The 144,179-nt window shown below is 38.1% G+C and overlaps 3 protein-coding genes across 5 annotated transcripts; 2 read left to right on the forward strand and 1 right to left on the reverse strand.

Moving 5' to 3' along the window:
* Positions 1–26,023: 26,023 nt before the first annotated feature.
* On the forward strand, positions 26,024–57,576 carry GFPT2 (glutamine--fructose-6-phosphate transaminase 2). Its single transcript, XM_014065432.2, has 19 exons — positions 26,024–26,241; positions 34,721–34,828; positions 37,286–37,384; positions 38,646–38,771; positions 39,617–39,675; positions 40,290–40,424; positions 41,047–41,108; positions 41,259–41,338; positions 41,705–41,822; positions 42,787–42,950; positions 45,195–45,290; positions 45,406–45,503; positions 46,510–46,630; positions 47,224–47,381; positions 47,746–47,860; positions 48,420–48,547; positions 49,068–49,235; positions 54,194–54,355; positions 55,670–57,576. The coding sequence occupies exons 1-19, from the start codon at positions 26,235–26,237 to the stop codon at positions 55,712–55,714; spliced, it is 2,049 nt and encodes a 682-aa protein (XP_013920907.2). The 5' UTR covers positions 26,024–26,234; the 3' UTR covers positions 55,715–57,576.
* Positions 57,577–62,217: 4,641 nt separating this feature from the next.
* On the forward strand, positions 62,218–102,472 carry MAPK9 (mitogen-activated protein kinase 9). Of its 3 annotated transcripts, none has more exons than XM_087709489.1 (13): positions 62,218–62,316; positions 74,310–74,412; positions 78,764–78,934; positions 80,600–80,729; positions 82,092–82,150; positions 84,512–84,650; positions 86,444–86,609; positions 87,419–87,490; positions 91,673–91,855; positions 92,430–92,554; positions 93,167–93,230; positions 93,661–93,732; positions 95,098–102,472. In XM_087709489.1, exons 3-13 carry the CDS (start codon positions 78,813–78,815, stop codon positions 95,238–95,240), a joined length of 1,275 nt encoding a protein of 424 aa, XP_087565615.1. In that variant the 5' UTR covers positions 62,218–62,316; positions 74,310–74,412; positions 78,764–78,812; the 3' UTR covers positions 95,241–102,472. The 3 variants fall into 3 exon arrangements, with proteins under 3 accessions (XP_087565615.1, XP_087565614.1, XP_087565616.1); XM_087709488.1 differs by lacking the exon at positions 87,419–87,490 and adding an exon at positions 87,750–87,821; XM_087709490.1 differs by lacking the exon at positions 87,419–87,490 and adding an exon at positions 87,750–87,821 and having other exon boundaries at positions 95,093–95,233.
* Positions 102,473–112,426: 9,954 nt separating this feature from the next.
* On the reverse strand, positions 112,427–114,332 carry LOC106550160 (rho GTPase-activating protein 24). The gene is made up of 2 exons (XM_014067979.2): positions 113,857–114,332; positions 112,427–113,100 (listed from the first exon to the last, which is right to left on the reverse strand). The coding sequence occupies exons 1-2, from the start codon at positions 113,988–113,990 to the stop codon at positions 112,863–112,865; spliced, it is 372 nt and encodes a 123-aa protein (XP_013923454.2). The 5' UTR covers positions 113,991–114,332; the 3' UTR covers positions 112,427–112,862.
* Positions 114,333–144,179: the final 29,847 nt, after the last annotated feature.

The following is a 144,179-nucleotide window of genomic DNA, read 5'->3' on the forward strand; positions in this document are numbered from 1 at the left end:
TACCTGCTCTGTCTGCTTCCTTCCCTCTTCCTGGCATGCTAATGAAACATCAGATTTCCTAGATTAATTAGCCATACTTTCTCAATACACCTGGAAATCTATAGTAGGGTTCTCTAAACCCCCAAGCCACTACTGGGCCTTGAGCCGATCAGAAGTGATGGGCAAGAACACTCACCCACCACGTGCTGAGAACCCTCTCCCCACTCTCCCCTCCAGTCTGCAAAGAAAGAAAGATTGGGAAACTCTGATCTATAGTCCTAGGTTAATAATAAATCAGAAACTGAAACTTGCTTTCATCCAGGCTTTAGATAGCCATAGTGTCTTAGAGTTGTTAGTTACTTTAGTATTATGCCTGTTGCATATTTTATTAATTGACATTATGTATTTAATTTTTAAATGCAGGTATTGCTTGATTTTTAAAATATTGTTATTTTATCATAAAAAGTAAAATACAAAACAGAAAAACAAGCAAAATAGAAACATACAGGGCGGGGCATAACCTTTTCCTAGGGGGTCACAGCAACACTTGTAATAACAAAACAAATAATTCATACACCATTCGAAAGCCCATCAAAAACTGAGTTTATTGACACGATTTAATAGTCAGTATGACCACCATTAGCCCTTCGAACAGCATTCAAACGAGGTGGATAAGAACACAACAAATCTTCAAACAGTTCCGTTCGATTTTCCAGATTTTTCAACACAGTTTCCAAATTCATTCTCAAAGTTTCAACCGAAACAAATTTAACATTTAATAGCTCATTCAATTCAGTTTTTTATGGGCTTTAAAATGAGGTGTCGCGGAAGTTGTAAACTGCTGTCGATCTTGCTGTGACCCCCTAGGAAAAGGTTATGCCCCGCCCTCTGGAAAATCTGGTGGTCATACTGACTATTAAATCGTGTCAATAAACTCAGTTTTTGATGGGCTTTCGAATGGTGTATGAATTATTTGTGTTGTTATTACAAGTGTTGCTGTGACCCCCTAGGAAAAGGTTATGCCCCGCCCTGTACATTCAACCCTAACAACAACAAAGAAGAAGAAAAATTAGTGTACAAAAAAAGAGGAAACAGTGATCAAATAAATTTAACACATAGGATCCACCCTCGCTGGGTGCAGGAAAAAAAGAGAAACCAATAAATCCTCTTCTCCTTTTACATACATAAATATACATATATGGTACATAAGCATATGCACATTGCGCACGCGGACACACACATACATGCATATAAAGAAAGAAGAAAAAGCAGTGAACAGGTTAAGCTAAACATTACACTAATCTTCAAATCCTTCTGTTAACCATCTGCTGTTGTATTTAACATGTAGAAAGTCTTATAAAGCTGTCTAGTCCGTTACTACTAATCAAAGCAATTAATTTTGCCATCTCTGCTAATTCAGACAATTTCAAAATCCATTCTTCTAAGTCTATTTATCTTCAATTCATTTAAAGACTGTTCGAAGTTAAAATAGCATTGAAAGAAGTGACTTATGACACTTGATAAGTGGCATGCATATATAACAGTTGCAGTGTCCCAGGGTCATATAATCACCTTTTGTGAACTTTTGTGACAATCAGAGTCAATGAGAAAGCCAGAATCACTTATAACCAATTTCGTTGTATTTAAATACAGTGACAATAAAGATTATACTTATACTTAAGAACCATGTTACTAACTTAACAACTGCAGCAGTGATGGGTTCCGGATCCCGGCGTTGCCCACATGGACGTGCGTGGCGCGCATGCTCCGTAGCTGCCAGAGACGCTTCCACAAGCCTCCACGACGTTCCAGCTGCTCAGCGGAGTGTCACACAGGAGCTGTACATGCTATGCACATGTGTGGAAGCATCGAAGGCTTTAAAGGACAGGTAAGGAGCTCGGATGGCCAGGTGGGCCCTCCAGAGCCCCATACCAGAACGATACCCGGTGCTCCGGGCAGCCTCCGGAACTGCAGTGATTCACTTAACTACTTGAGCAAAAGAGGTTATAAAATAGGGCAAAATTCACTTAAAAATTGTCTTGCTTTCATTGTACAACATATATTCAATTACAATTAATAGTTATATTAGACGGAAAATCTGTGATTGTATATGTAATTGACGATATGGATGCAAAAACGTTGTAACCAAACGACGTGCTGTATGTAATGGATGAGAATTTTTTTGTGTTGTTTTTTATGTTTAAAAATAAAATATATATAAAAAAAAACCTATTGTCTTGCTTAGCCATAGAAATTTTGAGTTCTTTTGTGGTCATAGGTCATTGGCTACCTGTATGTATTATTGTCTATAAGGTGCTTTAAAAGAGCCATCATTTAACTTCCTTATGTTAAGATGGACAGGACCTAAAATGTACTCAATTCAAGTTGTTTTATGTCACGCTTTGTGTTGCTTCTGCTTCGTGTTAATTTCTATGGCATATATAATAAATAATAGTATTTCCATTTTGAATATAAGTGAGTATAGGTGGACCTCACTTAATGACTGTCCTAAAAAAGTAATTTTATGAGCAGTCGTTGTATTTATGACTGCCACTGCATCTCTGCAATTACGTAATTGACATCCAGGCTCTTTGCAAATAGTAGGTGTTTACAATTGTCACAGCGTCCCCGTGGTTACATGATTGCCATTTCCATGATTCACAACCGGCTGCTGACAACCCAAGTTAATGTAGAAGCCGTCAGCAAAATTGCAATTCATGGCCATAATATATCTCACTAAATAAAAACCTGTAGTGACTCACTTAACCACTGAATGATCAGAGACATGGTGAGTCTGTCATGATTGTGCAATGTCTCACTTAGCAACTATGGTGCTTAGCAACAGAGTTACCAGTCCCAGTTGTGGTTGCTAAGTGAGGACTACCTGATGTTGCAAAAGAACTTGAACCCTACAACTATGTTTTAGAAAGTAAATTAAACAATCTACCCTGTTTTCCCCAAAACAAGATCTTCCCAGATAATAAGCCCTTCCCTGAAAATAAGCCCTCCCCGAAAATATTGCAATACAGCAGCAGCCGTGAGGTGACCACCCACGCCATCTCCTGTACCTCAAAAATAGTAAGACCTCCCAGAAAATAAGGCCAAATACTTATTTCGGGGGTCAAAAGAAAATAAGACCCTATCTTATTTTTGGGGAAACATGATATATACTGTAGATAGATAGATGATAGATAGATAGATAGATAGATAGATAGATAGATAGATAGATAGATAGATAGATAGATAGATAGATAGATAGATAATAGATAGATAGATAGATAGATGATAGATAGATAGATAGATAGATAGATAGATAGATAGATAGATAGATAGATAGATAGATAGATGGATGATAGGTAGGTAGGTAGGTAGGTAGGTAGGTAGGTAGATAGATAGATAGATAGATAGATAGATAGATAGATAGATAGATAGATAGATAGATAGATAGATTTACAAGCATCAATCTGTGGGGATGGAATACTCAGATCATTTCCTCCAGAGCGAGTTATTTTTTAAGGACTTTTAGAAACCACCTCGGGCGGGGAGGGGGGAGGATTATAAAAGCATGTTGTTTTTCATACATCTCAAAACAAAACAGACCGTTGATAGACAAACAACAAGCTTGACATTTTGGAAGGGCAGCAGCTGATGAAACTGCTTCTTCATGTTCCTATTACCTCCACCCTCTTCTGTCATCTGCCCTTCCCATTCCCTGGTGTATATTGACCCAATTAAATGGCAGAAGCTTAGGGGGAAATGTGCTAAGGAATATCTGTGCATCATCTTTGACCTTCAAAAGGGATGCTGATGTTCTGGTGACAATATTGATGGAGAAGAGGAAGTGATTTAATTATCAGTCTTGTTTACTCCTAGAGAGAGTAGCTAATATATGAACCTTCTCCCCTCCCCCACTACAAATAATTAGGCTGTCATTCCATCGGTTGTATGATGGAAGGTCTGCCAAATCGGTTTGGGTTGGAAGGAATGTATACTTGCCTCATCCCACATGTCATAAAAGGAACAGCATGTAATCAATGGATATCAAGCCTAGTATTTAGTGTCAGTGATAAAAAGTTAGTGTTGGCAATTTATACCATTACCTAACCTTTCCTAATAAATGCTGTTTTCTGCAAATTGAATTTTTAGCAGATGACACCCAACACTGTTTGTTTTGCCTCTTTTTCTCAAGGAAAATTATTTGTCTCATTTAACATATTCTGCAAAGTACACAAGTGTTATCATGTATAAGGAAATGTGTGAATCCCTTTAAGTGAAGTCACTGGAAAAGCACTTAGCACGTAAGAATACTGCCTGACACCTCTGACCATTGCATTTTGGCAGATCATTCTTAAATCTGTTTTATCTTAATTTGTTTTACATATGTGATTGTCAGGCAGACCAGCTGGGTATCTTCCAATGCCTATTAGCTACCACAGTCTTTCCCAATTAATCCTGCAATTGTATAATATGTTAACTCCCACAATTCCTGGCTAGTACAGACATCAGTTATGTTGTTTAAGGGTGATGGAAGTAAAGCGTTAGTAGATCTTTTGTTTTACTTTTTGCCTTCAGGAATTTTCATACAATTTTATTGGCGTAACTGTTGTTAGGATGACCCATAATGTTGGCATCCTTTTAATGATTATTGTACAAAAATCACATCACTTCAGTGCCAATACATAAAACCATGCTTATTATATTCCATTTTAATTCTAATTCATTCCAGTCTAATGTATTAGAGTTAGTCCTCAGATAACAATCACTTGTTTAGCAACCTTTGGAACTTACGATGGTGCTGAAAAAGTTTTCAACCTTTCCTGCAGGCTTCCTACAAGAATGTCAATGGGGAAGATGCAAACAAAGCTGCTCAGGTAAATCTCAGCAGTAGACAACCCAAGCTTTCTGATGCTCATGTTGCAACAGCCCTCATGTACCCTCACACACCTTCCCCCAATGTGCAGCAGCCACCACAAACCTTGCTGTGCTTGCATTGCATGGGTCCCTCACATACCCTCTCCTGCCCCACAGCAGCCACCTCAAGCCTCTCTGCACTCAAGCTGCTCTGGACAGGACCTTCAGGGGCCCAACTCTGCCCTGTAGCAGCCATTTATTTCTTTTTATTTACTTAATTCAATTTCTATAGCCACCCACTCATATTTGCCTGAAGCCATTTTAAAACTTCTCCACAGACTTTGCTTGTCGGAAACTGGTAGGAAGTTGTAAGGACTGCTAAGATTGCTGTCACTGCAGCCATGTCGTACAATGACCTGTACGACCATATTGCTTAGAAATGGAAATTCAAATCCCAATTACCATCAGTAACTGAAGACTACCTGTTCAGTAATAGTTTACCTAGTATTGTATGTATATGTGTGTGTGTGTACACAGTGTATACACGCACAAATAGACACTAATACACACACAACAGACACACACATACAATATTACTTAGGTAAACTATTTTACACTATACACTAATTTCTAGTGTATCATTTGTATATTTGGAATTTGGAAATACATATGCATATGTATTTTCAAATTACATTAAAGTGCTCTTCATATTATTATTAATAGTATTCAAAATTGCTTCATAGCAATTAATGTTTTAACCTCTGTTTTTGAAAAAAGGTTTTTTTTAAAAAAAACTTATATAAAGGTAAAATCTTAGGGTAAACATCAATTTGTTTCAATGACTATTTAAAATTTGCAGGCTATTACTTCCATTAAAAAAAGCAGGAGTTGAATGTGATTCACAGGGCTTCCCCATGAAATCCATTAGCCTTCCTATTTTCCTTCCTTAGCTGTTTCAGGAAAGGAAAAAAATGTATGTGACCATCTGACAAATGGGGAAGGTTATGTTATTTATATTTGTTTGTTCTGTTCTGTTATATTATGTTATGTTATGTTGCTATTTCTGAATAGAATATGAGAACAATAATACATGTTCTGTTTATAGCCTAAGATCATTGGTGCAAAATGTCGCAACTACATAATGCATGATATTATGGACTCATCTGAATACCTTTTTTCTTTTTTGAGAAAGGTTTGCCAATTTGGGAACCGGATGCAGTAAAAAAAAAAAAATGCCATAGCAGTTTGCTCTTCCTTTAGATTATATCAAACCTCCTAACCATGACATTTCAGTGACAGGCTGGCAATTTCCAGAAGCAATTTATCAGAACCAGAAGCATTTCAGGGTGTCCTGGAACTAGTTCCACCACAATATCGCGAAGCCCTTCTCCGCGGAGACATAAGCGCGAAGGGCTAATCCGCGCTGTCCAAATCGCTGAAGCGAAATCAACCTTACCGCGCTGACATAAGGGCGGAGGGCAAATCCGCGCCTGTCCAAGCTATGTATCAACAAAATGCAACGCTAGCGCGGCGTCATCACGCAGACGCAATCGCGCTAACATGTTGCAGCTGTCAACTGTCAAAGAATCGCGTGTGCATTTTTTTAATCTTATTTACTGACATAATAAACTGATTTATTGATTCTGTATATTTAATGATATAATATGCTTCTACTGCTGACTTGCTGACTTTTTATCTTATTTACTGACATAATAAACTGATTTATTGATTCTGTAATCGATATCTTTATTCCATTTGATGCAACAAAATAAACTTTTAGTACTACATTTTACTGTCTGTAATTGATATCTTTATTCCCTAAACCTAACCCTAAACCTAACCCTAAACCTAACCCTAAACCTAACCCTAACCCTAAACCTAAACCTAAACCTAATCCTAAACCTAACCCTAACCCTAACCCTAAACCTAATCCTAACCCTAACCCTAACCCTAAACCTAATCCTAAACCTAACCCTAAACCTAATCCTAAACCTAACCCTAAACCTAACCCTAAACCTAACCCTAAACCTAACTCCTAAACCTAACCCTAAACCTAACCCTAAACCTAACCCTAACCCTAACCCTAACCCTAACCCTAACCCTAACCCTAAACCTAACCCTAACCCTAACCCTAAACCTAACCCTAACCCTAAACCTAATTCTAACCCCTAAACCTAAACCTAACTTATTTAGTGACATAATAAACTTAATAATAAATAATAATAAATAAATAAATAATAAATAAATAATAATAAAACTAGTCCTAAACCCTAAACCTAACCCCTAAACCTAACTTATTTAGTGACATAATAAACTTAATAATAAATAATAATAAATAAATAAATAATAAATAATAATAAAACTAGTCCTAAACCCTAAACAAAACCCCTAAACCTAACTTATTTAGTGACATAATAAACTTAATAATAAATAATAAATAAATAATAATAAAACTAGTCAACAAAACTGATTGATTTGATGCAACAAAATAAACTTTTATTTACATTTCACTGTTTCAAAACATTCAAAAGCTGCATTTTACATATAAAACAAACATTAAAAAAACATTCAAAAGCTGCATTTTACATTTAAAACAAATGTTAATTTTTACTGTGGTTAAAACAAACGTTAACTTTTCCTAGCGTTAATTCAAAGCATTCACTTTTTCGCGCTGCCGTCGTTGCGCTGATATTGACGCGGTAATGTGGGCACGCTAATGACGACGCGTACTTGTCGACGCGTATTTGTCGGCGCTCTTTTGACTAGCGCGGTTTTGTCATGCCACGCCTGGAACTGCTATTTTCCTCAGAGGTGCAACAGAGTATTGCTGAATCAGTGAGTGTTGCCTATCTATGCTTTCTGAGTTCAACTGAAAATGTTGGAGATAAAATTTAAACACATTTGACAGCTGAAGACTTAACTATCTGAGACACTGTCTGATATATTATAGAATTATTTATACCTTAAGATGATCTCTTTCAGAGGATTGCTTTTAGTGAGCAAAAAAGGACTTCTCTTACATCGTTTCCAAGGGAAAAAAATCATCAATATATTTATTTCCAGTGTAGCTTTTACAATTTTTCATAAGTTTTATAATTATTTTGTGTGCAAGTAATGTATTATGTTATTTATCCTTTAAACACATTTAAATTTATCTTTTTATTATTTCTTTGAATACTTTTTTATTTTAGGCAAAGATAAATTATAAACCAAACTTAGTATAATTCTTCAGCCATCTTCAAAATCTGTTTCTTTTATCTATTATTACTTGTGACACCAACAATAAGTTTTGTAGAGCGATAACGTTGCGAAATAAAAGGTTACTCAAATTGGAAGGTCATGACCTCTAAGCAGGATGGCATGCCTTCCTATGGTATGAAAAAGGATCTGCACATAAATATTTCATTAGATACTATATCAGACAGCCCCTGTTATTAATTTGGAACAAAATTAAACACGACCACTATACCGAAATACCCATTTGGCTATCTACGATGGAAGCATATATACACCCAAATTTAATTAACGTGGAAAATATTGTTACATATAAAGAGTTATTGAACAGATGGGGGAGATTAAAACTAGATTAGAATTGGCATCACAAAGGGTACAAGTAGAATGGTGGTCTTATTTACAGACACAATCAAGGTTTGCACAGGACAGGAAGAAGGAAGGTATTGCTAAAGATTACACAGTGTTAGATAAACTTTTGATAGAGACAGAAAACAAGTTGATCAAAGTGCTGTATAGATTTTTATTGGAATATAAACTCGAGGAAGAACATGTCAAATAAACAATGACATTTAGACATTTAGACATTTATTAAGATTTATAGGCCGCCCTTCTCCCTGAGGGGACTCAGGGCGGCTTACAATCACGGGAAGGGGGTGCAATAATAAAAGACAAACAGTGAGTAAACAAGATAAATAATAAAACACCAACTTGCATTCAACAGTCAACACTCGGGCGGGTAATTTAAGAACTTATCCCCAGGCCTGCTGGGAGAGCCAGGTCTTAAGGGCCGTGCGGAAGGTCTGGATGGTGGTGAGGGTACGAATCTCAACGGGGAGCTCGTTCCACAGGGTCGGGGCTGCAACAGAAAAGGCTCTCCTCCGTGTAGTCGCCAGTCGACATTGACTGGCAGATGGGATCCGGAGGAGGCCCAATCTGTGCGATCTAATCGGTCGAAGGGAGGTAATCGGCAGAAGGCGGTCTCTCAAGTACCCAGATCCACTACCATGGAGTGCTTTAAAGGTGGTCATCAATACCCTGAAGCACACCCGGAGATCGACAGGTAGCCAGTGCAGCTCGCGGAGGATGGGTGTAATGTGGGCGTACCGCGGTGCGCCCACTATCACTCGCGCGGCTGCATTCTGGACTAACTGCAGTCGCCGGATGCACTTCAAGGGCAACCCCATGTAGAGCCCATTGCAGTATTCCAGCCTAGAGATCACAAGGGCTCGAGTGACTGTTGTGAGAGCCTCCCGGTTCAGGTAGGGCCGTAACTGGCGGACCAGGCGAACCTGGGCAAACGCCCCCCTGGTCACAGCCGACAACTGATGGTCAAAAGTCAGCTGTGGATCCAGGAGGACTCCTAGATTACGGACCCTATCTGAGGGGTATAAAATTTGACCCCCCAGCCTGAGTGTTGGAATGTCGGCCAAATTGTTGGGAGGGAAACACAACAGCCACTCGGTCTTGTCCGGGTTGAGTACCAGTTTGTTAGCGCTCATCCAGTTCTTAACGGCCTCAAGGCCCCGGTTCATCACGTCCACCGCTTCATTGAGTTGGCACGGGGCGGACAGATACAGTTGTGTATCATCCGCATATTGATGGTATTTTATCCCGTGCCTCCGGATGATCTCGCCCAGCGGTTTCATGTAAATGTTAAATAGTAGGGGGGATAAGACCGAACCCTGCGGCACCCCATATGTTAGGGGCCTCAGGGACGATCTCTGCCCCCCGACCAACACCGACTGCGACCTGTCATGGTCACCTGGGCGAAAAGTTTTGGTTATAATGTGGAATTGGCTAAGTGGGAAAAACTTTGGATACTTAATCGGAAACTGACATTGACTACGGCGTATAAAGAAAATCTTTATAAGATGTTCTACAGATGGCATCTTCCCCCAGCACAGCTGTCCAAAATGTTTAAAAATCTGGCCCCAAATTGTTGGAAGTGTAAAAAAACACCAGGCACTTTTTATCATATGTGGTGGACATGCAACGAGGCCAAAAGATATTGGAAAATGATTCAATCATGGTTGGAACAAATGGTGGGAGATCAAATTTTGTTTAAACCAGAAATTTTTCTCCTAGGCCTAATACCGGAGGGGTTTAAGAAAAATGTACTCTATTTAATTATACATGTACTAACTGCGGTGCGCATAACTTTTGTGCAGTATTGGAAAAAAGAAAATACACCATCAGAGCTAGCTATAATCAGAAAAGTGTTGGCCTGTGCGGAAACAGATAGGCTCACTGTTGAACTTAAAAATAAAGGGGAATCAGAATATTTTGAAGTCTGGAACAGATTTTATGATTAGTATAAGACAAGGTGACAAGACTGGAACAAACTGTATATATTGTGATTGGACAGAAGGATAGATAATGCACTAAGTAGGCTAATAGTTAATGGTTGAGGCTAATTGTGTATAATGTGAATGTATGGTCACTTCGACTCTGCGGTACTGCACTTTTTAAAATGTAAAAATAAAAATATATTAAAAAAATAAAAGTTTTGTAGAGCAATGGCAATAAAATTACTGTTTATTTTTAAAAAAATGCATGCAGTATTGTATTGCTTCTGCATAATCCATATTTATTTATTATTTATTTGTTTATTTATTTCCCACTTTTATTATTTTTATAAATAATTTAAGGTAGCGAACATACACAATATTCCTTCCTACTCCTATTTTCTCCACAACAACACTCCTATGAGGTGAATTGGACTGAGAGAGAGTAATTGGCTCAAAGTCAGCCACCTGGCTGTCATGGCTAAAGTGGGACTAGAATTCACAGTCTCCTGGCTTCTAGTCTGGTGCCTTATCCAATAACCAGGGCTGTCAATCTCCTGGCTCACTGGCTAGATATGTCACATGCTGGCCACACCCATGTCCAGTTTAGTGAAGGGGGGAAAAGTCCTGATATGTCACGTGATGTTGTGACAAGGTGAGTTTGATACCCCTGCACTAGAGCAAAGTAGTTTTCATATTATGTTATTACGTGATGATATTATCTTTTGGTAATGAAATCTCCATTTTAGTCCTTTTCTTTTAGAAGGCATTGAAACAAAAGGATTAAATTTAATTTTAACATGAAAGTGTTGTTTCCATTCTATTACCTACGGTACTTATTAAACACAATCTTATTTAAGCCTTAAGAAAATAAACTATTTGCAATGTAATTTTAAATGTTTTAAATAATGAACCGTAACATTTAAATAATTACTTGCTTTTATAAGACATCATGATCAGCTTTTACGGTTCTTAAAAACTATATAATAAAAGCTACTAAATGTTTCATTAACCCTTTAACTATGTGTAATTAATGTTTTAGTAGAAGATTCTTAAAATTAGTTCTACATGCTACATTTGAAGTAATTTTGATTTTATCAATATGAATGCAGAAAAATGAGAACCCTTTAAAGGGTAGGGTCTTGGGGAATATTTTCTTCAAGTTATGTAAGAAAAAGACAATGAAATATTTCCCACTGCAGCCTATATTATATGTTAAATATATATTATGCTTAAATATGCTTCAAGTTTATTACCTGACTTCCCAGGAATAATATAATGACTAAGAAGGAACAGATAAGAAATCTGAATTCAACCATTTCTACGCAGATCATCCTCCTTTCTCTTTAAAAATGCCAACCAAGAGTTTTCTGGAAATTTACAGAGAGTAGAATGCGTTAGTCATCACCTGCTATTCGCCCCCCCCGCCCCCATTTAGGCTTAGCCTTTAATAATGGGAATTCTAATCTTTTTGCAATTGATAGTCCTTTAAAAAAAAACCATTCAAGCAGCAAATATGCTTTATTTTCATCTTATACTCAGGTTTCAGTTCGTATTTCTGTAAATCTTTCCAGAACGGAAGCCAATTAATTTTATCATACACTTTAAAACATTTCCCTAGTCAACATTAATACAGTTCTCAGTGACTCTTAACAGTTGTGAGCACATCCACTATGGCAGAAAACTGCCATGAGAACCAGTTTTCACAGCATTAGAGGCAAAAAGTTTGAAACCAGTTATTCCATTCCTCAAATCAGGGACAGGTTAAAAACTCTCCTTCCCATCTAAAAGTGATTTTCAAGCCTTTTACACCATTCACAAGAGAGCAAAAATTAGCAGAAACAGAACCTTGATTTCATTATTAATAGGGCTCATTTTTAATAGATAGCAGCTGCTAGAATTGTAGCTTCATTAGTTTTGTTATCAAAAATCATATAAGACGTTTGCATCCTTGTATGCATGATAGTGGTTGCTTGTTTTTAGTGTTATTGAGAGAAGCCTGATAGCTTCCAACATTTTGATCATAGCTATCTTTTTTACCTTTTCAATCAGAATTTGATTGAATTCCTGCACACGTAACCCATTTTCATTTTTTGTATTTGTCCTTTTGTACAGGGGAAGAATAATGTTTATTCAATTGTCAGGCCCAGAGGCAGTCTTCACATTCATTTTAAATAAATTGCACAGCCACCCATAAGCTTATGACAGCCTATATTTTAACAATTCCTCAGTAACATCATCTACAATGCATACTCACACTTTTTCAATATTATAACAGAATTTATTACTTTCTTTTCATCTATTTGGGGGGGTGGGAGGCACCAACATTTATAACATTCATCTCAGTTCTACTTTTCAACATATCACCATATCACTATCATTCCCATATCAATCACCAAAATACTCATTTCAGCATTCTCTCACTTCACTTTCATTCCAAATGATTTCATAACTATTATTTTTCATTTCCATTGGCTCTGCTGGAAGCTACTTGGTTAACCTTCTTCACCCCTCTCCTCAGCAACTATTTATTTCCACCATAAGAATTCATTTTCTCTCCCTTTTTTAATCTAACTGTTCCTTGTTCTCTTTGACTACATTCTTTGCAGCTTTTTTTCTTTCTATGCCTATGATACAATATCTCAGCCTTCCTTTCTGCAGTAATCATTCCTTTGAAAGCCTTTTTTTCTCTTATAGCTTCTGTAGTTTCATCATTCCACTAAGAAATTTCTTTTTCATATTTCTCATTTGAGTAACTATGTGCACTTCTCCAGTATTCTATCTATACACTTCAAAAACCTGTTGTGTTTAATACTCTGTAGCCTTCAATTGTGTGAAATAGTGCATAATTGACCAACAATTTTTGAATCAACACGTTTCAAATGGGTTGACTGACAGAATGAATCCAAAATTTGGAGCCCATGAGTCCTGTTGGATTAAAATTTTGCAAAGTTGTGGCCACTTCAAGACCACTACACTTCCCAGAAGCTTACATATTGTGTGGCAGAAGGGAAGATTGGAGGTCATATCCAGAGGTGATATTCAGCAGGTCTTGACCAGTTATGGAGAACCGGTAGAGGAAATTTTCAGTAGTTCGGAAAACAATAAATACCACCTCTGACTGACCACCCACCCCCATCTATTCTCTGCCTCTCGTGTTCCAACTGATCCAGAGGAAAATGGATTTTTCCCCTGAAGTGGGGTGGGAATGGAGATTTTACAGTATCCTTTCCCTGTCATACCCACCAAGCCATACCTACAGAACTGGTAGTAAAATGTTTTTGAATCCCACCACTAATCATATCCCTATCCCCTTTCCCATTTCTCTCTGGCTTCTGTTCCCAGTTGGGTAAGGGGCTTGGAGCTGAAGCCAAAATTTGAAATCTCTGAATGCCATGACTTGTGAGAGAACAATGAGAGAGGGACTCTGATGCCTGCTGGCAGGTTTCGGTAGCTGGGAAGCACTAAAGGTCAATGAGGGATTTTCTTCCCCGCTGGAGGGTAGGAGTCCTTGGGACTATGCTAAAATGGGTAGTTGTATTGTTTTCCTTGAACTCCACAGCACCCTTTGTTCTCCTTCCCCAAAACAAGTGGCAGGCAGTTCTGTGGGTCACCTGAAGAGAAAAAGGAAGCAACTTCACTAGGCATCCCAGAGGGTTATGAGGGGAGGACAAATGGCATAAGCCTATATTATATGTGGAAAGAGAAACGGTGAAAGAGTGACTGGATGCCTGCTAAAAAGCAGGGGGAATTGGCAGTTGAAAGATGAATTCTCCTCCTCTTTGGAGGAAGGGGACCTTTGAGGAAATGGAAAAGGGGCTGCATTTTTCCTTGTGGTCCATAGTTAGATGGATCCCCCTCCTCCTGGCAAAAGGACAGGAAGTTCCACAGGTCAGAGGAGGAAGTGGAGGAGGATAAATTAACCAGGGCTTTTCTGAGAATCAGGAAAGCAGAAACAGTGCCAAGCTTATATGTGTAAAGTAGGATGAGTCAACAGATCACGGTTGACTGATAACATATTTTTCACCCTGAAAGGGAATGGTAATAAGGATGTATTAAATAATATTAGAATATAATATACTGGAATATTAGGATCAGTGGAAACTTGTTATTCTATAAACATTTGTTTCCATGAACACATATATATTATGCCTTTGTATTTGTAACAAGAATGTGCTACATTATGCCTTTATATTTGTATTTCCTGTAACTAACTTCCTGTAACAAACATATGCTGTATTAGGCCTCTGTAAAGTATCTGGTATCTGTCAAATGTATGTTCCTCCTATTGATCTGAACACATATCAATCTTCCTGTTTCTCTAGTGCTATTCGGAGACTGGTTCTTACAATTTACACTTTAGCCATAATTTATCCTTTATCTGTGTAACCTCATTCCCTGCAGCACCAGGGGGCCAAGTTGGCAATTGGGAGAACAAAGGAATGCTTGAGGATGAGATAAGGCTAATTGGGAGGTCTTCCTCCTTTGCAGGACAATAAAGAATACACAAACCTAAATTTGAGGTTGACTAGAATGGGGGGTTGGCTGGAATTGGGCTGTATACTTACCGTATTTTTTGGAGTATAAGATGGTCCGAAGCATAAGACAAACTTACCTTTTGGGGAGGAAAATAAGAAAAAAAAATCTGCCTCCCAGCAATTTGCCTCCTTGCAGCAAACAGCCTGTTTCAGTTTCAATGTCAGCACAGCCTGATTAGTACAAGCAGCTGATTGTCAGTTGGATCGGCCTCCCAACAATCAGCTGTTTCAGGCTGCAGGAATTGCCATAACCTATTGTCACCTACGTGTGCCCCATTTTCGGCCTCTGCATCCTGTTTTCAGCCTCTGTGTTCCCCATTTTCTGCCCGTCCCAGGTGGCGGGGATTGGAATGGGTGGAAAATCAGGCACACAGAGGCCAAAAATGGGACATGGAGTCAGCAATAGGCAATGGCAACCCGTGCAGCCTGAAACAGCTGATGATCGGGAGGCTTATCTAACCGACAATCAGTTGCTTGTGCTGAAGCTGAAACAGGCTGTTTTCTGCTTTCTGAAAGGAGGCAAATTGCTGGGAGGCACAGGCCAAAGGGTGGGGGCTGGTGGGTGGGCGGGACTACATTTGGTGTATAAGACGCACCCAAATTTTCACCTTCTTTTAGGGAGGGAAAAGTGCATCTTATACTCCAAAAATTACGATATGTTTCTAACAGTATAAAAAGGAGATCATATCTTCTCTAAGGTGTGGCTTTTCCTTGCATGTCTCTTTTGTATCTGTTTGAAATTGATGACCCAGTCTTTAACTTTGATCAAAATTAAATACCATTCTTTCTCAAGTCTCTTCTTAAGTTCTTATTTTGGCCCTTTGTGGGCCTAAGTATTTTGCCAGAAATTACAATCCTATTCCAAGCAGTTTGTGCATCTTCTTTTCCTATATGAGCTCCAGATCAATCTGTCATCAAATTACTCTACCTTCTAATAGTTTTTTGTATTTCACTTAAACTTTCTGTACCTTCTCATATTTTTCCCTTATGCATTTGCGACACAAGCAGATTTTTTTCCTTGTGAATTGCCCTTGTACTATTGTCATTTTTATTACTATTACTAGCTGTACCCAGCGACACGTTGTTGTGGCCCAGTCTGGTTAAATGGAAAAGAAAGAAAAGAGAAAGCGCAAGTTTCTAATACGTTTAATATGTTAAACATATGTTCTAATATACTTGTGGGTATGCAATATTTTTTGTTGTTCCATTGTCTGTGCAGATATAGAGATTGTCTAGTTTGCTGACTCTAGAACACGCAACATATAATTGTCCATGTGAGAAACAATTTTCAATTATTGGAAAGCCGTTGGACTGGGCACATTTACCAACAACATGCAAAGAAGGAAACATTCCCAGAGTGGTTCCCTCCGGGCAGGGTCATGCCATTGCCAGCTGCAGCAAAGGTTCATGAGGGTCTTGCCCACCTGACGGGCCCTGCCACTCGCTGCACTGGCCACACTCCCCCAGCAGAGGCAGTTCCCACATGGAAGTGAGCCATGATGGCCCCTGCAAGAGCCGCCATGGAGGACGCTCCTGCAAGCCCCGGCCTGGCGCCCTCCAAGTTCCCCGCGACAGGCAGCCTCCAGAATGATGGGCTGGATGGGGCCCCTCTGGACATGGGTGGGGGTTCCCCAGTGTGGGAGGCTGGGGGAGTCCCTCGTGGGTGTAGTGGGGTGACGGGTGGGCGCTGCTGTTGGTCAGGCCTCAGGCTGCTAGGCCAGGCGAGGCTGGTTGGGGGAGACAGCACCACTGTTCCCTCTAAGGTGCGCGCCTGCGTGGCTGCACATGTCGCAAAAAAATCCCGCGCAGCAGTTTCTATCTGCTGCGCAGAGATTTCTGTAAAGGAAACGTGGGGAAGTCCTTTGCAGGCGGATAGAACTGGCCGCCTGCAAAGGACCTCCCCAGACTTGTTTTGAAGAGCATGGCTCTTCAAGTCCATGTTCGGGGCGGGGGATCCCTTGGAGAGGGGATTCCTTCCTGCGAGACCCCGCCCAGAAAATGCGGAGAGCGGCAGTGGAGACCCGAGGCTGCTTCTGCTGCGACTGCTGGACTGTGTGGGGCTGGGAAGGGGGCGGGAAGAGCAGCGGGGCTGGCGGTGGCCGGTGGTGGCAGGCTGGTTGGCTGCCTTTCCACCGCTGCCCCCTCTGTGCGGCGGCTTTCAACCTGCTCCCCCGACTCGTAACTCCTCCTGTTTTCCCCCTCCCTCTTACATGCCCCCTTGGTGCAGCGGGCTACTGCCGGCGAAAGGAGTGGGGTGGGCGACATTGCACAACTGGGTAAATTATAAACCACAGATTTTAATCCTATTTAATTTTTAATGGTATCAAATTTAGCTATAAAGTGGCCTTACCTACTTTTTTTTCCCTGGGCCTGCTAAATTCTGGTCCCTGGTGATACAATGAGTTAAATGCATTCTGGCCTGGATTTCCTATTGTGCAATTTGTGTCATGGACTTAATCATTTTAAATTCCATAAAATGCCAGTACACATCCTTTCTGCCAAGAGATCAGAAAAAACAATGCTCGAATCTTCTGATATTTAAATGATTTATAATGTTGTTTAGATATATAATTTGGATTACATTTGAAAGCTATGCATTGATTAAATACTACAGAATACAAGCACTTCTTTCTTTTTTGGTTTTAGAAAAGGATAATTCCCCTTTTAGCCAGGCTTTTTGAATTAGATTATGGTGATGTTAACACCAGTTTTTAAGTAGATTTCAAATTTTTTAAAAAAAATCTTTTAGCTGCTTTGAATACCTTGGAGATGAAAAGATGGGGTACAAACTCAAATAACAAAAAAATAGTACATTCATTTTGAAAAATAAATGCAAGACTTGATTAATTTCATATCTTTATTTAAAATAGTTTTGGCATGGCATATGGTTTTATTGATTCAGTTGAAAATGATGTGGATGTTGTATCTGATTCTGAGGTATATATATTGTTAAGTAACATAACATATAGCATATAGTCCAAACTTGCTAGACTATTTAATTGATCTTACTACTTTAAAGGGGGAGAGTTTCATGATAAATTATTTTATTACATTTATGTTGCATTTATATATTATATTTATTACATTTATATTTCACATTATATATTTGTATTGTTATTTTAGTGTTTATTGTCAATTTTGATAGATATTATATTGATATATCAATACTGATTTTACTCATACTAAATAACAATTACTGCTATTATTTATCAGCATTAAATATTTACAGTTTTTAATATTGAGTTAGTCGTATTTTAGAATAATAGGATTATCTTTTAATAGGATAATTGGCAAAATCTAGTTCAAATGTGATGGGTTCCATTCCAAAGGAATGTGAGAGGACAGGTTGCCTGCAAAATGCCAGGACCCAGGACCCTGTTGGTGCCATGTCTCTCTCTAGCCAGTCTAACAATGTAAAAGCTGAGCAGAAGTCTTTTTTTTTTTTCAGGGTGAACGGAAAAGTATAGTGTTTGAGTGGCACTTTTCATGCCTGGCATTCATCAGGCTGAAACCTCGCTCGCAATCGGCGCTTGACGCTTGGTATGTTGCACAAATGTCCAGCAGACGTGACAGCAGTTCAAACTGTGGCTCTCTTAGGTGCTCAGGCATGAAACTGTGCCGCTCAAACACTATACTTTTCCGCTCACACTGAAAAAAAATTAGAGGGAACATTGGACAGCACCGGGGCTGTTGGCCTCGTGAGCATCTCCTCAGAGGAGCTGCGCTCGGGCTCCCCTAAGTCAGTGGCCCGGGAGAGCAAGATGTCCAGGATCTCGTAGGAGAAGTCCTTGGTGTGCGACTCGTCCAGGTCATCGTAGCTCTCTGTGTCTTCGGCAATCTGTTGTTGGAGCTGAGGCTAGCTGAGATCTGCGCCGGGGTCATGCTGGTTATCTGGAAGCTGCTCTTTTTCTTTAACTGGGCAACCGCTGGATCCCCGACCCATCCTCCACTCCATGCGAGTGCCAGGCTCTGCAGCGGAGGTGCCCCGAGAGGGCAGGAGGAGCCCGAGATGGAAGTGGCGGTGGAGGCTGGGGGAGATGGCATCAGCTGGGCCAGCAGGCTGGACAGGAAGTCCTCCAAACTGGTGCCACTGCTACTGCTGCCGGCCCACCGAGGCAGGTATCGTGGGCTGTACCTTCTTTTTCCTCTCCTGCGTCTCTGCCTCTGAGTCAGGCTGCTGCTGCTGCTGCATTGGGGCCAGCGGGAGGAAGGCCCAATGCCACCACCGATGATGACGACACCTCCCTCAGGCGCCGGCTCGGCCGGGCTGAGGAGAGGAGGAGGAGGTGGCTGCCACCCCGACCCAGCTTCCTTCAATGTGGGCAGCGAGATGGCCAGCGTCCCCTGGGGAGGAGGAGGAGGAAGAGGAGAAGGAGCTGCCCCAGCAACAGGGACATGGGGCAGCCCCCGCCGGCTGAGGTCCCATCCAGAGATGCTGCCATCACTTCAGCCGCCGCCTCACAGGGCACCCAGCGGCTGCACCAGCCCCACTGTGCCTCAGGCTGACACTGCCGCTGCCCCATCGGAGCTGCCTTGGCGAGGCTGTAGCTGGCTCACTGAGAGGGGGGTGGAGAGTGCGCATGGCTGGCCGGGCTGAGGAGATGCTCCGCCTCTGCCTCCTCTGGAGCTCCACTGGGCTGGGGGAGACCGGCTTAAGGGCGGGGGAAGGCGGCCGAGGGATGGCACAGACACCGCCCCGCCACAGACAGCAAAGGCCTGGTGAAAGGAGAGGGGAGAGAGGGGAGGGGAAGGCTGAAGGGCTTTGGCTCCCCTTGGTGGAAATGAACAAAGCTCATCAGAGGAGGGGCGGAAAGGGGAAAAGGTGCCATTGCAGCCCAGCCACACATATAAAGGGACCATCGGGATGAAGCTGGAGAGAGGCTGGAGTGTTCCAAATTTACTATACTCATGAAATGAACGCTATGGTAAACGACACAGCTTAATTCCAACGCAATGTCACACGAAATAATTAAATCAAAATGAAAATAAATCAAAATCTATGAAAATTCAATATAACAATGCAATCAGAAACATTGAAATGGAATCATGAAATATTTAGTATAGTGTGTGTTGCTTTTACGTCCAACAGATGGCACTGGTTTAAAAAAAAACATGTTTTTACCTGTCACAGGTGTGGCATCTATGTAATATAGGTTACATATTTACAAAAACATACACGTATTCAAATGCAACGTTGTGTCAAAATTTCAAAGCAATCAGTGAAGAACTTTTGGAGATTTAAGATTTTGAACAAACGAACATTTACATTTTTATGTATATAGATTACTATAATAGCCATGCAATTAGAAGAAATGGAAGAAAAAGAAAAAAAAGAAAAAGGCAGTTTCTACAATGATAAAAATGTGTAAAAAATGCAAACTAAAAAACAATCAACTAAAAAGATATGATTCTGGACAATTGAGGCTTTCATACATCCTTTGTTAGCAAAATAGATACTAGCCCTAGTCATATTGATGCCAGATGCAACATTTCCTGCTAACAGTAAGAGTAACATCTCCAGTTTTGCCAAATTTTGACCATATGCCATAAGTGCAGCCAAAGCCAAGGCATTCACTTAGCAACCCTACAAATGTCTATGCAAGATAGGATCTCTAATCTAGATACTGCCAACATACTGTTGCTTGCAACTCACTAGTTATCTGCAATGTACTGACACACACAGCGGATGTTCTTTCACTGAAAACTATTCAGAGAACACAAGATGAATAAAGTTGGATCAGGACAAAAAGCCCATTGAGCCAGACATCCTGACTGGATATACAATGGTCAACCAGATACATTTGCAAAATCCATTAGCAACTCATATTGTCTACAAACATGATATTATACTGGTCTTGTTCTCACTTACAATTTATTACAAGATAGTCATGCACTGAGAATCCCAAATTTATTCCACAAGGCATACTCATAATAAAAACAGTTTTTTCCCTCTTAGAATAGAGTAAAATAGAATTCTTTATTGGCCAAGTGTGATTGGACACACAAGAAATTTGTCTTTGATACATATGTGTACATAAAAAGAAAAAAAATCAAGAATCATAAGATACAACACTTAGTGATAGTCATAGATTACTGATAAGCATACTAGGAAACAAAAAATATAAAAAATAAAGATACAAGCAGCAAGGTTATAGTCATAAGTGGGAGGAGATGGGTAATAGGAAGGATGAGCAGAATAATAGTAATTCAGTCTTAGTAAATAATTTGTGGGCATTAGTTATTTAGCAGTGATGGCATTCAAGAAAAAACTGTCTTTGTGTCTAGTTATTCTGGTGTGCAGTGTCCTATAGCGTCCTTTTGAGAATGGAAGTAGAAACAATTTATATCCAGGATGTGAGGGGTCTGTACATATTTTCACAGCCCTCTTTTTGTGCAGTATACAGGTCCTCAATGGAAGGCAGGTTGGTAGCAATTGTTTTTTCTGCAGTTCTAATTATCGTTGAATTCTGTGTCTGTCTTGTTTGGTTGCAGAGCCAAACCAGAAAGTTAGAGAGGTGCAGATAACAGACTCAATAATTCCTCTGTAAAACCTACACTAACACAATCAATGTTTGTGAAATCTTTATGATCAATTTCCTTGGAAGCAATGAAGTACAGGGCGGGGCATAACCTTTTCCTAGGGGGTCACAGCAAGATCGACAGCAGTTTACAACTTCCGCGACACCTCATTTTAAAGCCCATAAAAAACTGAATTGAATGAGCTATTAAATGTTAAATTTGCTTTAAGAATGGCTGGAAAATTCGATTCGGAAGAACAAAGGATCATTGACAGAATAAAATGCATTGCCTTTCGAGAGGCTCGCGATGCTGGAGCGATGTTTATCAATCGAAAATGGATTGCAAACAAATTGAAACGTCATCCGGATTGGGTTACTGATAATTGGAACAAAACAGCCCAAGAATGTTTCACAAAATTTGGAGAAGGGCGTCCTCTGCAACTGTCCCAAGAAAGCAAAGCCATCATTGCAACTGGCAGCCGCAAACAACGAAAAGGAAACCGAAAAGTGGCCCAAGAAATCCTTCAAATTCGTGGAAAATGAGTTGATCAAAGGACAATCGGCCGATATCGAGAACGAGAAGGTTTGAAGCCATTCCACGTCATTTGCAAACCATTGAAAACTCAAACACACGTTCAAGATCGGCTTTGGTTGTGCGATTGGTTGTCTGAATGGACCGAGGAAGATTTTCTTCATTTGGCGCCATCTGACGAATTCTTCGTTTATGCCATTCGAAAACCGAATTTCCAGAACGATCGAATTTGGGCTAAAGACGTCAACGACATCGCCAAACATGAACGATATCGACAAATCGTTCGCAATCCGACTTGCATCGGGATTTTCGTCATTTTCACAGCCAAGAAACTGCATTGGGTTTTGAAGGATAAAGGGGAATCCTGGGATGGCAGTTATTTCCGTGAGAAAATTTTATTGGAGAATGTCATTCCATTTCTCAGTGATCCAGACAATGTCTTGGTGGTTGGTGAGGCTGTCTTTCTTCATGACAAAGCTCCTTGCATGCGTGCAAATGCGACTCAGCAATTGTTAAAGGAAAACAATGTCGAATTTTGGGGCAATGACGTCTGGCCGGGAAATTCGCCAGATCTCAATCCGGCAGAGAACATTGGGGCCATAATTAAGGATGAAGTGGAAGCTCTGATGATTCAGGAGCAAGGTCAAAATCGATATTCGGTTGAAACTTTGAGAATGAATTTGGAAACTGTGTTGAAAAATCTGGAAAATCGAACGGAACTGTTTGAAGATTTGTTGTGTTCTTATCCACCTCGTTTGAATGCTGTTCGAAGGGCTAATGGTGGTCATACTGACTATTAAATCGTGTCAATAAACTCAGTTTTTGATGGGCTTTCGAATGGTGTATGAATTATTTGTGTTGTTATTACAAGTGTTGCTGTGACCCCCTAGGAAAAGGTTATGCCCCGCCCTGTAATTGCCAGAAGAGGGTTTTGAGAAATGCGAATTGTACGTACTCTCTCTCAGCCTTTGTCCTCTCATTCAGCACTTTAGTTTCTGAGTTTCCTATCAACCTCCACACTCCATATTTTTAGACCCTTTTTATCCTTTTTACCTTTTAAGGTAAAAGGGCAGAGAGCAGCATTCTAATTTTATTTTTTACGCACATTTTTTATCATTGAAAACTGTTCAGATTCATGGGAGATGGGGAATATATTATATTATGTAAACAAATTAATAGATTAAAAAGAGGGGACTTAATAATGCAATGTTTTTTTAAAATGCTTTTTCAGTTGTATTCTGAAATATTATCTCTGTGTTTGTTTACTTTTAGAGGCAGCAACCTGACCTTTGCTGATGCAGTGACCGGAAAATAACAAGCTTTTGCTGCTCATCTGTCAATTTCAGTTTTCCTACACTACGGGATGGAACCAGTTGCATAGAAGTCATGCTATTCCAACTCATGCCACAGTACCTTGACTAGAAGTTGTTTGTCCACTGAAAAGAGATGAAGGCAAAGCCAAAAGAGAAAGTTAATTACGTTCTCTATAATCTTTGGCTTATTCACAATATTATTCACGCTAACTTGAAACAGATACAATAGAGTTTTGGAAGTGATTTTGATTAATTATGTGTTATCAGCGTGAGTGGCATATTATGGATCCTATCAGCCATGGAGTTTGTTAGGCAGGACCTAGGAAGAAAGTCTTTCTGATGTGGTCCCCCTATGGTAAAATCATTTCCTGGGAGGTGAGGTTGATCCCAATCCTGTTGGCCCTTAAAAATGGTCTTTTCAATGAGCTGGGGATCCCATGATAGAATGGGGCCTGTTAGATGAATAATAATAGATAATTAATAGATAATTAATTCAATATTATATAATTAATGATAATTAGTAGAATACACTCTGTCTCTTTTGCCACCATTTTCTTTTTCTACTTTTTACTTATTTTTTAATTTAAATTGGTCATTTTAATGGTTTTCATATATTTAATGGTTTTCATATTTTTTATTTATAATGTATGTTCCCTCACTATGTGAGATGAGCAACTATACAAATATGATTAAATAAATATCCACATAGATAAATCTTTTCCAGATGATCTGTTCCCAACCAAGTCCTTCTGATCTTCCAACATTGTTTCACATCTTTCTGTAGTTGTTCCACTGATTTTGGTAACCTTCCAACACAGTAATAATTGGAGTATGGTTTCTGGTTTCATTTTTTAGTATTATTTTTTAACTATGGCATTTGAGTCTTCATTCACAAACAGTGCATCTTCCTTGCACATTTTGTTGATACTCTCTAATATCAACAAAATGTGCAAGCAAGATTTGTTTGTGAGTGAAGACTCAAATAAAACTCATCAAGCTCCTCTTTTTCTGCATCAGTGATTGGAGCATAAACGTGGATAAATGTCAAATTTAAAGATTGTCTGCAAAATGTATTTAATCTTATTTAGTTATTGACCATATTGTACCCAAGTATTGGCTTTGTTATACTGCATCTTTCCTGACGATGAATGTGATGGTATTACCTCTTCATAATTTCATATCCTGAATAGTAAACAATATGACTTTCTGACTGAAAGTGTCCAATCCAGTCCCTTTCAATTTGCTGATGCCTAAAATGATTGCCTACCATCCATTAACAAATTCAAATTATAGTATATCCTGCACAAGCGACTGGACAGGAATAGATAAAAATATCAATACCCTGATAAATAACAATGCAAACAAAAATATAATTAAATACATTATGCATTTAGGATATCCAAGTGGAAGGCCATTCCTTTATGCTGAGGTAGAAAATTGTCTTTTTAGAATTAGGAAATCAATATTTCTGATGTGTAAAATGAACATTAAACGTGCAATTTTTCTCATCTTTATGAGAGATTCAAGAGTTTAGTCATTTAGAAATACCATAAATAGAATATGCCTGTAGAAATGCTTCTGCGGAAACTCACATAACTTCCTTGAATAAAATCATCATGAAAACAAATATTCTAGGCCTGAGGTGGACTTCCTTTGAACACTTACTTGCTATAAAAAGAAAAGTTTCAAAATGCAGTGGGTATATTATTTCCTGCATAATTAGAAATTGCGTAGCTTTTTCTTTCAGGTACCAGGTTCCAGTTAAATAGGATTAACAGACATTGCTGCCAAATTGTCTGGGCAGTAAACATTCACAAGAACTCCAACAAAAGGATGACAGAAATGCTTGTGACACCTGAAGACCCAACGTTTTTCAAACATTAAACAGAGACCTAAGATTTTTGATCTGGTATTAGCTCACCCATGCAAAAAAATATTAAGTCACACCCAATAATTGAATGACCATTACGCTGTTTTTCTCTCTGACCGTTCCTATTATTATTGTTCCCTTCCTTTGTAGAACTGTACCCCACACATGTGATCATGTCTGTAGTCCACAAAAGTTATGCAACAGTACTTGCGTCTTTAAATCTTTAGTCTGTTCTTAGTGCCAGCAGCTCATGGGTTGTCTATGAAAAAGGAGGCCCATACGGCCATACCTTTGCCCATAGGTGCCATTTCTGTCCTCCATAAACCGGGTTGGGAAACAACACTGTTCGACATTCCCTGGGCTGGAAGAATGGTCTGATCTGATTTCAAACCTTTCTAATTTGCCCTATAGGATCGTTTTGATAAACAGTAGCACATAATCCCTGGGAATTAAAATAAAAGTTTACCTTCCCAAGGTGAGGCATCAATCCTGATGCATTGGACTTTAACACCCCCCCCCACTCCCCGCAGCCTGCCCAAAAGTATTGTGGGAGTTGAAGGATGACAAATGCTGATATTGAAGCCTATTGATTCATCGGGGTTCAGATGATGATGATGATGATGATGACCATTTGCTACGCTTCAGCCGCTAATTACGGAGGAGGAACCTCTAGAAAGCCCCAAACTCCACCTCTCGTTGACCACGCTGGTTGTGGGCTGCTGGGAGTTGGAGTTCGGGAACATCTGGAGGCAGAGCGGACCCCCCCCCCCACATCCCGGGACGTAGGCGACTCCTCCCGGGGACAAAAAATCCCCTCCTTTCCTTCCATCTCTCATTCTCGTTCCTCCCTCCGCCCCCACCCGTCTTGGTTCCACCTCGTGAGTCAGGGTGACGGCTGGAGCAAACAAGAAGCTGGGAAGCAGCTTCCCCACCACCACCCGCCCCATCTCCCCGCGCTCCCGCGCTCAGCCAATGAACCACCACCCAAGGGGGTTGATCCAAGACACGTTATAAAGAGGCAGGCGAAGGAGAAAGAGGAGGTGACAGGGAGGTGAGCGGGGTTCCAAGCTTCCCAGCGACAGAACGGGGCTCCGTGAGCGGTCAGAGACTAACCATGTGCGGTGAGTGAGTGAGGGAAGGAGGGAGGGAAGGGGAGGGAGCGGAGTTGGCTGCTTGCCAGCTTCTCCGCGCAGTTCGAGCGGCAGAAGGGGGTTGCATATATGGGCCCAAAGCAGGGGTGCAGTTGTTCGGGGGGGGGTGAGAGGGAGAAGGAGAGGAGGAATGCCTGCCATGCCTACTGTGGAGCCATGTAAAAGCTCCACAGTAGTAAGATCGAGTAGTAAGATTAATCCTTCTTCCTTAGGGGGAAACACTGCTGTGTTTTGCCCGGTGGTCGGAAAAGAAATGGAAGCTGAATGCTTTATCCCCTCCAACGCTCTTCCTCCACCGCCCATAAAAAGCACCGGAGGAGAATTGTTTATAAGCCATCTCTATTCCCTTCTCGTTTTCCTTTCTTCTTCTTCCACTGCCCCTCCTTCCCGCTGGTGGCCATTGGAATGGGACGACCTGACCATGTGCTTGCTTAGCTTTGCTCCTCCAGCATCCACCTCCTTCCTTTAGTTTTGGATGGAGAACAGTAGTTTTAAGTCAAACTCAAGTTTTGCCCCATGGCTCATTGGGTTGATGCATCTTCTCAAGAGGAGAGAGGCAGGGTGAGGGCATGAAAGCAAGTCGGGGCAAAAAGGAGCTGCTTTCTTCTAGCCTTTGGCCTGAAATGTAACTCTGAGGCAATGGATACTATAGAAAATCTAACCTCTGATTATTAGCAGGATCAATCTTTAAATAAAAGCGAATGTTGACAAGCAGAAGTGCTCCTTCAGGATTATTTATTTATTTATTTGCTAGCTGCTTAATTTTCATTCACAGTTCTTTTTAAATTTTCCTACTCCAAGTTCCATACTTGGGGAAATACTACTTGGGGAATGAATTATTTATTTAGTGCATGATATACTTGGAGAATATTTCTACTTTTTAAAAATGCTTTGTACTGAATCATCAGCAAAGTACACATTTAAAATGATTCTTGCTCACAACAAGGAAGTAAAGCTACAACAGGGAGAGTTTAGTTTCAGGAATTATTGGGACAGTATTGCTTGTTGGGACAGTTCAAGTATGCAGTTTCCTTCCTGGACTGCAGTGTATTGATGGCAAATAGGTCCTCAGGCTGAAAAAGTGAACTTTTGCACATCATTGCTCAAACTGCATTTCACCAGAAACAACAGTATAAGTCCTTTTAAAATTTGAAAAAGGTGTTTGAACTACACATGCACAGGCTGAGGTTTCTATAAATGTGGATAAAGCCTTCCCCATTTGCAGTTCCTATGCATTTGTTAATCTGGGATAGGAAGTGTGGGTGTCGGATTTGTGTCGCAATTCCTTGCAATGCCTATCTTTTCATGCACTTTTAAGCACAGCTACGACAGTGGCATAATATAGAGAAAAACGGGACCAGTGTCCATAAATATAATAAAAGGGATTGTTTACAGTAGGTATGGATTATACAACTGAACCACAAATAAGGTTTTGAATTGAGAAAAATCAAATGAAACTTGTTTTAAATTTGTATATTAGAACAGGAAATCAGCTTCCTTCCAGACAGTTAATGTATTTTCTATGCAAGGTAAGCAACTAATGACTTTGAGTTCTAAAAGATTATTTTGTTTCAGAAAACCTGGTTCATCTAAATTGTTCATAATTAGTTTATTGTGCTTAAGCTGATAAGGAATATCTTGTGTTACCCTTGGTTACTCATTTTAAGACCTATCAACAAACATACTGAAATCACTTCATCTAAAGTGATCTGTGCTTTAACTCTGAAATAGGGATGTTCCACCGCTCGAACAAATGCTGATCAAGAGATTGTATGGCTGAGTCAGAATATTAGGTCAAGGGTTTGGTGTGATTACAAAGTACTTTCCATTATTGATGTTGTAGAAAACTTTGGTGAGGTTAAAATAAGATATAAATCAGAACTCTGTTCCAAAAATGTTGCCGGAAGTGATGAAGGGAAGCTTCCTACTTTGGGATGAGAATCTCTTTAAAATATCTCCACCCAAACAAAAGCTATGTAAAAAATGTAAAATATGTCTGATGTTTCACCTTTTCATATGTTGTTATACATAGCAATCTAGTTGTGTATGCAATTAGCATCACAAATAATAAGCCAGACTGACCTTTTTTGTGCCAATCTCTTACTCCATGTGAGTTTAATAAACTTACATGTGAGGTCCTTGAGAAAAAAGCTTAGGTTTCTAAGTCAGTACATTATTTTAATTGGAGGGATTTCTAGCACATTAGAACTATAGTGCTCAGTTAAGCAAAAAAAAAAACTTAATGTCTAATGCTGGTACAATCTTCTTCACCCAAAAGATCTCTAGATGTTTTGGAGCTACCATTCCAGAATTCCACATCAACATGATCCCTAAATGTGATTGCCCTTTAATGTTATTATTCCCAGCTACAATAACCAGTGGGCATAGCTGATAGGAATCCAACAGTACTTACATTATTTATTAAGTTTATGTCCTGAACTTCCTCCAAAAGTTCAAGGTGCTGAGCATGGCCATCCATTTCCAACTTTGTACGCTTTTGAAGAAGAAGCCTTCTTGATCAATTATGATTGGGATGGATTCTTTTTATGATGTCTTACAGCTGTTTTAAAGGATAATTTTCTGCCACGTGCCTAAAGATGATCAATAGGTACATTTCACATTTGGAGCTTGAGGAATTTGACTAATTAACTGCATGAGAACAGCTATTATTCTCTGCCTTCCCAAAAGGTTTAGGTTTAGGTTTAGGTTTATTGGGATTTATATGCCGCCCTTTTCCCTGAGGGGACTCAGGGCGGCTTACAACCACAGGGGGGGGGGGAAGTGCAAGGTCAAAACAAACACTTTGTGAACAAAAGAAAAATAATAAAACACAACTTTCATTCAGCAATCAAACACTCGGGCGGGTAATTGGAAACCTATCCCCAGGCCTGCTGGGAGAGCCAGATCTTGAGGGCTGCGCGGAAGGTCTGGATCGTGGTGAGGGTGCGGATCTCCATGGGGAGCTCGTTCCATAGGGTCGGGGCAGCAACAGAAAAGGCTCTCCTCCGTGTGGTCGCCAGTCGACATTGACTGGCAGATGGAATTCGGAGGAGGCCCAGTCTGTGCGATCTAATTGGTCGATTTAGGGAGGTAATCGGCAGAAGGCGGTCTCTCAAGTACCCGGATCCACTACCATGGAGTGCTTTAAAGATGGTCATCATTATCCTGAAGCGCACCCGGAGACCAACAGGCAGCCAGTGCAGCTCACGGAGGACAGGTGTAACGTGGGCGAACCGAGGTGCGCCCACTATCACTCGCGCGGCTGCATTTTGGACTAGCTGTAGTCGCCGGATGCACTTCAGGGGCAACCCCATGTAGAGCCCATTGCAGTATTCCAGTCTAGAGATCACAAGGGCTCGAGTGACTGTTGTGAGGGCCCCCCGATCTAGGTAGGGCCGCAACTGGCGGACCAGGCGAACCTGGGCAAATGCCCCCCTGGTCACAGCTGACAGCTGGTGATCAAAAGTCAGCTGTGGATCCAGGAGGACTCCTAAGTTGCGGACCCTATCTGAGGGGTATAAAATTTGACCCCCCAGCCTAAGCGTTGGTGTATTGGCCAAATTATTGGGGGGGAAACACAACAGCCACTCGGTCTTATCAGGGTTGAGCACCAGTTTGTTAGCACTCATCCAGTCCTTAACTGCCTCCAGACCCCGGTTCATCACGTCCACCGCTTCATTGAGTTGGCACGGGGCGGACAGATACAATTGTGTATCGTCCGCATATTGATGGTATTTTATCCCGTGCCTCCGAATGATCTCGCCCAGCGGTTTCATGTATATGTTAAATAGTAGGGGGGATAGGACCGAGCCCTGAGGTACTCCACATGTTAGGGGCCTCAGGGACGATCTCTGCCCCCCCACTAACACCGACTGCGACCTGTCCGAGAGGTAGGAGGAGAACCACCGCAAAACAGTGCCTCCCACTCCCACCTCCCGCAGTCGTCGCAGAAGGATACCATGGTCGATGGTATCGAAAGCCGCTGAGAGGTCAAGGAGAACCAGGATGGACGCATAGCCTCCATCTCTGGCCCTCCAGAGATCATCGGTCAATGCGACCAAAGCGGTTTCTGTGCTGTAACCGGGTCTGAAGCCGGACTGGAAGGGGTCAAGATAGCTAGCTTCCTCCAAGGCCCGTCGAAGCTGAAAGGCCACCACCTTCTCAACAACCTTCCCGATAAAGGGAAGGTTGGAGACAGGACGAAAGTTGTTTAAGATGGCTGGATCTAACGATGGTTTCTTTAGGAGGGGTCTCACCACCGCCGTTTTGAGTACGGCGGGGAAGTGCCCCTCCCGAAGGGAGGCGGTGACAACCGCCTGGATCCAGCCATGTGTCACCTCCCTGCTGTTAGCCACCAGCCAGGAGGGACACGGGTCCAGAATACAAGTGGAGGCACTTACAGCTCGGATGGCCTTGTCCACATCCCCAGAGGCAACTTCCTGGAACTCAACCCAGAACTGATGTGGCAAATGATCCTCCTGTGTCTCAGCTGGATCTACTGCGGTGGAGTCCAAGTCCGATCGAAACCGAGCTACTTTGTCCGCCAAGAATTGAGCATACTCCTCAGCCCTACCCTGCAAGGGGTCTCCCGCATCCCTCCTATTAAGGAGGGAGCGGGTTATCCTGAACAGGGCGGCTGGGCGTGACTCGGCGGACGCAACCAAGGAAGAAATATATGATCTTTTTGCAGTTCTTAATGCTCGGACATAGTCCTTGGTGCAGGTGGTTAAGAGTGCTCGGTTTGCCTCGGACCTATCGGACCTCCACTGGTGCTCTAGGCATCTCCTCCGGCGTTTCTTCTCCCGGAGTTCCTCGGTAAACCAGGGAGCTCTCCGGGATCCACTGACCCGGAGGGGCCGTAGTGGCGCAATCCGGTCGAGAGACTCCGACGCTGCCGAATGCCAGGCGGCAGCCAGAGTCTCCGCCGAACTGTGGGCGAGGGTATCAGGAATAACCCCAAGCTCCGTCTGGAACCTCAAAGGGTCCATAAGTCGCCTGGGGCGGAACCACCTGGTCGGTTCCTCCTCCCTACGGTGGGGGTTTGGCCTCCGGAAGTCAAGCCTCAGTAGGTAATGGTCTGACCACGACAGGGGTATGATCTCATTACCCCTCAGACCAAGATCACACATCCACTGCTCCGAGAGAAATACGAGGTCGAGCATGTGACCCGCTGCATGGGTTGGGCCCCGAATTACTTGGGTCAAGCCCATGGCTGTCATGGAAGCCATGAACTCCTGCGCCCCATCAGAGCGTTCACCGAGCGATGGCAAGTTGAAATCCCCCAGAACTATAAGCCTGGGGAACTCAACTGCCAGCTCGGCTACTGACTCGAGGAGCGAGGGGAGGGATGCTGCAACGCAGTTGGGAGGCAGGTACGTTAGCAGCAAACCCACTTGACCCTTGAGGTCCAACTTTATCAGCAGAGACTCACACCCGACAAGCTCCGGAGCAGGGACCCTACGAGGTAACAGAGACTCCCGGATTACAATAGCCACACCGCCACCCCTTCCCTGGGCTCTCGGCTGATGAAGCACCTGAAATCCCTCTGGGCACATCTCTACAAGGGGGACTCCTCCTTCTGTGCCCAGCCAGGTTTCAGTAATACATGCCAGGTCTGCCCTCTCGTCAACAATTAAGTCCCGGACGAGGGGAGCTTTGTGGACAACAGACCTGGCATTTAGCGACAACAGCCTGAGACCAGGGTCCTGACTACTCGCGCCATCTGGTCTTGGAGTGGGACTCCTAGGGCCGGAAGGAGGGATCTCTGTAATGTAGCGAACCCTCCTTCCCCGGTAATGGCCAGCCCTAAGGTCTCCGCCGTATCTGCCTCTCCCTGTCACGACCGCTATGCTCCGACCCACTCCCATGTCCATGGTCCCCCCAACCACCCCGGTTCCTCCCGCCTTCCCCAGCAGGTCCTCCGAGTCAAGCATTCTCATGTATGATTTACAAACCCTAAGTCAGAATTTAGCCGAGAACTGATCTGGACAACTCTAGATTATAGTTAATATTTCACAAATTTATTAGGAAACGTCTAGTAAAACTTATTAAATCCTGTTTGCTGGCATGAATCACAACAGAAAAGTTGCCCCAGTCCAACAAAAACTCCTGGGGCTAGGACTGTTAACAATTTTCTAACGGAATCAGCTCAAGTAATTTTCTATTTTTCCAGGGCAATATTTAAAATACTAACATTTTTGCACATTCTCAGTATTTATAAATCAGTAGTTTATACCCTCAAAAGACAGTCAGATGTGCACATATATACATACATGTATACATACGCATATAAAAGATCTAACAAAGTCCTCATTTGAGGCAATATTTTTCTGCTTTGGTCACTCCAGGAAAGGCCTTTTTGAGGGACTTATCCATAATGGAGTCAGTGTGCTGAGCTCGGTAAAGATTCCTTGTTTATACTGAATTCTAGCAATGCTCCTTTTGAAGCATACAAAGAGACTCAGAGGGCACTAGAGACTTTTCATTGAAAATGATAGCAGTAGTCTAGACTGCCAAGGAATATATTACAGTTATGTAAGCTTGAGGAAAGAAAATTTAGTTTCAACATATACATCCCATCATACCTCCTATTAACCCACTGACTGTTCATTTTCAAAATATAAAGGCCACAAATCCAACACAAAGTTAAAGTTCAGATCACAGGACTTCTAGATTCTTAACTTCATGGTTCAATAGTAGGTGTGACCAATAGCATCCCCCTTCTCATTTTCTTCCTTCTATAAACAGATGGGCCTCTCTTGTTTTAGTGCTGTTCAGGCTGGTTTAGAAATAGCTTGGATTGTACAATAAATCATCCTGAAGTTCCAAGAGATTAAAAAAATTGAACCTGAACAGCCCAAATTCTAAATTCACAAGGAATAAACTTCTGTATCATATTTTGCATTTTTTCTTACTGGAAGTAAAAGGTACAAATGTCAATCATAGTTGAAAATACCCTATTTATTCCCCTAACACAAAGGATTATTTTTTATATTCTTGCAATTTTATTTGGAAATTGATATTTTTGTCTAGTTTTAAGCATCTTTAAACGCTATTATTTTTATAAGCGATAATATTACCATTAAAAACACTTAAAATTAGACACTTTTAAAATATATAAAGTTTTTAATAAATGTTCAGGCTAGAAAACATTCTAAAAATCCTTGTGGCAATATAAATAGGCATCATTTTATTGTGGAATAAATAAGGTATGGCAAATGCACAAACATGAATAACAAGTAGTACAAACATTACCCAGTCAATAAACTTCTATTGTTAACTAGACCACTTCCCCTTTGACCTCATAATCTTTTCTCTTCCGCATGTTACTTTCATTCAAGAGATAAGAAAAGGCTTTAAGTATTTCTGCTTACAGAAGACCTAATCATTGGGCTTGATAAAAACCAAAATGGATAGAGGTGTTTTAAAATGATTGGACAGAAATAATGGCACAGGAAAAGATCTTAGTCTCCATAAATGAATGAAGCACCTTTACTGTGACACTTAAAAAAATAAAATAGTTCAAGCAGGGAGTTTAGCTAGAAGTTACACAAGCTAACCTTTGTTTTGAGATTTCCCCTTTAATATCCTAAAAAGACTTCGAAGCTCTTGATTCCTTTTTCAGGAATGCAACTGGTTGGTAAAGAAAAGTTTCCTGAGTGGGGAAATTCCACAAGAATGTCAATGCTTATTTAACCAGAATTAAGCTAGGATCCTTTTATGTTCTTTATTTGTATATTTAATTCAAAGAAGTAAGATCAGCAGCCCTTATCTTTGTTGTTTGGGTATGTAGTGATGCTTCTTCAAATAAGTTGTCTTTCAGATATGTATGGACTGAAAGTCTCAGAATTTCTCAGGTATTGTCTAACTGATTAGGAATCTTAAGTGTTTTAATCCAAGCTAATCTAGGAGATGCCAAGTTAGGGGCAAATTATGCATTGCTCACTATGTTACAGTTCACCTCCTCACCAAGAAATCTGTTTTCCATGATGAAGACAGTATGCTGAGTGGATTCATCTCTAGCTATAATTCAGTTTCCTTGTAACTATTTTGCTTCCTCTTTCCTCTTACAAAGGATTTCATTTTTAAAATGTATTGCATTTTCCTTCTCTATTCTACAAACAGTAATCCTATATTTAACTGTGGTTCCAAAAGTACAACTTTATGGTGCTAGATAATATATATTGCCATCTATCTGTAGCTCAACATCTGATTAGTAAAAAAGTAAATAGTGATTCATTCAACAAGTGCAGCAAGAAAATTGTAAAATGGGTCAAACCCCAACTTTCTTGCTTTGCTATAGAAATTTGGGAGTCAAATGGGGTCATAAGTCAAGAAATACTTGAACTATAAACTTGGATAATGGGGCAAGACAGAATCATATTAATTTATAAATGGCAAAATATTGGCATTTCTTGATTTTTTTTCTTCACTGCCCTCTTTTCAACAGGTATTTTTGCTTATTTGAACTACAAAGTGCCCCGGACAAGGAAAGAGATATTTGAAACACTAATAAAAGGACTGCAAAGACTAGAATACAGAGGGTATGATTCTGCAGGTATGTAAAATGTCTCACATGGACATTGACAATTGTTTTATATTGCTTCTATTGCTTTTCGAAAAGCATGTTAGAAGTAGTCTCTGAATAGATTAGATATTGACAGGGTTCCTATATTGTAATTAACTCAGTCACAATGGCTTAGATCAGTGATGAGTAACCTTTTCGGCATCGAGTGCTGAAACTGGAACGCATGCACATGCGCCGGAGCACTAGAACCCGGAAGAGAGCAGCTGGCCAATGTGCATGTGCATGGCAGCTGGCTACTCTTCCGGGTTCTTGTATGTGCCTTGGCCAGCTGGTCTTGGAAGATTACTATGTGTGTCGGAACCTGGAAGAACAGCTGGCAGCAGCGCGCATGCCCACTTGCCCATGTGTGCAAGAAGTGGCTTTCTGTGCCACTTCTTGCACACATGTCATAGGTTTGCCATCACTGGCTTAGATACTGTAGCTTGTGGTTTGATGTGATGTGTGAACTTCTTGTGGCTTATTTAACAGTGTTAAAAACAAGCCATGTATTATTTCAATGCGTGAAGCCCACTGTAAGGAAGATGAGTCAGTTCCGTCTTTTCCATAGAAAGAATTCTAACTTCATTTAATATTTTAATAATTGAGGAAGTGAAAGCTTACATGATATGTGTTTGTGTCACACTGAGTCAGATTTCTGAATATTTTTTACGATGAATTGCATGCGCTTTCACTTTTTTCTTCCTGCAGGAGTTTATAATTAAGGCAATCAGAGACTTGTAACAGGCAAATCAATGTTTGTTTCATTTTGTGAGATATATTTGGTTCTTGGTCAATGTTTACAAATATACTGTTGAACCATTGGCATGAGTTACAAATAAACTTACAAGACAATCTTAAATAGAGTTTTTTTATTTATTTTGTAATAACTTTAACCTATAGGATCACTTAAAACAGGTTGTGTCAACTTATACACAAGCCAGGACACCACAGTAAGGAAATAGACTGGGCCTAAGTTGGCAAAGGAGTGTGTGACAGGGCTGCACTCTCCTTTATTTATTCTAAATAAATAAGTGAACCTGGCTGAGCCCATCTTTGAGGCTTCATGGTTGCCACAAGGCAGAAGGAGAGAAAGAGAGGAGAAAACTTAGATAGCTTGGCTTTGCCGTCAAAATAAAAAAAATTCTTGTGGGAACCAAGGCCATTCCAACAGGTGGCTGAGAAGAGGAAGAGGGGAGCAACCAGGCAACCTGCCATCACCACTATTGGACAATGTGACCAATGACTTGGGGGAAGGGAGAAATTTCACTTTTTAATTAGGTGAAAATCGCGGGAACTTTCAGAATCTGTTTTCACCAGTGGTGACAATATGATGTGTCCAATAAATTGTTCTTTGAGGAATCTATTTGTATTGGAGTTCTGCTTTCAATGAGTGAATTACTTGGGACGCTGATATCATATTGAGGAAAGCTGGATTGGAAGAATATGAGTATGGTTTTAAAACTGGACGAAGAAACATAATTTGTGCTAGGTTGATGACTACCCTGAGAGGCAAAAATGCAACGAATCTGCAAGCCTAGTAATAAGGTCAATGAGCACAATGAAAAAAAAATTGGGCCTAAAATTAAATATAAAGAAGATTATAAATGGCAATAGGTAGGGCAACCAGCTTTAGAATTATCAATTATTTAGGATATATTTGGATCAACAGTAAAGGAACAAGCAATCATGAAATGCATTTGGTAGAGTAGCGATGAAAACCTTGGAAAAGATTCAAATGCCATGATATGGAAGCCTTGACATTCCCCATGATCCTCCACGAAAGTTAGGCTTGAAGAAAAAGGATAAAAAGGAACAGGATAGAAAGAATACAGACACTTTAGAACTTGGGTGTTAGACAATACTGTAGACAGCCAAGAAAACAAACTGATGAATCATCAAATAAATCAACTTAGTGCTTTCACTAGAAGTGCAAATGATTAGACTGTCCTGTTTCTGATGTATTATGCAAAGACCCAGTTCTGTGAAAAAGATTGTAATGCTGGGAAAAATGGAAGGAAAGAAAGAAGAGTAGGAGCAAGATGGACAGCCTCAGCTGTGGTAGTGATGAGATGAGACTTGAAAGAACAGGTTAGGAATAGATCGTTATGGAGAAAAACCAGATGTGGTGACTAAAATGGAAAATGACTTGATTAAACATAATAAATATGCTATGAGTCAAGACTGACTTGCGTGATCAATCAATAGAAATTGTAATCAGATATAAAAGGAAAAACAGGTGAGGCAAGTTTTGAAGCCTCAGCAAAATGTTAAATACTTTTATGGTTATCTTTTTATAAAAGGATTTTCAAGACAAATCCTTTCATTAAAATATAAATCAATCAAAATATCTCTACTGAAAAAGAAATACTGATATTCTGTTTAAGCAAATGTGTACAGTAAGTTAAATAATCAGAAACAGTATACAATAAGATACACTCTATATCACAGGTGTTGCAATTGATGGGAACAATAATAAAGATAAAGAACGGTACATCAAATTGGTGAAAAAAAGAGGAAAAGTAAAGGCTCTTGAAGAGGAATTGCAAAGTAAGTATAAAACTGCATTTTGGTATATGTATGGCCAATCTTTAATATATCATTTAGAAGTACTACTAATAGTACTAATAAGTACTTTTACTCAATCTCCAGTTGACAGGATTACAATTACACTTTCTTAAACAAAAAATTCATTTGTCTTAATTCTACATTTTACTATCAAATGATTTCTGAACATTTTACTACCTTTTTTCTATAAGTTTTATTCGTGTATATATAAAGGCAGTTATAACACTATATGAGATTGTGGAGTAATATTTAATATGAATCATATGTACATGCAATAGGTACATCATACAAGTCAAGCATTTCATTAATATTTCAATGTCATGTTGAGTCTAAACCTCTGATAGGAGTAAGAATATCCTAGGAAAGACAGATGGAAATATATTTTCTACTTTGTGAAGTTAAATCTACCAGTTATTACACGAGAATGATGTAAATCCTATTTTCATTTGAGATCTAATTAACTGTAACAGAAGTCACACCTAAATCATAAGAAAAAACAAACAAGGCAAGTTATGTATGTCATTAACAAAACATTAAATCATTTTTGGCTCTAATTTAATAAAAAAAGTCTTTAAAGCAAATTATTTCATTAAAATATAAATAAATACAATATAAATAAATCAAATAATGATTGCTGACTCCCATGGAGTGTTAGACATTTTCATCTGGATTTTGAATTTGCTCAGTGTTGGAAGTGATATATTTTGTACTGAGAAATTAACTGTGTGTGTGTTTGTGTATGATGATTTCTGCATAGAATGGGTTTACTGTGATATTATTAGAACATACTTTTATGCATGTAAAGTTCTAAGAACTGTACGCATTCACAGACCATGATCACATGATTGCATTTTAGATGCTTGACAACCAGTTCAAGAGCCATTTGTAATGTCCTGTGGTAACGTGACAACATTTTTTATCCTTTTTTACCAGTTTCTGGCATTTACTTATGGTGTCTGGCAAAACCCGCCCATTGGATAAAATGGATTTGCTTAACAACCACTCTGTGTGCTTAATGGCCACAGTGTTTAATGACCATCACAAAAAGGGTCAGAAAATTGTGCATGATTGCATAGTACCTACTTAACTACCACAATGACTTACAATTGTAATTCTGGGTTCAGTTATGCTTGCAATGTAAAAAAAAACAACCCTTTATAGCCACTAACTATTATTGAAAAGCTGGAAATTTAGAATTGCCTATCATCTTGAATATAAATTATTATACATTTGTCCTGTACAGAGCAAGAAGGCTTGGATTTAAAAGCAGATTTTGAGACACATTTTGGCATCGCTCACACTCGGTGGGCTACTCACGGAGCACCAAATGCTATCAACAGTCATCCCCAACGATCAGATAAAAATAATGGTAAGTAATTTTTTTGGGGGGGGGGGATTAAACAGAAACCCACTAACCACCATCACGTATTAGTGTATGTTAAATGAGATAGGTGATTCAGAAAGTAATTTTGCACATGTAATATTTACACATGAAAGACAAGGACCTGAATCTGCTGGTATTAGAGTATCCAATATTCTCCAAACCATATTCTTCCAAACAACCAATATTCTCTGATTTTTAAACCAAAATTTTATTGGGTTAGTAATATTACTTGATATCCATTGGGCTTTATCTCAAGCTAAGCACTCACAAATACCGGAAGGTGGTTGCAAACTTTACGCAGAAGTTTCTGAAGCAAATGAGCAGCAAAGGAAATTTGAGTGCAAATGTGCATACACACACAGATATGCACACTAGAAAAATCAACCACCCAAAGTCAAGCAACCTTGCCATGAGACAGTCCCAAATCCAAAGCAGCCAAATGTTTCTCATTTGGAAGAGCAAGGAGCTTTGTAGAATGCCTTTGCTCTGCTCATTGCATGACAAGCCCTTGGACTGGGAGCGGGTAGAAGTTCAGACTCATTTTATAAGACAGGAGACAGCTAGGTCGCCTGGTTACTGGATGGTGCAGCCAACTCTCCTTACAGCTGCTGAGCAGTTCATCTGGCAACTCTGGAACTGGCTGTTCATTGTCAGTCTCTTTGACATAGACCAAGCTGGCCATTCATTGATGAAAGAACAAAAAACTAGAATTCTACGGAACACTTTACTAGTGCCAATTTAATAAATACACAGCTTCAACCCACTTTTTGAATTAAGGTCTCATTGTTTGCTCTTACCTACTTATTTATTTCCATATATATTCTTTTCAGAATTTGTTGTTATCCATAATGGAATCATTACAAATTACAAAGACCTACGGAAGTTTTTGGTAAGCTGACAGTAATCTAACACATATTGTAAAATTGTGTCACCCCAAACTGTGTGACTGGAGTTATTTTTATGTGTATAAGTAAAGCTTCAGTTCTTTAGAGAGATCTGTCCTTGCCCGTCATTAGAATTAATGCCAGATGATGAGTTCCAGATTCAGTACCCTCTTATGAAAGAGAGTGCTTTGTTACAGCTTTTTCCTTTTCCTTCCTATGTGATTCCAGTGTTAGCACGGGGCAACTAGAGCAGCATTTCTCAAACTTGGCAACTTTAAGATGTGTGGCGTTCAGATCCCAGAATCCCCCAACCCAGATGTTAAAATGGCTAACACTGAGCTAGAGAATAAGACAGTGTTGTTTCTGGCTGGAATTAATCTTGTGATTCTATACTGTTATGAGGCAACGTTAATTTCATGCTGTTTCCATGGCATGTTTAATAAAGTCCTAATCAATGAAACCTAAATAAAATCTAGCTTGCAAATGTGATCATCCTGGAGAATGGGAACTAGAGCCAATAGTGATCAAGACCTTAGATGTCTCTTGACGCTATTGCATATGAATGAAAACAGCCTGAGGTAAGAAACTCTAATCTAACATTTTGTTTAAAACATTCTAGGAGACCAAAGGTTATGAATTTGAATCTGAAACAGATACTGAAACCATTCCAAAATTGATCAAATATGTATTTGACAATAAAGAAACTGAAGACATGAGTTTTTCTGTCCTGGTGGAGAGAGTCATCCAGCAGCTGGTGAGTGGGAGATTCTCTTATTTCCTAGTATCAGTAATGTTTACATAATATTGAATTATCTTTCACCTAATGAGTTTAACCAAATGAGGTTGTTGGGTGTGTTTTAAAAAGAGATAAGCCTTTTCAAAATACCTTGCTATATTTTCTTTTCTACAAAAACATCTACTTGTCCAGAGCATAGGTAAAAAAGGAGACACAAACCCAAATAGAAATCCAGATGCATTCCTAGAATCTATCTTTGTTTTCCTGAAGAATTATCAATCTGATACCAAGGGTCAGTCCGCAGCCTGTAAATAATCACCTAATAAAGCTCAGTATATGGATTCTACAGCTGGACATGGATTAAAAATACAAGCCTTCCCACTGACAATCAGGAAGCTAATTTGTTCATTATTAGAAATATATCTGATGGAGTTAATTGGATATCGCCCTCCTATGTAGATGCCAACATTGTCGTCAGTGAATGATGTATATTTGCTACTTTTTAAAAATTTACTGCCTTATTAGGGATCACGAAAGATATGAAAAGGGAATTTTGACTAATATTTTATCTTATTCTTTAAATAATTTTGATGTGCATCCCATTCATTCCTTTTTTAATATTGATGTTCTTCTTACGTAGGAAGGTGCATTTGCGCTGGTATTCAAAAGTATCCATTATCCAGGGGAAGCTGTTGCTACCAGGTAAGTAAATAAAACTATAAATTGGGCTATAAATAGATATCAGCACAAAGCTTACACCCAAGATTTAGATCCTTCATTGAAGCAAAAATATCAGAATGTATTTCTTAAAATGAACATAACCACTTTCATTGTTGTTTTATCACTTGACAGGAGGGGGAGTCCTCTACTTATTGGAGTTCGTAGTGAATCTAAGCTCTCCACAGAACAAATTCCCATTTTATATCGGACATGTAAGTTATTATAAATACTATCACCCTCCCTGTATTTCGGGAAGGTTATGGAGAAGAAGGAACGTGTTATATTGGCCAGAATTCTTTCTTATCAGTCCATTAACTATAAATCTATGGTACTAAAAATATTAACTATATTAAATAAACCTTTACTTCAAAATTCTGCCAAATGTTATATTTATGTATTGAAATTACAATGGTGTGTATGCATAACATTCTTGCCTCATTTTCTTAGTAATTTTTAATGAGATAGTAATGATTCTAATATAATTTCATGAAGTTCAATAATTTGATTTCAACTCTGATGAATTTGAGCACTCACTGCTGATTTAAAGATGTTACGTTTGCATGCTTTTTCATTGATAGGTAATATAGAAAACGTAAAGAACATATGCAAAACTAAAATGAAAAGACTGGACAGTTCAACCTGCCTTCATGCTGTGGGTGATAAAGCGGTTGAATTTTTCTTTGCTTCGGATGCAAGGTAACAGACATAATGATGTGTAGCTTTAGCAGGATTGTACAAAGCACGCGAGCCCAAGTGAAACAATGAAATAGCTGCATATTCTGTGAGGCTGAAATTAGCTGCTTCAGCAATTTTCCCCAGCTGCTCTTTTGACATTTCCAAAGGATGTCCTGTCCATGCCTGCAAATGCAGACAACTAGAGAAAACCTTCAAAGCAGCGGTACTCACTCTTCTGTATGATAAGGACATTTCATTGTTTGAGGAGGAGTCCTTAGCTCAAACCAATTGAATTTGTCAAGCACCTTTTAAAGCTGCTTTGTATAGCCCTGGATCCTGATTCTTAGTTAGCCAGTGTGCAAAATAATTCTGGAAAAACTGGTGAACTGCTTCTGGCTCATATCCAAGGAGAAATAGCCTTTGGTTCTGAATCTAAATGGTAATTCATAAAAGTGTGTTCAGTGTGGTCATATATAGTTCAGTTTGGGATGCAATGTCAATAATATCAAAAGAATACCAATTGTTCCTAGTACCTGTATGCAGATTCCAGATTTTTTAGTTTGTGTGGGTGATCTATGACCTGACATGGATGTGCTGCTGTCAAGAACTGGATGATGCATAATTCATATTTCTGATTATTTATAGCTCTTATGTAGCTATAAATTTTATGAGCCGAGGTGGCGCAGTGGTTAGGGTGCAGTACTGCAGGCCACTTTAGCTGACTGTTATCTGCAGTTCAGCGGTTCTAATCTCACCGGCTCAAGGTTGTCTCAGCCTTCCATCCTTCCGAGTGGGTGAAAGGAGGACCCAGACTGTGGGGGTGATATGCTGACTCTGTAAACCACTTAGAGAGGGGCTGAAAGCCCTATGAAGCGGTATATAAGTCTAACTGCTATTGCTATTGCTATTATGTACACCCGTAGAACAAAGCTTTTGGTGCACTTGAAAGTTCACACCTTACCTGGTTTTTTTTTTTTTTTTGCAGTGCCATAATTGAGCACACCAACAGAGTTATTTTTCTGGAAGATGATGACATTGCGGCAGTGGCTGATGGAAAGCTTTCCATTCATCGGCTAAAACGTGCTGCTACTGACGACCCATCTCGAGCCATTCAAACTTTGAAAATGGAGCTGCAGCAGATCATGAAGGGTAAGCCCAGCGGAACAGCTTTCCTAGTATCAACTTAATCTTTTTCTATGTGTTCAGATGTTTCCATGTGTTTTTGTGGCTAAGTCTGCATCTGAATTCAGATGTTCAGATGCAGACCTAGCCACAAAAAAAGAAGGTACTGATTGGGGGAAAGTATTGGAAATGCTACTTATGACCTATAATGTCCGATAGCCTCATGGCGAGATAGATGGCAAATAAATTTATCAAATCATAATAAGTTAACATCTAGCACAGTGTTTCTCAACCTTGGCAACTTGAAGACGTCTGGACTTCAACTCCCAGAATTCCCCAGCCAGCGAATGCTGGCTGGGGAATTCTGGGAGTTGAAGTCCAGACGTCTTCAAGTTGCCAAGGTTGAGAAACACTGATCTAGCATCTGCAACATGTTCAGCCTGTCTAGAGCATCCTAGAAGGATTTTATCTACATGAGGGTGTGAGAAGTTAGAAGAGTGGACTTTTTGGAGATATCCCCAACTGTAGAATTCACTCCTTCTGGAAATACGCTTTGCCTCCACCCTTTCCATTTTTAGAAGGGCTTGAGAGATTTCATGGACATTCTTCCATAGGGAGTTGTTTTGGAAGACCATCTAGGTCAGGGGTGTCAAACTCGCATCGTCACGGCGTCATCACATGATGTATTGCAACTCCCCCCCCCTTTCGCTAAACTGGATGTGGGCATGGGCAGTGCATGACGCATCTGGCCTGTGGGCTGGGAATTTGACACCCCTGATCTAGGTACTGTTTCGTGTTAATATCAGTTGTAAAGTTTTTAAGGCTTCTGTTCTATCCTGGCTCCCAAACACGGAAAACCCTCTGTGGTTAACTAAATGTTTCCTTTATTAAGAGAATCAGCAGCTCCCGCAAAAAGCCTCTTTCTCACAGCAGGATAACAAATCTCTCTGGCAGGGAGATGAATAGTTGTCTGCCACACCTATTCATCTCTGCCCCCAGCTTTTTATCCCTAGACCTAGGGTGAGGCTTCGCTAGCAGCGGTGACTCTTCCGTCCCAAGGACCGGCCCATATTTTTCCACTGCTCCCCTCTTCTCTGCCTTCTGTGGATCCATGCATCAGGCACTGGATCCAGCTGTTCCTCCTCTTCCTCATCAGCCACTCCAGACCTGGGGGCTGTTGACACTACATCAGGACTGATGGACAGCCCAGGCTCCACCTCTTGTCTCTCTCGCTGCCAGCTCCATTCCCTCTTCCCCCTCGGAGCTCTCAGATTACCTTGATGCTGGCCCTAACTCATATATTGCCGCCTCCTCTGATTCGGCTGCTGGAGGCCAACAGGCCACAACAGTTTCTGTATATCATCTGGAATCTGTTGGGGTTGAATAGTATATAAATATAAACAAATAAACATTTAAACCACTTATATTCTACCTATCTGGCATTGGGCATTTATAGGAACAGCAATATAGTTTATGTACTGCTATTATAAAACTAAATGGTATTTTATCAGACCTTTTTTATATATACAACCTCACATCTAAATATAAACAGTATCATTTTGAAATGCCACAAAACGAGGTAAACCATGATAGTGGTATAGATAGTCCTTGACTTATCATCAGTCACTTAGTGAGTCTGCAGTGAAATTACAACAAATCCTCCAAAAGGTACTTATGATCTGTATTTGAAGTTCCAACAGACCTACCCCCACTGCAGAATGATTGTATTTTAGGTATTCAGCAATTTGCCTATATTTAGGGCTGTTTGCAGTGTCCCACAGTCACATGGCCATGATTTATGGCTCTCTTTTTTGCTGTAAACTGACATTTACGACTGCCACAAAATATATAACACAAAATATGGTTGGTCACATGGTTATTTTGACTTACAACTGTCATGATATATAATGGAAATTCCAGGTTCTATTAAGGTTGTAAGTTGAGTATGCTTTTAAGAAGATTCCTTATCTGATCTACATATATCATTATAATGAGGGGGGGAAAACCTAACTAGTTCTGAAAATTAAATGTTAGTAAAAATCTAATCCTTGGAAGTACATACTTTGTTTGGTAATGTAATAGCCAAAAAGGGCCCAAGGAAGACTTTTGTCATGGTCACGTCATATGGGAATAGGCATTTCTTTGACCAAGTGTAAGCAATTTGGCTTGTGACTGAAACTGCTATTCAGTCACAGGTTATTTTGCTGTAAATACCATCCTTGATTAAATAGTAACATTAACAGACCATTTTTATTCAAATGACAACAACAGGGAATTTCAGTGCTTTCATGCAGAAGGAAATATTTGAACAACCAGAATCTGTATTCAATACTATGAGAGGACGAGTGAACTTTGAAACCAACAAAGGTAAATGCGAGGAAAATTCTAATCTCCCTTAATGTTACCATTAATGTCTGATAGGAACTTGCCCAGAACTAAAGTCTTTATATCATTTCTGTTTTGGTTTTTTTGGAAATTATAGTTGTTTTAGGTGGCTTAAAAGATCACTTGAAAGAAATCAGAAGATGCCGTCGATTAATAATTATTGGATGTGGAACCAGTTATCATGCTGCTGTGGCTGTAAGTTTAAATTATTTCAACAAATGAAAACATATGTAATTAATTTCTTCATAGTATATTTATAGCAGTTTTCTATGTTTTAAAAGAGCAAGCTTTTGGAGTGGTATTAATCATAGAACTATGACTCTTTGATTGGGTTGATGTTGATTCCAGCTTGGTCCTTCAGATTTTCGTATAGTACATAATTATATCACCAGTGCAATTGAATCCATCCACCTGTTATTTGTTACCCTCTTTCTCTTTCATTCCATCTTTTCCAGCATTGAAAACTTCATAAAAGATAATATAGGTAACTCAGGGTTGAAGTCATTTCATTACCTAAACTAGATAACATCTAAGCTAGTTTAGCACTGTAGTTTGGATTAGGGTTAGGGTTCTGAACCAAGTTCAGAAAGCACCATGGAACCCTCATTGTAAATGTCTCCAGAGAACTATGTCTTTGCATAATGTGCCACAAGTATGATAATTTGAACCTGGCCATTTGTATCTTGAGTGAAAACTCTAGCTTGATTTGATTATCTTTTTGTTTGTTTTCTTGGCTACCTGTGGTATTCTTAGGAGTCTTCTTCATTAGAGTTCAAAAGTGTTGAAACTCTTACCATCCTGCTTCTTCAAAGTGCAAATGTTGTTTCCACAGTTACAAACCTGCATGATTTTGATCTTTGTAGGTACAGCCGCATCCTGAATATATAATGCCTTCAAGGCTGTTCTATCAAATGCTGGTCTGTGCTGTATTTTTTTTTTTTACTATTGATCCCAATTGTTGTCATAACCCGAAGAATATATTCAGCATATAGGCTGAATAAGTAAGCAGAGTGTATACAACCTTATCTCACTCCTTTGCCAACCTGGACTCACATTGAAGCTTTTAGTGTGAATTAAAGCAATATTTTGCATTATTCCTATATAAAACCAATTAATTTTGCTTCACTCAGCTAATATACTAATCTCACATGATGTCAAAAAAAGAATTAAAGCCAGTTGTATTGTTTTTATGTTTATTCAGACACGACAAGTATTGGAAGAACTGACTGAGCTACCTGTCATGGTGGAACTGGCTAGTGATTTTCTGGATCGGAATACCCCTGTATTTCGAGATGATGTATGCTTTTTTATCAGCCAGTCAGGTAAATTGCTTTGCATTTTAATTTGGAAGATATTGGTAATTTGACAAACATGCTTTTTGGTATATATTATTACCTTAATTTATACCAAGATTCCTGATTGCAAGCTTTTAATTGTATTTACATTACAAGAGAAAGATCTTGTTATTATAATTCACGTTGACTTTTATTATTGGTATAATGGGCTTTCTACAGAGTGTCTCATAAACTGCACCTGGCAGTTTTGAAATGTAAGCTTTTCAAAGCTGAGGTTCCCTGTGCCTGTATTTTAAAGAAAATATTACTCCTATTTCTGGGACCAATTTAAGATTTGTTTTTGCACTCTAAAATGCAAATCTTCTCCTGACCTGAGGAATACTCTATGATACTTTATCTCCTACTAAAGCTGAACGGATGGATGGCAGTCATTTTTAAAGATTTTGCAGATAATTCTCACTTCCTATTTAAAACAGCCAAAACAAGAAACATAAAACTTTGGCAAGTTCACAAAACAGGAAAGTTGTTTAGTATCATGATGAATAGAGCAGATCAGAGCATTCTAAATTTGACCGCCATTCTAATCTAAGTAATGATGTCATTGTCATAATGTGTTAAAGGAGAAACTGCTGATACCTCGATGGCTTTACAGTATTGTAAGAATCGTCGAGCTTTGACTGTTGGCATTACAAACACGGTGGGAAGTTCAATATCCAGGGATACAGATTGTGGAGTACATATCAATGCAGGACCTGAAATTGGCGTTGCAAGTACAAAGGTAAGTTTCTTTCTTTCTTTTTTTTTTTTTTGCCATTGACCTTCATCTCTTTTAGATCAAATCATAGCCTTGATATTGCCTTGAGCAGCAATAAAGTATCTTCCTTGTTAAGAAAGCATTGTGTTGCAAGAAACTGTCAATACTATCTATAGTAATACTATCTATACTATAGAGACTATCCAGAATTTCAAAGTATCCCTTGTGCAGCTTTACCTATGGATATGAGTGGCTGAGCCAGGATCTGATACTCACAGATATGGGCTGTACTTGTACTTGGTACTTGTTTCATCAAAGTAGATGCTAATAGATAGTGTTAGAATCATACACTATACAACCAAATAAAGGATTTTTTTTTAATCTTTAGGCTTATACCAGCCAGTTTATTTCTCTCGTAATGTTTGGTCTGATGATGTCGGAAGACAGGATATCCTTGCAAAACAGAAGACAGGAGATCATAAGTAGCTTAAAGTCATTACCTGGTATGTTCATATGGGAAATTAAAGTTTGTTGTGAAAAGGAAAAAATATTGTCACGAACTTGTAAATCAATTTTCAGTTTTGTAATTCTGAAAGGTATTCCATTATAGGATTCTTATTATTTGCTTGCACTTTAATTTCTCTGTTGAGAAAGAGATAAGAGAACAAAACTGTACTTCACTCTTATAAAATAGAATCATGCTTTGAAGGTGTGATGTATTGTTAATAGATGGGCAATTTTACACTTATGTAGAATTAAACTAAGAGCTCTGTTTTTTAATTAAATCAATCTCTGTCTGCCTGCCCCCCTCCCCACTCTTTCTCATCTTTAGTGAAGGTTAAAAACTGTTCAGGATAAACAATTGTTGAAACTTGTACCCCTGTAAAATTTCATGAACAGATATTAGGTGCTATCAAAGGGTAAAATAGTATGTTTTATACTGTAAAGGACATAAATTAATTGATGTAGTCTGTCTAAATTTTCAATTTTAATATTTTGAAATATTTTGAAATTTGATAGTATTGCAAGAATGAAAATAATTCTGTTTTAATTTGTTGGCAGAGATGATTAAAGAAGTACTGTCTTTGGATGAGAAAATACATGATCTGGCGCTTGAACTATATAAACAACGATCACTTTTGGTTATGGGTCGTGGATATAATTATGCTACTTGCTTGGAAGGGGCGCTGGTATGAATCCTTAACTTTTGAGTTTTTCAAAAGTACAACTAACATAGCATATAAAACATATTTGTAAATAGTGCTTTGGAGAAAGTAAAAAGATTGATATCTGTTTCAGATTATTTGTTCACCTATACATTTACAGCCCCACATTATACAAAACTATTGATGCTTTGCAACACCTCTTTCTTAAACTGAAATATACAGAGAGAATAAATCCATAGAATAAATTTTAAAGTGTACTGAAAGAATACATGATTAATGTTTTAATGGATAATTATTACTTGGGATTCTTCATCTTAGACTCAGCACAATATTTGATATTAACTTGCATTTAAGAATTAGAATGTACAGTAGCTAGGCAATTCCAAAAATTGCATATCACAGCAATGATCACTAATTAAAATTTGGGCATGTAAAAAGCAGCTTTGCAGTTCTGACTTTGGTGTTTATCTGTGTTTTAATTGTTATCACCAACAGAATGCATTTTTATTTTGTCCTTCATGATTTTCTTTCATTTGCTTTGCAGAAAATTAAAGAGATTACATATATGCATTCTGAAGGCATCATGGCTGGAGAACTGAAGCATGGACCATTGGCTCTTATAGATAAACAAATGCCTGTTATTATGATAATTATGAAGGATCCCTGCTTTACCAAGTGCCAGAATGCTTTACAGCAGGTCACTGCCCGACAGGTAAACACTGTCATTTGCATTTCATCTTTATGATGAATCTTTATATTTGTTGCAAGAATAAAATAAAGAATATATATTAATGAAATATATTATTTATATATAATATTTCATCAGGAATAACATGCAGGGTCAAAAGCCACGTGGCTTTTGATCCTGCATGTTATTCTATACCTGATTATGCTGATTATACCTCATGTGATGGCTCAGTGGCTAAGATGCTGAGCTTGTTGATCAGAAAGGTTGGCAGTTCGTGGTTCAAATCCCTACCACCTCGTAATGGAGTGAGCTCCCATTACGTGTCCCAGCTTCTGCTAACCTAGCAGTTTGAAAGCATGTAAAAGTGCAAGTAATAAAAATAGGAACCATATTTGGTAGGAAGGTAACAGTGTTCCGTGTGCCTTAAGCATTTAGTCATGCCAGCCAAAGGGCCACGGAGACATCTTCGGACAAAGCTGGCTCTTTGGCTTTGAAAGGGAGATGACCACCACCCCCTAGAGTTGGGAACGACTAGCACATATGTGTGAGGGGAACCTTTACCTTTAAACAGGAATGGTGTTTTTTTGCCTGTCACAGATGTCAAAAGAATAATTCTAGAATTGTTAAGACGTTATGTTATTAATGATTAAGAAGGAATTCTAGAATTCTTAAGACGTCTACTGAGACTTGTAAAGCTTGCTACATGAGAAGTTGCACTAAGCAAAGACCAAAATAATATTAAACTAACTGAATGTATATGAACAGGATCATTGGGGAATATCTATAGACTGAAACATATGTCATCATTTGAAATTTGAAAGATTATTTGAAGAATGAAGCGCTAAAGACCTGAATAGTTGGATCAAACAGTACTACTACACTGTAAATCTTCTTAGTTCTCAGAAAAGACTTTATATTTTAAATAAAATGTATTACCGAAGGTCTGAACTATACATATAATTGGCAACTGGAAGAGATTAAACACTGCAGAATTATAAACATCTGATAGAGTAGTGTACAAAATTTCCTCATGTAGCAAAACCCTGGTTTAGCAGTCTTAGGATTTAAAAGCCAAAGTTTTTGGACCTGAAGTTTTGTCTGAATTTTAGGAATATTTGACTCCAAAAGCAAACACAGTAAATTTGTGCTGAATTTAATTCAGATAACGCAAATAGAGGGTTTGTGAGTTCAGAGTTTGCTATTTCAGGTATAGAATTAATCCTATCAAGCCTTCTTACATGTTTTAATTTCATAAAAATTATTTGAGTCACTAAGACTATGAGACCCAATGTGTACAATACTAATAATTTAATAATATATTAAGAACTGTATAATTATGTCATACTATTATGATCTGGAAGATCATTTGGGAATGTGTAATTTTCAGCTGAAATTGATTCTTCAGAGCTCAGTAAACTGCTTAGAGGTAAGAGTGGGACAAAAAAAAGACAATGTTGTAAAAATCTTTTGAAGAAGACATATTATTGCCTCTTAAATCCATAAAATCTTCAAATGCTAATTAGTTTTAACTGGTAAGGAGTTTGCTAGCAGTTTATTTTAATGCTATGTTTTTCCAGAAATTTATACTTTTATAACAGAAGTATAAGATAATTAATTATTCTCTACCACTCTTTTGTAATATAAAAACAATATAAACTACCCCATTAGAGAGGGAAAAACTATTTTCTTATTGTTTTAGTCATCTATTTTTAATTAACTAGAATCTGGGGATTTCAGTGCTGTTAGCTAAATCAAAAAAGTTGAAAAAATATTCTCAAAAAGGCAATAGTAAACTACTTGTATATTGTTGCAAGTAACTATGTAGATATTTCTATGAACTTAACTAACAGCAGAATTTTTCTCAAAAGACGTTTTATCTCTTAAGGGCATCCTAACAACCACTGTTGTAAGTCAATAGAAAGAAAGAAACAAGAACAAAAGTGAAGCTAGTTTGATCTCTTTTCACAATGGTGTTAGAGTTTGGAACTAGACAAAAAGCTTTTGTTGTTTTCTTGACGGTATGCCTGTGATAGTAAACACAATGAAATTGCTATTAAAACTGCTTTTAATAATTAATATAATAATTAATTCATAGATAATGGATACAATCTCTTTTTGATGTCAACTAACCTATCTGTCATATTTTGTCATTTCATATACCGTATTTTTTGGAGTATAAGACGAACCTTTTTTCCTCAAAAAAGAGGCTGAAAATCTGGGTGTGTCTTATACATTGAATTCAGCATTTTTTGCCTCCCGAAGCCCCGCCCTTTCACCAAAATGGCCATGCATACCCTTATGGAGGCTTTCAGAGAGCTCCTGGGGGCTGGGGAGGGCAGAAATGAGCAAAAAAACCAGGCCCGTTTCTCCACCCATCCCCCAGCAACACACTATAAGCATCCATAAGGCTATGCATGCTATTTTTTTGACAAAAAAACGGGCCCGTTTTCATGAAAAATGGGCCATTTTTTTTTGCTTGCTTTTGGCTCCCCCACCCCCCCAAAAGTACTCTGCAAGTTCCCCTCCCCCCACGGCTATTCATGCCCTTTTTTTTTAAAAAAAAAGGGCCCAAAAGGCGAGGTTTGCAGAGTGCAAAAAAACTTTTTTCCCCTTTCGGAAAGCTCTTTGATTGATGAAAATTACATTGATCAAGTGCTGTGCCAGCAGAAACAAAGTCTTAGGTGCTGCAGATTATCAGCGATTTCAATACAATATACAATACAATACAATACAATAGCAGAGTTGGAAGGGACCTTGGAGGTCTTCCAGTCCAACCACCTGCCTAGGCAGCAAACCCTATACCGTTTCAGACAAATGGCTATCCAACATCTTCTTAAAGACTTCCACTGTTGGGGCATTCCTTCTCCAACACATGCAAACATCTCCCTACCTACCTACTCTCTCTCCCTCCCTCCATACCTACTGTATTTCTTTTTCTCTCCCCCCCCTCTAGCTACCTACGTACCTACCTACTCTCTCTCTCTCTCTCCCTACCTATCTACTGCATATCTATCTATCTATCTATCTATCTATCTATCTATCTATCTATCTATCTATCTATCTATCTATCTATATCCCTCTATCTTCCAACCTATCTACTGTCTCTCTCTCTCTCCCTACCTACCTACTGTATTTCTCTCTCTTTCTCTCCCTCTATCTACCTAACTACCCTTTTTTTTTATTTGCCTCTTCAAAATCTTGATGCATCTTGGACTCCGGTGCATCTTATATTCTGAAAAATACAGTAATAGCCAATTGAATGAGGATTTTACCTGTTCTGAATGAGTGATTTTAAAATAAGAAGCGTTACAAGAGAAAATGGTGAAAATATTCCCATTTGCTCTATATTTTCCATAGTTATAAGTTAAGAAGATCTCAGTCACTACCTCTCCACCATTAAATTCACTTATTCCTCTTAAGGAAAGTGAGATGTTGCATTTCTTGAATGTTATAGTTCTCCTTTTTTGCTCTTTCAGTAGCAGTGCCTTTCCTTTTGTGGTGTTTACTAGGAATTCTCTTTTCTCTCCAGCCTCTAGTTTTAGATAAATTGAGCGTGTAAATATCACCCTGCACTTTTCAATCCCCCACAAAAATATATTTTTATATTACCCATTATACATATTTTAATTTGCTGTATTTTCTAGATACATGCTTTTAGTTTGCTGAGAGCTTGGGGGCAAGTGAAGACAAAAAAGGCATTTTAAAAAAGTACAATGTTTCCTATTTGTTAAAATAGTAATAATAGTAATACACTCCTTGGTTTATGTCCTTTTGTTCAATGACGGTTCAAAGTTATGGCAGCACTGAAAAAATGGATGTACAAGCAGTGTCTGAAGTTACAACTGTTGTAGCACCCCCACGATCAAGTAATTGCAATCCAGATGCAGCTCAAAATTATGACATACCAAGATCAAAGTAAATGGGGAACCTGGCAGCAAAAGTCTCAAGTCATTCTGGAAAATTGCTTCGGCTTGCAAACTCATCTTCTTCTTGGCTCTTGTGAGGCCTTCACTGGGCCTTCTAAGCTCTCTTGCATGAGGCCTCCCAAGCCTTCCCCGCCCTTCCCCATCCCAATGTGGCACCCCAAGCTCCTTATCTGAGGAGCTTGCCACTTCTGATTAATAACCCACAAATCTTGAAGTTATGATGGCAATTGAGGCTGTCAGGATTGCCATCACTAATCGATATTACTGCACTTTGCAATAGCCTTACCTAGTGATGATGATCGGGGTCATGATTCCTGTCATACCATGTAGACTACATCTAATATATTGGGTTACTGTAGTTCTAACGTTTATCAGTAATGATGCTAAAGCATTTAGAATGTTGCATTTTAGATTGAAGCCAAAATGATCAATACCTGTATGCATTATTTTAGTTTAAATGCAATGGTATTTTCAATGTTGTTTAATATTCTTGCTACATTTATTTATTTTTTTAAACGTACATGGCCACCCAACTCACTCTTAGTGTTTCTGGGTTACTTACAGGGGTGGGTTTCAACCGGTTCGCGGCGGTCCCCGCGATCCGGTTGGTCGCCGAACCCGGAAGTAAGTAACTTCCAGGAACGGCAAAGGCCCCCCCCCTCGCGCACCCGCGCCCGCTCCTTACCCGGTTTTGCCGAATTCTGCGCTTCCACGCATGCGCAGGACGCATACAGCGCCTGCGCGATCCTCCAGGAGCAGCTGGAGCATCGCACAGACGCTAGTACGCACGCGTGCGCGCATGCGCAAGGACGCCGCTGCCCTCGTTCCAACCGAACCGGTTGGAACGGGGCGAGAAACCCACCCCTGGTTACTTACAAAGACAAAAACCTAATTTAAATCTTATAGGGGAGGTGGGCAGCATAAAAATGTAATAAATAAATTACTAAAAATAACCTGCTACGTATTGGAAAAGTTTGCAAAATACAGCAAATCTATATATAATCAATAATTGATTAATTATTAATATTAATCCATACTACTTGCTTTGCTTCTTAGGGCCGTCCTATTATTTTATGTTCTAGAGAAGATACGGAGAGCTCCAAATTTGCTTACAAAACAATTGAGTTGCCACAGACAGTTGATTGTCTACAGGGAGTCTTGAGTGTGATCCCTCTACAGCTGCTGTCATTCCACCTGGCTGTTCTCAGAGGATATGATGTAAGTTACTTCCATATTTAGTCATTCCAATTAAAGCAAGCACAGTTGGATACTTCCTAGTTTCTTCAAAATTGGTAACAAGAATGTGTGATAGAATTTAAACAACTAGCTAGAAATAATTTTGGTCACTATAAAGATTAAGAAATGATTAGCATTTAGGCATATTTTAATTTGAACCGCAAACTTCAGTAAAGACAGAACTAACCATCTTGCTTGGTGTGTGATACCTATTATCCAAAATATAGGAGTAAGAGCCAAGCAGTGATTGTGATGAGAGAATCAGTGGTGATTTGCAGAATCACCACTATTGAATATTGTAGACTTTGTCATTTTCTTAGCTTATAAAAAGATCACAAACAGATGAAAAGATGACAAAGAATGTAGAGAGATTTTAGAGAGATTTTATTAATATTTATAGGCTGCCCTTTTCCCTGAGGGGACTCAGGGCGGCTTACATAAAATGGGGAGGGGAGGGTACAGACAATAGACATAAAATAGTACATAAAAGTAAAATAGTAAACAACATTCATTCATCATTCGGGTGGGGACAGATTATCTTTATCCCCAGGCCTGACGGGCTAGCCAGGTCTTAAGGGCTGTGCGGAAGGTCTGGACGGTGGTGAGGGTACGAATCTCCACGGGGAGATCGTTCCAAAGGGTTGGAGCTGCTACTGAAAAGGCTCTCCTCCGTGTGGTTGCCAGTCGACACTGACTGGCAGATGGTACTCGGAGGAGGCCTAATCTATGCGATCTAATTGGTCGCAGGGAGGTAGGGTATGGGATCATGGTACAAATGAAATGAAACAAAGAAAAGTTAGAGTCATGCAGAAGTCAAACTAAGCCAGCTACAGTGGTGGGTTGCGGATTCTGTTCCAACCAGTACAGTTGAAACGAGCTTGCCGGCGTCCACATGGATGCGCATGCATCACGCACATCGCATGCATGCATCTTGGCACTTCTGCGAGCCTCCATGATGCTCCAGCTGCTCAGTGGAGCGTCATGCAGGTGTACGCACTGTGCGCATGTGCAGAAGCGCTGAAGATGTAAAAGGATGGTAAGAAGCGAGGGTGGGTGGCGGGTGGGCCCTCCGGACCACCGGACCAGAATAGTATCCGGTGCTTCAGGCTGGCTCTGGTACGCCCGTACCGGGGGGTACTGCCTGCAACCTACCACTGGCCAGCTACCTAAGGATGTTAGTGGTTTTGGCAAATATCTACATAATTTGGAAAAACATACAGTCATTATTTTATTTTCCTTTTAAATTGAATAATTTCTATTATGGTATGATGAAAATCTTTTTTTTTCTTTTTTCAGGTGGATTTCCCAAGAAATTTGGCTAAATCTGTGACTGTAGAATAAGTATTGTGTTATAAAATGTAGCCTGATAATTTCATGATTCTAAGTTAGGCTTTGTTTAACCTAACTTAGTCTGGTTTCAATAGGTAAACTCACCACAATCATGGCTATTTCTTGGCAGTTTGAAGCCATGATCTGACAGTGATTTTCAAATAGTGATTTTAATCAACTTGTTATGTCTAAACTTGGCCTACTGGTTTGTTTTTTAATTTTGTCAGTGCAATTTAAAAGTTTTAAAAGATACCATTCATCAGGATAAATGCTCTTCTTTCCCAAATCCTTAATTTTCCTGTTAACATTCTTCTTTCCAAGGTGAACTCTCTATGTGTAAGGCAGAGATCAAGCATCTCATTTTCCTAAAAGCTCAGTATGTATTTCTCAGAAGGGAAACTAACGAGACTCAATAAAATATCATTAGGGAAAGCATACTTTAATAAATAAAAATCCTAAAACTGTATGTACAGTTTTTTTAAAAAAATGGAGAAAACAGAATCAAAGCATATACAATCCTTTCCAGAAAGTTTGTCCACAAAACACAAACAAAATGCACATATTATTAAAGAGACCAATAAACATGCAAACAACTTTAGAAATAAATGTACAACTATCAATATAAAATACATGTGCACACCTACCATTGCTACAGGCAGCCCCATCCTTTATGTGATAGGATGCTTAGGAAATGGTAGAGAAAGAAATCACAGAACAACTCACGGTAATTTTTTGTCTGAGAGATCGACTCTGGTTTGTTTAAATGTCTTTTTTGAGTTTCAAGCAAGTATTCTAATTATTCTGCCCCTTCACTTCAAACCATTACTTTTTTAACTGTGAGTTTTTTAACATGAGAGTAATGAACCAATAACCAGCATACTGTTAAGTAAAAAATATTTGGAAAGATGTCTTTACTTTGGGGGGGGGGGGAACTGCTTAATGTGCCTTTACATACCTTACTAAGTGCTCTTGCTTGTAGCATTACTGAAATAATCAAATTGCCAAAGAAAGAAAGAAAAACCTGTTGTTTACATATGTTTAGTGAATAGTGTTTTTTACAACTGTGCAATATATGTATATAGCTTTTTTCTGAGTTACTGTGAATAAATCAACACTATGAACAGCCTGATGCTATACATGTTTACTCAAACTAAGTCCTTTTGAAATTGGTAAGATTTGCTTTTGGGTACATGTACATACAATGGTTGTCTTACTTTTAAATACAAATTATTTATATATACACATGTATAGCATTTAAGTTATTTAGCATATGGATTACCTCTACTAGTAGATAATGCTTGGAATGAATCCTTCTTAAGTTTGTATTAATTTGTTACATTTACACATTTCATTAAGCCAGAATAAATGATGCAGTCACTCTCACCTGACTTCCTGCCAGAGTAGCTCACACCTGTAGAATCCCATTCTGTGGTTTGGTTAACATAACTAAACCAGGAACTCTCTTTTTCTTCCTGCTTACAAACCAGAGTTGGCAGCTATAGGACAGCCAAGCAGAAATGTTCAAAGACCACGAATGAGTCTGGTTTAAACAATGTGAATGCAGTCACATGTATATTGACTATTTTACTTTGGGCAATTGTATACTTTTAACTGAATTTCTATTGCATTTACCTGACTTTTTATATTTCTGTACTGTTTTTAATGGAAACTTCTCAAACATCATTTAAAGTTGATTGTGTTTTTGTTGAACTGTTGTGTTTAGATGAAATACATTATACATGCCTCAGACTATATTTTCTTGAATAGTTGTATTTAACCCTATAAATTTACTGCATATTTTGTGCATACATTTCTACTTAACCATCATACAACCAAAACACTATGCAAATTAAAGAAATCATTGATTACAGAAATGTCTTGATTTTGTTGCATCTGATTTTTTTTTACTGGAACTGTTATGTATAAAAGCTGTCTACAATATTCTGTGACTAAGCAGAATGGATCACATTTGATTTTTAAAGTCTGGAGTCAGTGGCAGATTGTAAGCAAAAAAAGACATTGTATCAAGATGTATAATCTGTTAAAACCCATTGTATTAAGATCCGAGATAGCAGAATAATACAGTTGGAAGGGATCTTGGAGATCTTCTGGTCCAAACCACTGCTTGAGGAATCTATACGCTATTTCAGACAAATAGCTGTCCAATCTCTAATTAAAAATCTCCACTGATGGAGAACTCCCAACTTCTAGAGGCAACTCATTCCATTATTAATTGTTCTGTCAGGAAATTTCTCCTTAGTTCTAGGTTGATTCTCTCCTTGATTAGTTTCCATCCATTGCTTCTTGTCCTGCCTTCAGGTGCTTTAGATAGGCTGACCCCCATCTTCTTTGAGGCAGCTTCTTAGATATTGGAAAACTGTCATGTCACCCCTAATCCTTTTTGTTAAACTAGCAATACCCAATTCCTGCAATCGTTCTTCATGTTTTAGCCTCCAGTCCCTTAATCATCATTGTTGCTCTTCTTTGCACTCTTAGTCTCAACATCTTTTTAATATTATTGTGACCAAAACTGGATGCAGTACTCCAAGTGTGGTCTTAAGACATTATAAAGTGGTATTAACACTTCACATGATCTTGATTCTATGCCTCTGTTCATGTAGCCTAGAATTGCATTAGCTTTTTTGGCAGCTGCTCCACCCTGCTGGCTCATATTTAAGTGACTCATTTAGAATCCACTAGGACTCCCAAGATCCCTCTCTGTTATTACAATTGAGACAGGGGTCACCTGTTTTATACCCATGCATTTGGTTTTTCTTGCCTACATGTAACTACTTTCCTCATCATTGAATATCATTTTGTTAGATGGGGCCCAGTGTTCAAGTTTGTCAAGATTCTTCTGTATCTTCATCCTATCTTCTGGAATATTGGTTATTCCTGCCAGCTTGGATAATGCTAATGAGTTTTATTCTTAAATACTGACCTTGAAGTCTATCTCCTGGGATATTAGGTCTCAAGTAAAATATGTGATACTTTGTGTGTTTGTGTGTATGTACACACACAGAAACACTTTTATTGCTGATAACCTTTAAAAATCCTATTTCAATCAACCACTGCATGAATCTAATGAAGTGAACTAAACCATGGAAACCTAATGCCTTTTAATAAAAAGTGTTAATCATGATGCTATCAGGCATATCCTAATTTTGGGGTATTATGGACTAACAGTTATCTGCAACATGTGGGAACTTAGAAAGTACTCCTGAATACACTGGTGCCCATGACATTAGGTTGAAAACCCGTACTATTTTCATCATTTAAAATAGAAAATCAGAATGGTTTGGTAGATTTTCATATTTGGTTTTGGGTCAAGGATGACCCACATGCTTGCCTTTGAAAAGATGACCCTCTAATAGCTAATAAAATGCATCTTAAGAATAAAACAATTAAAAAAAACCTTGGTAGGCACCAACAATAATCTAAAACTTAATGTAACAGCCCCAAGCAGAAGGTAAGTTGCTTTTTAAAAGTTTAACTTATATATGTGGAAGTAAAGCAACTTGGGGGTAGACCCTGAAAGTTCAGCTGTTAAAAAAGAGTACATTTGTAAATGGGAGATTAAGGATTTTCTGAACAGTGTTCCCTGAGGCAATTTTTACCGTCCAAGGAAATCTCAGACATTTCCTTCCGTTCTCTCCTTGTTAGCAAAAATGATGCCACCAGTCTAAAGAGCAGTCTAGTTTCAAATATTCAGACCAGCCAATAATTATTTTTGAAAAACCATTAAAACATACTAATGAAAATCTTTCTGCCCAAATGCTATCTTAATCATCCACTTCCTCTAGGATGGGGGAGGAAGGAGAAGGAAGGAAGGAAAGAAAATATTTTAAATATAGTGCAATGAGCAGTGTAACAGATTTGTATCCTTATGGTCCATACCATTTTCCCTCAGAATCTTGCTTGTTTTCTTTACCACCAAATTGTATTCTGTATCATTTCAATAGATACCCCAAAGACATGCTTGGATCTCAGTAATCATTTTATAAAAATGAAGGAATCTATAATTTTCTATGAAGAGTATAAACTTCAACCCACTTTTCAAAAACCATAAACAACGGTGCCACTTTGATGTCAAGACTTGTGCGTGAATTGGATTAAAGTGAGGGAGAGCTGCGCATAGTGAGCCTCACTCCCTCTTCCCAGATTTATGGTTTTTTATGTTTAGGTTTTATTAAACACTTATAGGTGTTTAATGGATTCCATCTTGCTCCATTAGCAGGGCAAGAGTTGAGACAGTTGGAGATGGGCTGGGCGCAGTGGTTGACCAGGGCATCTTTTGTGTCTTGCCGTGCACTTAGTGTACCATATTGCTTGCAGAGACTGCCTTTATTACCGTTGTCCTAGGTTTCATCCGCTCAGTCCACCGGAATCTGTCTTCACATGCTCGGGGATAGACAAGTCCCTATCTCACCGAAGGTCAATGACTCAACAGGTACTCTCAGCCTGGTTTGGCCAGGCTGTCTTGCCCGAGGTGTGGCTGCTACGCATGCTGCAGCTACTAGGACCAACAGGTGAGAGCTGAGTGACAGGTGGGGCTCAAAGGTGGACAAGGTGCCCTAAAATGAGCTGTCATAAAAGGATATGACATGCCCCTACACCAGAGGTGCTACCCCTCCCTGAACACCCCATACACCCCTGAACACGCCATACATGCCACTTTAATACAGGGCAAATAAATACCCATAATTAAAACAAATCTATTCCTGTTCCTTTACCCAACCTTGAAACTTAGTTTGGGGAAAAAAGGCACAGAATTTTCTGATGGAAGAATCTTCTGTAGTCTTACCTCTCATCTATTCCATCCTGCAGCTTTTTAGCACAACTGGGGAAAGTGGTTATTCCTATCTCTCTAGCAATCTGTTTCAGGATAATGCAATAGCTAGCCTAATTCTTCATACCAATTAGCAAGAAGGTATGGGATCAGAAGAGATGATGACTGCTGTTAAAATCAGCAACCTTATTATGCTTGCTCGTTTTCATTTGTTCCTTCCTTTTCTACCTCATGTCAGGGAAGACCACCTTTTATTCACCACATCAAGCATGTTCTGGTAGGCACAATAGTTCCCCCTGCCTTGTCTGTAGAGAAGGAGAGGTTCTGAAGCAAAAGAAGACAAATGAACATTTCAAGAGAGAAGTAACCATTATCTAATGTTTATTTTCTGGGGAGTGAGAACACACATGAGCAATAGGATGAGATAGCTGTTCTAAGACGAATCATTCGCCCTGCATAGAAAGGGCAGAGTGGTACAAACAGCAGGTCCTTCCTGTTGTGGTAAGAAAAAGATACCAAATAACCATTGCCTTACTTGCCAAAAATATATTGTGTCTACTGCCAGGTAGCCAAATGTCGAGGTGGCACTGTCAGAAGGAAATTTGGAGCTTCAAGTGCTAGCAAAAAACATTCTCTACTGTCCATAAATCAATGATTTTATCAACATTTTATTTTAAAGGAAGCATTAAGCACAGTTTCCACCCAAAGCGATAAATTTCTCATGGAGTTACATTCCTAGTTTATGTTTTGTTGTACAAAAATGATCAGTCAGGGATAAAGACCTTTTGTGCTGTTTTGAGTAAAAGAGCCTTGATTTTGTATTCTTGGTTTTGGAGATGTGGGCTTGGCGCTATAGATTGTTGCCAGAGATTTCAAAGGCAACTGTAGATCTGCATGGGTTAAATCCACCCCTCCCCCTTGTCTGAACTCATGTTTTTTTAAAAAAGTTTTTGCTATAAACCACCCAGGACTACAGTATTGTAAGATAAGTGGGAAAATAAGTAAATAAAAAGAATTAGTCTATTTATTAGTCTAATGATCAAAATATTCAATTGGACAACACTTCAGGGACGTTTGGATACTTCCTAAAAAGAGCTAAAAATATGCCAACCTTTTTCAATGATACATCTGTCATTAGGTAGCACAGTGTATCACAATATATCCATTCACATTTTAATCTAGACTATTATGTGAACCTAGCCCGAGTATATCAGTTTATACATGTTATCTCTTACAGAAATGGTGGTTGAGAAACTACAGGTAAATACAGTAGTTTACAATGGCTAATTCTGCCCATCCTACTTGCATTTACCCTACCTCATGCCATAATTAAACTAAATTAGTGCATTAAAAACAGAGCAATTTTTCTTGTATTCTTATGTTGATATCTACTATTTCGGTTGTTGTGAAAAGTGGACGATTACCGGGGAGCAGACATTAGTCATGAGATGTACTTTTAAAATGAGCAACTGAATCGGAAAACTCGTTTTAGCCAAAGTTACGGACGAGGCGTGTGGCATTTCAGCCTGCCAGACACAGAAAACTTCGCCTCCGAGGAACGCCTCTCTCCTCCCCCCCCCCCAACACCCTCTTTAAGAGGAAGGCGCCTGTCGCGCCTACTTTATATAGTGGTCTTCGGACTCGCCTCCGAAAGCTGGTTGGTAGACACCTGCCGAACGTCCGCGGCGATTGGGTGGCACGGGTGCTCATCAGCATGCCTGGTTCTGGTGCGGCCTGTGAGACGCTGAGGGAGGCCATTGCGGCTCGAGAGGGTATGAGAGCTCGATAAAGACGCGAAGCGGCTCGCCCGGGGGCACCACAGGAGGTGAGGCGGGAGCGGAGGGGGGAGGCTCTCTGCGGGGCGGGCAGGCGGGGCGGCCGAGGGGGCTTGGCGATGACAGCGGCAGGAGCAGCGCCCCTCCAGGGCTTTAGCCCCCACCCACCCTCCCCCACCCGGCGGTTTGCCTGGAAAGTTTCCCCGGCATCGCGTCGCCTCTTCGGCCTCCTGGCTGGGCGCGGGTACCGCAGAGGCTCCGCTTGGGGCCCCAAGGCGGTTTCCTGTCCTTGCGCTTCCCCCACCCCACAGCCCTGTCGCCGCGGCGCGCCTCTTCTGCGCTCGGGTGCCTGGAAAGGGGGCCCCCGGTAGTCCTTGCGCAGAGCCCGTCGCTGTCCGTGGAATCCGTGGGGACAGAGCCCAGTCCTGGCCGGGTGTCGTCAGGCATCGTCGAGCCGGCTGGACCCGGGCTCTTGTCTCGGTACTGACGAGCATATGTTAACGCCCGGTTCGGTCTACATCCCCTGCCTCTCCCTTGGCGCTGTGTACCCTTTCGTCTTACTATTGGCAGCTCGTCCGACAGAGCTGGTGGTGCTCTGTCTATCAACTGGAGTGATTGATCGGGGGTTAGATCACTCCGATCTACCCTCGGAGGCGTTACAGGAACAACTTTTAGGGGCAAAATGATTTAAAAATCTTGAGGGCAAAGCAGGGAAAGACATTCCTTTGCGCCCATGTTTTTTTTTTTAATCCTTTTCAGTCTCAGAGAGCAGGATTTTGTGTATAAAAGGCATAGCGAAGTAAATCATTTTCAAGTCTTGGGGATTTTATTTATATCATATCAAGAAACCATGCTTTTGAATGGACATGTTTCTATTCTGCCAACAGAGAAGAAAAAAAATAAACTGATAACTGAACTACATGAGAGGTCAAGCATATTTCAATCATCATCTCTTCTACTCTAAACCAATCATAGATGAGAGAGATGTACACAGTGAATAGAATCGCACCGTATTTCCTTTTTAAATTTTCGTTAGAGAGTAGAAACTAACAGAAGGTGAGGGACCTCTTGGCAGGAAATCCTCCCCATAATGTTCTCTCTCCAAGGTGAGATTTTTTTTCCTTTAGTTTTTCCAAAGATTTTATTGCTTCTGAGTTAAGAAATAGGTAAGCAAAAGCAGCAGTAACTCCTGTTCCTGTCTTTTAAGGGTGCAGCTTTGGTTATAACAGGAAAAGGAGGGCTGGCCTCAGTGCTGCCCATTGAGAAAGCAAGAGCAGTTGTCGTTTCTCTTTCTACCTAGACAGCATACAGGGAAATCTCAGAAGGATGGTGTCACTTGCTATCTATATATTCAGATGTACTATCATTTTGAATGGTGTTGGGAGGATTACACTTAATCGCTTCAGGGGTCCATTATCACCAAGGCAAAGAAGGTTAAGGAGCAAGTTAGGTTGACAGTTCCTCCTCCAAATAAAGTCTTCTCTTGATAACTCCTCTCTTAATTGTTTGCTTTTTCTTCTTTGTTCTGCATAGTATAAGATGAGGCAACTGAACAAGTTACCTTATTTTTTTGGTTGATTCACTCTCAGTGTTCCTTTTAAATATCTGCATATATCGCCCAAGATGTGAGGCTAAGCTCGCAAGCAAGAAATTAGACAGCAGCAGCCATGATTTACATAGCTTTTCCTGTCCAGAAAATCTCAGGAAATTGGTAGATTACAGGCCTCTGACAAGTTACTTGCCCTCCAAGAAAATTCAGTTTACTGAGCTGTAGCTGAACCATTTTGCTACCAAGAAGGGGTGGGAGTCCAGATTTACCTGGTAGAGAATGGTGCCCCTGCCACAATCCTGTTGCTTCATCAGTTAATAAGAGGAATGGGAGTGAGTGAACAAAATATACTGGTACTGCTGTTATCTGAAGGAACAGGACCAAGAAAACATTAACAAGAGGGATTGGTAATATATGATATTTCTTTCCTATAATTGACATGCTTCTCTTAACACTCATTCCCAGAACTATGCTATACAGGAGAAACATGTTAAAGCTGTAGTCACTACTTCTATATAATCCTTCAGCTTTTTTCATTTTATAATATGTTGCTTTGCATTCCATGACTTGGCCTATGCAACAAGAAGAATACATTATATGTAATTCCAAGAGCAATCTGGATTTTATGAAGGATTCACTTGGTTGGATCCAATCTTATTATATGTTAATAATGTGCGTGTAGTTGCTTCTCTCACTTTTGGTCTCCTTAAAGTAAAAGGTGAGAGTCCATAATGTTCCTTCCTATCAAAACCTTTTTTTTGTTCCAAAACTGAGTCCTCCCCTTTACGGTTTATAATTATTTCTTTCAGTTTCAAGCAAAAAGTCCAAAAGAGGTTTTCAAGCAGAACCAAAGCTAGACTAAGTCTTCTTTAATCAAAGCAATTAGTTTTGCCATCTCTGCCAACTTCATTAACCTTATCATTCATTCTTTTATTGTAGGAATTTGTAAGTCCTTCCCTCATCAAAAGTCTTGCTGCTGCTGTCATATATAAAAACTAAATCCCATGATTTTTTTATCTATCAAATCTAAAAAAAACCACCTGATTTCAATTGTACATTTATTTTAAGAATTCTCTTAATTAAAGTACATATCTGAACCCTATATTTCATAGCTGTCTTGCATGTCCACCAAAGATGGTAAAAAGTACCTTCACATTGATTACATTTCCAGTATATATTTGATACACCCTTATACACCAAGCTTTACATCTTCCCTTCTCTTCCTCTTTGTTCCCATGTGGATAAAACATATTCCTAGCTTTCCCATCGCAGCCTACAGAACTACAGTTTCCTTTTTTGTTATTGTATTTATTTATTTTCTTTTTCCCTCTTCATCCCCCGTTTAAGTTGCAACCAAGGAGTGAGCTGCTTTGATGTTGTGAAGCTGAACTGTGAGTTCTGAGTCCTGCTACAGAGTTTCTGTTAACTTGCTGAGAAAAATAGGAATGAATGAAAACTAACTTCTCTATTGCTTTGATTACAAGAAGCCCTCGCTTAATGACTGCTCTGTTAAGTGACTATTCAAAATTATGGTACTGAAAAAGTAACTTTCTGAGCTCTATAAATGTAGCATTCCCATGGTCCTGTGATCTAGTTTGGGTGCTTCACATCTGGTGAGCATTTATGATTACAAGCAGAGTCATTGGTGAAGCCAGCAGTAAAATCACAAGTCACAGTCATATAATATCTCACATAATGACCACATTGCTTGGCAAGGGAGTTCCTAGTCCCAGTTATGGTCATAAGCAAGGACTAACTCAACTGTATCCTCAGAGGAGTAAGAAGAAGAAAAAAGGAAGCATCTGTGTTAATGTCAGAGAAGAGAATTGTGAAGGAGAAGTAAAGTCATTTTTGTTTGAACAAATTTATGGGGAATCAAAAGAAAGAGGGGCTATTTAGACGGAAATAAGTCTAAAAGGAAAAGGCAGGTATTGATGACTGGTCCACACCAACCAGTGTGCATGAATGGGAAGGGCAAATAGCAGGTGAAGAACCATGACAGTCTTGCAATGAGTTTAGTCTTAGCTGAGCAGCAGCTTGACCCACTGCCAGCTTGCTACATTTTCTGATACTGGTTTGGAATTTGATATTGTTGAAGAAACACGTGGGAGCATCATGGGAGACGAGCAACTTAGGCTGCAATGCTCAATTATACTGAGTTGGATGTGGTGGGGAGGGGATACTAGTTCAGTAATTGACTATATTGACTATATTGGAACATTTTTGTTCAGGTAAGATGAAAAGCACTCCTCTAAACCACTAAAAATTGTTCTCAGTTGATGTGTTTAGTATGGGAATTAATTGGACCAATACCCTGACTCGGTATAACGCACATTTCTAATATATTCAAAAGCCTCCCTGCTGCTTAGCTCCGAGGGTGATGGTTGCCAGAGATTTTTGTCCTTTTCTCACTAAGCAGATTCCTGAACGAAATATTTTCTCCCTGCACTACCCACAGAGGCCAAGGAAGAAAGAATAAATAAAAGCTGGCAATGCCCCCTCTTGTTTCTACACTTCTTTTTCATTTTCACTAACAAAGTATTATGATGAGGGGAGGAGCTGGAGACTTCCTGCTTTCTTGTTTTCTTTCAGCATCAGCTGTGGGACAGAGAAAAGGAGGAACAATTGCTAATTATTATTTGATTACCTCTTCTCACCACTGGGTTTCCTTTCTAATAAAAGAGGCAGTATTAAATAGCCTTTTCAAATACCTGTGTATTCAGTGTCCTCTCTAGTTTGACACAGAGGAGAGAGAGGAAGAGCTTTTATTTTCCTACTTCATAAAGAGCCCTTTCAGAATTAAATGGCAAGACAAACAAGTAATTTTGAAAAACAAGAATAGTGTAAAACTTTGGGGATATAAAAGAAAAAAAAACATGTGGAGAACCTTTGGGCACGTAGTACAGACATATCACAATTATTTTTATTCCTCCAGAGTACTATTTTTAAAAATGTGAAAAAGCAATGTAAGCTGATATGCTTCTAGTTATGTACAAGGACTTTCCATTCATATAAAAACATACATATCCCCTCACCAACCCCCCCCCAGCATCTTTTTCAGTATTCTTAAATCAAAATATATTAATCTACTTTATCTTGAAGTGCTGTTTTGTATTAAATGTTAGTTTATTAATAAAATATTATTTATGTTATACACTAATGAGATAAATCTCACTATTCGGTGGCAGACTCCTCCACATGTTCATTTAGGAAATTCATTGATTTTGACAGGCTTAACTTTCAAGAAAACGTCTGCCTAACCTTTCTTTTGTGTAGCCTCTATCCCATCTCTCTTTTATGTCCATGAAGTGTTATTAAAATACTTATCAATAGAAAAAGGATAGAAATTAACCATTTAAGCTGTACTAATTGTTTAATGCAATAGGCTCTGCCTGGCAATATTTTAAGTCACTCTTGTGTGAGATTCATAGCTGTCTTTTAAATTAGTATAGAATATTGATACATTAGTAGTTCAGTGGGAAGTAGGATTAATTATATAACATGCATTTTTATCTTGTTTTTTATTTGGAACCATTTATTTAAGCTGTCATGGTTGATGACTGATATTCTAAAAATCAGAAAAAGAACAATTATATATATATATATATATATATATATATATATATATATATATATATATATATATATATATATACACACACACACACACATACATACATACATACATACATACATACATGTACACACGTACACACACACACACACAGTCATGTCACAGTACAGATTCATTGGAGGGGAAAGCCAGATCATTAAAGCTCTACAGAAAGCTAAGAGTATCATTCTTATTTCAAAGGTCAGGCATAGCAACAGAGAAGGTCTAATTAGGTATTGTTGCATCAGGGACCTGAAGCATCCTTATCTTCTATGATCTTTTAGAATGGGTCATTACTGTATTACTTGCTACTTATAAAGTTTATTATAGTTTTTCTTCTGTTCTTAGTCACTGAAATCAGCAAAAAGCATTGCAAATCATGGTCACATGACCATGGGACATTGCAACCAGTTGTAAATGCGAACAAGTTGTCTAGTACCTGAAATATGACCACGTGATTCTGTGGCAGCATAACTTCAAGGATATGTCATAAGTAGATTTTAAAATTCTCATAACTTTGAAGTCATTAAATGACTAGTCATAAATTGAGAACCATTTGTTATATGAACATTAAAAAATTAAGCCTATATCTATAACTAAATTCAGCATCTAGTAATGTTAACAGATTGCTTTCTAGTTTGAATAGAAAGTAAGATTAAAATACTGATTTGAATACTAATATAAGAATATAGACTGCTAATATCAAGGTTAATATTCTGTGCATTAGACGTAAACAATTGTTAATAATGTGGCATTTTTGTTATTGTTCTTTAAAGGAACAACATGTAACATTATATTCACTGAATAATGTATAGTTATGAAAAAGTTGGTTGTATGTTTGTTGATATAGAACAAGTGCATGATAATTGGCTTCAGCTACATAATGTGAATACAGTTTGAAAGTTGGTTGTTGAATGCAATAAGATGGATGAATGATGGAAGTAAAGTATATGATGAAATGGAATAAAATGCATAATACAGGTGAAACTCGAAAAATTAGAATATCATGCAAAAGTTCATTTATTTCAGTAATGCAACTTAAAAGGTGAAACTAATATGTGAGATAGACTCATTACATGCAAAGCAAGATAGTTCAAGCCGTGATTTGTCATAATTGTAATGATTATGGCTTACAGCTCATGAAAACCCCAAATCCACAATCTCAGAAAATTATAATATTGTGAAAAGGTGCTATATTCTAGGCTCATAAAAGTGTCCCACTCTAATCAGCTAATTAAGCCATAACACCTGCAAAGGGTTCCTGAGCCTTTAAATGGTCTCTCAGTCTGATTCAGTAGGAATTACAATCATGGGAAAGACTGCTGACCTGACCGTTATGCAGAAAACCATCATTGACACCCTCCATAAGGAGGGAAAGCCTCAAAATGTAATTGCAAAAGAAGTTGGATGTTCCCAAAGTGCTGTATCAAAGCACATTAATAGAAAGTTATGTGGAAGGGAAAAGTGTGGAAGAAAAAGGTACACAAGCGGCAGGAATGACCGCAGCCTGGAGAGGATTGTCAGGAAAAGGCCATTCAAAAGTAGTGGGGACTTTCACAAGGAATGGAGTCAGTGCATCAAGAGCCACCACACACAGACGGATCCTGGACATGGGCTTCAAATGTCGTATTCCTCTTGTCAAGCCGCTCCTGAACAACAAACAACGTCAGAAGTGTCTTACCTAGGCTAAAGAAAAACAAACCTGGTGTGTTACTCAGTGGTCCAAAGTCCTCTTTTCTGATGAGAGCAACTTTTGCATCTCATTTGGAAACCAAGGACCCAGAGTATGGAGGAAGAATGGAGAGGCACACACTGGAAGATGCTTGAAGTCCAGTGTGAAGTTTCCACAGTCTGTGTTGATTTGTGGAGCCATGTCATCTGCTGGTGTTGGTCCACTTGCTTCATTAAGTCCAGGGTCAATGCAGCCGTCTACCAGGAGATTTTGGAGCACTTCATGCTTCGTTCCACAGATGAGGTTTATGGGGATGCTGACTTCATTTTCCAGCAGGACTTGGCACCTGCCAAAAGGACCAAAACCTGGTTCAATGACTGTGGGATTACTGTGCTTGATTGGCAAGCAAACTCGCCTGACCTGAATCCCATAGAGAATCTATGGGGCATTGCCAAGCGAAAGATGAGAGACATGAGACCGAACAATGCAGAAGAGCTGAAGGCCGCTATTGAAGCATCCTGGTCTTCCATAACACCTCAGCAGTGCAACAGGCTGATAGCTTCCATGTCACGCCGTATTGAGGCAGTAATTGCTGCAAAAGGGGCCCAAACCAAGTACTGAGTATGTATGCATGCTTATACTTTTCAGAGGTCCAATATTGTTCTATGTACAATCCTTGTTTTATTGATTGCATGTAATATTCTAATTTTCTGAGATTGTGGATTTGGGGTTTTCATGAGCTGTAAGCCATAATCATCACAATTATGACAAATCACAGCTTCAACTATCTTGCTTTGCATGTAATGAGTCGGTCTTATATATTAGTTTCACCTTTTAAAAGTTGCATTACTGAAATAAATGAACTTTTGCACCATATTCTAATTTTTCGAGTTTCACCTGTACATAGTTCAACATTGAGTAAGGAGATATGTTTGTTGGCATTATGAATGTGTGTACACTTTTGTATGTGAATAATTTGCAGTACATTCACTCCTCGTTAAGCGACCACCTTGGTTAGAGACCATTCAAAAATATGATGGTAATAAATGGTAGTAAAAAATAAATAATTTTCCAACTAATGCAGATTAAGAGCAAATTTTATGCACCTTATAACAAAAGCCTTCATTGTGAAGCTGATTAAGGTCTGGTCAGTTTCTGGCAGCAGCGTCAGAAAACTAAGGTGTCTAATTAAGACACAGAGCTGAATTTCTTAAGTGATAGCACTTTTAAGGAAATGCTATACTCTCTGTGTGAGGGGGAACAGCTCAGGAAAAGCTTATTCCGTGAGGAAACAAAAGGGTTCAGGCACAGGATAATGTTTCTTTTATCTGAATGAGATGGCAGCAACTAGAAAAAGAGAACCAGCAGTTCTCTTTTTCTCTCACTTAGTGATCAGGAATATGGATTTCAGATATTTTATAATCATTATCTAAAGCTTTGTGCATTTGTCTTTTCTTTACATTTCTCTTCCTTGTGTAGTCTATTATCAAACCTCTAATAACAGCCTTCATTGTGTCCCAAAGATTCTGCAATGATGTATCTTCTTTCCTATTTTCTTTAAAGAAAAGGACTAGCTCTTTTTCCATTTTTTGTACAAAATCTTTTTCTTTCAATATAGTATTATTTAATGTCCATCTGGATCTTTCCCTTTGGCCTTTCCTGTAACCAAACGACATGCTGTATGTGATGATGGTTTTTTTTTCTTTTTTGTGTTTTTTTTCTCTCTTTTTCTTTTTTGTTTTTGTTTTTCCATTGTTGTGTGTATATGTTGTCTATGTAATAAAAAAAAAATCTTATTAAAAAAAAAGGAATATGGATTTCAGGCTGGACTTAATAGGTTGCTCCAACGTGGCAGAAATTAGATTAATGAGGGCATTTAGGAATCAGCAAAATCTAACTTTCCCCAAGCTGAGGATAGCATTTTTCAATGCCAGAATAATATTTTACCGTCTATACTGCTGCGAGGCAAATATTCCAAAATCCCATTAACTGAGCAGAGCTGCCCCTGTGGTGACAAGGAGATCAAAACCATTTTGATCACCTGTGTTATTACATTGTAAATTCCATAGGAGTATCAGGTTTGCTTATATTTTGCCTTTAATATCTAAATCTCCAGGACAGACAGACACCTTCTATGTGAACTATCTTCAGAATACGTTTAGAACACTTTCTCATATGCAGCAGCCAAATTTTGTGTTGCCACAATTAAAATAAGCATAACTGGTCACATAAATGACAATTTCTGTTTTATTTATCATTAATAAAACTATCTTGTTTTAAGTGTTTTGGTTTCTATTTCATAGGTTCTGTAGTAACATTTTAGATTTACACTTGCTCAGGAATTAACACACCATTTTAGTAGTGTATACTACACTTTTTATTTGTTATTTTATATTTTATCTAATATTTTATATCATCTAATTTATTTTACTTTGGTCCATTTTTTATCAAAGTTATTGGTCATTGATTGAATAAATAGTATTTTGAGTCACTCAGTGGCCATTTCGCTAAACAACAATCATTGGAATTGAATTCAATTGCTAAATGAGGATGTTATATACAGAGGACAGAGTAATATGAAGAATTTAGATCTGAAATTTACATATTATAAAGATCATAATAGATATTGTTGACAATTAAAGAGGAGTGAATGCTTTTAAGATACATATGTGTTGTGGCCCAGCAGGAGCCGTTGGAGCTGCCACCAGACTCCGACAGCGAGGGGCCCTATGAGTCGGCCCTGGAGGATGTGGAGAACCCTGGACAGGGTTCCGACTCCGAGCAGGGCTCAGAGAGACTGGTTGGCCACTAGGTGGCGCCTGAGCCTTGGATCAGTGGGAAGAGACAAGAGAGAGTGATCCAGAAACCAACTGTGAGTTGTTTCGGGATGCACGCCGTCAAAGGGCTACTCGGCGTCAAGAACAACTATGTAATTACAGGAGGTAATTACGTTCAGCTGATGGTCATTAAGCTCCTCTCCAGACTATAAAAGAAACTGCTTGTGCCACGCTCTTCTTGCAGAAGCCAACGTTTGGGACTAAAGAGAAACGAACTTGGCAGGCTGGATTGCTGCCAGAGTTTGTTTGCATTGCTGCCAAGGTTTCTCGGACTTGCTACCAAAGTCCTTATTGGTTTGTTTATTTGGCTTTCAGCCACCGAGAGTCTGGACTTGCTAATTAAAGGACATACCATTTTACGCTTGTCTCGGCTTTCGTTACTGAACGGAGAAGGGGGTCAGAACACATATGTATGAAAGACTAGAGCCGTGATGGTGAACCTATGGCAGGCATGCCACAGGTGGCACGCTGAACCATTTCTGAGGGCACGAGAAGCATTGCCCTGTCAGTCCAGCAAGCCTCCTGAAGCCTCCGGAGGGATAAAAACAGCCCAACAGGCAACCCAGAAGTCTGTTCCTGAACTTACGATTTGTGTGTTGGGCCATTTTTTGCCATCTACGGGCTCCTAGCAAGCCTTTGGAGCCTGGGGAGGGCAAAAAAGGGACCTACTCCACTCACTGGAAGTTGGAAAATGGACAGTTTCTGGCCTCCAGAGGCCCTCCGGGGGGCGGGGGAGGCCATTTTCACCCTCCCCAGGCTCCAAGAAAGCCTTGCACACATGCATGGGGCAGTGGCATTAAATTATGGGGTTGGCACATGAGTGCACGTGATAGTGCATGCCCATGTGCTTTTGGCACCCGAGATGAAAAAGGTTCACCATCACTGAACTAGAGCTAGTAAATGAATTTATGTTCCTTAGAGATGGGGATAGAGCTGCCGATATAATTTATGTGTACAAGTGCTGATATTTATAAATAGACCGTATATAATTTGTTGTGAGGATTATTTATCAAAAATAGCAAAAGTGTCTGTGTTCAAAAAACATCTTCTTTTGCCCATTTTGTGTTGGGTGTTTCAGGGTAATTGGGTATATCAGGAGAAATGTAAAGCTGAGTTGAATGTAGTAGAATAGAGTGCTTGAAATTTGTGTGGTAAAGTACTGTTGTAAATCAGATACAAAACTATGAGGTACAGAAGTAAATTGAGGTAGGTTCATCAATGAGAATCAAATTGTAAAACATGTATGAAGCAAAAGTGAATGGCTTACAAAGAAAAAGAAAAAAACTGACAAAATTGATTGGAGTTGATGATGAAAAGTTTAAAAATGGTAATGTATGAAGTTGTGTATGAAAATGATGGAAATAAGGATGGTTTGTTAGATTGGAGAAATACTATAAATAGAATTGGTGTAAATTTTGGATTATTTTTTTCTTACTTATTAATTTTTGCCTTTAATTTCTTTGGCTGATTATTTCTTATACTATTCTTTTGTTTCCCATAGTCCTAAAAAGGAATACAGTGAGCTCTATGCATGTGTTCATCATTCTCACATTCTTTTACTTTTTATACATTATAAATTGAAAGATTTCAGTCTTTTAAATAGGCTTTAATATATTTTGCTGTTTTGGAAAAGGTTTCCTATAAAATAAAAAATTGTTTTTACTAGGTAAACATATATATCAACATATGAATATTTTTACTATATTTCATAAAATAAACTAACACCTCTTTTGTTTTCACAATAGATTTGCGACAGTAGCTATTTGATGCATTTGCAGTAGAATACTTACTTTTGATTTAGTCATTATTTGATTAACACATGACCAGCTGTAATTTGGTGTTGGTCATTATTAGAAGAGTTTGCTTTGATGTTTCCTAGACATTTAACAAAAATAGTATGAATTGCATACTATTATATCCTGTAATACATGACATGGTTCTTGATTTTATTTATTTACATACTTTACTGTTGAATTGCCAAAAATATTAAAATGTACTATTTCATATAATTTTTAAAGTGAGAAAAATGGAATCACAAACTTTCTGATGCTTATTTAAATGTAGTTATGCATACAATTCTAATTCATGTCAGTGATATTCAAAAATTAGTTGTCCATATTCAATTGTACTAGAAAAGTCTACAGCTTATACAGGAAGCTAGAAAACAGGAAGGAATGGAAAACAGGAAGGAATAGGGAAGGAATACAAACAGAGTATCTTGGCATCTGTTCATTGCATAGAAAACAGTACATATGATATGTTCTTGATATTGACAGATGGTGCATGGGGTTGGGGGGGATCACATTTAAAAATAGCTATTTGTTCGCCTATTTATCCCTTGTTTTCAATTTTCTTCTTGGTTCTTTCTTCAGAGCTGCCTGTTTCAGTTTTGGATGCTTGGAAATTACAGTCCTGAATTCTTGAAGTTTGATCACCACAATTCCAGACCTAATATTCAAAATAGCAAAAAAAGTGGTAAGAATATACCTGTTAATACACACTTTCAAAGAGCAGGCAGAATTCACATAATTAACTACTTTTAGGTTCTAAAACATCCTCTCTACTAAAAAAAGTAGCACTGGTTCATACATTGAACTATAATACATGGATATATACAGAGTGGTGGGTTGCAGGCGGTATGCCCCGGTACGGGCGTACTGGAGCATGCCCGGAGCACCGGGTACTGTTCCGGTACGGTGCTTTGGAGGGCCCACCTGCCCGCTCATGCTCCTTATCTGTCTTTAAAGTCTTTGGTGCTTCTGTGCACGCGCATGGCATGTACAGCGCCTGTGCAATGCTCCGTCAAGCAGCTGGAGCATCTCGGAGGCATTGCTGGATGGTAAGACGCATGTGCTGTGCTTGTCCATGTGGACGCCGCCGGGCCTGTTCCAACAGTATTGGTTGGAACGAGATCCGGAACCAATCACTGATGAGTTACATATTTATATCAGTAAACTGTTTTCATGCTGAAAAGGAAAGATGTGATTTTATCAAGATAAGAAAAGTAACTTTTACCTTGAAGGAATACTTCTTAGCCTCTTAAAATTTTTCTTAAGTTTTTTTCTTCTGTCACCTGTAAAGCTACACAACATCTGTGAAATAAAGCATAGAAACTTTTTCATCTAGCACTAATAACTGCTAAAAGGAAAATATTTCTTTGCAGCTTACCTATTCTTAGCATTCCCCAGTATATTCAAAAGCAGGAGCCTGTAGCACTCACCCAATCCAGAAATGGCTTCTGTGCAGTTGTTTGTAGAAATCTTTTTTGAATTTTCAAGTGCTAGGGAACGCTGAGGAGGGCTGCTTTTCTCTGCTCTTAAAAATGAAGGGTTCATGTTGTTTATCAAAGCAGGTCCAAGGGGGTGTTTTTTCTTGAAACTTGAAACCTAAAGCAAACAATCCTTTTGTAGATGTGCACTATAATAGTAACTAATCTGTTGTTTCAAACTAGCCATTAGTTTGAAAACAATAATTTTTAAAGCATTGAGTTCCCTTACCATTGGTTGAGTCCATGCAATATCTCTCTTGCTTTCTGCATATCTGTAAGAATATTCCCTCTTAAAATATTAGGTGACTGACTTATCAAGCATTTCATTGCTAATAAGACTTTTAAATACACACACTTGCTGGTATCTTAGAAAGTACAACCATTAAAACTTTACATGGTTTATGAAATAAAACTTTCTATTTTTATACTAGTATTTATAAAATTTCTTCGTGTTATATCAGATTTCTTTGACAATATTTTGCTTTATGGAGCTGCCTAAATTGATAGCTGGAAGAAAGTAGTACCATAACCACAGAACAGCAAGTTGCTATATTTCAGTGCACTAATCAAAGCATGAAGATAGACTACTTTGCTTTGCCTGAATACCTAATTTCAAAGAATTGTCTTCTGCCCATGTGCATAGAAGATATGCAAAACAGTTGTTTCGACACAATGGTTGCTGCTTTTGCAAACTTATATCAAAGGAGCTCTTTTCTTTCCTTACCTGGCAAGCAACCATACAAATACTGTCTTTACTGCAGAACAAAAAAAAATTGCGCTAGCAACATATTTTGAGACAGTTGTTAAGTGAGTTTTGTCCCATTAAGATCTTTTTTGACACTGTTGTTAAGCGAATCATTGCAGTTGTTAAGTTAGCAACACAGTTGTTAAGTGAATCTGGCTTCCCCATTGACTTTGCTTGCCAGAAGGTTGCAAAAGGTGATCACATGACCCTAGGATACTGCAATTGTCATAAATATGAGATAGCTGCCAACTGTGTGAATTTTTAACATGTGACCATGGAGAGACTGCAACAGTGATAAGTGTGAAAAGTCACACAGGTCCTAAATCACCTTTTTTTCAGTGTCATCGTAACTTTAGTCACTAAACTAACTATTACAAGTCAAAGACTTGTAATGGCCCTTGTACAAGTACTTACATTGTAACTTCCAGTTTTAACATTGTACAATCAAAATTTGGTTTCAAAGTAGTCAGCTTTTTGGCTTCGGGGGGCTTTCCCAAACTGGAAAAATTAGAAATTGTGACGTTGTAATATTCTTTAATTTCCCAAATTATAATAATATGAAATGCTATTGTTTCTGTATTGTTGCTTTTTTTTCAACTTGTATGTTGTTTAGAGTTGAAAAACCGAATCTGCGTAAAAAGATTCTCAATAAATACAGCAATGAAAAGATTGCTTTATGAAATGAAAAGAACCCTGAAAAGATTATTGAAATAAATCCCACCTCAGTGATACTATCACACCATTGGATAACTTTATATGGTTCCTCTGTAAGGTTGGGGGATTGAATTGTATATATAATTTGAATTGTATATATAATTTGAATTGTATATGTAATTTGAATTATATATTCAAATGTTGTCCATCCTGATCTAGATGATAACATGTAATGCAAATATTGTCAACAGAGTAGAGACACAGAAGTATTTTCCTGCTCATTTAATATATCTGAACCTTACTTATTTATAAAGAAAAAAACTCCTTTATATCCAGTTGTGTCCATCCATCAAGTTTACAGACATTGCTGGCAGATCAGTTTTCTCAATCCTCTTTCTTGCATTCTGTGGAATAAATCTGAGATATGCAGGAGAACAAGAGGAACTACTCATGTCCATACAGTGGAAATATGTAGAATCTTTGCATGCAGTTTTTCATGTAACTATATTCATCAATTGAGAGAAAAACAGACTATTGTATCCAGAGATTGGCAACACATTTGTGGAACAGTTTGCTGGCAAGACATTAATTAATATTTTAAAATACTAGCAGTTCTATTTTCCCTAATACAATGCTTTGGCAGTTTGGATCTGAGCTTTAGTATAATGATTACTTTAAATTCTGTTAATTATTGCTACATATTGTTTATAAAGTACAGAAAAGGAAAGGTTAGTTCAATAAGGTATTGCTGTTTAGAGAATTGCTTTTATTTATTTATTTGCTAATATTTACTGTAATTCAAGACAAATATGGTTTCAGACCAAAGCAATAACTTGACAAGTTTTATTTAGGAGCCATAGCAAGAGGATCCCTAGCAATATCAGAAAACTGGTTGGTTGTAACAGCAACGAAGTACAGATTTATTTTCAGTTAATTTATAATACATTTTTATTTGTGATAAAGTACTGTTAAATTATCCTTATAAAAATTCTTAATAATATTGGGTTTCTGTCCTAAATTGACTTCCTAGAGCAGTGGTTCCCAAACTTGGCAACTTTAAGACTTGTGGACTTCAACTCCCAGAATTCTCCAGCCAGCAGCAGCCAAAGTTGCCAAGTTTGGGAACCACTGTCCTAGAGTATTGGGGAATGTTAATCATTAGAAAATATTAAAATTTTCTAATACAAAGAAATATCTAGATTTGGGATAAGAATATGGGATTTAAAATTTATGAATATTATTAGAACTTTTTGTGCAGCTAATGAGTGTGCTAGCTTGGTCGCTCAACAGGGAGACACTGGTGAAGCGGGCCCTGCATTTTCTCCGTCGCATGAGAAAAGTTCATTTTCCTTCTCCTGTCCTTACCACTTTCTGTAGAGGAACAATTGAGAGCATCCTGTCATATGGCATTACTGTCTGGTTTGGAAGCATTACTGCTTCGGACAGGAAGGCTGTGCAGAAAATGGTGAGGATGGCAGAAAAGATAATTGGTAGTTCATTCCCTTCTATCCAGGACATGGCATATAAGCGATGCTTAATCAAGGTCCGCAGGATTGTCTGGCACGTTACACATCCTCTTCACGATCTGTTTTCCACATTACCTTTTGGGAGGAGGCTTCATGGTATCTGAAGCAGAACAACTAGATTAAGCCACAGTTTCGTTCCATATAGTATCAACCTTGTGAACTCTCAAGTTTCCTGCCTGTGGAGATTCTCAGTCGTCCAGGTCATGGTTGTCCCAAAGGTACTTTTTCAAGAGGCAACTGAACTTGCTCTCAAAGGAAAGTATACATCTATCCATACACATACATAACACAGATATACACATACTACACATACACACACACACACACACACACACACACCCCTCACTGTCCATTTTGAATACATAGCAGAAGGAGAAAAAATGAGATTCCAAAGGTGCTTTTTCAAGAAGCAACTGGAGTTTCTGTTTTTTCTTTGTAGATGTTTCACTTCTCATCCAAGAAGCTTCTTCAGCTTTCATATCTCTGTTATGTATGTGTATGGGTATATGTATACTTTCCTTTGAGAGCAGGCAACAGAATTTCATTTTTGATGTGTGCCACAGTAAAAAGTGACAAAGGTTATCTTATCTATCTTAAAAGACGTTTCACATTTCAAAAATTCTTTTTACACAGATCCTGAAAACTGCCAAATTCTGAGACAGAGATTACATGACACTACAACATGAGCGAGAATAAATGTGACACACAGTTTTACAGTGTTCAAGTTGCAGATTCAACATTCACTGTACTAAAACGCTACCAGCAATTGAAACCTATTGGCTCTGGGGCTCAAGGCATTGTTTGGTGAGTAAGCAAACAAATAGCAGCACCTACCTTTTCTTGGTTAATTCCAAAGACATTTAGTAAAGTTATTTGTATGGGGAGCCCCCAAGGAATCCTAGGACTAGGCTAAATTATTCAAAAATAATCTGGCAATTGACAATGGCAAAACAGATGTTGCTAACAAGCAAGCTGCTACAGTGTGTTCATCAAGTCTCAGGAAACAAGCTTGACTTGAGAGTCTTCATCTTTTATTTGCAAACACTAATATAAACAACTGCAAAAGTACAGTCCACCTTTACGGACAGTAAAGTAGTAAAATTGCCAAAATTTTAAATACTTCATATATAAGAAAATTGTTAGATAATTGTGGCTGGGTCTTCCCAGTGCCAATCTCCCCCCACCCCAACCATGACAGTCATTCAGGCTAAAGGGATATGGGAAAATACGACTGATGTTTATGAGGCTACCAAAATAAACATATGCAAATTGTACAGTACAGGTAATCCTCAACTTACAATTCTAATTGAACCAGGAATTATGATTGTTAAGTTGTGGCTTAAGCAGGTCACCATGTGACTGTGACTGTTTTTACAACCTTTTTTGCGGCAGTTATTAAGTGAATGCTATGGTAGTTAAGCAAGTTTTCCAGTGGATTTTTTGGTTGAAAACTGGGAGTGAACACAAGCAACCAGCAAAAATCCCTGAAAATCAACCATGGGTCCATAGATCCCCACAAATGGTTGTAAATTTGAGCTGGTTGCCAAGCACTAAAAATACGATCATGTGACTGAGCTGTTTGCGACTGTTAGTACTTTGAAAACAGGCTGCAATAGCTCTGAAGAGATCAATTGTAACTTTGAGCAATTGCTAAGCAACTGGTCATTAAGCAAAGACTATATTTTAATAACTCATCCAAAAACCAGCATCTGACTCTTAGCATTCACTTTAAGGAACAGACAGATGATTTATATAGCTCTGTAGGAACAGATGTTTGAGCAAATTAAAGATGGTAAGAAACAAAGTAGATGAATTTTTATTAGGGATCAGATGAGGGAAGGTAGCTAGCATTGGGACAGTATAACATCTTTGGCAATTACGCAATTCGTAACTTATAATTGTATGTTTATGCCAGTGCTGTTATCCGTGCAGAAATTCATGGACCAATGAATAGCTTCAAAAATCTGACATATATTACCACTGTTTTAATGTTATTGTTGAAGAGTTGCTATAGGTAAATGGTTTTTTTCTGGGGCTGGATATCCAGGATCCCTATCTCATCTGGGACTGTATAACCCTTTGCCAGAAAGTTCTTGGTATACTTTTAAAATACATGGGGGGGGGGGTAGTCATTGGAGGGAATCCTTGCTTCATTCTGGAGCTCCAGACAATCATTTTACAATAACTGCATTGATGCTTGTTTGTCTCCCTATCCTGTAGAATTTCCTTTATACGCACACTGGATGCTAATTTTATCTTTCCTTACTCCTATACCCATTCATTCATCTTAGCAGTACAGTATGATGGTCATGATCCTGGTTGTTGGGAAAGCAGGAGTTTTATGTGCACTGCTCAGAACATGTTGCTGGCTGGCAAATTTTAGTTGGCTCAAGTTATCATTGCTTTCAGCGTATACTAGTCTTGTTTTCGAAGAACCTGAGCTGGAATGTTTCTGCTTCAATGTTTCAGTGCTGCATTTGATACTGTTCTTGGAATAAATGTTGCTGTAAAGAAGCTGAGTCGCCCTTTCCAGAATCAAACCCATGCAAAGCGAGCTTACCGAGAACTAGTGCTGCTAAAGTGTGTAAATCACAAAAATGTGAGTAAATTTAATATAGCATATATTGAAAATATGTATTTTATATTGAAATCAAATGACTATCAAATAATGTTATGTATGTATGTGTAGGGAGGGAGAGAGAAGGGGGATCTGGAAATGTGAGAAATACTTAACAATAGTGTCAATAAAAACATATTTGTATGTTTTTATTGAAGAATTTTCAACCATTCTTGTATTAGGCTTATTTAATATAATTACTGATATGATGTATTAGCACAGCAGCTTGAATTACATTGTTGCTAATTTCATTTATTTTAATATTTTTAATAGCATATAGCTTACTGTACCTTTGTAAAGATTGCTAATACTGAGTTTTGGAATTATACAAATAAGCTTTTATATGTGGCTATTAAAATAAAACGCTTGAGCCAGTTATTCTCTCTCAACTCTAGAAAACAAACAATGGCAAACCACTTTTGAAAGCTTGCCTGAAAAACTGCAGGGATTGTCTATGCAGTTGCTAGGAATTAATTCTGACATGAAAGTATCCAGAAAAAAAAGGACAGAAAAGTTTAATAATTCACAATAATAGTAGATTTGAGAGTTGATAGAATATCTGAAAACATTTACATTACAGTTTTGGAGTAAATGTATCTGTCAGTTGTCATTACAGTCTGAGATAATGTCATGTAGTAAATCTTAATAATTTGCATTAACACTTTTCACCAATGTTAATGAATTATGATAATCATGGGAATTGCTTTCTATAAGGTGAGAAATGTATGGAATTTATTGTTCTGAAAATAATTTTATTTACATTAGCTATTGTTTTATTTTGTAATAAATCCACTCTGAAAGCTGTTTGAGGTTTTTTTTTCTTTAATATATACTTCAATTGTAAAATTTCAGATATAATTATGTGCTCAGTGCAGCCATACAAAACAATATACAAGAAATTGAGATAATATTGTTGAAACACAGAAGATCTATTACTATATTAGAAGAAACTAAAAAAGTTCAGATTTTTCATAAAAATCTATTTAACATATATATTAATTTTGCCAAGCATTGCTGAAAGTGGAATGATGGTTCATTGGCTTGCATCATAAATATCAACAATATTCTACAAATTTATTAAAATGGTTTAGACAATAACATCTTGACTGCTCTTTATGGTTTTGTGACTTTCTCCAAACTAATATAGACTTGATTATACTGTATTACTGCATTTTTACTACAGTATTTTAGAATCTTTATATTTTACTGTATATTCTTCGATCTTAGCACTCCCAGAATGCTTCATATTAACCGTTACTGAATGATCTGATTATTATATCATTATTATGCAATTTTGTGGTTGTACTAATTTTGTTTATTTCTATCTGACTTCTGGTTTTACAGATAATTAGTCTATTAAATGTATTTACACCACAGAAGTCATTAGAAGAATTTCAAGATGTGTAAGTTTATTTTTTTTAATTTATTCAGTTTCCCCTAGAAATATACATTTTTACCAACAATAAGCTGAACATATGATGTTTCCTAATGTATCCTTAATGATATTTCAGTAAATATGAGAAATGTATGTGTATATATGTGTGTGTGTGTGTCTGTCTGTCTGTCTCTAATTTGTTCATTCTTAATCTTTACTAAACAGAACTAATTGTTAAAGCTTCAAGTAGTTTTAATCTTTACTAAACAAACCTAATTGTTAAAGATACAAGTTGCAATAACACTGAATATAATTCCTTTAACACAAACTGGGCAAATGAAATATTTTAGTCTTTCCATATATACCAGATTTCTTCACTGCACTGTCTATATCACTGCACAGCTAAGAATAGTAGTAAGACAATTTATTTTCCCATTAAAGTGCATATTGGAAATGATTTTCGGGGTATAATAATCTGTTCACATTCTTGTTTTAATTATATTCTACTTTGTTGTGGACAACATGCCTTTTAAAAAAATCTCTCTCTCTCTCTCTCTCTCCCTCCCTCCCTCCCTCCCTCTCTCTCTCTCTCTCTCTCCATCATCTATCTATCTATCTATCTATCTATCTATCTATCTATCTATCTATCTATCTATCTATCTATCTATCATATATCTAATCTTCTGTAATTGTAATCCAAAGAACTCTTAGTTATTAATAAAAAATAAAAATACACAATAAAAATACAAATACACAATAGAAATTGCTCCAGTCTTTGGTGGGAGACTGGTCCACAGAATAGGAGAAATTACTGGAAAATACTTTTTGGAGCCCCACCTTCCTTACCTCAGAAATTCGATTGAGCTTTTGAGATACAATGCATTTTTGCTGTGCTACACATGATTTACATGTTGCTTTTGTAATGCAATTTGTTTCTCCAACCTTGGTTGTTTTCTTAAATGTTTCATTACCCAAACTAGTACCATCATCAGTGCTAGTGGGAAGTTGGGTTTGCTTTCGGTGTTTATACTAATGGCCACACCCTACTAGCATTGATGGTGTTACTTAATGTGGATTTGAAAGAAAACAACCATGCTCAGAGATCATCAAGGACCCCCTTCAAACCTGAGCTACAAATACTCTCCTCTATTGCCAATTTGTTTTCCTGGTTTATTCAATTTTAAGCTAGAGTCATATATTTAAGGTATTGGAAGGGCACTGGGAAAATCCAGCTGCTAGTCTATTCTCAAACTGTTTGAAACTCAAGAGTTTGAGTTTGGCTAGTCTTTCTTCATCCACCTGACCTAACAGTGTTCCTATGGAGAAAAAATGAATAATTCAATGAAATGTTTCAGGTTTTACACTTTAATCAACTGTTTCATTTTAATTGTAATTTTCTGTTCCCTATTCCATTTATACAATGTGCTTTCTATTTGATTTTAAAATAAAATAAAAAGTGCATATCTGACTGTTAAACACTATGGCAATCCTTGATTAAAATGATTTCTGCATAAACATGCAAGTAGTCCTCACTTAATGACAACCCTGTACAGCAGGGGTGTCAAAATCAAGGCCCACAGGCCGCATCTGGTCCATGGGATGTTTAGAACTGGCCCGCGGGACGCTCCTGGAAACAGCAAAAGACTGGCTTGCGGTGCCTCTGCCAGCAAAAATGGAGCTCAGGAGGGGTGCGTGCGTGCGTGCGTGCCGCATGCAGCCCTCCTGAGGTCCATTTTCACTGGCAGATCGCTCAGGCCACCACAGGCAGACTCGACATGAGTGACATCAAGCTGGTCACACCCACCCTGGCCATATCCACCTGGTCCCCCGAAGGTCAAACACAACCGTGATGTGGCCCTCAATGAAATTGAGTTTGACACTCCTGCTACAGAGCAACTTATTCAATGTTACTATGCTTCTGAAAAAGTAACTGTACAATCAGTCATCACATTTATGACCATCACAATATCCCTGTAGTCAGATGATCAAGATTCACACACTTTACAATCAACTTACTTACTAAGTCAGTGTTTTCCAGTCATGTTTTTGCAATTTGTGTGCTTCACAGCCAGTTTCCAATAAGGAAAATCACTGGAGAAGCCAAGAGTAAAATTGCAAGTTGTGGTCATGTGTTTCCTCGCTTAATAACTGAATGGGAAATGATTCAGAAATCCATCATGGTCATGTAATTAGTGACCACATAATTTAGTGATTGAGTTGCTGGTCCCAAGTGTTAATTAAGCAAGGGCTACCTGTACTATAGTTTTAAGCCTGTTTTATTTCATTTATTGTACTGAAATTATTTTATATTGAAGAAAATACACTGATGGCTTGACCTGTGTATGCATGGAATAGAATAGATGTTAATTACTTTAAAAAAATATTTCAGGTATTTGGTTATGGAATTGATGGATGCTAATTTATGTCAAGTTATTCATATGGAGCTGGATCATGAAAGAATGTCCTATCTTTTATACCAGATGTTGTGTGGGATCAAACATCTTCATTCAGCTGGTATCATCCACAGAGTAGGTAGTGCTGTTATAATCACACTATTAATTGACTTTTATTTTACATTGTTGTGTCTATATCTTCTATAAATCTTTCTCTAGTTCATTTATCTATCTGTGCAAAAATTAAAAGTGTATACAATGCCATTAATTTTTATGGATTATTTAGATGCACTGTTACTAAGAATCTTACTTGCCATGGTTTTATCAAAATACATACCGTATTTTTCGGAGTATACAACCCTCCTTATAATCCTTCTTATTATCATCTTTATATTCCAAGCTTAAGAAAGAAAGAAAAACCCTTAAATCGAGTTCAAAAACAATCCAATCAATCAAATTAACCATTATAAAAAAAGGAGAATTTTAATCCATAGGTATAAGCAAAAGTGAAAAAAGAAGAAGAAAGAATTAATCCATTCAGTTTAAAAAATAGGGAGCCCCTGCAAAAGTTCCATCCGTGGAAAAAAAAAATTAGAAACTGGATAACACACTAAGTTCAATGCAGATCAATCTCGCCGCCTACAGTCTTCTGTCTTCAATCTTAACTTATTTTTTTTTTCCTTGGGTAGTCTCTTCCTCTAATAATAACATTTCCTCACCAATTCGACACACTTTCTCTTTCCACTTCCTTCCCATTCCAGAGTTGTCCCAACTTCAGCAGCTTCATTAGCTGCGTTTCTGTTGCTGAAAAAAAAAAGGCTATTCCTGGATCTTTCAGGGACTTTGCGTCCCTGAGATCAGCAGGAGGTGCCCTTCTCAAACACCGTCTCTGTGGGATGGTTTAGGTCCAAATGGACCGTCCAGCTGCAGAAATGCGACAGATCTCAGAGCACCAAGATCGCATGTCATACCGTCGCGACGTCAGCTATCCCAAGTTATTTGCTTCTTGATGAGAGTCTGTACTGTTTCCTCCTTCTTCACGGCAAGCAGCACCACCTTGTGTCCTAAGGATCCATTAATTGTCACATGTAATCCAGCCTCCTGTTACGTCCCTGGAGTGGAAATATTTGAAATGTAAACGTGATATTGTTAGATACCTGCATTTAAATTCATAATGTTTGTATATTTTTAATACTAATATTATGGGATCACCAAGCCTTACAGAAATGTACAGATGGCTAGATATTTTTGTCTTTGATTTGCTACAATCCCTCTCTATATTTTCTCACTCTAAGTTATTTTTTTTCTTTTCCAGAAAAGGGGAATCCACTAAGTAGAAAAAGACGGTGATGCTTTTTGATTGTAGTTGTGTCGGAGCCATCTCTCTGAAGGCATCCAATTCTTAAGATGAAATTTAGTGTCTCCCCCCACTCCTAAATTAATCCCTACCCAATTCTGCATGTTCTTAACTATTACCTGATATTTTATTCAGAATTAGGGTTAATAATTTAATACTGTATAGCCCACTTTAATGTTCTACCTTTTTACATTGATTTTTAAAATAATGTGTTCACTTTTGAGTTCCTCAATGTGGACTACGCTGTCAGTATTATTAGTAAGCAATAAACACCAGATAAAATTACAAAGTGTAAGTGCTTTTCCAGCTGTTGAAAATATGCCACAGCCAAGGCAAAATGAGATTAAAGTTTCAATTACAAATAATTTTTTGAATAGAGGTAAATTAGAGCATGGTTCATTGGAATTTTCAATCAGCTGGAAAGCATCCATGACACCTGTCAGCATCTGTTCAATGTGATTAATTGATCAATAGGTTTTGCTTGTCATTTTTGGCAGCCTAATAATGTGCTGGCTTTTAAGGATTATACTACTTTTTCAGCATTTAACTGGATGTATTTTTTTGTCCTTAGGATTTAAAACCGAGCAATATAGTAGTAAAATCAGATTGTACTCTCAAAATCCTTGACTTTGGACTTGCAAGAACAGCATGTACTAATTTCATGATGACCCCATATGTAGTAACACGATATTATAGAGCACCAGAAGTTATTCTTGGCATGGGATACAAAGAGAATGGTAAGTTACAGACTAGAAGTGACATATTTGGAGTACTTGATCAATGGTTATGTTTTTCTATTTTTTCACTGTCTTACCACAAGCTTACTGGTTTCAGATTGTAACTTAGTTTTCTTGTTTTGGGAGGTAAATCACCTGAGTCAGTTTGGCTAGGTTGTTCCAAGAAGGAGTCTTTCTTTTGAAGATGGAGATGGCATAATATAATATCAAGTGATATAACTAACTCAGCCATCGATACTAAATAGGCCCTTGAAATTAAGTGGATCTCATGCTTTGGCCTAGTGTAGGAAGTAGCTTTAGTAACAGGTGATAATGTTTTCGTGAATAACAGTTCCACACTTGACCCAGCTGCTCACTTATGCAACTTTAGTTCTCAGCACTACATGGGAAGTACCTGCTGATTGCTTACAGTAAAAATGGGACTTCTGTCCTTGATTACTGTATACATAATAGTTGACAGAAACTTTCTGCAATATCTTCATGAGTATAGAATGAAAGCTAATGATAAAATTGATTTTCTGAATTACTACATAGCAATTGGAAATTTAATGATAAAATGGTTTGCTTTATCGGTAGATGTATATAGGATATATGGGTACTTTAAAAAAGTATTACCATATATAATCTGCAGAAAACCCAAACTCAATTCTTTGGGTGTATTTTGGCATTTAAAATTCTTGGCTGATTTCCAAACATATGCAATACATTTGTCAATAACTCCTTCACTGTGCAGTTATTTTATGAAAATATATGTATAGATTTTTTAAAAATGTTTAATTTTTATCCCCATTACACTTAATATTTAATAGTGGATATCTGGTCTGTTGGGTGCATAATGGCCGAAATGGTCCTCCATAAGGTCCTGTTTCCTGGAAGAGATTGTATCCTTTGCAGCTCTTTCAGCGCGTTCAGATTATTTAAAATAAGCCTGACACGTATGTGTTGTGTGTGTGTTGTGTACTTTTAATGGTGTTCTGGTATTTTAAATTTGTAATTAGATCATTATTCCTGTCCATATTGTTCCAAAACACGTTAGCTGTTTTACTTTATGCATTGTTATGTTTTAAATGTAAAAATGTTTTTTGTTTTCTGCTTTATTCACAACACTTCATAATTTTATCATTTCACTTTTACTTTCAGTTGATATCTGGTCAGTTGGTTGCATCATGGGAGAATTGGTGAAAGGTTGTGTGATATTCCAAGGCACTGATCGTATCCTTCCCTAATAATCTTTGAATCCTAATTCATATTTAGCAACAAGTTATTTGATTTATGGGTATAAAAGATGCTAATCCCATATACTCAGTGGAACAGTTCTTTCTTGTACGAACCAAATTTGTGAAATTTGTTGTTTTAACAAAACAGCTAAACTTTTATTCTCATATTAATTGCATTAATTTTAGTTTTTGAACATTAATTGTCCATTACAGGAATTTTATATTTTTGCAGTTTTAATAACCCAGCACATTTATTTAAACTGAAAATTCTGCAAACTATTGCTCAAAATTTAAACTGATTGCTTTTTTCATTTTTCTGCACGATGGAAATGGACTCAACTATGGTTTTGTCTTGTCACTTCTTATCCTGCTACTTACCTAAAGAAGGCATGAAGGTTAGAAAAGTATAATTACAAATGCTTAATTTTAGGTTTTTTAATGGTTGATTATGTATTAGCCTATTAAGACAATAAAAGAGAGGAAGCTTGATTTCATTTTTTTGAATTTCTACCCTGTGTATTCTTTTATTCTCTAAAGCCTTATAACCAACCTAACACAATTCTTCATGAATGCTGTGTCTCTTGTGGATTTCATGTTAATGCTGATTTTCATATTTGCTGTCTTCATATATGTGTCTTTCATGCTTAGTAAATCTCTTTGCAATAAGTATCTTAGTTATGAGAATCTTGTCAACCTGTTAACCATGTTGGTACTTTTTATTTCTGAAATTGTATTGGATTGAACATAAGTTGCAGAAATAATTGCAGTTTCTTCAGAAGTGTTGTTTCTGTTTATGATTGAACAGGAACAGATAAGAAAGCAGTGGTCTTCACATGTGAGTGTTTTAGATCAAGAGTGGGTAATATTGTAAGGTGGAGACTGTAACTTAGCCTTCTTGATCTAGAACAGACCTGTCAAACTGCCTGCCTGTGAGCCAGATGCATTATGTGCAGGCCACGCCCACCACGGCTCCTCAAAGACAAAAAAGTTGAGCTTTGTCATGCGACGCAATCGAGTTTGACACTGGTGATCTAGAGGATCATATATAGAGGGTGCAATAATGTCATTAAAAGAGATGTGACTAATTTTTTTTGCCTTTGTTATATTTGTCGGTGTGGGGAATGAGGAGTGTATATTGCCCTAGGAAACATATCGTTACAATTCTCACCTTCTAAATTCAGAAGAGTGACTCCAGATTTGTGCCCTTTCCCCTTCCTGTCATCTAGCAGAATCTGCTATTTAACTATAAATGTGCTATTAATTCTCTAATCTGATATTCTTCAGAAGTATAAAAACTTGAATTCCTAGAGAATAAGCCATGAGATTAGTCACATCAGTGGCTGGAATATAAAAGCTCAGAAAGATCATCTTGGTAACTTCACATCTCCAGCATGAAAGGCACATTACTTTTGAAATATGCAACAATTTCCTTCCATATTTATGTTGAAAAGTTTTAACTTTATAACGTGAGCCTGCTATATTGTGTTTATTTGTGTCGTTTTCCCCTCCCCCGCCCCCCTTTACACGTCTTGCTCTACAGCCATGCTTCTTCAATATACTTTCTAAGTACTTTTTCCCTGTTGGGTTCTTTGGTTGATGTAATGATTTCCTTACCTGTCCTATTGATTCCTTGCAGGATCTGATATAATTATGTTAGTGGTGAATATCTATGTTCATACTGATCAGTGTACAGTGTTTGTTTTATACTCTTGGGTAGAATAAGAAGAAGTAAGCCAAGAAAATGAAAAATTATTGTATGAATATTTTAAATACGTTTATACAGACACATACACATTCTTTGTTCCAGACTGATCAAATCCTTTAATAAAAATATTTACCTAGAAAGGGAAAAGGCTGTCTTTATTTGCATAATTTAGCATCTGATTGTTTTCATATTTTATGGTACTAGGTTTTGTTTATAAAATTTATATAACCACCTATCTCCTTCCCCAAAGGGGACTCTTTGACTATGTATCAAAAAGGAACCTTTGTTTTGAGTCTTCTATGTAATATGTTAATTCAGTTGACAATCTCATGTTTATAAAATTCTCACATGGTTAGGGTAACTAGAAGCAGAAAGGATGTACAATATATGAAATATATTAATTACCAGAAGGCAATATGTAATTGGTTTCATTCCTACTGAGAATCAGTTGTATGTAGCCAGATCTTACTCTATAGATAGTATATTAAGAACAACAGAGAAGGTGGATTATATATGCCATTCTGATAAAGTCTATGTTTTTTTTCTAGCTTTCTAGCTAATTTAACTGGCTACCCATCTCTTTCTGAAACCTGCTGATCAACAGGACCTGGCTAGCTTTTAACGCTAATGTTTTGTATGTAGTCATCTAAAGTGCAATGGGCTATGAATTCTGATCCCAGTAGCAGGTTTGAATCCCATAAAATAAGATCTGCCTGCTTATGTCTGACAGTTCCCAATGGGGATGAAACTGATCACCTACTGCCTCCTGGTGGTCAGTGTGACTGAACATACCTCCCCCCCCCCCATTAAGAATGGAAAAATAGAGAACTTTTAGAGAAAAATAAAGAAATTAAAAGTCATGGAAGCATGACATCTAACTTTCTATCCTCCTGCGTAAGGGAAGATGAAGGGGCCATATATGCCATATATATTTATATGGTATAATGTAATTTTCAAGTAGCTGTCAGCATTGTCTTACAGATAGTCTTTGACTTATGATCACAGCAGGGAGTGGAAAATTTATTGTTAGCAGTGCAGTTGATAAGTGAGGCAACATACGATGACACTCAGTTTTACAGCCTTTTTGCCACAGTTGCTAACATGTGGTCCTTAAGTGAGACATAATGCCACTGCAACTTGCAATCTCCTTCCAGCTTCCCCTTGACTTTGTTTGTTGAAAGCTGGTTGGAAAATCACAAATAGCAATTATGTGACTGCAGGATGCTACAAACTTTTGCAAGTGCCAGCTGGTTGCCAAGCATCCAGATCATATGGGACCACAGTGTCACTGCAATGGTCATAAAGGTGAGGGCCAATTGTTAAGCCAATTTTTTCAGTGCTTTCATAACTTTGAACAGTTGCTAATGAATGGTTGTTAAGTGAGAACTACCTGTACTTTTCCTTCTGGAAAATACATATCTCAATATGTTTTCTCCAAAATAGTGGCATTAAACTGTGCATGAAAGCCATTGTACTCTCCATGTCAGTTGGGCAGTGCTGTTTAATGGAGAGGCTCTATAATCGAGTTGGCAAACCTTTAAGATAAGAGGGGTAGATTTGGAATTTTGGAATGGACTGTGGATACTCACACAAAACGACTTTCATGGTAGGCAACGGCAGTCCTGAAATATCCATCCATTTACTTTTAGAAAGCATAAAAAGGTATTGGGAGGTTAAAAAAAATCCTATATCTCCCTCATCATCCAAAGCACTAGGCTGTATTCTGTGACTAAATGCATTTAGGTTGGAAATATTTGTAAATGTATTTCAATGTTGACAAAGAGCGTAAATAATCTGATTTGCTTTAACTATTTGATTTTCAGGTGTTTTTAAAAATATTCAAGGTATCATGAAATACTATTGAAGAGCATGGGTTCAGAGTGAAACAGAAACTAAAAACAAACCTAGTTCATATACCCTATGAATTTTAGCAGCATTATTCACAGTCAGTCTTGTGGACTTTGTTCATCCAAATTAATGGTTCTTTAGATTTTGTTTTATTATCACAATTTCTGTAAGAACCTGTTTTCTGAAATAAAGATACTGTTTAAAATAGCACCTAATTTTTCCAAAGTTCTACATATTTGCAATATAAAGTTGGATGAAAAAATACGTTATTTTCCTAAATGAAACTTCTGCAGATATTGATCAATGGAATAAAGTTATTGAACAATTAGGTACACCATCAGCAGATTTCATGAAAAAACTACAGCCCACTGTACGGAATTATGTAGAAAATAGGCCAAAATATCCAGGTATCAAATTTGAAGAACTATTCCCAGACTGGATATTTCCATCAGAGTCTGATCGTGACAAACTAAAAAGTAAGTTTATGTGTATATATTTCAGTAAAGAGCTAGGATTTTGGTTCTGTTTTGCTACATTTTTGTAGAAATGTGTATTTGTCAGGTTACAAGCCAAAATCTACCATGCTAAATTGATTTTATAATAGAGATTGTTGATTTATTATTTCATTTTTTCAATTGAATCAGCCTGACGTTCCAATGAAGTAGTTTAATCTTTGAAAAACCAGGTATCAAGCTCCAAAATTAAACTCTGAAATTTAGCATTTTGAATGATAGTTTAATTGTTGAAGAAAAGTACACTACTTATTCTAGTTGATACATCTCAACCAGATGATGTAAGAAATTGTGGGCATCTGGTTTTAATTATCTGATTATATTTACAAGTATATCAGTTTCATTATCTGATATTGTGAATATCCCAAGTTCTGATATTTCTTTTTCCTTTCTATTCCTATATTAATAAAGAAACAAGAGAATAAACAAAATGTAACAATGAAATGCCTTTAACATGTTAGGTAGATAGACAGACAGAATTTTATTTTTCTGCATCAAAATTTTAATTACAAGACTTTTTTTTATTCCTGTTTTCTAGCAAGTCAAGCTAGAGATTTACTATCAAAAATGCTAGTAGTAGATCCAGACAAACGAATTTCAGTAGATGAAGCTTTGCGACATCCCTATATCACAGTTTGGTATGATCCAGCTGAAGCGGAAGCAGTAAGTATACCTTAAGGTCTTTTTATTTTTATGTATAGAACACTCAGTAACAAATATTGCTGCCTTCTTCATGAATTTAACATTTTACTACATTTTACATAACATATAAGGAAGAGATAAATCATCTGAAGATAGCATTAATACTAAGAATTTAAAATTCACTAAAATATTGTAATATTGGAAAGACCAATAAGAATAGTTGACACTTGCATTTCACATTGATAAGTCATTGATAAGTCATTTGCCAGGGGTTCTGCATATAGAGAGTTTACAGATAATCTTCAGTTCTCTGTTAAAAACTATTAATTCCAAAACTTCTGACAAACAGAATAACAGAGTTGGAAGGGACCTTGGAGGTCTTCTAGTCCAACCCCCTGCTTAGACAGGAAACCCTACACCACTTTAGACAAACACCACTTCAGACTTGAATTGGACTTGAAAATTTAATAAGATACCAGTTCAGATGACAACATACAGGCATATCACTACCACTACCTCAAGAACGCACCAAAATACTGTTCCCAGCTCCATAAGCAATAGTTCCATTTTTAACTGTAATATTTGCAGTTGTATTTGTCAAAAGATAAAGCAGCACTGTTTTTTTGTTTGTAGCCACCACCCCAAATCTATGATGCACAATTGGAAGAAAGAGAACATGCCATTGAAGAATGGAAAGGTAAGTAAAACTTGCAATATATTAAGGAACGTTGATAAAATATTTTGCAGATATCCCATAAGTAACTGGAATAAAGATAAAGTGACTATACCCTTGTGTGTAAATCAGTGTCTGTTCCTACTAAGCAAATTTATATTCTATTAGATCAATATTGATAGTTAAGATTGGGTTGTTTTAATTTAAATGTCATAAGTCGTTTTCATTATCAGCAATGAAAACATTTTCATCTGCAATAAAATTTAGAGCCTTAATGATTTTGTCCAAGCAAGACTTACTCTGAGAGCTCAGGCCCATATTCTATAGGTTGGAAACATGCAGAAGGGGCCTTCATTCTACAGTGGATAGACAATGGCTAAAATGATGATTATATATAAGCAACAAATGTATTATTGTAAATTATGTTTATATTTATTCTTTTCTTGATATGCAGAGTTAATATATAAGGAAGTAATGGATTGGGAAGAAAGAAATAAGAATGGTTTGGTAAAAGAACAGCCTTCAGGTTAGTCATTGATGTAATATAGTTTTTTTTTCTTTTACAATTTTTTAATGGTAGGATGTTTTATTCACAGTTGCTAACAAAGGATATGTATCAAATAAGTTATATATCTTGCAATGGATAATATACACACATGACTAAAAACAAGATAAAAAAGCATATGGACAACAAACAATAGCTTTTTGATTACTAAAAAGAGGCTGTAAAGAGTTAAACACTTTTATATGGATGGAGAGATACATTATTTCTCTTTTGAAACAATTTTACTTGGTGTAGGCTTGGTGGCTGGGAATTCTGGTTTATTCAGAAATAGTTTCCTGGGGGGAAAGGGCAGATTCATTGTTCTTGATAGGAAGCTATAATTTGCTTTCTGTTTACCACTGAAATCTCTCTTAACTGCAATATATGACGGAGATGAATAAAAACTGCCTGATTTGCACTCTAAGGGAGTCTGTTAAGTGTTATGGATGTCAATTTGCATCCAGCTTTCAGAAACAAATCAAAATAGTTATTTCTATCACTTTTGGAAATGCAAAGTCTATTAGTATCCAAGCTATTACTCGTCCTCAGTAAATCACAGTCCTGTGTCCTTGCAGATGCCATTACTAAAGGTATTATCTATTTGTGATGCTAAATGTGATTTTCTTGCAACATTGTAGATAGCTACAGCTTTTTGTTTTTTCTTCTCAAAATTAAGCATAGAGAATGGAACTGTTAATATGAAACTAGATCTTTGACAACATTCCTTATAGAATAAGGTTATTATTCTTATAGAATTGAAATCTGTTCTTTCCACACATCCTGCACATCACACAATCTGCCTCTTCTAGTTTTATTTTCTATAAAGAAGCATTATACAGTATATGCAGGGATTGCATGCAGTGAAACTGCTAATCAGAGGATGACACCCGCTTCCTAGTTATATTTCTAGTAGGAGGAAATATGGAAAGAGGGTTTGGGAAGATTCAGGTGAAAGGGCAGTCCTGGGGTATTCAAGACTGTGAATGCCATCCCTGGTCAAGAAGGTAATGCTAGGAATAATTTCAAGGGCAGTAAAGGCTAATTTTTGACAGGTTGTGGATAATTTGCAAAAATAAGTAAATCTCTTTTAAAATTCATTTTTTAAAAACTTTCACAACAGATTTATTAAAAGTGCATGCATTTCTGTATTGACTGTGTGTCTTCCCTACATTCTGCCCAGTTTTTGTTACCTTAGAGACTACCTTCGAAGGGAATTTTTTTGAAATTGACATTGTTTCTCCATGCATATGTTTTTAAGTGCACATATATCTTTATGCCACATAAAAAACCTTTGCTTTCAACCATGTCTTGCCTCAGATTTTCTTATGCTTGGTTTACTTAGCACAGATGCAGCAGTGAATAGCAATACCAGCCCTTCTCAGTCATCATCAGTCAACGACATTTCATCCATGTCAACAGAACAAACATTGGCCTCAGACACAGACAGCAGCCTTGATGCTTTGACAGGAACACTTGAAGGATGTCGGTGATCAGCTTTGAAGATTAAGATTAGCAAAGAATCTTTGCTTCTGTTGGGCCTCTATTGCTTGTAAGTTCATGGAGCCAAATAGAAAACTTCATGTTTCGCATGTTCCTCTAAAATAATGCCTGTGATTTTACTCAGTTGCAGTAAAACTGTCTGCTTAATATTGTAGAGTGAAAGCAACTTTGTATCTCAAGGCAAATGAAATATAAACATTAATATAACCTTTTCTGTTTTGATCTATATCAGGTGAGCAGTTAAAATAACAAGATCAAACAAATCCATGGGCATTCTCACAGTTTTTTTTTTTTTAAAAAACATGTTTATAAAACAAATGTGTGTGCTTGAGGGAAGGGAGGGAGAGAGGGAAGGAAGGAAGGAAGGAAGGAAGATGTAAATCTTATTGAATGTATATTCTGTTTCTTAACTATTCAATTGCAGTCATATGCCATTCTTAATATATCTTGCTGGTATTCTCAATACTGTATAATATAGATGCGATTGTTTTTCTATATAGCACTCTTTTCTTGAGGCCTTTTTCTCTCCATCACCAAATAATATTGTACTCCTTCTCATAGAAGAAGCAACTTTGTGAATTTTCGCTTCACATTTTACATCTAAATGTGTTTTTGAATGTATTATTTCAGTGCTTTTCTTTGAAGAGTAGATGGGATAAGTAAAGATAAGTCTTAATACTTATCAGAGTTAGGGTTTGTTTTTAAAATAGCAACGTTGGCACCTATTTTTAAGAAGTGACTAAACACTTTAGGACCTGTATCTCCATTGCCTTTTCCTAGTATTAACATAGAGAATCTGATGTTGACATCATATTGGAACTAACTTTGAGCCTCTTAATAGATTTACCTTTAGTTGCTTTTGGTATGTTTTAAGGGACCACTACATAGCTTATAATTACTTTCAAAAATTCACATATGGGAAAAATTGAAATACATTATACAAAGTGAAAGGAATAATTTTTAGAACTAAAACACAGATGTAAGAATTAGAAGTAATCCTTGCAACACTAACTGGGACTGGGCTTTCCATTGGTCAGCAAAGCAGTCATTAAGCAAAAGATGACATGGCTCCACCACTTCGTGACTGCAGTTCTGGTAGTCTTACTTGCATGTGTTAGACAAGGACTTCACACTCCTACTGCCCTGCCACGCTCCTCTCTGCTTCAACTCTCCTCACCCACCTCTCTGGGCTCTTTTGGCTGTCTTGCACTCCACCACTGCTGCCTATCCCTCATCGCCCATGACCTCCACCATCTTCTTTCTCCCCCTGCTGACGACACCCTGCAGTCATAAATGTAGGTGGCTGCCAAATGTCTGAATTTTGATCACATGATTGCATGGGTGCTGTAGCTTTGTGCTATAATTATGATTCATTCAGTAACTGTAATTTTGAATGGTCATTATGTGAGGACTACTTTAGTTATATAAGTAACATACAAAATATGTTAAAAAAACAACCCAATCCTTAATGTATTTGCTTTGCTTCAATTTCTTCCAAGCTTTGAACATGAGCAAAGTTGATTTAACAGAAAAATATTTATGTGACTATGTAGGTGGACTGGCAGATGAGCATTGTGTTTTAGGGAAGGTGTGGTGAATGGAACAAAGTTGTGAATCAAAGCCAGGTGTTACAAGTTATTGTAGATTTCCAGCTGGGGGAGGGGTGATTCCCTTGGAAGAGATTGGGAAAGGCATATTGTATATTACCGCCTTTTTCTTCGGGCACCTGCACTTTACTAGCATATGACTGGGAATAAGTCCTATTAAGTTTAATAAGTGTGATATAGGATCACAGCATAAATTCACTGTTTTTAGAAAGAACATTTTTAGCAATAGGTTCTTCAAAACACACTATCAGAATGAGCCCCACACTCCTGATTTCTCCAGATAGAATTTGTTATCAGGTCTTTTGACTATAAGATATTCATACAATTTTATCACTTGATAAAATTCAATTACTAAGTTGCAACTGAACATATTAACTGCCTTCCTTAAACATTCTACTTGAGATATGAGATCACATGAAATGCCCGTGAGAGCTTACATGTTAGCAATTAACAGAATAATCCATGTTCATATTTCTCCTTAAATGAATATAAATATAAAGTATATGATGCATAGACACACAATCTATTATTTGCACTAGTAGGATATTTCAGAAGACAATATTAATGAGTAAAATTAAATGAAACATATCTTATTGCTAATCTTATTGCTAAAATAAACATAGGAAGCAAAAGAAAGACTGAAGTGAAAGGTGTTTAACCATATCCAATAAAGCTTAATTCATAAAGTTGTTAAGCATTCCACCAAACTATTTTGAAATAACTGTTTGATCCTTTCTTTTGCACAAAACCTATTCGATTTACCTGCATGAAATTTGGAAAAAGCATTTCTCATTGTAAAAGCTATCTATTTTGAAATGTAATATTGTGTCCCAAAATAATCAGTTTTCCCCTGTAGTAGTGTTCAATCACATTTAGCACATTGTAAAATGATAGATTGCTTTTGAATTCATCCTATTCTGCCAAACAACCATAAAGCCACGGTTATATTTTTCTTATGCTGGGGAGATTAAACTCTGAAATTCACTTGGGATCAAGATCCCAATTGGTACTGTATCTAACCAAAAAGGAGACAAGGTTAGGAGTTTGACAAGACATAAATATATATTGATTGAAGTAATAACTACTAATGAAAACTCATTGCCTGTAAAAATTAGGTCCCTCATTCACAATATTAATTCATCTCCATTTTCATATACCAACATTTGCTGACCACATACAGAGTCATTCAACTACACAGATGTATTTCCCCCTTTTTTCCAGCAGAAGCCAGTAATTGAACAAGATGCATATAGAATAAGATGAAGGGATGCCTGCAGTAAAAATGGAAAGAAAGAGAAGGGGTGGGAGCCAATTGGTTAGAGATTCGGTGGTGGGAGGAGTTACTGGACAAAGGAGGAAAGAAAAGAAAATACAAGTTAGTTATAATTAAAATGTTTAAATTCAAGCTGATTTTCATAAAGAAAGCCAGTTGGTATAATGGTTAATGCACCAGGCTAGAAATCAGGAGACTATAAGTTCTAGTCTCACCTTAAGTACAAAGCTAGCTGAGTGACCTTGGGCCAGCCACTTACTCTCAGCCCTAGGAAGCAGGCAGTGGTAAACCACTTCCAAAATCTTGCCAAGAAAGACTAGAGGGCACATACACAATCTTGAGACATTCAGGCTTTGTAGCATGATTCCTTCAGCTATTTGTACTTCATGCTAATTCCTTTGTTTTCGTAGCTTTTTCTATTATCAGCAAATGTAATATACTGCCACATCATTCATAGAAAATTATTTGGGGTTAGGGGGTATAGCTGAAGTTCTCTCTGTGATCAGAATTTCTCTGCAGTCTTTCTCATTCCACAGTGGGGTTGGGGAAGGTAGAGATGATTTGGGCATCTTTTCACTTGTCAAGTTGAAATGCCTGATAATACAGATTTTGCCTTTGTGTTCCTGTAAAAGAACTTTCTTCCAAAAAGAGCTTTAATCAGTTTGAAATTATGAAATAGTATAATAATTATGTAAGTTTAAATAAAACTAAATAATGTAAGGTTACATGATGTAACTCTTTTAAGAGTTTGCATTGAACTTTCAGAAGTACTGTGCAAATGATCCTGTCTTTGGACTATTTTTTGTAAATATGGGCATTCATCATCTATAGGAACACTGAATATTTAAAAAATGTCTCTGCCTCTACAATATATTGTTCAGCGGTAGTAAAAAAAATGGCATTTACACACTCAGTTCTTGAAATAAGAGGAAACTATTTCTTAAGCATTGGTATAGGGATATCATCTCTTTTGGAAAAGAAAAAGAGGGGTTTAGAATTGAAATATCCATTGTTTCTATAGTATGAATGCAGAGGACTTTAAAGTTTGTACTGTAATAGTTTAAGGCCAGTTGAGATTAGATAGATTAATTATCCTTCAAATTTCTATGCTTTCCATCTTGAAAAAACTCATTTGATTTTCCCTCACTTTAAAATTATTATTTTTTAAAGTGGTATCCTATGAAACAATTCAGCTGTTTCTGAATTCTGAAGGCATTAGAATAGTGAGAATCTTGGCTACAGCTAAACTGAGAATAATCATTGGCTAAATCCTTATTTGGAGAGAATGTGCTAAAGAAAGGGTAAAGCATAAATGAGTGGATTATCATCTAATAGGGAACAATATTTGCTCTAATTATATGTTACAGCTTTTTTGTTTTATGCATCTGAGGAGACAGAAAAATGTGGTTGTATCTACATGTACTGTAGTTGCACTGGGACAACCAGTTAAGTGCACTGCATGCATACATAAAGAGGGATAGGTAGATGCAACTTTTATAGCAGCCATAAAACATTAATGCTATAATTGAGCTACTTCTCTCATATTTTGCAAAAATCATGTCATAGACTTAATAATAGTAAATATCACTGCCCCGTTCATGACACACACACACACACATACAATTTAAGTGATAGAAACATTTAACCCCACTTGCCTAGATTTTTTCTTCTATATCGTTCCATACAGCTTTATAATAGATATAAACTGTTTGGAAGACACGGTAAATGAAGGTGGATTCAAACTTTTCTGCTATTCTAGATAATGTTCTTGTTGTAAATCAGTTGATAACATTCTTTTGAGCAATGGATATGACATTAATTCGTTAAGAAAAGCATGGACAACTCCCAAGTATGATAGGGAAGGAACCATGAATTGAACATTATGATTCAATGGCCATTTTCCATATCTTAACAAATGTTTGGCTAGCATTATATCATCACCAGGCTAGCTATAACTCTGTTCTAACATTTATTCATTGAGTTAAAAGATAATACTAGTCAATGTTTTAAGTATAAGGACAGAGTTCTAAGCCTGAAGCATACATTTGCACAGCTGGTTTTCTTTCTATAAAAGAATGTAAGTAGGGTGTAACATGGATAGTTTTCAATGTTTCCAAGTAGGATGGTGAATCCTACATTTCAGTAGAGTCATTTCGAACTAATTTAGATCAAATAGTATATAATTACTAAATACGTTTAGTCACCTGTAGTTTGATGTGTTCAAATCAGTTCAGTGTCACTTTTCCAGAAACTAAGTGTGTATTTGTAAATGTGAAAGTCTTTCTGTAAAAATCCTGTCATGAACTTGTCTACTATAGCATGCTCTGACATTACTGTGAAATGTTTTAATGGGCATAATGTGTGTACTTCCTGTACTTAACTGCTCACCTGAAAAAAAGGAGAATGAAGCAAATTGGCTACTAAATGTTCAATTTCTGTCCTCTACATATTATTTTAAATATACTGAGTAGCTGAATGGCATTGCAGAGATAGAATGGTTTTACAAGTTATTTTTCTATGTGCCCCCTTCTTTGTTCAAAAACATTAGAGTCTGGATTGTTTGGAAAGTGCTTTAAGGAAATGAGTTTACACAAACTTGCATATTTATGATGAAATTATATGAAGAGAGGCACGTGTCTGCAGGTCATTTTTTTTTAAAAAGCCAAAAGGTACATTTCATGATGCAGCCACAAAGGAAGCAAAAAGCATATATTACTAGAAAAATGGATGAAATGGCCTTTTATTAATACTGCAGCACAGTTTAAAAGTGAAGGCAGAAGTCAGTAGTGCTTCCTGCTGCTTCCAATAATGAGTGCCAAAGGCTTAAAGAAAGTTGAATAATGCTGTTTTAGTTTACATTAAGTTGCCAGAAATTCAGACTACATTAATTAAATGTAATTATAAGGGAATATTTATGCATCCAAATGTTTACTTTTCAGATGACTTCAGTGTCTGTTTACATTATGGTTCAGAGTTGGTTTAAAAACTGTTAACACCTGCACCTTCACTGATCCATTCTATCTAAAACTTTTTCTGCAACACGGTATGCTGAAGTCTTTTGTTGCTGTTACATCATGTTTACATGTTTTTTTTAATTAAAAAAAACATACATTTAGAGAGAAGGGCTTAGATCATATTTCTAATTTAGGCCTGGATGTGCCCAGTGTGCCTTGACTCTCTTTTTCTTTTGAATGGCAGATCACAGGTCATATCACAAATATGTTTTTGAAACTCTGTTAGCTTCACAAGATGCTTGTCAACTGCTGGGCTTGGGAAATTATTTTGAAAGCTCCTTTGATGTATGGAATTAAGTATAAGGTTTGTTGGATTAAGGCTAAAGTAATAGGATACAATAGTATTGATCTGTATTTTTTGGGCCATTATGTAGCACTCCATGAATTGGGGAAAAATTCATGTGTACAGTCCACAAATTTGTGCTAAGCTGTACTGCAAGTTGCTAAGTTCATGATGTCTGAATCTCAGAGATTCTGAGTTCCAAAAAATTGGTGACCCTTTTAGTTTGAGAATTACTTGCTGGATAAATTCCTAAAATGGCCAAATATTTTTTTTCCAAGTGCAGATACATTTTGCAGTAATGAGGTCTATGTATAATAGTTGAACTGCAAAATCCAAGAAGTGAAGAAATGTATACTAAGAACCTTGATTAAATTTTATGAATCTAAAATCAATAGTGCCTGTAAAGCTGGTTGAAGTTGTGATGTATAAAACTAATCAGGGCATATAAATTTAGTAATTCTGTTGGAGCGGAATTTCTTCCTGGTGATGAATGTATTTGTAGAACTTAATTGAAGCTCATGTATGTTTCACAGACTCCCAGGTCTAGTACTTGAGCCCCAAGTTAATTTTTCTCAGAAGACTCCCTGATTTTTTACGTCTTTCTTCCATTATGTATACTTCTGAGATCATATTTTATATGTTGGTACATGAAAATTTGCCAAATATTTAAATAATTTACTTAGAATCTTTTTTAATGCCATTATGTAACAAATCTCATGTTATATGCACTGTGCATGATAAGAACTTTGTATTGAAGAATTGCAAGCCATCTACTCCTTATATGTACAAAAATCATTCTCATTTTTGAATTATAAAATTATATTTTATTTTTATAATTGTAATTCTGATTGTGAATTTCACTGCCACTAACTCATTGTGGATATTGTAGATAAGCTTGGGTCCTATATTTCAATACTTACACAATTTTAAAAAAATAAAGTAATGCCTTGGAAGTAGTAACATTTAATTAAACCCCAAGTTTAATTGGTTCTAAAATTAAGAAATGAATTCTTTCAAAAACCAAGAAATAAATGTTTAAAATGAGTTTAAGATTTACATTGCGTTATTTAAAATATTAATGTTCATGTTATGCTTCTGTTCAATTTTTGCACTCCAGTAATTTTTTAAAAAAAATTAAGCATGTTAATTCTTCTCAGTATCTTCATGGCTCCTGTCTTTATTGGTAAATCATTTATAACATTTTGCATACTGCAGTTGAGGTCGATGTAGTCCAACACAACTATAGCCCCAGTTCTTACAGATACGTGTGCATAAAAGTAACATTTCCTTATTTTCAGAATTTATATATAGTTGCACATATAGGTGGTCCTCATTTAACAACTGCACATTCAGTGACTGATCAAACTTATGATGGCCTGATTAGTCGTCAGCGCAGCATTTCTGTGGTAACATGATCATGATCTGGGTGTTAGTACCCATCTTATAATTACAGCATCCTATGGTCATGTGATTGCAATTTTTGAATTTCCCTGTTGACTTCTCACAAGCAAAGTCAGTGGGAAAGCCTGCAGGAAGTCATGGTCACATGAGGTCTAGCTTAACAAATAAATTTTCTTGGCATATCTATTTTCCACTAACTTTAGTGTGAAAATTACTAAGTTTGCATTTTTTCATTATGACTTCAGAATTACGGCCTAAGAGTGGAGCAATAACTTTAAAAATCCATATATTTAAAGTTCTGTGAGTGAAGTATTCATTATCCCCCCCCCCAAAAAAATCAATTTGCACTTAAACATTGATTAAATTGATTTCAGAGAGACCTAAGAGTACCTTTCTGGTTAGATTTAAAGACACCAGTATTAGTATTTATAATATAAACATAGTGCACTATAATACTATATATAATTACGTTATTTACAGTGTACTTTAAACATGTCTCTGTGTATGCACCCTCTCTCACACACATACATGCACAAACAAAACTTTCGTTAAGAAAATCCTAAAGGTGTAAAGGTTTGTCCTGTCCAGTCGTATCTGACTCTAGAGGGCTCATCTCTGTTTCTTAGTCGAGGGAACTGGCGTTATCCGAAGACACTTCCATGATCATGTGATTAGAATGACCGCTGAGGCACAAGGAATGCTGTTGCCTTCTCACCAAAGTGGTACCTGTTTATCTAATTGCATTTGCATGCTTTTGAACCATTAGGAGGACAGGAGCTGAGGCAAGTAACAGGAGCTTACCCTGTAAAGCAGCACTCTGTCCTCAAACCCAGGCTATCAACTTTCCAGCTCAGAAGCTTGGTATCTTTAACCTCTGAGCCATTATCGTACTAATAATGTTGCTGTCTTAATTAAGAGAAATAACTGCTCATAGGACCCTACTTTTGCATGCTTAGAGAGCCTTAGTTCGTTCTCCTTTAAGGTGAAGAATATATATACAATGACCACATTTCACTGCTTTTCCAGGGTACATTGGGAGCAATGGTTCTTTTACAGTATATCTCATAATGGGAAACTACACTATGCTTTTATATAGGAACAGGTAAGTAAAACATGCACAATATTTTAATGTTTAGGTGAGATTTTTCAACAGGAAATAAGTGGTGGGAAGTGGAACCAAAGTGAATTCTGGTAAGTTCAAAAGGATTAAACAAAACTCAACTTTTGGCAAGGATGTCACATTTTAAACTGGATTCCCACCCCCACCCCCATAATCTTGTCACATTGAATTCTATTCAATTTTTTTTTTTTTTAACAGAACTTTTTTTATTTTTCTTTAAAAAAAAAAACACAAATATGTCATCATTTGTCAATCATTAAAACATTGAAGTACAATTTTTTTTTGTGTGTACCCCTCCCTCCCTCCACCCCCCCACCCCCCCTCCTCCTTCCCCCCCCCGACTTCCCAGAACCCGTACACGGTATAGAATTTTAACTAACACAGTCTAAAATCTATTGAGAAAAAAGAAATAAAGAAATTAATGACATTCTAGATTGACCTTAGCTTCTTCTTACTGAACTAACTTTAAACAATTTAAATCATTTCTGATCTTAAGCATAGGCTAACTGGAATTTCTTAGTCCCGTATTTATTTTGTATATAGTCAATCCATTTTTTCCAGTCTCGTTTATATCTCTCATTTGAATGATCTTTGAGATATGCCGATATTTTAGCCATTTCAGCTAAGTTTGTTACTTTCAATGTCCATTCTTGAATTGTAGGCAAGTCTTCCTTCTTCCAATATTGCGCCACCAACAGTCTTGCTGCAGTTATCAGGTGCAGAGTCAAATTGGTCTCTACCACTGTAAAGTCAGTACATATACCTAGTAAAAATAACTGAGGACTAAACTTTATCCTTCTTTTAAAAACATTTTGCATGACCCACCATATTTTTATCCAAAATGCTTTAACCTTTTGGCAGGTCCACCATATATGATAATATGTAGCATCGAGAGAACCACATCTCCAACATTTAGGCTGTACATTCGGATACATAGAAGCCAACTTTTTAGGATCTAAATGCCATCTATAGAACATCTTGTAAAAATTTTCTCTCAGATTTTGAGCTTGTGTAAATTTCACATTACTTACCCAGATTCTTTCCCATGTATCCAACATTATTGGTTCCTCAATATTTTGAGCCCATTTTATCATACAATCTTTAACTAATTCTGTTTCCGAATCCATCTGTATTAATACATTATATATCCTCTTTATATGCATTAAGCTTTGATCTCTTATTTGTTTAAACAAATTATCCTCAACTTGAATAAAACCAATTTTTTGATCTATTTTCCACCTAGCCTGTAATTGCCCATACTGGAACCATGTTTGAACTACCTTCTCCTCTTTTAATACCTCTAAAGATTTTAATTGTAATACCCCCCTTTCCGAGGTAAGAAGCTGTCTGTAGGTAATTCTGTCCTGTTTTTGTGCTGTATTCATATTTTCAATTGCGTGTCTAGGAATTGCCCACATGGGTATCTTGTCATTTAATTTATATTGATATTTCTTCCAGACCCGCAATAAAGCATTTCTTAAAATATGACTTTTAAAGTTCTTATCCAATTTTTTGTTGAATAACAGGTAAGCATGCCAACCAAATACCAGATCGTGTCCCTCAATGTTCAATATTCTATCATTGGTTAAGTGAATCCAGTCACTAATTACAGATAATACCACTGCATCATAATATATTTTTAAATTAGGTAGTTTCAATCCTCCTCTCTCACGTACATCTTGCATTATTTTCATCTTTACCCTCGGCTTCTTTCCTGCCCACACAAATTTGTTGATACCCTTCTGCCATTCTAAAAGGTTCGCATCTTTTTTAAGTATAGGTAACATTTGGAAGAGAAATAAAAATTTTGGTAAAATGTTCATTTTCACTGCCGCTATCCTACCCAGCAAAGATAAGTGCAATTTCTCCCATTTTTTCATCTCTGTCTGTATGCTATGCCAAAGTGGTTCATAATTATGCTTATATAATTTCCCATTTGAAGTTAAAATGTTAACTCCAAGATATTTAACTTTTTTAACTACCTCACATCCTAGCATCACTCCTAATTCTTCCTTTTGTTTAATATTCATATTTATAGCTAATATTTTGGTTTTTCCTAAGTTTATTTTAAAGCCCGACACTTGACCATATTGATTAATCATATTCATTAAAACCATACTAGATTCCTGCGGTTGTTCCAATATTATGACCAAATCATCCGCAAAAGCGCGGACTCTATATTCTTGCTGCCTAATCTTGATCCCTTTTAAACCATCCAAGCCCCGTATTTTATTCAACAATACTTCCAAAGTTATAATAAACAATAATGGGGACAAAGGACAGCCCTGTCTTGTACCTTTTCCAATTTGAAAAGAGTCTGTTAGACTTCCATTGACTATAATTTGTGCTGTTTGCTGTTGGTATATTGCTTTAATTGACTGTAGAAAATTATCTCCTATCTGCATTTTTTGCAGTATCTTCAACAGAAATTGCCAGATAACTCGATCAAAGGCCTTCTCAGCATCCAAAAATATAAACGCAGCAGGGATCTGGTTGTTCTTTCCCAAATATTCTAATGCATTAATAATTAATCTAACATTACTTTTCATCTGTCTCCCTTGTATAAAACCTGTTTGGTCCGTGTGTATCAATTGTTGAATGACCAACATTAACCTATTTGCTAATATTTTAGTAAAAATTTTATAATCTACATTCAGTAATGAAATAGGTCTATAATTTTTGGGTTGAGTAGTATCTTGTTCTTCTTTGGGTATCAAAGATATAAACGCTGTCTTCCAAGATGGAGGGACTTTACCTTCCGTTTGAATCATATTAAATAATTCTCTAAGAGGTTCTACCATTTCTAACTGTAAGTTTTTATAGTAAACCGCTGTCAAGCCATCTGTACCTGGTGCTTTCCCTAACTTTAATTGCTTAATTACCTGCAGGATTTCCCCCGAGGTTATTGGTTGATTCAATTTTTGCCTGTGTTCTTCTCTAACTGAAGGTATTTTCTCTTTGTCTAAATATTTGTCTATGTCTAAACCATTAATTTTATCCCCTTTATACAGTTCTGTAAAAAATTCCCAGAAAGCCTTTTGAATCTCTTCCTGTTGAAACACCTCCTTCCCTCTGTAAAACAGTTTAGATATATTTCGAGTTTTCCTTTTTTTCCTAATCTGATAAGCTAACCATCTGCCAGGTTTGTTTGCATTACAAAAAGTATTGTGTTTTGCATATAATAGATTAGTAGCCACCTGGTCAGAGATCAACATGTCAAATTGAGATTTTAATATGTTAATAGCTTCCTTAACCTTTGTATCGTCTGGGTTCATTGTTAACTCCAGCTCTTTTCTCTTAATTTCCTCTTCCAGTTCTGTTCGTTTTAACCCTTGCTTATTTCTATGTGTTTTATTTATATTCATCAAAACTCCTCTCATATACGCTTTGCTTGCGTCCCATACAAATTCCATAGATGTACCCTTATTCATATTCAAAACAAAATATTCAGATAATAATTTTTTACAATCATTAATATACTTTTCATATCTAAATAAGTTTTCATTCAATCTCCAAGACCTTCTTGCCTGCACTACCCTTCCCAACTCCATCCAAACTGGATTATGGTCAGAAAGGACCCTAACTGCAATCTTTATTTTCTTGACCCTAGAAAGCAAATCGTTAGTGGTTAGGATAAAATCAATCCTTGAAAGGGATTGATGCCTGTCCGAGAAGAAAGTGAAGTCATATTCCTCTGCATTTCTTTCTCGCCAAATATCTCTCAATTCAAAATCATCCATAATGTCAAAGAAAGATTTGGGTAACTTTGCTCGCATCTTGGTATTTAGGCGGGAAATCTTCTTATCTCTCTTAGTGTCTATCACTCCATTCCAGTCCCCCAATAGTATACAGGAACTATAGTCCCACTGTACTAATTTAGCATGAAGATTTCTATAGAATCTATCTTGCTGTTGATTGGGAGCATAAATTCCCAAAAGTAATGTCTTTTTCCCTTCTAAGATTAAGTCTAAAGCAATATATCTTCCGAAGGGATCTGCTTCTATTAATTCAGCTTTCATATCTTTTCTTAAGTATACAACTATACCATTCTTCTTTTCCATAGCAGAAGCTGCAAAATGTTGACCAAGTTTTGAGTTGATCAAATATTTTTGATCAGTTGACTTGATATGAGTTTCTTGCAAACAAATTACATCGTTCTTAAACTGTTTGAGATAATGAAATATTTTCTTCCTCTTCTGTGGAGAGTTCAGTCCATTGACATTCCATGTTAAAATCTTAGTTGTCATTTTTGGTTGGTTGAAGCATTTTTAGAGCTTCCTGCACGGCCTGTTTAACCTTAGGTCTAGCTCCTCCCATTGCTTCCAGATTTGTTGTTGTAGATCCTTGATCGATGGCCGATGATTGTTGATGCTGTTGCTTTTTAGCTTGTTTCTCCATACGTCTAGTAGTCATGCGGCTAGGTCTTGGTTCCATAGCACCTTGCACTTCTAGAGAAGAAAGATGCTCCATCTTGTCTGATGGTTGTGTAGTTTGCTGTCTATCCTGTCTTTCTTGTGGTGTTTCTCTGGGTCCAGATGGTGCAGGGTGTCCGGCCTTCAATATATTATAATAAAAATCTCGGGCTTTCCATACAGAGTTGAGGCGGTACCTTTGCTTATCAAATGTAAATATGATGCCAAATGGTGCATCCCATCTATACTGTATCTGACGATTTCTGAGTTCTTCGACCAAAAAAGCGTAGTCTCTCCTGGCTCTTAACATTGGAGGTGGAATCTCTTTCAAAACAACCAGGTCTTGACCGCCAATTTGAAGCTTAGTGTTATAAGATGCTTGCAGTACCATATTTCTAAACTCTCTTGTAGTAAAATATATAACGATGTCTCGAGGAAGCTGCTTCTGCTTTGCCAGCCAGGAGTTGACGCGGTAAGCTTTGTCAATTTGCCAGCCTTGATTGGTCCCTGGTCTTCCCATCAGGCGGTCAAAAGCTTCCGATAGGATCTGTTTCAGGTTCTCCTGTTTCTCCTCACGCAGCCCCCTTACTCTTAATGCGAACTCCATTTGTCGGTACTGTATCATAATAATTTCTTTTTCAGCATTTTCCACTTTTTGTTCCACCACCTCTGTTTTCAATGTCAAATTAGCATTGGCATCATTAAGAACCTCTAAAGTATCTTCCACTCCAGAAATATGTTCTGTTAATACAGTTACAAGACTCAGCATGTCGTCTCTAATTTTATCAACCTTAGCCTCAAATTTCTCATACAACTCCTGTTTAAGTCCTTTTATTTCACTTTTAATTTCATTTTTAATTTCTTCTTTCATTTCTTTTATTTCCTCTTTTCTCTCCTCTCTATTATCTCTAAATTTATCTTCCATTTTAATTGTCTGTGCATTAAGAGCCTCGCTTAGATTACTCAGAAAAAATTCTTTCGTTAACACATCCCCAGCAGGGGGCGTAGGAAGCGGAGGCTGCAGCTTTGTGCCAGGCACTGAGGATGTGCCCCTGGAAGTAGAGGGTGACGACTTCAAGTTAATATTTGGTTTTGAGGCCATTTCAAAATTTATCTGCCTGCAGTTAATAAAACTCTATTGCCTAAATAAGCAGCTTTAAAAAAAGAGGCTTTTATTTTGAAGTTTAAGGCTTGGCAAAACTTTCAGTGAGTAAACATTGTAACAAGACCATTCAGCAGATTCATCACCATTTAACTTCCAAATAAGCAAGGTTAATAAAGGAGTAAAATTCTTCTATTGTGAAACCAAAACAAATGATAAGCAATCTCTTTTGTTTTGAATTCTTTTGAGGATTTGCATTGTCTAGCAAAAAGTGTTCGTTATTACCGGAGAAACCAGGCTGCTCGGCGCCATTTTAGAAGCCTCTGAGTAAATAATTTTTCGGAGGAGAAAAAGAAAAGAAGCTAAAATGTTGATAAGCAATTAATGTCCACAGTGAACGGATCCAGCTCGTGATAAGAATAAATCAAACAAAACTTTGATCAGAGTGGGAGAGACCTACTTTGTCCTGCACAAGGCAGTTTGAAGTTCCCAGCACGGACAGCCGTTCTGCCTTGGGCTAGCCCCCCTTTCCTTGCAAGCACAAAAGCTGCAAAAATCGAAGAGCATTTGCCAGCAAAACAGTTTCTTCTTTCCTTCTTGCCTGAAGGATAAGAAAACCTGATAAGACGTCAGATGGAAGATCCTCTAAACAGGTACGTAGCCAGGAATTCGGAGGCAGCTGATTTTTTGCTGCTTCCACCAGTAGGCTCCTCCCAGGAAGCCAATTCTATTCAATTTTTAAGCCACTATAAAAATTAAATGTTGATCAAATATGCATACAATCTCTTGTTCACTGATCCTTGTCTCTTGAAATAAATATCTTTTATTGTTGGAATGGGTGGGGATCGTATAATTATTTTCTATTTTATTTACATTTGTGCCCCTTATTCCATTTCTAAAGAAATTAAAGCAGACTAAAGCATTCTGTTAGAATTGGGAATGTTTTGAGAATAATTCGAAAAAGGTCCTTCAGAACCTGCAAAATGTTCACTCTACAGTAAAGTGTTGCTATACTTTTTCAGGTTTCTGCACAAGTCTGAGAAAAGGTTCTGCAGGTTTAATGGGTCTGCTACGGCTTATTAAAACAGTCACATCATTTTGCAATGTCTCACGGAATCTTGAAAAAGTGGGACTATTTTAAAGCAGTATTGCAGTCACATGTTCCAAATTATCTCCCCTGAATAATTTTTAAAACACATCCCCTACAAAATATAAATCAATTTAGAACCTTGTTTAGAACAGCAGCCCCTAAAATAATAACCAGTCTAACTCGTAACCTTTTCTAAGAACAAAGTGGGGCTAAGTGCAAAATCAAAGACAATGCATGCTAATGCTTGGAAATGAAGCACCTGGGAAATCATGTTGTGTTTTAAGAGAGTCCCTCAATAATATTTTAGGGCATAGAAAATTCATGAAGAAGGTGTTTTTGTCAGTCAGTTGGCCTCTAAACTAGCTAGGGACGAAAGGTTAAAATCAAGCTTAGCTGTTCCTGCATTCTTGCACTACTTGAAGCTTCTGTATAATTTTTAAAAGCACCTCATTTACAGCACATTGCAGGAGTCTCATGTAACTTAACAGAAGTATAGATAATGACGAGCAGATCCAGCATTCAGCAACAGCAGAAACTATATTTAATAATACAATGCACTTCTTGCTGTAATCTATTTATTAATCAGACTTACATAGCCACTCATCTCACAGAAACGTCTCCAGATGATGTAGAATAGTCAAAAAAGAATACATTTTAAATACATGGCATTTAAAAACAGGAAAATCAGCATTAAAAATGGATGTAATTAAAACAAAATCTATACAAACCTCAAACAGATTGCATCAAATAGCTATCTGTTGAGGTTGTGAAGGTTAACAAACACCTGGTGGTGTGGTTATTGATTAGGGACATCTTTTTAAATTTAAAATATTTGTATTTTATCATGACATGCATCTCCATGATTTCAAGGAATGCACTGTTTGATCAACATATTTTAATGCATTTACAGATTCCAAGGTACATTGTTGGCCTGAAGCTACAGAAAGAAACTTCAAAAATAAATATTTTTCATAATGTTCATTAAAATTAAACATCTGTATTTCAAATAATAATAGAAAAAGAGAACTTTTCTTTTTCTTCCTCTTTTTGTTGCTATGCCAAGATTTCCTATTACAAAGACATCTACAGAACACTAAACAAGAAGCTGATGGACTTTATTACAAAATGGAAAATTCTTCTGGAAAAATAGACTCATTCAAAATTTCCTCATGATTGTATAATGACTCCTACGTGTGAGCCTCAGTGACTTGAACCCTGACATTTCTTAAGACATTTACCAAGATCCAAAATATGTAACCCACTAGATGCCATAACTATAAAAATGCATGGTGAGAGGGGAAATATTCTCTTTTACCCACAAAAAAGCAGCCAAACTGTCCAGGTCCTTTTCAGCAAAACTATGACTGATTGAATCTTGTGTATTAAATCAGCTAAATTGTATAAATTTGAGGATCCCTCCCGTTAAAACATTTGAGGTAACTTTCAGTACTAGAATAAAAGAAAATATGTTAGTAGACATATTTCTGAATTTAACAGATTTCTCACTAACAACAACTCCTACTCCTCCTCTCCCCCTCCCCTCCGCTCTTATTCTCCTCCTCCTCTTCCTTCTTTCTCCCTCCCCTCCGTTCTTCTTCTTCTTCTTCTTCTTCTTCTTCTTCTTCTTCTTCTTCTTCTTCTTCTTCTTCTTCTTCTTCTTCTTCTTCTCCTCCTCCTCCTCCTCCTCCTCCTCCTCCTCCCCCCTTCTCCTTCTTCTCTGTCGTCGTCTCCTCCTCCTCCTCCCCCCTCCTCCTCCTCCTCCTCCTCCTCCTCCTCCTCCTCCTCCTCCTCCTCCTCCTCCTCCTCCTCCTCCTCCTCCTCCTCCTCCTCCTCCTCCTCCTCCTCCTCCTCCTCCTCTGTGTTGGTTGCCCTGATCTATTGTTACTTTCACATAGGTGCTTTTATCTTTTTGAATGGAAGTCAGATCACATATAATTATTTTCTATCAATAATTGTAACAACACATTTGAATCTTGAGAGATGTTTTGATTCATTGCAGGATCCCAAACTGGATTTCCTAATTCAAAACAACTCTCAGCCTTTCTTTTTTTTTCTGTTGCAGTGCTATAGAATTTTTTTTCCTACTCTTAATGAATCTATACTCCAGATTTTTCTTCCAGTACTTAATCAATCCAGGCCCGGTTTTAAAAATGTAATTCTCCAACCATTCAAACAAAAACTTACTAAACGTTTAGTATTTTAAAAAATGCAACAAAAAAGAACTTTATTTGTATTTTTAGCTTTAAGTACTTGGATAATGAGTACATGTGTAGGGTTTTTTTCGTCAGATGAGTTAGGATTAGACGGCATCTAAAAACTTTGAGTAATTTGCTCTGGCAGCTTTTCTTCACTTGTCAGTTTTCCAAAAGTACAAAAAAACTCTTCCATTTCTCTCTGAAGAGTTTCATTTTTCCTCTCTGCATCCTTGCGTGCCCTCTCTGCATTGCATATTTTAATTTCCATCAAACAATGCCACTGCCGTTGCTGATTCAATTTTGAATGTAGATTCTTAACCTCTATGTCCCTTTCTTTATTCTGTTGCTCCAGGCTGTTGGCATAAAAAACAGTGTGGTTTTGCATTTTACAAGTGCTTCATTTCCCTGGCTTTATCCTGAGTTATGTTCATTTCAAAAGTAGAAATACTTGAAAGGTTTTATTCTAAATTCTCAGTAATCTAAATCAAGAGCCACAAGGTAAAGAAGGATGCTTGTAATAATTTGGTCTAAAAAGTAACGTTTCAGACTATAATCACAATTTTGTCTCCTTTATCACTGTCATGTGTTGAAACCACTATTTTCACTTATCCACAGGAAGAAAATGAATCTGACACTAGTAGCCTTAACATTATACCAACAATTAGAAGACTTGTAGTTCGATAAAGTGGCAGTAAAAAAACCCAAAACTTCCCTGTGAAATGTGAATTAGGTTGATCGTTCAATACATGCAAATGATATGTGATTTATTTTTCTGTTTGCAGCTTGCTGTTTACCATGCAAAGTGCAATCATATTAACTGGTCTTCCAAAATGCATTGCTAGAAGTACGTATATAAAAAGTATGGGACAAATATTGGTAGATTTTAATTTAATTTATCATCATTCGTTTCAACCAATCTATAAATTTTCTGGTAAACTAATATTTCCGCTGCATTTCCGACAACAGCCACACAAACCATCCAAAGGCATGTTATTGTATGCTGTCTAGAATTGCTTTGTGCGAGATGTGCAGCCATATAAATTTGATAAACAAATAAATACAGTAAACCAAGCCCCAGTTGTTGACATATTGTGGACTTGAATATTTACCTTAAAATAATAGCTTCATATTCTGCCCTCTGTTGGGCCATCTGCTTCTCTAGATGGGCAAAGTGGCACCGCAAGAAGCTTTGACACGTGGAAACGTCCTTGCGTGAAATGGAGCATTTGTTACGGTTGTTCATCTTGCCTTGTTCCGAGCTGTTGACAATCCCTTAAATGTTTGTTGTCGTCTTATTAGCCTCTGGAAATTCTTATTTATGCTTATGCCTGGTTTTAAAAAAACAACAACCCGAAACCTCAGTTTTAATCCAAGCTTCGTATTATCTAGGTAATTATTTGATTAGATCTCAGCAATATTGTTGATAATCTTTAAGCTCATTTGAAAAGTGCAAGCAGCTTTCTTCTAGGTGAGAAGTAGCGTTTAATTTTGCCCGCTTCCTGGTTTAACGCTGGACCTGGAGGTCTTATCCCAGCTGCAGCTGTCTGAAGCTTCTCAGATGCTTGGAAATAATAATCCACTTTTATGGGATCCTGGAGCTTCTCAGATGCTTGGAAATAATAATCCACTTTTATGGGATCCTGGATCTTGTTTCCTCTCCTGACTTTGTTCTGGATAAGGAATGGGAAACACCTCACATTGCCACGCTTCCCATGTCCTCTTGCAATAAGGGCTTACGTCTATTACCACCACCCTTTTATTACACTCCCTGTTTTCTCATATGCAGCGTGACCAACTTTGGTGGGTGGAACTCTCTTCAATGAATTGTTACTTACTTACTGTTCAGATATCTGCCAAGCTATTCTTGGCTGTGAAGCAGCAGCAGCACAGCTGGAGTGTACAAATTCCTCTGTGCCTTTTGTATAGACAATATAAATATATTCAGCCTGCTTTAGATATACTGGTTTAACAACCTAAATAATTGGGGGGTGGGGGGAAAGGATAGTGGTGCCAGTTCCAATGGCTGATATCAGCATAACATTCCCAACCTCCTGTGCCAACATTAAATGTCAAGTCCCACCAGGTTAGCTGAGATGATTTTTTTTTTGTGGATTACAATTAAAGGTCATTAGGATAGGGAAAGCAAGATAAGATAGGATTAAGTTTTCTTCCGCTCCAACTTTATTAAGTTGTTGGCAATGCTGAAGAATCAGTTCACACAACTCATCTGTTTAATACCAAGTAATAAAAATAAAGTACCTTGATATGTGCTTTTTCAAACTCAAGAAATACCTGTTACTGTTCCATGCCGAGGTAAGAGCCGAGGTGGCGCAGTGGTTAAATGCAGCACTGCAAGCTACTACAGCTGACTGCAGTTCTGCAATTCGGCTGTTCAAATCTCACTGGCTCAAGGTTGACTCAGCCTTCCATCCTTCCGAGGTGGGTAAAATGAGAACCCAGATTGTTGTTGGGGGCAATACGCTGATTCTGTAAACCGCTTAGAGAGGGCTGAAAGCCCTATGAAGCGGTATATAAGTCTAACTGCTATGCCTGCCTGTTTGCCATCTGTGTTTTGCTCATTTAAGCAAATGGCTTTTCTTGAAGAAAGAGGTTTATAAACTAATAGGAATATTATGGCAAATCATTGACTGTTCTTTCCTTCCCCACTGGAACAAAACGGGAGAATCTTATACCAGCCATGGAAGAATTGAAACTAGAAAAATGTTAAGTGTTCTCCTATTTTTACTTTTCAGCAAATATTTTCCAGCTCCAGTGTAAACTTCACTTTGGCTGATATTTGTGTACGTGTGCACAAATTCCTATTGTGCAGAGAGATGTACACACAGACAGGTATGTGTAACATAAATGTAACCATTTGTATTAATGCATCAGTACCTGATTCAGCTTATTTGGGTATTGTGCTTTTTTTTGGAGCCTGAAAGATGCAAAAAAGGTGGAATCTGAAATGAATTCTGTGTCCTGAAGCCACACACCAAACAATCATGGTTTGTTCCAGCAGTGAGGCTGTTCTGTTATTATCTTCCCCTTGTTGTCTTATGTACAATGATGGTGAATTTTATCCACTGAATTTTGAAACTGACCTTGATAAATAATGCAAATGTGCAATATGTCAATTTTGAACCAAGCAGAACAGGAGACCTTCTGGCAACTGCAATATTTGGGGTATTGGGAAATAGAACCATATTATCCACATAAAAGAACAAGATTGAACATATTCTAGAGTTGTACATAAAATCACCATACTGGAACAACTCTGTGTTACATTTTGCAGTTAATTTTATAGAAATGAAAAGATGAGGATGTTCCTTGAGACATCATGTGCAATTTACTGACATTTTCAGTTATTTAATTTTACTTTCAGCTATTTACAATTTTACTGTCTTCCATCCTCTATTCATAATCAAACTCACATAGTGTGGAAAAAGACACTGCAAATACTTCTTTTCTAAGTTGTTTGTAAGATTCTGCCTGTGATTTGTTTTTGAAGTGCAGGAAGAGATGTATGATTTTAAAATGATATTGCAGTACGGTTTATTGGCATCTTTGATCTCTTTCAAAGTAACAGAGTAGATTTGGATGCCAGATTCATCAGGGATCTAGTTATTTTTCAAGAGATGCTTGAGAATTTCCCAATCAGTCTGGCAGGTAAACCTCACATAAATTCCAATGACCTCTTGAATTGAGAGATGATGAGGAAATTGCCCCCTGGTACCCTTTTTCTACTCACCAGGCTGAAGACTCTTGATTTATTGGGGAGCTCATGAGATGATGGAGCAAAAAGTGAATGATTGAACACTGATGGTAAAAGATAAGAAATGAAGATTGAGTAGAAGTATGAGTTTAAGTTCATGCCTACACTGTAGTGAGGGACAAATAATTGTCTGCTCTCAATGAAATAATTGAATATTGTCTTTTTTTAAGATGGCCCATACCATTTTTGGTAAGAGTGGATGAAGTATTTTTATATCTTTCTAAGCTGCCTTGAGTTGCCATGTGCGAGTAGGCGGCAATATAAATTGTCTATAAACAAACAAACAAACAAACAAATTGCTGTTGTTAACTAGACATTTTGCCTTTGGAGACTAAGTGGAAATGTTAGTTGATACAGAATGTGACAGCCCATTTAAAGACCCGTGGTGGTACAATGTTTAGAATGCAGTACTGCAGGGCTAACTCACTGCTCACTCCAGGAATTCAATCCTGACCGCTCAAGGTTGACTCAGCGTTCCATCCTTCTGAGGTCAGTAAAATGAGGACCCAGAGTTTTGGGGGCAATATGCTGACTCTGTAAACTTCTTAGAGTGGACTATAAAGCACTGTGAAGCAGTATATAAGTCTAAGTGCTAATGCTATTTACACATGAATGAGAAACACTTCAGTAGCGTGCCCCCTGAACTAAGGGTGTTGCCAATAATTTTCTGAGTTCAGAGCAAAATGCTGTTTTTGACCTTTAAAGCACTATCTGGCATAACCCTTCTGTATTGTTGGGACCATGGTTTCCAACTGATCTGTCCATCCTGTGTGTTCAAACTCAGACAGGATATTTTAATTCTTTCTCCCAAGGGAGAGGGTAGGCAAGCATTCTTGGGGCGGACCCCATTTCTATGAAATAGTCTTCTTTCTGAATTTTGGATAGCTCCCATATTGGTAGCATTTAGGAAGGCCATGAAAATTGTCCTTAACTATTGGGCTTGCAGCGGGTTAAGTTGTTTCCTCTTGCTACTTAAATGTTTATGTGTAATGTGTATGTTTTGTGGGTGCTTTTGTGGATGTTTATTGCACATTTGTGTCTCTGTTGTCTCCTGGCAACTGTCTGGATAAATCCCTGCAGTTTTCTTAGCAAGATTTCAAAAGCAATGTGCCATTGTCTGTTTCCTAGGGCTGAGAGAAAGTGACTGGCCCAAGGTCACCCAAATGGCTATACACCAAAGATAGAACTAGAACTCACAATCTCCTGGTTTCTAGCCAGATGTCTTAGCAACTACATCAAATTGATTCTGGCTTTACCAAATGCTTATTTTTAATGATCTTCATTCTTATTTATTTTAACTTGAATTTTGGTTAATTTTATTGTTTAGAACTGCCCACATTCATGAAATTCCTGTCCTGTCACTTCTTTTATTTTGGAATATAATTTCCTGCAAGTCATCCCTACTCCCTGCCCCCAATCCCCACAAGTTTTTGGCAAAACTCTGCCTTTTTCTTTTTCACATGTAGCATATTATTTGTTTCAGGAGGTCTTGCAGCTTAGACTAAGTATCATTTAATATCTTGGCTGCCACTTCCATTTCAATAGGAATGGAAGTTTTAATAGGCAGGATTCCCCTCCCCCCAATCTTCATTGTAAAAGACAGACATTCTCTTAAAATATTGTAAGGACTTGGTGTAATCTCTTCAATTGAGAATGTTATTGTATAGGTCAGCTTTAATTTATGCATTAGAGTTTGCCAAAATTGAAAGAAGGAAACAACATTCTTCTGGAAGAAATGTTTCTGTGTTGTTTTGTGTTGTTTTAATTGTTCAATCATTCTGACTTGTTTGTGAAGCATTCAGAGGGCAGCAAATGAAAAGATCTCCTGTGCTTTTCCCATTGCTTTTTTCCTTAACAAAGAAAATCCATTAAAGCTAGGTACAAAATAAAATGGATGCATAATGTATTTTATGTATTATGGAACAGGAACAATTTCTCTGAAAACACCAATACTATAGATAATGAATACATTCATTAAAAAAAATACCTAACTGAAAACCATTTTAATGAAATTAATGAATTTAATGAAAGTATTGTATCCCTGATACTGTCAGTGATAGCCACACGTCCTGGATCCTTACTGGTATCTTCAAACCCAGAGACTTTAGATTTGGCATATCATCCTCACAGGCTGATGACAAAGGGCTACGTCTTATGACTTAAAATTATGCAGGGAAAAGACTTGAGAAGAATTCAGCTCATCAATTTATGAATCAACTTATGAATCTGTGCACAAGTGTGTGGTCAATATACACCAGCATATTACCAGGTCATAATCCCCAACTCAATTATTAGAAATATGAAATTAATGTGCTGCATAATACATTTCCTCTCTTGTTCTTCCTGATGAAGGCAATTAGGGTGAATCTGAGTGTGAGGAGTGGCAATAGCCAAAGCATTTAGATTAGTGTGCTCTCAGACGCATAGAATGAGTATGTTACATAGTCAAACAGATGGCTAGGTTTCACTTCACCCAGTCTTTCTACGATCATCAAAGTTGTGTCTCAAGGAGGCTAGATTCTGGTCTTCACCTCCAGGAAATGGAGTAGCAACTAGCTATTAAAATATAATTAGGCTGGAAAATAATCACCTCCTTCAAAAGCATTTCTGCATTACATTAGCACCAATGGGTGGGCTCCTGACAAGAATAGAATAAGCATCTTTTTTGAGCAAGGGACACATTTGGAAATCTGAGAGCTTGTGAAAAGCACATTCGAAAATATCCATTGTGGCTATATTGCCAATTAAATAACTCTAAATAGTATTTTGTTTAAGGAAAAACAGGTTGCAGATTAAATATATACAGGCAGTGTATGTGTGTGCAAAAGGAGTTATGTGATTGAACTGATAACATGATTGAACTGTAATTCAATAAATCATTTAAATATCTTGGGTTCCCTCACACATTTCTGTTTATTGATTCAAGTAGGCCCTCCAATAGAGAAAATATATATATACAACAGCATAAAATAGAATTACAGAAGTTGGAGGGAGATATTAGACTACTGAGTACAATATTCTGCTTAATGCAAGAATCCAGATTAAAGCTCTTTTAGCAGATTAATCCAGTTTAAAGCTCCTCTAGCCTCTATTTTATCACATACATCGGTTCACTCACTGCTCTTACTGTTAGGATATTTTTCCTAGCATTCAATTATAATTATAATCTGCCTTCCTATAAAATTATATGCCCTGGTTTTTATTCCAAAGCTTGCGCTTTGGAATGATCGGGAACAAGTTTTGACCTTCTTTGGTGTGACATTCTTTCAGATATATTTGAAGAATGCTATCATTTCCCTCTAAGTTTTTTCTCTTCCCAGGGCTAAATATGTCCATTTCATTCCATCTCTGGGGAAACAGGAATTCAGCAGAGCACAAAATGTAATTCTGCTCCCTCCTTTGTAAGTCTATGGTACATGAAACCTACTGCAAAATGAATCACAGTGAAACCTTTGCAATTTATAGCAAGAAGATACCTGGAAACTCAATGTCAATAGAGAAGCATGAAATAGGCAAGTACACAGAATGAAGTGACTTTCATGCCATGCTATTCCGCTAAAACCCCAGAAGAACCAATTTGTCAGCCATTTCAATTTGTTTACTTTAAACCTTGAAATCAAAACATATGAAAACTGTATAGCTAGGGAGTAGCCACTAGGTGTCACTACCGGAGTTTATTTTCAAAATTGAAACTGAAGGACAAGAAATCAATACTTGCTCTCTTTTACAAAATCTTTTGCACATCATTCTTTGGTCTTTTCTGTCTTAAACTCTTTAAAGCTTAATCTGTGACACTTCTAGTTATGTGAGTATAAATAAAAATGTCAATGTCCTACCATCCTGAAACAAAGGTGGGATATCAAGAGTGAAGTGAAGAAAGATTCAAAGAACAAATATGAGAATCTCTGCTACTTACAGCATGTCACAAAATGGAGTCTATGGAAGAAGTGCTAACAAAGGGAAAGTTAATTACGGTTATTTTAGGAATCCATTCAGAAGAAAGAGAGGGAGTAGGGAAGCACCCTTCCTGTCCCATGCCATCTCCCCCCCCCTCCCCATGCTCCCTCAAACTCTGCCACGTCTGAGCACTTTCCCCACCCCATGCAGCACCTCTTGATGCTGGGCTCAATGTTCCCTCTAAGGTGCGTGGGTGCAAAACACAGTGCAGCACTGCTACACAGTGGTTTTTGTGAGACGCCTTCCACGATAATAGGAGAGGAGCCTGGAGAGGGAGGGAGGGAGGGAGAGAGAGAGAGAAAGAGAGAAAAAAAGAGAGAGAAAGAGAGAGAGAGAGGAGAGAGAGAGAGAGAGAGAGAGAGAGAGAGAGAGAGAGAGAGAGAGAGAGAGAGAGTGAGAGTGTCCTTCCTTCAGCCCAACACTCTCGCTGGCATCCCGGCCAGATGAGAGGGACTGCAGAGGGTCTCCTCGAGTCTAGGGCAGCGAGTCATTCGATGGTAAGTTGCCTCTTGGAAGGAATGACCTGGCTTGGCCCCCGCTTCATCTCTCCTGCCTCTTCGCTTCTCCGTTCGGTCGTTGGGCGGCAGATCGAAAGTGGGAGCCAAGCTTGGTTATTCCTTCCAAGAGGCAAATTTCCCATTGAGTGACTCGCTGCCCTAGACTTGAGGAGACTCTCTGCAGTCCCTCTCGTCTGTAGAGAGATCTGAACCTGTATGACTCGTCTTATGACATTTAGCAAAGGCATTCTTGTCCGTTGTGAGAGCTTAAATATTCAATTATTTAGGGTCAAATGTGCAGCTCTAAGAGCAACAGTGGCTTACAGTTTTGTCTACAGAGATTCTCAATCATCTAGGTCATGGTGCTTTTCCAAAAGGGAACTCCTGTGGTCCCCCCCCCCGAAAACATTTCATTTCTCATCCAAGAAGCTCAGAACTGAAGAAGCTGCTTAGATGAGAAGCAAAATGTTTTCAAGGGAAAAACCAAGAAAGTCCAGTTGTCTTTTGGAAATGCACCTCTGAGGCTTATAGTTTTCTGGTGAGTTTGTGGGGTTGCTCTAATGCAGTATTTTGGAGAGGACCTATTGAAGTTGAAATCCACACTGCCCGAAGCAAAAAATAATAATAATAATGGGTGGCCTGTTTTAATTTTCTCATTTATTTGTTTACATTTCCAACCTGTCTGGCAGATTGTAACCAAGCTAATTTTTAAACTAATATTGTAATTCTTTCTCCAACCAATATTACATGCCAGTTATTCCATAATTGTATTTACTCTTACTTCTAGTATAAAAATGTCTCCGTGAGGTCTGCATGCTGAATGAAGATTAGAATCACCTATTTATTTCTTTAAAGATTTATCCAACTTAAACACAATTTGAACAGCTCACAATATAACATTTGCAGCTCCATCCATTTTGTGCTCTGGTTTCAGTCAGGGCTTCAGCAGATGTAGAAGGAATCCCTAAAGGAAAAACTATGCCAGATGTAAACTGATCTAAGTGGAGTGGCCAATAGGTAATGATCCAGGGGTGGGTTTCTCGCCCCGTTCCAACCGGTTCGGTTGGAACGGGGCCGGTGGTGTCTTCGTGCACGCGCGCAGTGCACGCATGCGTACTAGTTTCTGTGCGATGCTCCAGCTGCTCCTGGAGGATCGCGCAGGCGCTGTATGTGTCCTGCGCATGCGTGGAAGCACAGAACTCGTCAAAACTGGGTAAGAAATGCGGGCAGGCGGGTGGACCCTTTGGCGTAAGTAACTTCCAGGTTCGCCGACCAACCGGTTCGCGGGGACCGCCGCGAACCGCCTGAAACCCACCCCTGTAGTGATCTCATCTAATGGCTGGCCAAAATGGATCTTGACTCTTCCTAATTTTTTATCGAATATAATGAACATATATTTCTGAAAGGCATGTGCATCTTTTTAATAGAAATTCTGTACTTACGTTATTTCCCCTCACCCCCCTTTTTTGTTGGTCTGTGTTTTATACCAAGAAATTTGATGTGTGAGTTAAAGGATTGTTGAGGGGGAACTCAGGAAATGTTAACCTAAGCCCAAAGTAAAGAAAATAAGTGACCAAAATAATCCCTCCCACAAACAACATTTTCTTAGATTCCACTAGCATGATATTTTTACTAGAGTATCAGTAGCTGTAACTTCCAATACAGATAGACTTTGACTTACAACTGGTTGCTTAGTGACTGATGTTCTGATAGCCCTACTTGGTAGATACTTACGACCCACATTTTAAGTTATTTTTAAAATATTATTATTTGTATGTTAGCTTATAAACATAATATAAAAATACAAAAAAAAATAGTAGGGAAATAAGAGAGGGAAAAGGGAAAAAAGAAAGACACGACATTGACTTCCAACTCCTTTTGGTGCAGTAGAATAGCATAATAGCATCAAACTTCAACATTTTACTTTTACATAATAATATAAGCTAGCCATTTCTATGACAACAAACCTATCTAATCCTTTCCAAGCTAATCCGGAAACCCCAAAATCAAAGTTTCATTTTTTTCACCTCAAGCACAAAGTCCAGAAGTTGTTTCCAAGTAGACTCACATTTGAAGTTCTGATGGTTTCCTCCACACAGACACATGGCTGCACATGGGGCACTTGGCAATCAGGCTGCACCTATGGCTTTTTGGAGCATCTGTCGCGTAACTGTGTTTTATAACGGTTTTGATGAAAACTAGCTTTTATTTCCAGTTTTCAGCAAAACTGCACCCTCAAGAAACCATTGGTTTGCTTAATGGCCACTGCAAAAAAAAAATGTTGAAAAATTGAGTTGGTCACCATTTTATCACCCTCATGAGTATGTGTATGATAAGTAGGCTCCATTATAATTTAAAGTCCACCTGTACAATATACAGCATTGGATGGGTACACTTTCACATTCCATATGTTACACAGATAACTCTCCAAAACTGCTACTTGAATTCTTTGGATAGGCTTAATACTCAAAGTCAGATAGGACAACTACCAACTTTTTTCAGTAAGGATGAAATTTAAGGCAACTGCTTCTTTGACACATGCAGCTGTTTGGGGATTTTATAATGATGCAAAAAATCTGCTTCCAAAGCCTTAAAACACCAGGCAAGTCCTACATCTACCACTTCTTATATGAGCAAGGAAAATTTGTTATCATTGAACAGGATTTACAACCCAGAAGACAGATGAACTGCCTTTTGTCTGCAAGTCTCATTCGATGAACATATTTACAACACACTGCGCATAGTGCAATAATTATAATTATTCAATTCTTCTCACCTTTCCAGAGCAGTTATATCTATTCAATGAGGAGGATCATGTTAAAATGCAGAGCATACAAATCGGCAGAGGTGTGCTTTGGAATCACTTAAGTCTTTCTCACTGCTATTCCCTGTTTAAATTCCAAAATATTTTTAGCAGCAAAAGAATAAAACAATGACACTCTTCCAAGACACAAGTTACATACGGTAGCAAGACCGAGTTTATTTTAACTACTGAGCTGATATATTTTAAGGTAGACACTTTCACAAGGCAGATCTAATTGATATTTGGCCCATTCATATTGGTAAGAATTCACTTTTGGGGATCTTTCTTTTTATTTATTTAGCATATTTATCTCTTGTTTTTTGTTCTAGGCTTAATAAATGTGCGTGATGACATGAATAAAGATTAGAGGCATTCAGCAATAGGGGGAAAAAAGAACAGTGAGTAAGAATTGAATGTTGATTTAAATGCATGAGAGGGTGTGATAGAAAAAACTGTGTGCAGGACCCAAAAAAGCACCTAGGATATTGGTGGTATATAGGATCAGGTATGTAGGTCACTAGCATCCATAGGATTTCTATCTTCTTTAGCATCTCTGGGATGCTTGTGGGACAAATATACAATTTTGGAAGTTTTATAACTTGTGTTTGAAATTCAGGGCAGGCTGGGGTTCTACAGCTCCTTCTGCTGCCCAAGAGTTTCTCTGCCTGACATGATTAAGGCTGTCTCAGATTTACTGTTGAAGATTCCCACAGTGATAGCCTTGAAGGACTTCAACATCTGTTGCTCTATCTAAAAGAAATGCAGGGTTTTGTGGTTGTCGTGACAACCTAACAAGTTTCAAAGTACTAAAGAAAAGTGGGCTGGCGCCAAATGACATAAACAGCATAATGGCAAACTTTCTTTCCTGGACTGGATGATCAAGAGAAAGCAAGTTATCACCACTGAGTCATGGTGGGGCAGTGGTTAGAATGCAGTACTGCAGGCTAACTCAATGCTCACTCCAAGAGTTTGATTCTCACCGTCTCAAGGTTGACTCAGCCTTCTATTCTTCTGAGGTTAGTAAAATGAGGACCCAGATTGTTGGGGGCAATAGGCTGACACTTAAAGAAGGCTGTAAAGCACTATGAAGCAGTATATAAGTCTATGTGCTATTGCTATTGCTATTGCTATTGCCATTGCCATTGCCATTGCCATTGCCATTGCCATTGCCATTGCTATTGCTATTGCTATTGCTATTGCTATTGCTAGCAGTCCAATTTGTGACTATCTTGGACGGTTGGATGAAGCCAAAGCAAGCAAACCAACCAGATTTGTTTCAGAGAAGTTTTGTGTTTTTGTGCATTTGTGTTAACATAGGATGGTGAATTGGACCTAATTTTACAGGTAGTCCTCACTGACAACCATTTGTTTAACAATAGTTCAAAGTTATGACGATACTGAAAAAGGTCCTCCCACATGATCATTGCAATGTCCTGGCAATCATATGATGAAAATTTGCATGCTTGGCAACCGGCATGTATTTATAACAGTTGCAGCATCCCAGGGTTATGTGATCACCATTTGAAACCTTCTCAGGGAGCTTCCGGCAAGCAAAGTCAATGGGGGAAGCAAAATGAACACTTAACAATGATGACAAAAAAGGTTGTAAAATTGGGCACAATTCACTTAATGACTGCATCACTTAGGCATGGAAGTTCCGGTAGCAACTGTGGTTGTAAATCGAGGACCAGCTGTGATCCAGTCAGTAAACTGGAAAAACAATTTAGCATATTCTAAAAATAATTTTAAAACTATACCGTTGTTAGGAATTCCTCCAACTCCAATGCTGAAGAGGAAGAACCAGACTCCATCTGCCATTCAAGATGCAACAGACAGTCGGCAACTGCCTCCAAGTGATGTGACTGATTTAGTGCAATTGGTGACTAACTCCAGTAGTAAGGAGTCATATCCTTGGGAAGAATGCTGAAGAGGGCCAGCAGCAGCAGAAGAAGAGGAGATGCTTAAGCATGGCAGGAATTTTGACTGTGTAACAACATGCTTCATGTTGCTACAAAGGGACGCAGTGGCTCAGTGGTTAAGACACTGAGCTTGTCAAATCAGAAAGGTTGGAAGTTTGGTGGTTCGAATCCCTAGCACCGTGTAATGGAATGAGCTCCCGTTACTTGTCCCAGCTTCTGCCAACTTAGCAGTTTGAAAACCTGTAAAAATGCAAGTAGAAAAATAGGAACTATCTTTGGTGGGAAGGTAACAGCGTTCCGTGCACCTTTGGTGTTTAGTCATGGCGGCCACATGGCCACGGAGGTGTCTTCGGGCAGCGCTGGCTCTTTGGCTTTGAAACGGAGATAAGCACCACCCTCTAGAGTCGGGAACGACTAGCACATATGTGTGAAGGGAACCTTTACCTTTAACAATATTTTCCAGATCCCCCTTCATGTTGGAAATTATACTCCAGCTTCCATTCTGTACTCCTGTGGTGTCCTGTTCCAGGTCAGACGATCAGACTGTGGAATTTTCTGGTGTTGCACTTATAGACTGTCTTGATTCCTCTTGGCATTCCTCCCTCTGAATTCTTCAAACTAGCAGCTTGTTCCTCTGATATAATTTATGAGACAAGCAATCTTTCCTTCAACTCTCCAAGACCTTGTTTAAATTACCGACTCTTAGCTCTGTCTTGGCTATGATGGAAGATTTATAACATGCTAATTAAAGTTTTAAGGTTTGTAATTGCCTTACTTCCTGCTTGCAATCTAAGGCTCACATAGGACAACCATATTAAGGACTTTCTCCACATTCATTTTTGAATCAATCATATGACTAAATATTAATTATGTCCACTAATATTCTAATATTATCCATGAGTTGACTTCTTTTTATAAAACCAGGCTGTTTCAGAATTAACTATTTAAAGTAATGTAGTTTAAAAACTTCGAGCCAATATCACAGTCGAATTTGGGGCATTCACATATTAAAAAGATTTTGGATATCTTCAGTAGCTTTCAAAATAGACTATAAATGCACCAATAAAAGATAGAAAAGCTTCTGCAAAACAATGCTGTGGAAAACCTCAAATAACACAAGACTGCGACTAAAATCAATAAAAATCTTGTACCAATCAATAGGAAAGACATTTGTACCAGCTTTCTTACTCAAATTCATTAATGTAATAATATCCATTACTTCCTAAAGATGTAATAATGCAGCTAAATAAGTTGCTTGATCCTGAGTTATCTTTGGGAGATTTTTTTAACATTAAAACATATTTTATTTTAACACTTGATGCCTTTAAATCAATGGGAAAATAGCTGATTTATCAAATTAGAATAATTATATATTCACCCTGAGATGGTATTCAGAAATTGCCATGTATCTAGTAAATTGAATTCCATTAAATAAATAAGGATTGAACAATTGAAAAAGAGAATTTCATTTACCTGAAACTGTACTGTGATCAAGTAAAAAAAAAAAAATCCAAAGTTTGATTAAAGTCACTACTCATGATTACCATCAGGCTAAAATGAATGAAGAAAATTTTGATATAAAATATTGGGGTGTTATTTAGTTGGACCATAGTGATTACTGTACAATCATGTTACTGTAAAATTTTAATATGAATAAAGTTTTAAGGTGTGACAGGCAGGTGCTTTGTTTATTCGTCATGTGCTTTGAAACATCTTTTTGTGATTAAATCTCAAATCACATCAGGTCCAACTAAATTGCTTTTTTCAGGTAGAAAAGAAAGAGCTAACAAACTTGTCATGTTGATCATTTAGTATTCATCATGATGTAGTAATTGGTGTGTTACTGTTATGGGAAAGAAGAAGAAGAATCCTTCTATAGAGAGAGAGAGAGACAGTTTGGTTTGGTGGTAAAAGGGGCTAGAAAGCAGGCGATTGTGAATTCAAGTCCTGCCTTAACCATGAAAGTCAGCTGTGTGACCTTGAGCCAGTTACTCAACCTACCTGTCAGGGTTGTTGTGGAGAAAATAGATGGGCTAGAAAGCAGGAGACTATGGGGGGGCATGGCCAGCATTGCAGAAGTGCACACGAGAACTTTGGGGGCTCCAGATAAGTGGCGATATCCTGTCATTTTGGGGACCCCAGAGAAGGTCAGTTGAATTATTTGTAAAAATAATAAAGGTAGCTATAAATAAATAAACAAGCCTATATGGAATATAGAAATCTTGTAAGCAAATTGACCACAGTTGCATTATTTTGTGAAGAGATTAGTCTAAGATATATGAATTTCCTGTGAAACTACACATAGAACACACAGCCTGCTTTGAGTCTATAAAATGGGACCAGAGATCTTTTTCACATGGGAATACATCAACTGAGCATTATGATCCATATTATAAACCTTTTCATAAATATTTAAATGTTTAAGAAGATTGGTATGGAAAAATAACAGAATAACAGAGTTGGACAGGTCTTCTAGTTCAAACCCTGCTCAGGCAAGAAGCCCTATACCATTTCAGACAAATGGTTGTCCAATTTCTTCTTAAAAACTCTTCCAGCATTGGATCACCCACAACTTCTGGAGACAAGTTGTTTCATTGATTAATTGTTCTCACTGTCAGGAAAGTTCTCCTTAGTTTAGGTTGTTTCTCTCCTTGATTAGTTTCCATCCATTGCTTCTTGTCCTGCTCCCAGGTGCTTAAAATCCTCCCTCCCCCCCTCTCTCTCTCACACACACTCCTGCCAAGTTTCACTTTAAGATTTAATTGTAAGCACTTATTTCTAAAAAAGTTGTTCTGTGGAGTGGGCCATTTGTAACTGCCACATTTAGGTAATTGATGATCGGTTCCTTTTTATTTTATCCATTGGGTGACAACTGCAGTACAATCACAACATAGATATTTTGTACAATTGATCTAAACACATCCATAGTTAGTCAGAGTATAAACTATAAGGTGTAGATGTGTCAAAAGAATGGAAGATGTATGTAGCTGGGAGGGGAAGGAATGGAAAACTAAAACTACTTGCTGTATTAATTTGAAATATTATTGCATGGAAATAAGCACGGGGACTTTTCATGTGCATGGAACTACACATCCCAGAGTTCCCAGCCAATATGGCCAAGAAAATACTGGTTGCAAATTCTCAGACTTGCAGCTACTGTATTCCAATGTTTTGTAAATTTTAAAGGTAGTTAACATTCGAATAATACACAGACAGGGTCACTATAAAGAAAGGAAGCGAGTATAAAAAAGCGCCAGTAAATAATAAAAAATTGTATCAAATAACATGAGGGGAAAAAAGAAATTCAGAAAGAAACATCTAAGAGAATATAGTAACTAGTTTATAATAGTTTAAAATTTTGAGTCCACCATTGTGCTGCTTGTCAACTCATCTCCAAACTTCAGGTTGGACAGCATTGGGCTTCAGGGTTTAATGATAGTGGAGATGCCAGTCACAGTTGTTGGTGAAGCATCAAGAAACCAGGCATTTCAGTAGAAGAGAATATTTGTAATTCACAGCTGAACTTTGCAGAAGAGCATAAATCAGGGGGTTCTCTGTTGACACCCTTACTCTTCAGACAAGTAAAAGAAGAAGCTAGAACAGTGATGTAAACAGTTCGATGTAAAAGCAAACCCTGTAGTCACCGAGCACCCAAACTGTGTGTGTGCATGTCCAAACTGAAAGGTGGGTGAATGTGCATGAACACACATGTGGACATACACAAACACACAGGCATGCGCTAAAATGGGCATATGCAGACGTGCATGAATGTGCACATGTGTCAACATGCATGCATGTGCAGCAAAGACCCAAAGACCAGCTGGCCAGTGGGAGGCGGGGTATCCCAACACTGGCAGTGTGGCAAGAGGTAAGATCTTTTTCTTTGGTGACCTTCTGTTTCGTTGTTTTCAAGGAAACAGCAGCTCACAAAAGAAACACTATGGAGAGCTGACCTGGGGCGATGGCATGCATGCCAGCAGAGAGGGCTCAGTGTGCCATCTCTGGAACGCATGCCATAGGTTTGCCATTATGGAGCTAGAATCTGGAAAGAACCCAGAAATGGTGGGGAAAAAAGAGTGAATTGATCTGGAAAGAAAAGCGGGATTTCAACATATGCAAGTAGAAAAATAGGAATAGGTACAGCAAGCAAAGGCAGGTAGATACAAAAGACCATCCAACAAACAAACATTTAGGTTTCTTTATAGCAGGGGTGTCAAACTCGATTTCATTGAGGGCTGCATCAGGGTTGTGTTGGCCCTTGGGGGACACAGAGAATGTGACCAGGGTGGGCATGGCTAGCTCGACATCACTCATGTCAGAAGCTCCTGCGGTGGCCCAAGCACAAATCAGCAAAAACTGATTTGCGCTTGATTGGCAGACAGTTGCAGGAGGCCATCACTGTCAAAAACAGAGCTCAGGAGGGCCACGCACAGCCCTCCCGAGTGCCGATTTTGCTAGCCGAGGTCCCATGGGAAGCCCCGGGGGCCACATCTAGGCAACCTGCGGGCTAGATTCAGCTCCCGGGCCTTGAGTTTGACACCCCTTGAGTTTGACAAGCTGCTCTACAGCTTGTTCATTTAAGTGGAGGGGGAAACTAATGAAATCCCTAGGGGATAAAGTATTTAAGTTTATTGCATCCATAGTGAGTTAGTTAGAGTTAAAAATTAGAGGAAAAAAGATGTGAACAATAGTAAACAATGAGGTAGATAAAAATGTGGAGGAAAAAGGGTAGGAAAAAAAATCTTTAAAAAAAAATAGATTTAGTTCCATTGTTCTGCTTCTATTCCTGACACTTAACTCTTATTTTCCTCTTGCTGGACCTGTTGGGTTAATTAGTTTGGACAGAGAGTATTGAATGTCTAGCGATTTTGTTACAAAGAATCTCTCAGTGATACAGAAAAGAAAAGCTGATACTTCTCATTCAGGGGAAGATTAGGGGCAAGGTGAATAGGTTAATTACTTTTATAGACTTACCAAATACTTAAAATTGTTTTCTTTTATCTGTAATTAGTGGAACTTCTGCTCTAATCTTGCGGGCAGTCTTTGCTGAATAATTCATATCCAGACAATGCATGGTCTGGGTATCTTTTCAGCAATGAAGAAAGACCTTGAATGCGTTGGAGAAATGAAATAGTTGATTTAAATAGTGCATCACCCAAGAAAAGGCTACATTTCCATCACCTTCATGTAGCAGTTGTAAGAGCGGAAGTTCAAAAGTGCTTCATCTTGGTCATTAAAAAAATGAGAAAGCAACAGTCTTACTTTCATGCTGTTCTGAGAGGTCTTAAGGGGGAAGGAACCATCTGCAACAAAATTTTATCTATCGGTTATTTATTTGCAATTATATACTGTACCTATTTTCCTTTGCTTTGTGAAATTGTAGTCCACATTTGTTATTTTAGTCCAATGTAGTCCATTGTTATTTTACAATGGACATCTTACTGTTATTGCAAGCCATTATAAATATAAAAGATTTGGCTTTATACAAATATAATAAACAAGCAAACAAAAAATAATGAGAGTAGCCATAGAAATATGCTTCTACATAATATTTAATACAGATAGTCCTCGACTTACTACAGTTCACTTAAAGTTACAACGGCACTGAACCATTTGTGCCATGTAAACAAGAGTATAACTAGTGCAACTAGTTATTGAAAAATATCTCTGTGCAAGGTATTGCCTATAGTCGTACATCATGAATGTCAAACTCGCCATGTCATGTTGCCATCACGTGATGTTTTGTGACACTTTTCCCATTCACGGAACTGGAATGGATGCAGCACGCCCGTGATGCATCTGACCCACGGGCCACCAGTTTGACACCCCAGTTGTAGATAATGATCATAGTTTACAAGTCCGAGCTTTAGTGAATTATAGACACTTAGTAAAATCAAATTAGGTTCACAAGTAATATATATTTATGAGGCGGGGTTGCCTTGTTGTAGAATACTGTATTAATACCTACATGTAAAAAAAAACCTCAAGCAATTATAAAAGGGCAGTGCAGAGACTCAAAAATAAATCTTACCAAACTCAGTTGGACTGAAACTAAATGCAGCGATGGAAAAAAAAAAAAAAAGAAATTGCAAACCCTTTAGAGCTATCCATAATCTCAACATGCTGGATCTACAATCTGATTTGAGTTTCATCTAAGTCCATGAGGGCAAACCTATGGAACAGCCATTTGCATGTGTACGCTGGTCAGCTGACTTCAGCCTTCTTTTGAAGCCGTTTTTGGCCTCCGGAGGCTTCCTTGAAGCCTCTGGAGCGCGAAAAACTGGCCCTATGGACAAACTAGAAGTTCAGTAACAGACTTCCAGTTTGGCCGTAGGGGCATTTTTCGGCCTCTGGAGCCTTCAGGGAAGCCCCCTGAAGGCTCCTGAAGGCAAAAACTGGCCCTACAGACAAACCGGAATTCACTTTTGGTTTGTCTCTAGGTCCATTTTTCGCCTTCTGGAACCTTCAGGGAAGCCTCCTGAAAGTTCCAGAGGTTGAAAATTGGCCTATGGACAAACCCGAAGTCACCATTCCTGAACTTCCAGGTTCCTCATAGGTCCATTTTTCGCCCTCTGGAGCCTTCAGGGAAGCCTCCTGAAGGTTCCAGAGGTCGAAAATTGGCCTATGAACAAACCGGAAGTCACCATTCCTGAACTTCCAGGTTCCTCATAGGTCCATTTTTCGCCCTCCGGAGCCTGCAGGGAAGCCTCCTGAAGGTTCCAGAGGTCGAAAATTGGCCTATGGACAAACCGGAAGTCACCATTCCTGAACTTCCAGGTTCCCCGTAGGTCCATTTTTCACCTTCTGGAACCTTCAGGGAAGCCTCCTGAAGGTTCCAGAGGTCGAAAATTGGCCTATGGACAAACCGGAAGTCACCATTCCTAAACTTCCAGGTTCCCCATAGGTCCATTTTCCGGAGCCTTCAGGGAAGCTGAAGGGAGGGGGGAGTCGGGGGGGGAGGCTGTTTTTACTCTCCCCAGGCTCCTAGAAAGCCTCTGGAGCCTGAGGAGAGTGAAAACCATGCCAAAAGCAGGAGGGCACTGGTCACACACACGTACCATTATGGGTGTGGCACGCCTGCCTACAACCTCCCTGCACTTCCCCCGCTTTTGACACAGGAGCCAAAAAAGTTTTGCCATCTCTGATCTAAGTCCTATCAACAGTTAAACTGATTCTGATTAAACAAATAGCACACAAACCTGAATGTATTGAGTTGATGTTCATGGTCTCTGTTGCGATTTTGTTCCTATCAATAATCTGGATGGAATCAATGTAGACTTAGGATAGTTGGAGACACAACCCTATTGAGGCTCTCTGTTAAGGCTCCTGAAGTGCATCCAGAAAGTATTCAGACCCTCTTCAATTTTGTTGTCAATTTGGTTATGCCGCAGCCTTATTTTACAGTTGTTGACATTCATTTTTCCTCATTAATCTACACCCAGTACCCCAAAATGACGAAGTGAAAATGCCTGCAGCACAACAAAATTGACAAAAGTGAAGGGAGTCTGAATACTTTCTGAATGCCTTGTACATGTCATTAGTTTTTTTGAGTCCTTAAAAGAATGGCTCCAGACAACTACTGGAAGATATTGATCAGATTCCAGTAATATTCTCTGTAACTGAAGTATCTCTGCACTGTTAGTGTCTTGATCATGGTTTGTTTTGTGTGCTTTGTTTCTTGTCTGAAATGACATAGGCTTTCCTGCTTGAGCAGGGTGTTGGACTTGAAGACTTTTAAGGTCCATTCCAACTTTGTTATTCTGCTGTTCTGAACGAGGTATTATCAGTCTAAACTAGAAGCAATTTAAAGGACCACAATATTTGATTCCATGAAGAATATATGCTACCATTCTTCTCATTAATTGTAGTCTAATCAATCTGATCTATACACTGGCTGGGAAATCTGACCAGAGGACTTTAAGTGAAAGTGGCCTAAATGAAATGCCAGCTTCTTCCCTTGTCTCCATGTAGTAACATTTATTTCTACCCACAATTGCTCTTGTCCCTGATTGAGGACAAGCAGGTATTTTTTTAATGTTGAAGAATTAATTCCATGTAGATAGCAGTTAATCTGATTCTTATTGGGACCTAAACAAAGAACTTGATTGCTGCCGCCCTGAAGGAAGCCTTTCTCTTGGGATGCCTGTCAAGCTCTCCTCCACACACTTTGCAATCTGCCATAATATGGTTTGGGTTTTGTTTTTGTTTTCTTTTGGTTTTGTGGATTCAGCATTGGAATGTAACACTGATGATAATAACCTAACAATATGCTCAAGTCATTGCTCAAAGTTATATGAGATCTATTTCATTTTACATGTTCTTTGTTTTCAAAATTTATTCTGTTGGAGGTATAAATAAGATGCAAAAGAAAAATTTAAAACAATGAATCAGTGAACACGAACAACTGATGCCCCCAAATTTGGAAGGAAAAAACCCCCACACCAAACACTTACAATATGGCAAAAGAAAATGTAAGTCAATTCAGATGCATTGAAACCTTGTTGTTTTACGAAGTCATGTCCGACCCATTGTAACCCCATGGACAACGTTCCTCCAGGCCTTCCTGTCCTCTACCATCCTCTGGAATCCATTTAAGCTCATGCCTACTGCTTTGGTGACTCCATCCAGCCACCTCATGCCTACTGCTTTGGTGACTCCATCCAGCCAGCTCATTCTCTGTCCTCCTCTTCTTCGTTTGTCCTCAATCTTTCCCAGCATTAGGCTCTTCTCCAGTGAGCCCTTCCTTCTCATTAGCTGGCCAAAGTATTTAAAGTAGCCTTGACTATACACACTTTTGTTGGCAGGGTGATGTCTCTGCTTTTTAGTATGCTGTCTAGGTTTGCCATAGCTTTCCACCCCAGGAGCAAGTGTCTTTTAATTTCTTGGCTGCAGTCCCCATCTGTGGTGATTGGCTAAACCGAAATTAAGACTGTTTAACATATAACTTTAAATACTTCCAAGAATCATTGAAGGTACTGGTTTAATAGGTCAGTCTTTTTACTCTAATTGGCTATCAATTCCTTTATACTATTCAAATTAACTCTCAGGAAATATCCTATGCAGTCCTTAGTGGTTTCCAATAAAATAATTAAGGAATGAACAATGTATTTGTTGTGAAGATCTCCATTATAAATTGTTTTCCAATCTGAGGTCAGATGAATTAAACATTTTGACATTTGGTTTGCCATTTGGAGACTGAGACAGCTTTCCTGGCTGAGAAGTTACTAATATTTTCTGGCAATCATTGTGACTTTGATTGATACTAGTGATTCAGCTTTCCGGACTCCTGCTGCCATTGTTAAAGACTATAATCACTACCATCCCTGGACTTTATTATCTGGTGCATGCGCAGTTGACTAAATATTTTTTGTGCATGCGCAGAAACATGCCGGCAATGGCATAAGAGATCAGGGAACTGATTCGTGGGCGTGGCTAGCCTGGGTTGCTGCCAGTTCTGCGGATCAGGCCACAATTCTATTACCGGTTTGGCCAAACCGGGCCAAACTAGGAGCAACCCACCACTGATGGTGATCATCAATACCTTCTCAAAATTGGTACATTGGTTATTCACAGCCAAAGAATCATCTCAAGTGTTCCTATGCCATCTGCTCTGTCTTCATGGTTTATGTGAATATCTGGTCTCAGATCATGTCTTCACTATGCAGTTCAGAAGAATTTTAATCCAAAATCTAAGAGTCCATCTGTCATCCCTCAGTTTGATAGCCAGAAGCAGCAAATAGTACCCTGGAACAATATTTCCAGTGCTGTTCAGCTTCCAAAAAGACAACTGATTGGGATAACATCTTCCTGAGCTACATCTGAATGTTGACGCAGTTTTCTGGATTTTTTAAAAAAATGCTTCAGTTCCCTTTGGCCTATGTAACAGTTCTTGCATATTTCTGCCAAGATCATCTTTCTTATGCTCTACACCTTCCAGAGAACTTCCAAAAAAACCTAGACTATTGCTTTTCTGCACTCTTAATCTATCACATCAACCTGATGGCCTTCTCTGTAATACTCCTGTCAAACCTTAGACCAATTGTAACTTGCATTGGATTTCCCCCCCCCCCCCCGATCCTGAACAGGATAATATATAACCTACTTACGATCTGTGTAGTGTAGTCTGTGTAATAAATATGATTTAAACTAATTATTATTCATATGTTTTATACTATGAATTTTCTTTAGGAGCTTAAGGTGCTTATAACATTCTCTGCATCCAATTTTTCACTATTGCAACAACCTACATGGTAGGTTAGGCTGAGTGATTACACCTAGCTCTAAACAATCTAGTGAACTTCCTGAGTCTGGGTCTTCTTAATTGTAGTTCAACATCCTTAGCATTGTACCACTGTGGTCCAATTCATTCCTGCATTTGAAATAGTTTTTTCCCCTCATTCATACTTAATTAGCAACTAAGTAACTTGAATGCTGGTAGTGACAGATTTTATTTTCTTGGGCTCCAAGATCACCACATATGGGGACTGCAGTCAAGACATTAAAAGACGCTTGCTATGGGGAGGAAAGCGATGGCAAATCTAGACAGCATACTAAAATCAGAGACATCATCCTGCTACAAAAGTGCATATAACCAAGGCTATGATTTTCCCAGTTGCAATGTATGACTGTGAAGGTTGGACCATAAGAAAGGCTGAGCACCAAAGAACTGAAGCCTTTGAACTATGGTGGTGGAGAAGACTCCTGTGAGTCCCTTGGACTGCAAGGTGATCAAACAGGTCAGTCCTAGAGGAAATCAACCCTAACTGTTCTTTCAAAGGCCAGATCCTAAAGATGAAACTTAAATACTTTGGCCACCTAATGAGAAGGAAGGACTCACTAGAGAAGAGCCTAATGCTGGGAAAGATTAAGGGCAAAAGAAGAATGGGACAACAGAGAATGAGATGGCTGGACGGAGTCACCGAAGCAGTGGGCATAAGCTTAAATGGACTCTGGTGGATGACAGAGGACAGGAAGAACAGGAAGAACGTTGTCCATGGGGTCACGATGGGTTGGACACGATTTCGCAACTGACAACAACAACCCAGCAGGATTTGGTATGAGAAAATATTCTTTTTTCAGAGAGGACATGATGATAATAGAAAAAGGCTAGGCCAGTGGGGAGCGGAATGTACTTTCCCCTCAATTTCCAGGTACATTAAGCTTATTGGATACCTAGTGTAGTTGTGGCACCAAGTGTTTCTTTCCTGTTTTTTCCTATTTTGGGGGGTGGTGGTGGTGCTTGCTGTTAATTTTATACTATTTTATATTGTTTTATTGATTGTAACCCCTCCAGGATTGTTTTCAAGAGGGATTGCTATATAAATGTTTTAAATAAATAAAGACTGAATACACCCAATTCCTTTTCTTTCCAAGTGAAGAACTGGAAAATTTGTAATGTCCCTGGTGGTGGAGTAACTGTGCTTAGTTTGGGTTTGGGCTGATTAACCTTTGAGTAAAAATTGTGACAGAACTTAAGTCTCATACAAAGTCTAGGAATTAATTAAGCATTTAATGCTGGGTTCACAACTGGCAATAAGATGGAATTTTTAAAGCAGGATTACTGAACAAACCATGGTATATTAATTCACGAACACTAAGCAATAATGGATATTTCATGTGTTCTAAAGTAACACACACACCAGCAATTGCTTTTTTCAGGATTGGCAATATTACACAAAACTCAGAAAAGGGGTTAGGAAATCATACTCTGATGGGGTATGTCTACAAGTTCAAGAAATCTAATTGAAAGAGGCGAGAGCCCATAACTTCCTAAGTTTTGTTACTTCTTTGGGCCCCATTTTTATTCTCTTAAAAGACAGCAAAAAGCAATTTAATCAGGACTTTTCCAATTCATTAATTATTTTGCATTCCTTTGGAAGTGCTTTTCCCTCTCCGCCTAATGCAAAAGTACCAGACCACTTATAGCCTTGGAGCAACTCTAAGTAAGCTCATCTTTGCAAGTTGTGTTATACGTGTACACCAGCTCTGCTGGCTGGAGAATTCTGGGAGTTGAAGTCCACAAGTCTTAAAGTTGCCAAGTTTGGGAACCACTGGTGTACACAGTATCAACATAATCCTTTAGGTTCCTAAATACTAAAGCTACTCATATACTGTAGATTTAACAAAGAAGCTTACAGAATTTAATGGTAAACTTTCCATATCTCTCAGTCAGATGAATTGGCCTTTGTTTTGGAACTTATTAATAACCAGGTACAACTCTGATCATGTTCTTCCTGTCTGTCTTTTGGCAAAGCTTCCATGCTATTTGCATTGTTTTGATGGATCTCATGGTGCTTTTCCTGGTCTCATCCTCAGGCAAAATCATAGACCTCACACCAGTCATGAACAGATGAGCGTTCAGAAGGACAAAAGACTGCTTAATTCATTTTGGGCTCACTAGCCATTCCTTCTAGAGATTAAGCTCAACAGGCAATGCTTAACATAGCCACTAGAAATGGCTCAGGTCATTGTTGCCATGGTAGCACCTTCAGCTACCTTCTATCCCCTGCTCCTTCTCAAAATTCTCTTTGAGGTTCCAGCACTGTCCTGGATGGCTTCAGATGTCCCCTCTTTTGCCAGCTCTGCCTCTGCAGCCCCTCCCTTCCATGATGAGCACAATGTCGCTTGATAATCTAAACAGTCATCTGTTTCCAGGTCCTTATCAGCAAAGCCTATTACAGAGAATTAGTACAGAGCTTGTTTAGGTATTCGTATCCATGCACACTATAATGGAGAGCCAGCTCATACCAAACCAAATAAATTAAAGGCATAAGATGAAGACAGGGGAGAAATGTCACTAAATATAATCAACACCATTCACCATTCCTCTCCATGCTTTTCAATCTTAGCAAACTAGCTTTTCTTTCATTGGGTTCATCTGCCATTTCATAAAGTCAGTCAAATTAACAACTCAGCATGAGACATGTAGATATCTGTCTTAAAATCCCCATGAAGGCTCACAAAGGGAGCTATGAGAGAGTATAGTGCACATGTGCACGCACACACACACACATGCAGGCATACGCACATACACATAACAAATACTATTGTCTAATTCCATTGCCCAAATAAGCTTACATTAGCCATGCCCCAATATAATTTTTCATAAATATGTTTGACACAGACATATGATTCCTCTTGATAATGATTAAACATGTTTCTTCCTCCATCAACAGAACCCAAGTTTATACATCACCTTCCTATGAGGTATACAAATGTCACTTTAATTCATTCTCCTGAAATAGTGAACATGGTGGGAGGATTAATTTTGTTTTCTCTCTCTTGGATGAAATATTGCTCTTTCCACTCCATTTTAAGGGAAAGAGAAGAACTGATTGGTTCTTGAATAGTAGAAAATCTGGAAGGGAGGGAGGGAGGGAGAGAGAGAGGGAGAGAGAAAGGGAGAGAAGGAGGGGGAGAGAGGGGGAAGAAAGACATTATTCTGGAACATGTATATTTGCATTCTTTTGTGAAACAAAATAGGTTTGAGTTAATGGCAGATCTATTAGCAAAAATAGCAGGTACACACAGTTTAAATACAAATGGACAAATTAGAGATTGGCCAAATTTGAACTCAGAAATGTGCAGCATGAAGAACATGATGGTGATCCAATGAATCATTAACCATAAACCAAGTTTTAAACCATATATTCCAAGTGTTTTTCTCATGCCAGTCTCTTCTTTAAACTCTGCAAAAGAAATCTCTCCAGGTATATTATTGCTATTACCATGATTTGGAATATGTAACCCATATTTAATTATCTACAATAGTTAAGTTCATTGATATTTGAGCTCACCAAATATTGACTATTCTTGCTTTCCGTCACCCCTTTTAATTTTTCTAAGTTCATAAAATAAAGTTTATTAAATAAAAACCCAAAAGAATGAGGCCTTGATGCAAAGTATAAATATACAATTTACTTACTATGCCAGATTTTAATTTTTCACTGGTTGGTTGAACAGAGAAATGTAAATTCAGTTTTCCATGGGATAAAGGAGAAATATTTTCAGTTTTCTTCTCTTCCCTTTCTGCTCTTGGAGAGAACAAATATATCTACAAACAAATTTTAAATGGAAACCCCTATTTGTAAAGGAGGGAATATCAAAGATTTTGGTGAGTGTATCTGCTTGAGGCTGCCCTTGAAGAGCATCTGGAACAGTGGTGGGATTCAAATAATTTAACAACCGGTTCTCTGCCCTAATGACCAGCTGGGTAGGTGGGGCTTGGTGGTCATGTGACTGGGTGGGCGTGGCCGACTCAATGCCACTCATGTCGATGGGCACTTCACCTTAGCCGTTGCAATGTAATAAGGGTTACCGGAGAGGCAGTTTCTATAAGCAGGGCAACAAAGATGAGGCTAGAAACAACACCAGAATGTTTCCTTCCAGCTTTCCTTAAAGGATTAGCCCTGTAAAGTGGGGGAAAAAAACAAAAGGAGATTTCTTCCAACAACCAGTTCTCCGAACTGCTTAGAAAGTTAACAACTGTTCTCCCGGATAGGTGCGAACTGGCTGAATCCCACCACTGATTTGGAAGCTTCATTTGGTGCAAAATGTGGTATGGGCATTTATTGATGCCTCTAGACAGCACATATTACATTTTTTTGCTATACTACCTGCATTGGTTGCCAGTCTGGATTCAATCCAAGGTTCAGTTAGCAGTTTAATGAGAAAACCACCAGATGGTAGAGTCAGTTGAAAAAGAAAAAACCCCAGAAGAAAGCAATAGGAAACTACATTGAGAAAACAACCAGGAAAACCATGTGGATGTAGGCATCAGGGGTCAGCTTGACTGGAGAGACTTTATTTTCAAATCTTTTCACATCCTAATCAGCATCTGCTTCCCCTACTCCCTCTGTTACTTCTCTCCCTAACTTAGTGACTTAGCACTGTGGTGTAAAGAGCAAGGGATTATAACAGATGTTCAATATCTGGTTGATTAAGTCTTCTCCCTCACTGCTTGTTTCTAGAAAAGCTCAACCCCCAGGAGAAATCTCATCCTAGCACCAAAAGGAAACAGCCCAGCAATATTACAGCAAGAATAGAAATCCAGCAAGTGATTTTCTTTTTCATGATAGGTTGCCAGGCAACCATAAAAATGCTCTGTCTCCTGTCAAAGAAGACCTGGGTGATGAAGTGGTGAAGACCCACATTGTGTAGGTACTAAAATGCGATCTTGTTGTGGGCTTTAATCAGACCTTTGCACAACTAATTTGGTACCAAAGCCAGATTGTTATTCTGAAAATCAACTCCAGATAAATTGATTGTCAGTGTCAACTCTTTGTACCGCTGAGAAACAAACATACTGCCAGCTACTACATAAAATGAATTTTGTCTACTAGTGGCTTGCCTGTTCAAGACATCTTTTGGTTCAAAGGGAAAAATTGTCCAGATGGGAAAACTGTTATGTAGGCTGTGGTTTAAAGCACTTGTCCTACCAGTAGAAGTATTGTTTATTTGGATGCTAGATACTCAGTTGGAATTAACAAGTTTAGGTCTAGTTGATAAACAACAGATGGTGAAAATGTTGGATCTAAGCAAATCAGAGAGAAATGTTATTTTTCTCACTTCCCGGCCAGATTTATCAGATTCTCTTTAATGACCCAATGGAATAGGGTTGACAGTGCTTCAAGGTGGAATGGGACAACTCGCCACAGCTAACCCGCCATGGCCAACTCACTGTGGGACAACTTGCTGTGGAACAATTCAACAAATACAAAAGAAAATAATTTTGATAGCACTGTGGCCAATAATAATAAAATAAAGAAAATCAATCCAGAAATAAGGAGTTACTATAATTTCAATAAAAACATGGTCACCAATAATAAAAGTACCTGAATGAAATGATTAATACAGCATTGAATTGTCCCACAGTCAGTTGGCTATGGCAAGTTGTAGCACAAGATCTCCAATTCAACATGTCAGCAGATCTGGTTGATGTTATCTCCATTCTCCATGAAGTCATTCAGGTTCTTTGGAAATATGGAGTGCAAACATTCCTACCTACTGTTTAAAGAACTACAATCAGTCCTTGATTTATAACCATAATTGAACTCAAAATTTCTGTTGCTGAGCAAGACAGTTGTTAAGTGAGTTTTGCCCCCATTTTACCATTTTTGCTACGCTGCAGTTAAGCGAATCACTGCAATTATTATTTTTCTTAACACAATTGTTAAGTGAATCTGGCTTCCCCATTTACTTTGCTTGTCAGAAAAGGTGAGCACATGAGCTCAGGACACCACAACCATCATAAATACATGCCAGTTGCCAAAAGATCCATGTGACACCGATAAGCTGCAATGATCATAAATGTGATCATAAGTGTGAAAAAGGTTAGGCCAATATTTTTCACACTTATGATCATAAATGTGATCATAAGTGTGAAAAAGGTTAGGCCAATATTTTTCAGCACTATGGTAACTTTGAATGGTCACTAAAGAATGGTTATAAGTCCGTGGCACGACAAAACCGCGGTCCACTAAAGCGCGCCCGATTAAAGCGCGTTGCTGACATCATCAGCAGTGCGACAACAACGACCACGGAGAAAAAAGGGCACTTTAAAAAGCGCTTTTAAAGCAAGCCGATTCACGTAAAGGTAAGGGTTAGGGTTAGGGTTAGGGTTAGGGTTAGGGTTAGGGTTAGGGTTAGGGTTAGGTTAAGGGTTAGGGTTAGGGTTAGGGTTAGGGTTAGGTTAAGGGTTAGGGTTAGGTTTAGGGTTACGTTAAGCGTTAGGGTTAGGTTTAGGGTTAGGTTAAGGGTTAGCGTTAGGTTTAGAGTTAGGTTAAGGGTTAGGTTTAGGGTTAGGTTAAGGGTTAGGTTTAGGGTTAGGTTTAGGGTTAGGTTTGGGGGGGTTAGGTTTAGGTTTACGCATTAATTTTAGCTTTACCTCTCACAGCGTGCTTTTTTCGTCGCGCTGTGATGACGTCAGGTACGCGGTTTCGTCAAGCGCGCTTTAGGCGACCGCGGTTTTGTGGTGGAACCTATAAGTCAAAGGCCACCTGTAGTTTCCCAAGTCTTGTAAAGATGCTTTGAAACCCATTTTTGGGGGGAATTTGCTTTTATTTTTGTCTGATGTTTACAGTTCCCCCACCCCATCCCCATCTCCTAAGCAAATATTTATTTCCAAAGCCTCAGTGGTATTCAAGATTAGGAAAGCCGAGGTACAAAATCACATCCCTCTTATCTTAGGCTATTCTTCCACCAGCTAAAAAAAAAAGGTTGCATGACAATATAATAAAATGTGGCTGGAATAAACCTAAAGGGAGGAAACATCAAATTGCATTCTGTTATGTTCCCTGTGGCCACACATTTCCACATTCTAACAGCATGATGCTAATGCACTAGAGCATTTATGACACGAATTAATGTTCTGTCTATAGGTTTTTGAGGGGTGGACTAAAATAATCTGCTCTGTTGGTCTCCAATTAATTAAATGCTGACAAATCAGCTAGATGCAGACTAGTGAATTTATTTCTTGCCTTTCATATAAGTTAAGGCATACCTGAGTTCATAATGAATATGTTTCACTAATTAAAATCAATACTGCAGAACTCTTTGAAACTATCCAACTATATTATAAAAAGATTATTTCTCCCCCCCAAAAAAAATTTGATGTGAAGGAATGAGCATTAAATGCTGAAGTAGAATCTTTAAAGGTTACCTTGCTTTTAACAAGTTAATATCCTTTTCTGAGCTTGTTTAGAGAAAAGTCTCCCCCCCAAAGGATAAAAATCATTTGCCAATGTAGTAAATTTGCCATTGGTTAAAAATGAGTAAGAGATGGCAGAATGGAGAAAGAGAAGCTCATCGTTTGTTGGCTTATCAAAAATTCCATGCAAACAGAGCAAATCCATTGATCAGGTCCCCTGGATAAGGGAACTGGAGAGTATCCTTCTTTCATTTTGGATGGTGGAGCCTGACCTCTGTTCAGATTTGGTGGACAATCTGGAGGTCCTTATGACAATCCATGCTTGAACTGCAGGGTGAAAACAGTGGTCAGAAGATCCTTTGTACAACTATAGATGACAATTGCATCTATTCCTGGATCAGGAGGCCTTCCATATTATCACTCTCACCTTAGTCACATCCAGTGTGGGTTTCCATTTTTTTTACTACCGGTTTGCTCATTTCTGAACTTCTGGTTGGCCCATTGGACCCGTTTTTTGCCCTCCCCAGGCTCCAGGGGCTTTCCTGAAGCTTGGGGAGGGTGAAAACAGCTCCCTGGCCCTCTGGAAGGCCAACAATCATGTGGCCGGCATGCGCATGTGCACTGGAGCTGACGGTGCCTGTGCTGGTGATATGGCTCCATGTGCCATCTGTGGCATGCGTGCCTTAGGTTCACCATCACGGCCCTATAGCATCATTTTGAGGGTAGAGGTTGAAACAATTTATGTCAGGATGTGAGGGGTCTGTAGATATTTCCACAGCCCTCTTCTGACTACACCTTTTGACATGAAAAGTGCAGTTGATGATTGTGATGAAGGAT

The sequence above is a fragment of the Thamnophis sirtalis genome, unplaced genomic scaffold (assembly GCF_051295495.1).
Source record: "Thamnophis sirtalis isolate CommonGarterSnake01/CBP01778 unplaced genomic scaffold, rThaSir2_p1.2 scaffold_3, whole genome shotgun sequence".
NCBI classification, from domain to species: Eukaryota; Metazoa; Chordata; class Lepidosauria; order Squamata; family Natricidae; genus Thamnophis; species Thamnophis sirtalis.

Excerpts from the sequence above, each read along its gene's own strand:
- MAPK9 (XM_087709489.1), top strand. The coding sequence starts at position 78,813 with ATGAGCGAGAATAAATGTGACACACAGTTTTACAGTGTTCAAGTTGCA. Across the intron at positions 82,151-84,511 it reads TTAGAAGAATTTCAAGATGT|GTATTTGGTTATGGAATTGA; the intron begins GTAAGTTTATTT and ends AAAATATTTCAG. Across the intron at positions 93,231-93,660 it reads TGCCATTGAAGAATGGAAAG|AGTTAATATATAAGGAAGTA; the intron begins GTAAGTAAAACT and ends CTTGATATGCAG.
- GFPT2 (XM_014065432.2), top strand. Across the intron at positions 41,109-41,258 it reads GGGGAAGCTGTTGCTACCAG|GAGGGGGAGTCCTCTACTTA; the intron begins GTAAGTAAATAA and ends ATCACTTGACAG. Across the intron at positions 46,631-47,223 it reads CTTTTTTATCAGCCAGTCAG|GAGAAACTGCTGATACCTCG; the intron begins GTAAATTGCTTT and ends AATGTGTTAAAG.
- LOC106550160 (XM_014067979.2), bottom strand. The coding sequence starts at position 113,990 with ATGAACAACCGTAACAAATGCTCCATTTCACGCAAGGACGTTTCCACG. Across the intron at positions 113,101-113,856 it reads TATGAAGCTATTATTTTAAG|CCTGGAGCAACAGAATAAAG; the intron begins GTAAATATTCAA and ends TTATGCCAACAG.